The sequence below is a fragment of the Etheostoma spectabile genome, chromosome 5 (genome assembly GCF_008692095.1).
Source record: "Etheostoma spectabile isolate EspeVRDwgs_2016 chromosome 5, UIUC_Espe_1.0, whole genome shotgun sequence".
Lineage (NCBI taxonomy): Eukaryota > Metazoa > Chordata > Actinopteri > Perciformes > Percidae > Etheostoma > Etheostoma spectabile.
This window is the reverse complement of record NC_045737.1, coordinates 451,390-583,097: the sequence shown is the minus strand read 5'-3', so window position 1 is coordinate 583,097 and position 131,708 is coordinate 451,390. Positions and strand designations below refer to the sequence as shown.

Genomic DNA, 131,708 nt, shown 5'->3' with positions numbered 1-131,708 from the left:
ACAAGTGGACAGCTCCAAGACAGGTGTGAATGCACCCTGGATGACAGGAAATTGATTATCTTGCTTGGTTGTACATCACCAACGTCATTACAGTTCATTCTGTAGGGACTATAAATGTCTAATTTTGCATGGCAATCCATCAAAATGATTTCGAGATAGTCAAGAAAATGTCAACCTGCTGGTAGCATTAGATGGACCAAAGTCACTGGAGGATTTTCCCTCTGAGGCCCATGGACATATTTCACATTTCAACTCAAACATACAGTAAATTTTGAGATATTTCATTCTGGACTAAAGTGTTGAACTAGTCGACTGACGGACAGACCAGCATTGCAGACGTGCATGCCATGGAGACGTGCTTGTAGTGGCTATTCTGTGTCAGAATTATAGCCACTGCCCCAGTAATGGAAGAGTGGTTTTTACACATCTTTGTTCCTTTGTTGTGGATCCAGGCCTCATGCGTTTGTGTTTAAAAAAATAATTGATTAAGGATTTAGGATTTACCAAAACGTTGTAGGCAAATGTAGCATGTGCGTGAATCAGGGGAACATAAATAATACTGATGGTTTCTGAAATGATATCAGATAAGATGAGACAGGATGACTAGATGGTTGCTAGGACCCCCGAAACTTTCCACTTGTGTTTCCAACTTCCTTTTATGAATCGTACCACACCCGCAATTACTATGGTGTGGCCGATTGGCCAATCAGTGGCCCAGCTGTCAATCAAACTCAGTGGATCAGAACTATAACCAAAATGTAGGAAGTCTTCAAATAAATATTGTTGGCTTGATTCAGGAGGGACATTCAGGTACAGGAAGCAGCTGGTCGGATGTGTTCTTGCTCCTTCTTCTTCTCTGGTTTTAAAAAGGCAGTTTGCATCCAAATGTTGTATTACCCTTTTCTACCGGATTAAACACAAGACTCCTATTTAATCTAACTTTAAATATAAAATAAAAAAGTTCTCCACCCCTTGCCAAGGCCTGAAAGCCTCTCTTAACCCTGCACTTCCTCTCCAGTAGTTCCCACAATATTCCCAAAAAGATGTAATTGCAGCATCTATGACTACGACTATTCTCTCCCATTTCCTTCCCGCCTCAGCAGCCCAGTTAATCACCGTGACCAGGAATAGTGAGAACTTAATGTTTACTTTACACAAACATATTCATCATGCTTCCTTTCGGATTTGTCCTCCCTCCTTTCTTGAGTTGTTTCTTCCCTAGCTGCTTCCTCATGGCTTGGACCTGGTCTTTATGACTCCCATCTCTTTCTTTCTCTTTGGACCACACTGTGAAAAACTCTGTTACAAGTAATAATAATAATGATAATGATTCAAAGCTTTATTAGCCAGAACAAGAACTTTAAATTGGTTCCTGCACTTGATCGGAACCCAATGAAATGAGTATGATATTGGAGTGATGTGCGACAAGTAAAAGTCCTGCATTGAAAATGTTACTGGATTTGTTACAGATGATTTTATCAGATCAAAATGACAGAGTTTCAGAAATACTAGAAAGTTCCATATAGATATCAACAACGCCCTAAACTCTGTTTAGTGGGAGACATGACACTTTGTAAGCATCTAACTCAGTAATTTCCAATATCTTGTATAATTGTGACACACCTCCACCAATGATTTATCCACTTCTTTTAACATCAGCTACACTGACATCGTCAAGGTTGTCCTTAATCCGACTTGCTGATCACGTTTGTCCGACAGCACGTCCAGTCTGTCCTCGCTCCCAGTCAGTTTTATTCCAGACAAGTGGATCCCTCTTTCAATCTCACTGTCATCACTATAACTTGAAATTTCTTCTCTTTTCTGTTTTTTTTCTCTCTCTGAGATTTCTTCCCGCTGATTCTGTCAAACTCATCTACCTCTAATTATGTTTCTGAAGTTCATTTGCGCTTTAAAGGTCCCTTGAAATTGTATGAATACTTGTGTGATGTGATTCCTGTTGGAACCAGTCAGTGAGGGTCAATACATTCGTATGATTTAATTGGATGGACTTTTTTTTGTTCCACTTACTAACAGATGACGTCACCTGGGAAGATTACCTGTTTTTCAGGAAGCCCAGGTAACCATGGGCTCTTTAAGTGCACTAGATATGTGACAGGCTTGGTACAAACACCGCGAGTGGCAAGACAGACATGGTAAGTAAGGCTGCAATTAATCATTATTTTCATTGTTGATTAAGCTGGTATTTTCTCCATTAATAGATTGGTTTTTTAGTCTATAAAATGTAAAAAAAATGTCGATTTGTGTTTTCCAAAGACAAAGATGGCGTCCTCAAATGACTTGTTTCATTCACAACTCAAAGATATTCAGTTGACTGTCACAGAGGAGAGAAAAAACTAGAAAATATTCCTTTTTTAAGAAGCTGGAATAAGAGAATTTGTCCTATTTTTCACCAAAAATTACTCAAACCGAATAAGCGATTATCAAAATAGTTTTGTTTAATAGTTGACAACTAATCAATTAATCTTGCAGCTTTAATGGTAAAGAATTAGTTGGATCATTTGTATAGGCTAAATTGTTTTATAAAGGTTAGAGAGAAAGAGACACAGAGTCTGTTATAGTAGTGAGGAAAAGGCACACCATGTCTGCAAAGTTTCCTTTTTTTAAATGACCAAGGACCAAGAGAGCATCATCTGTTTAATTTCCAATCGAAGTCGGTATTGTAACTAAAACGTCCCTAAACTGATTGATGTTGAATCAAATCTGAAATGTAATCGAATCGGGACCTTGTGAATCAGATTCGGTAAATCATAACTTTTGTGCTCATAAATCACACCTACGACTGTGTGAGCGGCCTTCACATCTGCATTCAATTTAAATTGGAAAAACAACAACAATCATTTTACATAATCTGATATGATTTGATGAGATATTGAAGGGCCTGATTGTGAATCATCTCCTATCTTCCTCAGATTGGGTTGGCATGTTTATTCACCGTGGTATCAGACAGAGAAGATCCATGAGTAAAGTTCGAGTCCCAGTAACAGTTCTGTCAAGGCTAGGCTGTGTTTCCAATCAGGGTTACAGGGAGGATTTTCCCTCAGTATAAAAAATACAAAATACATTTCTCAAAAAGATTATTTCAAATTTTCGGTGGCATGACAGCAAAAATCTGCAACCGTCATGTAACCAGGATGAAGGAGTTGAGGCTGTACACACACACATTCATAAGGATCAAGTATCAGGCTTGAATCAAAGAGGAATCCCAAGTTTTCTTGAGGTGTGTTGACTTAGAGGGATGAGAGCAGGCTGGATGAAACGTGCACAACGAAAGATTATCAGTGTATTGTAATGGTAACTGATATGGTAATGTAATGACTGAATAATAATGTAACTTGGTTACTGTACTTAAGTAGGATTTTCACATATCTGTACTTTGAAAAGTAAAGTTGCACTTTTACTATTGCTCCTACATTGCAAGTTAACGCACGCTCGGTTCCAGTTGGTGACGTAATGCCTGTTTGTGTCCAAGTACCAAAACTAGAGAAGAAGAGGAAGAAGCATAATAATGGATCAGCTTCTGCCTCCAACGATGACAGTGGTGAACTCGGTGAATGGGTGGGGGGTGATGATGAAGATAACGTTACACACCTGTGGCCGTATTCGAGAGAAATGTTTTCGTACGTTGGAGTGAAAGATTCTATTCTAGCAAACATCTAAATGGAAAATCTATTAGACATTACTTTCATAGAGTACAGCTATCTTAAAAATATTTTTTATCGTACAGTATGTATATCCACTACTACCATACAGGACCAACAGCACCAGTGACAGACTTTAGAATTTACAGGTGATTTTGAAATAGAATTGGTATTGGTTCAATTTAAAACACGGTTACGTACTTGCATGTAATGCTAATGACTAATTAAGTAACTAGCTAATTAACTTCTCTCGTACCCCACTCATTCCAGGAGCAGGGAGGAGTGGCAGCGCCACAGGACAAGATCCAGGCCTTAAGGGATCAGGTAGATGAAGTCAGAGACAAGATGAAGGAGAATATGGAACAAGTCATTGAACGTGGGGAGAAGGGGCTCGACCTGCTCGCCAAGGCAGAGGAAATGGAAAAAGGGGTTAGTCTTACAGTATATCCTTTTATTGTAATTTGTGCAAAAGTAGGTATTATTTAGTATTTTTATTCAAACACTGGCACTAATGCATACTTGGTGTAGTGTGCAGTTACAGCGGAATATGAGGTCAAGTAAAGAGGTTGTTAAACAATGACCTTAGTGTTCAGGTGCACCAGTACAACAAGTGGGGGCTGGGCAGTATTATTAGTATATTATATTATTACGACATTGATAAATGAGACTAGATATCATCTAAAATTTTGGACATCTTAAAGGTGCCCTGCCACATGTATTTCATTACTTTGTGGTAATGTCTGAAGTTCTACCATGGACTCTTTAACATTTTTTGCGGAATAAATGCCTTGGTTACCTTGTTTCAAGACATTCTAGGGTGGTATAGAAAGCCCGCAGGAAGACTCAGTTCCATTTGTGCCAGTTCTCATTAATATTCAAACAGCTAAGCTGCTTAACTCTGATTGGTTAACAGCTAGCCAATGGGTGCCTCGCTATCAGCATCCTTTACCCAGCACAACTGGGTGAGCTCATGAATAATAATGAGTTCAGGTAACATGACATCAGACTGACCAGCTGTTGTGATTGGTCTGATTTCTCCACTTATTTCTTTTCAGTAGCTAGAGCTGACAGAGGAGGTAGCAGTTCATTTTCACATAAAAAAAATAACACTAAAACGGTTTTGTGTGGCAGGGCACCTTTAATATAGGGAAATGACAAAAGTGGTGTCTTTTCCTGGTTTTTAAGGCTGCATTTCAGTAAAGTGATGTCATTTTCTGAACTTACCAGATTGACAAGGTATTTAATTATTTGCCTTTACGCAGATATTATATCCAGATTATTGGTGATTATTTATCAAAACTCTTATTGTGTTAATACTTTGTAAAAGCACAAATAGTCAACCCTATAATATTGAGGCAATATTTGGTCAAAATTATTGGGATATTTGATTTTTGCCATATTGCCCAGCTCCTCACCAAGTCAGTAGAAGCCAGGCCATATTGAGGAAGTTACAGTGACAGAACACAAACGAATGTGACTAAGTGTGGCCTTTCTCTTGCTCTGATGCAAACTTTAAATGAAGCCCTTTTTAGTGAGGCATTGTTCCTGCTCCACCTCTTTAGGTGATTACGCTCGTTAACCCAACACCTTTTGTCTGAGGTTCAAATGCCTCACTGCGCAGGCTGCATTGCTCATCACAGGGAGTGACCGCTTTCTGTGAAGTCCACAACTTGTCATTCTAGTTTTCTTATTCCTGAAAATGTGTCAGTAAATGCTTGTTATTATTACAGCACCTACCGTACAACTTGTAAAGCACCTGTTGGAAACGTACTCCCGCTACCTCAGGCTGACATTTACGTTAATCATAGCCTTAGACTGTAAAAATGGAGGACTTAGTATACGTGACATCACCCATTGGCTTGTGAAGTGCCGTCTTGAAGCATTGGGTTTAATGATACGAGATCGCCATCTTGTTTTTTTCAACCAGATGTGATGTTTTCTGACGAGAGGTTGCAGCTGGGCAGGTTGACGCGGCTAGGACCGTGTTGCTGATGGTTGCACATGGTGCTGCGCTAAGCTAAATGTAGTCTATATCCAAGAAATTCCACCGGAATACGCTCTTTTCACCCGGATACTTTGCGGGACTATGGGTGGAAACTAGTAATTTGCTGTAACCTGGCACCAGACATCTAGTAATGTTTTTTGTGCACTGTCCCTGTTCAAATAAATAAATTACAATTACAATTGGCTTTCTACTCCGGTAGATTTCTGAGGACTATGGTTAACTGCTCCTCAGATCTCTGCAGGGTAAATCCAGACAGCTAGCCAGACCATCTGTCCAATCTGAGTTTTCTGTTTCACGACTAAAACAACTTTTGAACATACACATGTTCCACCAAAACAAGTTCCTTCCTGAAACTACTTTGCAGCGGCACCGTGGCTCTGTTGGGGACAATTGTGAAATGCCAATTAACCACAGCAAATTTTTCTCCCATCCCAGAATGCTGTGTGGACTAGCCAGACCCTCCTCTGCAGCGCTGTGGAGGAAGGTCTGGCAAAGCGAGACTAGACTAAATGTTAAAGGGAGAAGAGTTGCCAACTCTTTTCAAGTGAGTCACCCAGTGTGACAGTTTCTTTCCTTAACACCAGCTAACGCTAGAGGTAGCTAGCTAGCTTAGTTGGCATAACACTAAAGAAGACATTTTTAGGCAAGCAAATGTTCCAATTACCTTTTTGATGAAGTGAAAACACAAAGTGAGAGAGTTAAAGTTTAATACAAAAACACGCACAACACCCAAAAACAAGTTCAAAGCTATTTTAATACCTGTTAGTACATAGGGGCAGGGCCATGGTTAGCATTGCTAACCCTCTGTCCTGCTTTGTCGTCTTAGTGTAAATGAATGGGACCATCATTTACAAAATGAACATCATGCTGTATTGAAGAATTTTTTTTTATTGAGGTAATTAATCAAATGATAAGTAGGGTCGTTTTCCCATAGACTTCCACTTTTTTTGCAACCAGTGGGGTCGCCCCCTGCTGGAAATCAGATAAAATGTCGGTTTATGGCACTTCCACAATTGCTAAATTTTTCAGGCCCGGAAGCTTCATGGGTTATTTTTACTAGTCTATGTATAGGCCTACTATGTGACATTATTAATGGCACACAAGTGTTTGCAAGCCAACATCTAAAAAAGTCTGTGACCATATGCTTTTGGTTTCAATGTTGGTGTAGTGTTTTCTGTTGCTAGGTAAAAAAAGGGCAATACATACAAAGTGTTTCAGGTAGTGTTAGAGGATGGAACTAATGAGCTATCAGGGACACATTGATGAGTTGGCGGTCTGTTTTTCTTAAGTGGACCAGTGTGTCAGGAAGACAAACGTGTTGCTTCATTGTAATGTATTGTCTCGTCTCCCTCCCTTCTCAGGCTCAGCACTTAACGCAAACGACTCGGAAAGTGGCTCGCACCTACTGGTGGAAGAACGTCAAGATGATCGTGGTCGTCGTGGTGATCGTCCTCATCATCGTGCTCATCATCATCCTGCTGGCCACCGGAGTCATCCCTGTCAGTTCCTCTACGCCTCCTGTAGTTCTTCCCACCAACAAGCCATAAGAGATGCACACACACACACACACACACACACACACAATGTACATACAGTCATAAACAAACCCATTCTTATTGCACATTATACAAAGTAATATATAGACTAAAGTCAACAACTGCTGTCTGGTGAAACCTTTATTACTTCTAAGTTAGTTTCCACTGGTTAAGGTCTTACTTTCATTAGAATTCAACAACTTCCTGCTTTTGGTTTAAGGAACTTGATTGGCACATGTGCCTTTTGAGACCCTTAAACACAATTTAAGCGTAGCTTTTTTTTTAAATGTTGTGAGAAATTAAAAAAAAGTGTCTGGAAGGTCCTAGGACTGTCCCTGTTCTCATAGGATGCGTCATATCACCACGTTTAGTCACTCCTATCATCAAGCCATTAGACACACACACACTCTCTATACATACGTAATAATTCCTATACAAACAAATTCCTGTTACAAAGTTTACAAAGTACTACTCATTTTGCATACTAATCCAAAGTAAATCAGGCAATCTAGAAAAAATTCATCAGTGGCAATCTATTAAAATGATCAGTTGGTCACAATGCAGTCTGCACGGAAGGCTCTGGTGTATAGAAAGTGTGTCCCTCTGGTGGTCTCCAGCTTGGGGATCCAAGTGTACAAGGGTTCACAGACACTGGTAAGTGGCCCTTCAGTAGGCCTAAGTAGTTTTGGGGTTTTTAATGAATTCTACATGCAGCAATACCACTGGCCAAGCAGTCGGCCCGTTCCAAACAGGAACATTTTCAACGGGCGCTGTACTAGTTTGTTTTAAAAAAAAAAATGTAATTGTTAAATTCAACTAGCAATTATTGTACTTTAACAGAATACTCTTCAAAATCTGTGTGTATTTATTATCTGTTTGTAAGTATTGTTGTTCAACAACGTTATCTTATATCATACATTTTCACCTAATGCATAATATATTTGTTTTTAATTAAATATGGTCAAAGGCCATTGAAAGCTGGATGGGATTTTTTTACGTGATTCTTGAGCACTGTAGTCCCAATTCAATTTGTTTTTTTTCACACACTCATGCTGAGCTAATCCATGCTGTGTGAGACCAAGATCATTTTCAGTTCTCTCAAAAAGTCCCACTGTGGTGTTTTTCTTTTCCATAAGCAGATTTCACAAGGGTATTTTTTTTGACACGTGTTATTTAAGAGTTTCAAACATCTGGTATTTTATAAATATTACAGTTTTTTTTACTTCTGTTGCTGTTTGTTGAACTGCCACAAGATGGAGACAGGGAGGACGACTGATCTGAAATTTGAGGATGGCAGATCGGAGGGGATTCCCCGCAGCTTCTCTGCTGGTTCAGACAAGAGCCGCCCTGGGTGTAACTATGCAGGGCATTATGACACACTGTCTCACACTTTTGGTTTCAGTTCAGTTTATTCCCAGGCTTTACTAATACAAATACAACAAACCATTTTAAAATCCGTAATCAGCTCACTGAAAAGGACATTCAATTTAGTAAACAAAACAAAAGTGGGTCACACTGGTTGAAGTACTGTGAAGAATGCAGTAGGGAAGAGAGGGTGGTATACTGTTACTGTACTATAGATACCTCCACTGTGGTCTGTTTTCAAATAAGGATAGAACTTTAGGGTCCATCATCTATCACAAATATGTTGGTTGTTTTTATAAAATATTTCTTAACTCTATTTTTTGTGTATTTCCATCAAACATATCAAACATCCCAAAGTGCATTTAAACCAACAGCGCATTCTCATGAACGGGTTTGTTTTAGACACCAGAAAGACTAGTTAAGATTAGAAAAAAGATAGCGGTTTGAATTTCCCTGGATCAATCCTGAATTAAATGTATGTGTTTTCCCCAGGACACAAACTAGAGCTAGACAATACATTGTTGTTGATATTGTGGCAATATTGGAGTGTTGACTATTGGTGCTTTCATAAAATATTGACACAATGAGATGTGATAATTGGGATACAATAACTAAGTGGGTAGGGTGCCCAGATAGTTAAGTTGGTGGGCGGGCGGCCATGTATAGAGGATGCTTGCTCGACTTTGACCTTTGGCCCTTTACTGCATGTCATTCCCCTTCTCTCAACCTTAAATGACTTCATCTGTCCTTTCAAAAATAAAGGCCCAAAAAATAATCTTTAAAAAAACAAAACCATAACTAAGTGAGTAAAGGCAAATAATAAAAGTAAATCTGGTAACTTTAGGAAATTGCATCACTTTACTGTAACGCAGCCTTAAAAACCACAAAAAGACAACACTTGTGGCACATCACTATATTGCGATATCCAAAATTCACGAGCCTCATATATCGATATCCATAATATCCATAATATCCATATATTGGCCAGCCCTAACGCAAACCACTTCCTCGCTTGAAAGCCCTGAAAACCAGTGCGTTCTTATAAAGCAGCGGTCAATGTGTTGCATACAGTTATCAATATGATTTCAATACAACAAAACGAAAAGCACCATAATTTGTAGGTTTACCTACAAATAACAGTGCTTTACTTTTTGTAGCTGGTTCATTAGAACAGACTGAAATCAAACAACCTGCATAAGGAATACAAAGTAAAGCAAAACTAAAATCCAGGCAGACGGAACAAGTCGTAACAGGCCTACCTCTCCTGTTGATTCAACCCCAGTAAACCTCTATGTTCCCATCCGGATGAATGCACTGTTTTGTCAACAAGCGGTGACTAAAATTTCAGTGTTTTACCCCCATGACAAAAGCCCAGACGAGTTTTTGGAACAACAGCCTCTTAGACAAACCAAATCCACTGAAAGCCCATTTGTTGCTGATGGGAAATCGGCCTGGACTCAGACTGTTGCAGTCATGAGGATGTGAGTCTACCATCCATGGACGAGTGTCAGACAATGATGCAAAGGGAGGGTAATCAGCATGCTGAATATGGCCTTTGTATTTGGTCATTCCCGAAGGAAGACTTTTGTTGGCCGGGTCTCTAGCCTCTGCAACTCTGACCTGACAAAACTGCATGTGCTTTGTCAGTCAGAAAAAATGGGAAATACTACATGATGTATTATGGTGATTATATGTTCACTTTGATGATATGATAGTAAAATGAATCCAAGGTATTTTAGAGGCAGATGCAAGTTCAACACTGACAGAGTTGCATTCAAGTTGCTGGTACTATTCAATCTTCTTAAGTAGGCTATATTTACTGTATTAAATCTATGACCATAATATGGCATCAGATATTAAGGAAACATGCTAAGTTAAATGTTTTATGACAACAATAAAGCCAGTATTTTTTCTTTGAAATTTCCATTCCATTCCAACCGCACATTTTGACACCCGACATGAACCATAAACACGCAAAAAAAACAACATGCTGCAGTTATGGCAGAGACAACTGAATTAACAGAGATAGACTCATTCTACCCAACCTTAAAAAACTCAGCATCTTTCTATACAGTTGCATGACCAGGGGCGTGGTCAATTTTGGAGATGCATTTGAATGATGGAGACAGCTTTGAAAAACATTTGATCCCAAAAAAAATAAAAATGGAGACAGCTTAGAGCCCAAAAGGACGCACAGTTGGCTAATTTCCTTCTGAACAGGTTAGCATTGAGCTTTACGCTAATTTATCATGGCTAGTAGGGATGGGCATTTCCAGTCATTTGAACACTTGAATGCTCGCTTTAGATAAAATATACTATACTGTATATATATATACTGTAATATATATTATATAATATATATATATATAATATATATATATATATAATATATATATATATATATATATATGTGTGTGTATAGTACTCACAAAAGAAAAATTAGACAGCCGGTGAAGTGATCCCGACTGGTGCTGGATAATGCTGCTGCTAACATATTACTTAATTTAGCCTACTATTAACATACTAGAATATACTATACTCTATACTATACTATAGTATAGAGCTACAACATAGTAAATTATACCAATGGTTCCCAACTTTTTTGGTCTGAGGTAACCCCACAGCCCTGATGAACTTGACCTTCATTGATTTCCAATGTATGTTCTAAACGTATAACAATACTTGTTACAAAAAAGTGGGTATTGTTTTTGTCATACAATTGAACTGTCAATATTAAGGTTGGTTTGGTCAGCAATCATACTACTAGCCTTCTAGGCTACCACTACTTGGAGTGAAGCTGAATGTTTCAACCATTTAACCATTACTTTAAGCTAACTATTTCAACTGTTTGCTAACTATTTCAACTTTAACCCTTAAGTAAACAGGTCAAATTTGACCTGGGGACAACACAATATTACTTTTAGACAGCTATTTAAACTGTTAATCAACTATTTTAGTTGTTAAACTATTTTAACTGTTAGCGAACTCAGCTGTTAGCTAGCTATTTTAACTGTTAGCTAACTCAGCTGTTAGCTAGCTATTTTAACTGTTAGCTAACTCAGCTGTTAGCTAGCTATTTTAACTGTTAGCTAACTCAGCTGTTAGCTAACTATTTAACTGTTAGCTAAGATTTTAACTTTAAGTCAGTACTTTTAGCTGACTATTTCAACTTTTAGCTATATTTGGATGGATGGATAAATCTATGGATGGATGAATGTACAATGTAGTGAAAGTACTATAAAGTAGTGTAACTAATGTGTACAAGACTGTTTCCTGCTTCCCGTTTGATAACAGCACATTATCAGTAGATGTATTATTTAGATCAACATTATTTATTCAAGGACCATGAAGGAGTTTCTGGTCAGGGTGTTTTACATTTTTACAGGACACAACAGAATAAATAAAAGCTGAGAGAGTAGATTTGCACTCAATACCGTCTGCTTTAACTAATCAAAGTGCTTTGATTAGAAAAAGGTGTGAATCTCTGTCGGAGCCGACCTGGGCTCTAAACAAAAGGTCTCCCCTCGGTGAACAAGGAATGATGGTCATAAGGTCTGTGTTGGGAAAAGGTGAGGCTCTGAGTGCTTTATTCACATGGACCGCCACCTTTGTCTTTAGTGTTCCCTATTAAAAAGGCGTATCACTACTATCACATACTGTTAATAACTGCTCAGTGCAAAGCTATCAGTGAGGAGTATGGCTAATAATATGGATTTTAATACAGATTCTATAGATGTACATTTTCTAGACTTTGTCTGCATTTATTGTAGATAAAAGATAATTCCAACCAAATATCTGAATGGAAAATCCATTACACATTAGGATCACATACCTATTCCAGAGCACTGTAATCCATTTTATTTAGATCCATGCCCCCAATGTGCTCTGTCCTGTTAACATTTGCAAAGAAATAAGAACATCTTTTTCTAAGTTGAGTGAGAGTTAGTTAAGTCTATGGACATAAACACAGGACTTTGAGAGCTTAATACTATTACAGACAATAATATGTAATAATATGTACTGTATTTACAGGGCTTTAACAATACAGTGTGGGTATGTGGATCTAAACTAATGTTTTCTTTTATCCATCGCTTTCAATTTAACATTTAGATCTTTACAAAATTCAAATGAAGAAGGTGACATACCCCTTTAAGATTTTAGGAGGAAATGTATTAATTACCCTACTTCCTCTGTTTGATATTTCTCTACCTTTAAACGTCTCTGGTCTCCATTATTTCAGCTTTAGATCCTCTATTTGAACAAATGAAACCTTCATTCTGGCAACATCCTCTTTTTGCATGCTTTGATACAAGATTACAAAACATGAAGCACACATGAACTAGTGTTGTAAATTAATCATGCTGCAATTTCTAATGATATAGCATGTAGGTCATGATCTCTCAGTTATGTTTGGACATCTTCTGTAATCAGAGATAATGGGGTCTGCCTGATGGTGTTTTGTTTGGCGTATGACTCTCACTGAATGAAACAAAGGCTGTTGAAAAGAATTCAAATTGCCAGTGTGAGTGACGCAGTAAAGCTACAATGGAGTTGTGTTGTCTGTGCGACACACACACACACACACACACAACAGCAGCAGTCATGATTAAGAGCCTGTGTGGTCTCCAGTGACGTGCAGTTTTAGTAAATGATGACAAACCATCCTGCTTTAAGAGACCCCCGAGAGATATTTGGTCTCTTTGGGTCTTGGTGTGACCCAACACATGTCGAGACTTATGTGTAACTGTATGTAGCCTAACTGTAAGCCACAAATGAGTCTATTGCAAAACAATGGTGCCATTGTTGTCCGTTTAATTTAAAAAGAACTCCAGGTAAAGGACACCAAACCAAAACCCTAGGTCAAAAAGTACATGACCATAATAGTGCAATAAGGTCAATATAAATGTATGTTTTAGTGCCCCAGACACAACGTAAGTCCCTGTGGGGATATTATCTGCACACCACATATGTTTCTTAAGGGAGGACCAGCAGTCACTTTCCATCATGCACAGCCTGTAAAAAAAAAAGCAACACCCTTCAGTGACCAAACAGCACACAATGTTCTGCAGCAAGTCTGCAAAGGTCTGCTAGAAATGAAGTGGACTAGTCTAATTTTTATGACATGACAAAGATGTATAGAGAGGACAGGTCAGATGCGGCCAAACTCTCACTGAACGGAGTGGAGCGGAAAGGCATGTTTATGATGAATCTGTTGTGCAGTTCTCACTAGTTTTCCTGTTGGATGAAGGATATGAGACAATGGCACTATAAGATAAGATAAGATTACATTTTACTGACTGTTCACACAGAACATGTCCTTGCATCATCTGCTCCAGCAGTCATCTAGTAACATTAACAAACAGATGAGTGCTGCTGCATTTAGGTCCCCCCTGGTAATTTCAAAGACCAACTCCAGTACATAAGTATTATCAGCAAAATAGGCCCATACTTAAATATCAGAAGTAAAAAAAAAAAATGTTATTTTAGAATGCGAATTAAGTTAACTTTTACAAAATATGAATCAACTACTAAATTATTATGGATTAAGCTATACAGAAGTATATGAAGTAGTTGAAGATAGGTCCACCTTGACCAGCTGCACATTAATGCATCCATAAATGTGACCCAGTAATATTATGTAGAGGCTTTTATTCTGAAATGGGACATTCAGCATATTTTTATTGAGTGTAATCTGAGTACTTTTTCTACCTCTGTCAGTCACCAAAGCTGTCAAACTAATGTAGCTGGGGAAATGTAGCCTTTTTTTAGTTTTAACTACTTTCCTATCCTATCCTATTGATATGATGATAGCAAACAATGCACCATAATTAAAAAGGAAAAAAAAAAACATATAGTTATTGAATAAATCTTAACCTGAAAAAAACTGAAAACCTGTCAGTAGTAGGCCTAACTAGTAGCTATAGCTGTCAAATACATGTTTTGGAGTAAAAAAAAAAAAAAAATTACCCTAAAATGTCATGGAGTATAAGTATAAAGTAGCATAAAATAGTACAAATATCAAATAAAACAGCACTTGGGTAAATTAACCTTTGTGGACAACATACAATATTTACGTTATCTAAAGCTTTATCAATAATAGTTAAACAGTTGTACTTTTTTTATTTTTATTCACAATTTTTATATATTTTAAATTATTTGTTTTATTAATTTGTATCCTGTTATTTCATGTATATTCGGTACGTGTGCTGCTTCAACTCTGGAATTTCCCATTTGTTTGGAAAATAAAAATCGATCTATTCATCTTTGGTGTGGTAAATTAGGGGAAATCCGAATCATAACCTACTGTTTGGTCCCAGCCATTAGAGCCACTTACCAACTACCAACAAGTAGCCAAATCAGGGAAAGTCCGGACTTTACCGAGTCAACATGACGGTCACGTGATCACCTCATTGTAATTTTAGACTTTCCGGGAATACCTGAACGCATCATAGAGCCAGCGCAAAGTCCAACGGGCAGGACGGTAGATGTGAAAGTGACAGAGTCGAGCTCGCGCTGAAAACAAACGCGTGTGAAGAAAAAAATTAAAAAAATAAAAAAATTAAACAAGGAAATCGCGAAACGTTGCACGGACCAGTTTCGGGGTAAACTACAAGGTGGAACATTAAAACCACAGAGCTGGTATGCTGTGTTTCCTGTTACAACAGTAGGCTACACTTGAGTCGCACAGCTGTAAATGCATTGGATCGGGTGAGACAAACTGCAAGAGACGTGACAGACATGGTAAGTCAAAATAACTCTCCAATGGGCTAAAAACTGGGCTCATGACTTACAACTTCGATAAGAACAGAAAGAGAGAAGAGAGGGAACTTTAGTTTTTTATGTATATGACCCTTCATAATCAGCGGGCAAAGTCCCTTAAAACAGCCTAATAGTGAGTAAAGGGAATAGGTAACTTATAGCTGCTGTCAACTGATGTTTTCCATTTTAAATGAGGAGTATTACCCAGTAAATAACCAAACTGAGATTCAAATGCAGTTGTACTTAGTTGGAAACAGCATATGAGTTATGATATATGATGAGTATATCTGTACAGTGTTGATCTGGAGTAAGTAAAATCATGAAGGGAGTCTACCCAGGGTGAGTTTTTGAGCGTTAGGTGTGAAGAAAGAGCAGATAGGTGCATATGAAATAGCTTGCTCAAATAAAATACAAATGATGTTTTCTAGGTCCTTTCATGCATGTCTTATCTTTTCAAGATGAAGCCAGCTCATTAAGTCATGAATTAAGAATGCATTTTTGGCTGTCAAAAACAGCATGGGTGACTAATAACCTTCATACATGCTCTCCTTGAATGTTCTTGAACTTATCACATGATTTTACTATTGAGAGATATTACTAGCTAACAAGACATCCATTGTGTTCACATACAACACTGTAATAAGCAGGTCGTAACCTGATGTGTGTGAGCTTTCCCTGTATAATGCCAGGTATATTAATGCAGGCAGGAGTGAGGGAGCGAGGGAAGGAAGGAAGCAAGGAGGGGAACTGGAATGGGCAGCAGTTCCTGTGTGTCGCCAGCTGAATTTTAAACACAGACTATTGTTCAACTACTATTTGGACGGCCAAAGCCAAGATAACTGGGCTTTTAGGGCATCCATGAATCAGTATCCGCCAGGCATTGATACTACTTTTACTATTCTCAGCCTACAGAGGACTTGTACACATAGTGTCAGTTTGAACAGGAAATGAGACTGAATAATGAAATCAAGATGCAGAGGGCATACTTGTTTTGTTTTGTTCTATCTGTCGGTTTCCTGTTGCTGTCAACTTATGAGATGTCGGCTTCCTCTCATGGCGCCGAGGACAGCCGTGAACCTGTCAAGATACAATTTGCTTAGAGGTCAAACCACCCTCTAAATATCCTGCTCCTGGTTTCTCATCAATTTGTAGGTAACCCTGTTGTTGTTGTTTTTGCCCTTGGGTGCCGCCCTTTTCCTCCTGGCAGAGGATAGTGTAAACAGCTGCTGCTAGAATATATCCTTCATAATCTGGGAAAACCTGTCCTTCTTCTTTTTTAAAGTTTCATATATCGTTTCACTTTTTAGCTTTAGCCCCAGTGCCGAGTAAAGTACGTTTAATGTAAAAAACATGTCACACAGGACTGTGGCTGTGTTTATTAAACAGCCACAAGTCTGATCTCTATCAGGCAGACAAAGGTTGGATTATTTTCAGTTGGAAGCCTGTTTGGAATACAAGCTGTAAGATTTTTATTTGATTTCCCTTTTTTTTCAAGGAATAACAGATATGAGAATCTAATGTTAGAAAGGAACTAAAACAGTATTTACCAAACGGAGGTATTCATTAGCACAAAACACCAATCAGAGTACCTTCAACACTGCTATTGACTACATGGTCTCTAAGAACTCACAATACATATATATATTTAAAAAAACAATGGTTAAAATCAAAGCTGAGCTATCCTTATAAAAACTCCAAAAACACTGGATCCTTCATTTCCCATAATGCAATTAATAGCATCTTTTCATTAAACTCTCCCTGCCGGCCAAGTAAACGCCCACGACTTTTAAATCCCACGACCCCAGTTTGTAACGCAGGCCTGATGACATCATCAGGGGGGTTGTTCGGACTCCAGAGCCACGGAAGACAATAAATCATGAGTTCCCAGGTTGAATAGTACTCCAAATGAATACTACACTGACCTTTATGTGTACAATTGGTGGCATTGTGCAGAAAATATTTTCTAAATCTCAGAAAGACAAAAATATTGCGGCTAAATTTGTTTTAATCACATATTTTACAAAAAGGACTGTGGCAATAATGACATTCAAAGTCAGTAGGAACTCAATTTCAATGTCATCAAATATTAGAAATGCAAATCTGAATATTAAAGGTCCTATGACATGGTGCTCTTTGGATGCTTTTATATAGACCTTAGTGGTCCCCTAATACTGTATCTGAAGTCTCTTTTATATAGACCTTAGTGGTCCCCTAATACTGTATCTGAAGTCTCTTTAATGTAGACCTTAGTGGTCCCCTAATACTGTATCTAAAGTCTCTTTTATGTAGAGCTTAGTAGTCCCCTAATACTGTATCTGAAGTCTCTTTTATGTAGACCTTAGTAGTCCCCTAATACTGTATCTGAAGTCTCTTTTCCAAAATTCAGCCTTGGTGCAGAATTACAGCCACTAGAGCCAGTCCCACAATGAGCTTTCCTTAGTATGTGTCATATCTGAGTCTGAAGCTTTTGAGGAGGAGAGGGGGGGGGGGGCAAGGTGGAGGCTGGGGGTGTGGACTTGACCAACTGCCACTTTGCTCGTTTGAAAGCCATGATGTCTCTCTCTCATGGGTGGGCCAAATTCTCTGCGCGGGAAAAGAAAAGAAAGGGGGGGAGGTAACCTTTCCCCTTATGACATCATAAGGAGCAAGATTTCAGATCGGCCCATCTGAGCTTTCATTTTCTCAAAGGCAGAACAGGATACCCACTGCTTGGTTTACACCTATCGCCATTTCTAGCTACTGCGGGACCATAGGCAGGTTGGGGGTCGTACTGTATATTAATGTTTAAGAAAAACTTAAAAAATAAAAAATTTATTCCATAGGACCTTTAAAGGGTTATTTTTGTTTTTGTTTTTTCAACCTGGACGCTATTTCACCAATGCATTTTTGATGGATGTGAAAAATAATCTTTGAAATTGGTCCAGTATTGAGCAAGAACACAGGGACAGACCGCCACGAACCGAGCCGCAGTGTAATCAAACCACTGAAAATCTTTCAGATAACACCAGCCAATAATTTCTCTACTCCAAAACAACAAACTCCCTGAATGCCCTTCACCCGACTTATGTTCAAGATGACAAGTGGTGACCTCCTGAGATTGACAATGTTGTCTGACACTTTTAATAACTATCGGAGCCTGTCCGTGGCAAAAACAGTTACTTTAAGTCAACAACAAAAAATCACGGGCGCACAATTGCCCCATTAGGTTACATTGCACCCGAGTTTGTGGCGGCCTGGTCACTGTGTTTCTCGCTCAATACTGGACCAATTTCAACGATTTTTGTTCACATCAGTCTATTAGACAGAAATGCATGGGAGATAGGGTCCAGGTGGCAAAAAACTAATCAAACCAAACCAAAATCACCCTTAAAGTGAGGATTATTCCCAAGAAACAAAAACTGGCCCTGGATAAAGTTAGAGCACATAAGTCCCTGCCGTGTCCCAAATGACTGAGTGAATCCACATTAAGTCTCACTCTTTAACCATGCTGTGTGTGCTGTTTGGACAGGAGAATGGGAAGGACCGCCTGCAGCAGACCCAGGACGATGTGGAGGAGGTGAAGGTTATCATGTTGGACAACCTGAACAAAGTCGACGAGAGATCTGGAAAACTGGGAGAACTGGAGGACAGGACTGATGAGCTGCTTGCAAAGGTAACCAGGGGAAGATCCAAGAAGCTGTTTAAGTGGAAAATAATCATTACATAGCATCACACCCCACTATTTTAACTTTAGTGTTCTCTGTGGAAGTCTCTGGATTGAATGGATAATGTAAATTACTGGAGAAAATGGCACGCATGAAGTGTTTCCACAAGCGTCCAGGGGATTAAAACAAGGAAATGTCATAATTGATGTCTGTAAATACCCCATAGGTGGAGCTGTAGAGGAAAACAAATGTACAATTTACATCCTGATTGTGTTTTAAGGTGCTATTTATAGAAAGGCATTTCCTATTGTTTTCCTAAGATGAATGAAGCGAGCTGGTCCCTGGGTACGACAGAGTGAGTCCAGGACATGCCACGAGGCCAATGTCCATCCGGCATTGGACAAGCGGGTTACATGGTTCTCACATTGCCCCTTTGGTTAGTCTTACATCTTAAATCACACTGTTGAGCAGTTCTCAACTAAAAAACTAAGAAAGCGAACAGACAGACAACTCAACTGAAAGTTCAAGAACCACTTGGATACACTATGGGATAGTCTTGCATTGCCAGACTTCCACCGCGCTGCGGAAGGGGATCTGGCTAGTCCAGCGTGGGAGAGAAACATGCTCTGGTTTATTGGCATTTCTTTAAACCAATCCCAATTGACTTGGGTGGCGCTAAGCGCCGGACAGAGCCACGGTGCCACTGCAAAATAGCCTCGGGAAGGAACATAAAGACTATGAATTGCTTGGCCAGAAACATGACTCCAAATGAATGCTAATGTTGTATTTAGAGATGAAAATGGATGTTGAATGAAAATAAAATGATGGCTTAATGTGGGGTTAGGATATTGTCATAAACTGGTAAATATGATTAGTTTTTTTTCATCTTGGGCACGGATTATCACAAAGTGTATCCAAGGGCTCATTGACCTTATATATTTTTTGTTTTTTGTGACCAAAGTTTTTATTAAAAGATTACAATCAGTACGTGGAGACATGAGAATATGTCACAGGACAAACAAAAAAAAAGAAAGAAAGAGTGGAAGGAGGGAAACACAACAAAAACACGACAGCAAGAGCGACGTCCGCAAGCTCACAAACAACACACACAGAAATAAACATACACAAACACACACACACACACACACAAGCAGACAGACACACAGACAGAAACCAGATAAGGGACCAAATATGCGCAAAAAGAGGCAAGAAGGCCGCAGCACCAGCCTACAGCGTGGGCTTCAATGAGTCCGACATTTTTATTGTTTTATAGTTATTTATAGTTCTTTGAGAACTGCTCAACAGTGGGATGTAACATGGACCAAAGTCAGGTAGTAACTATTTGTGGTTACCCATTTCATATAACAATCCATTTGATAATTTGTTAATTAAGTTAACCATGGTGTCAAAAGCATGCCTGCTCACAATCCATGTTGTCACAAAGTGGATCCCTGTGTTCCACTGTGTACGACTAAAACCTCAGTTTGCTCTTTTAGTTCTAAGAAACAGTGTGAGGTAACACTGGCCAACGGGGCAACGTGGGAACTATGTGACCTCCAGACCCACTTACAGAAAGAGAAAGTACGGAAACAACTAAGAAATGTATACATTTGGATTGGTTATGTTTTCTTAATAAGCCTTTGGATGATTTAAATAAGTTAGTATGCAGGCGAATAAATTCATCCCATCTTTGCGTACAGTATGTTCTGTGTGTTCAAGACTATCAGACATTTAAAAGCAATGTAATGTAATGTAACATATTCTATTTGTGTATTTTCTCCCTAGTGTAAAACCTTTGAAAAGACCACCTACAAGGTGAAGCAAAAGAAAAGATGGGAGAACAAGAAGATGAAAGTGGTGTTTATTGGCATCGGAGTGGCAGCTGGACTTATCGTTCTTGGACTTATAATCTTTGCCATTGTTGGGTAAAGATAAAAGGTCCAGGAAAAGAGGAATGCAAACTATGGGACTCTAGCATTACGCCTAACTGCTCAGTCTGTGATATTTCTGTGTTTTAGGATATTTATGGGAGCTGTGGCCCCACTCTTTATTAATGTACGTCTTCAGTCGATATGGTACCATTGATTGCTTGGCTGCTTTTTTAAAATAACTTTTCAAAGGTCATGTCTCCGCTTGGGCATCACTTCACCACTTCATTTAAACCAAACATGATTAGGCTGTTGCTTTTGTACAATTTGTTTTTATATTCATTTGAAGACCACCGCTCAGAGGAACAGATAACTGGTGTCAGTGGTCGCCGAACTGACAGAATCCAATTCACCAATAAGTCAATCGATTATTCCAGTCAACTGTCAGCGCAAGAAGACAGAGGAAAAAAACAGAACAGATGTTAAACTTGGTGAATATATGCAGCTTCAAATTGGAAAGAATGAACTGATGTACATAAAATCTCATCTGTTAAAAATGAAATGTTGTCTGTATCATTAAAATGTGTTTAAAGTTGCAAAAGACTATCACATTTGTTGACTGAAATAAGATTTATCGAATTAGATGAATAAACTTCAAAAAGTTTAGGAATTCTCATCGATACTGGTTCTATTCATCAGTATGACGTGTGTAAGATGTGCATAGAAAACAGATTCATCTTTAGAACTTACATTTTTGTGTTATGTTTGTCAAATGATCAATCTGAAAACAAGTCTAACTCTGTGCACACACTTTGACTTCATACCAAAATCCAAACTACTAGCAACTGCATGTTATTTAATCTGTAGCCAATACCGCTCACATAGAAACAGTATTTAGAGCCTAAACGTTCTATATTGTTGTTTAGAAGCAAGAAGAAAAAGTGAGCCTGGAACTCTTTTAATTTAGTGCAGTTAATCTGCAGTGTCAGTAGAAAATACCGGAATGGACAGTGAGCCCTGCTGGTCAATGTGTGTACTGCAGATAAATATGCAGTACAGAGCAAAAACCCAGGTTCCAATTATCAGATATAAAGTGGGGAAAAAGTATTTGAACACCCTGCTATTTTGCAAGTTCTCCCACTTAGAAATCATGGAAATTGTTATCGTAGGTGCATGTCCACTGTGACAGACATAATTTAAAAAAAACAAATCCAGAAATCACAATGTATGAGTTTTTTAACTATGATACAGCTGCAAATAAGTATTTGAACACCTGTCTATCAGCTACTATTCTGACCCTCAAAGACCTGTTAGTTTGCCTTCAAAATGTCCACCTCCACTCCTTTTATTATCCTAAATTAGATGCACCAGTTTGAGGTTGTTAGCTGCATAAAGACACCTGTCCAACCCTTACAATCAGAAAAAAACAACTACTAACATGGCCAAGACCAAAGAGCTGTCCAAAGACACTAAAGACAAAATTGTACACCTCCACAAGGCTGGAAAGGGCTACGGGGAAATTGCCAAGCAGCTTGGGGAAAAAAGGTCCACTCAATCATTAGAAAATGGAAGAAGCTAAACATGACTATCAATCTCCCTCAAACTGGGGCTCCATGCAAGATCTTACCTCTTGGGGTCTCAATGATCCTAAGAAAGGTGGGAAATCAGCCCAGAACTACACGGGAGGAGCTGGTCAGTGACCTGAAAAGAGCCATGTATTGCAAGATTTTGGGGAACAACCTCCTTCCCTCAGTTAGAGCATTGAAGATGGGCTGAGGCTGGGTCTTCCAACATGACAATGACCCGAAGCACACAGCCAGAATGACCAAGGAGTGGCTCTGTAAGAAGCATATCAAGGTTCTGGCGTGGCCTAGCCAGTCTCCGAACTTAAACCCAATAAAAAAATCTTTGGAGGGAGCTCAAACTCCGTGTTTCTCAGCGACAGCCAAGAAACCTGACTGATCTAGAGAAGATCTGTGTGGAGGAGTGGGCCAAAATCCCTTTTGCAGTGTGTGCAAACCTGGTGAAAAACTACAGGAAAAGTATGACCTCTGGAATTGCAAACAAATAAAGGGCTACTGTACCAAATATTAACATTGATTTTCTCAGATGTTCAAATACTTATTTGCAGCTGTATCATACAAAAAAAATAGTTAAAAAATCATACATTGTGATTTCTGGATTTCTTTTTTTGGATTATGTCTCTCACAGTGGACATGCACCTACGATGACAATTTCAGACCCCTCCATGATTTCTAAGTGGGAGAACTTGCAAAATAGTAGGGTTTTCAAATACTTATTGACCTCACTGTAGCTCAAAAAAGTGATAATATACATAAACAACACACAATACACAATACAAAATAACCAATTGTAGAAAAAAGTTCAAGGTATCAAAGCTCAAATCTAATTGAAAGCCAGCGAATAATAGTGGGTTTCAGCAGTCTGACATGTTCTTATATGAATCTGTAAACTATTCCAGAGGTTTGGAGCACCCATGCGCTGAAAATGCTCGGTCACCTTTATTTTTCAACCTGGATCTGGGCACATCGAGGAGCATCTGATTGGAAGACCTCAATGCTTTGACAGGTGTGAACGTGTAAAAGCTCAGATAAATAAGAAGATGACAACCCATTTAAAATCTTGAAAACAAGCAATACAATTTTAAAATCAATCCTGAAACAGAGAGGAAGCTAGTGGAGCAAGGACAAAACTGGTGGAATGTGGTCACGCTTTTTGGTCCCGGTTAAAAGTCGAGCGGTTGCCTTCTGGACTAACTGTAAACGATGACGGGATGACTGATTCAATCCAACATACAAAGAGTTACAGTAGTCTAAGTGAGACATATTAAATGCATGTATGACTCTTTCAAAGTCTTTGCGTAGCAGGTAGGGCTTGACCTTAGCCAAAAATCTCAGCTGGAAGACACTAGTTTTCACATCAGAACTCACCTGTTTGTTAGATTTAAAAGCACTGTCAAAAATCCCACTCAGGTTCTTAGTACAAGGACAAATATGTGAAACTAAAGTACCAAGCACATCTGCACAGGCATTAAAATCTTCAGCACGACCAAACACAACAATTTCAGTCTTATTGTCGTTGAGAGTGAGAACATTCTGATCCAACCACATTTTGAGATCTCTCAAGCAGTTCAGCAAAGGCTGAAGTGTGTCCTTATCATTTTTTACAAGCAAGTAGATTTGTACATCATCTGCAAAACAATGGAGCAAAATGTTGGGTTGTTGTTGTTTTTTAAACGGAACCTAAGGGCAGCATGTACAGAGAAAGAGCATGGGTCCCAAAATGGAACCTTGGGGTACCACGCAGGAAATAGGGGCAGCAAATGAAGAGCAATTCCGAAGGTGGACAGCCAAGATCCTATGTATCAAGTAAGATTCAAATCATTTTAGGGATATGCCCGTAATGCCAACACTTTTTTAAATTGGGATAAAAGGATAGAGTGGTTGACAGGGTTGAAGCAGCAGTCAAATCTAAAAGCCCTAAAACAGAAGATTTCCCTGAGTCAACCACAAAGAGGTTGTTATAGACTCTTAGAAGGGCAGTTTCAGTACTGTGGCGGGGCTTAAAACCAGTCTGAAACTTTTCATAAATACTAAAATCATTTAAATATGTTGAAAGAATCTCTCCAAGACTTAGAAAGAAAAGGAAAGTTTAGAAATAGGTCTAAAATTAGAGAAAACTGAAGGATCCAAATTTTTCTTATTTAACAGTGGTTGCACAACAGCTATATAATAACATAATACTATTTTATCCCAGTACCCTTGCACTACGCACATTTAAATAATTGTATTGATCTCTTCATTGCACTCATGCCTCTATATTGTTTCTGTTTAGAGTATGTATATATTGTGTATATATTAGTGTGTATATTTCTGTTTTGGTTGATACGTATGTGTAAGCACAGTGTGAGTAACAATGCTCCAAAGACAAATTCCTTGTATGTGTCCTCATACCTGGCGAATAAAGCTGATTCTGATTCTGATTCTGATGTTAAAAAAACCATGGCATGAAAATGTCACTTCATGAGGTTTTTTAACATTAATATGCGTTCCCCCAGCCTGCCTATAGTCCCCCAGTGGCTAGAAATAGCAATAGATGTAAACCGAGCCCTGGGTATCCTGCTCTGCCTTTGAGAAAATGAAAGCTCAGAAGGGCGTTCTCTATTTTGGGAAGGAGACTTCAGATACAGTATTAGGGGACTACTAAGCATCCAAAGCGCACCATGTCATGGGACCTTTAAAAGCAGCTGGAACACACCCTGAGCAGAAAGATGCATTAACCAAGAATAAAATACTAGACCCAACAGTGTAAAAAACATCTTTTAGTAAGCATGCAGGGATACCGTCCAGCAGGCAGTTTGCAGGACAAAGCTACTTAACTATTTCAGGGAGAATGTGTAATGAAACTGGCTCAAACTGCTGAAAGGCAGCCGGGGTCACTGGGAAAAGCAGGGGATGAAAAACTCAGACCAGCAATTTTATCAATGAAGTGTTTCAAGAAGTTTTTACACAACAATGTGGACGGCACAGCACAGCACAGTCAGTTTCACACGGGTTGTTGAGAGAGTTAAACACTTTAAAAAGAACCTGAGGCTCTGGGTGTTATTAGCCACCAGGTGAGATTAAAAAAATGAGTTTTAGTAGATTTAACTACTCCCTGGTGTTCATGAAATGTGTCCTGTAAAATTTGATATGACACTTGGAGTTTGTCCTTTTTCCACTTTCTCTCAGCTTTTCTAAAGGCACTATGTAACGTTATATATATATATATATTATCAACTCACTGTTTACTGAGCGGCTTACTGACAGTGTGTGAAAGCTTTTCAAATGAATCTGAATCCATATATTGGAATGGCACTATGTCACAAGAGGTGCATGTGGTCTGAGAAGATAATAACCATACTTACCAGCCACAACAGCGACCAGGAGGACGTATCTTCATCTTGCCAGGTGTCTGTCTGTCTGTCTGTCTGTCTGTCTGTCTGTGGACAGATTTTGTCACCACGCCAGCGTCACAACCAAGCACCAGGTGTGTAGTTGAGATCAAAATGAAGACCAAGTTTGAAGATTGGTGATCCTAGCAAGGGCCCTAGAAGTAGGGGGGGGGTAGGAAGCAGATAAGGGGCCATTGGCCTCTTCAACTTTACGCCTTTGGCCCGATTTGGCATTGCAGCTAGTGTGATCCCAACACAAGATGGTCTTGAGTTATTATTTTCATAACCAGAATGTCAGTCTCTGAGAAGGATCATTGAGAACCCCTCTGCCCGTAGTCCTTGGGCAGGTATAACAATAAATATGCAATGCAAGTGAAGTACAAAACATAAGTATACAATTTTACTAACACATCCACAGCTAATTTACAATAATACGCAAGCAGCCATTCCCATGTCCTGAAACCTGTCCCTCCAGCCATTCACATAAGTGTGCAATCCGAATCCTAACCCTCCCAACACACACACACACACACACACACACACACACACACACACACACACACACACACACACACACACACACACACACACACACACACACCACACACACACACACACACACACACACACTCTAATAAATAGATGTGTACAAGTTTGTTGTGACAATATCCAGCGTGAACCTTGTTTTGTTCGGTACATCTAATGAAGGGAATCCAGGTGACTGGAACCTTAGGGTTATTGAGAGACCATGTTTCACTCCACTACATTTTTGGGTGTGGTAATGTGTCACCTAGAGGAAAATTACAAAAAAAAAAATCATACTTAGAGATGCTGTTCAGCTCCACTGTGACCATTTCTGTGGACTTTAACAAATACAGTAATACTTCTGACAAGGATAGAGGCATAAGTTCTGAGTCTCTGTTTTTTTGCATTAGAAACACAACTGTTGGTCATCATAGCATAAATCTATCCTAAGCTCAATTATTGTTATTTTAAAGGAAATTAATACATTTTTTGTTCAGGTGTGACTTTACACTGGATTTAGCCAAAATATTCCACTGACAAGGCCTTGTGAAAAGATGATATCTACTTCCAACTTCACTTCGAACAGAATATTGTGTAGTAACATTACTATTTTCATTTACAAAATGAACATATTGCAATTCATGGCTTTTGTAACACTTACTGCAGTTCTCTAAAGCAAATCTGAACCCTTCGATCTCAAATCTGCAAAAAAAAGAATGAAAGTAATGTCTTATCTTTCATCTATCTAACGGTAATACGTAACACACGGTACAAATTAATGATAATTATGTAATTCTCAACTTTGTTTTTTGCAAAAACATGACACTGAAAACACTTCTAGTGCCTTTTGTTTAGAAGTCCTAAACCAACAGTTTTGGTTTGACATCCACATTTCGGTCCCTTGAAAGCTTGCCAACTTCAAAAAATTAACTTTGAAACTAAAGGTTGAACTTGCTCACATTATATTAATATAATTTTAAATTTGTGTAAAAACAAAAAAAAAGCGCTAAATAATGTAATGCATGTCCCCGAGATCTTCAGGTGTTTTCTTCTATTTCAGAAGGCTCTCTGCATTTTTGAAAATATCCACATTTACAGAGATTTATTTGTACATATATAGGGTTAGGGTGCTCCTTTTTATTTTGCTATTTCATTTTATTTAGCTCGTCATGTATGAAAGTGTTTATTTATTGATTACATTAAAAGAGGTATTGTTGTTGTTGTTGTTGTTGTGTTGTTGTTGTTTTTTGTTTGTTTACATGAAACTGGATTTTATTATTATCTTCATTGGTTGAATCCTCAAATACAACGTTAGACAAAAACATCAATATTTCAAATATCATGTATTTGTATATATATGCATATGTATATATTATCTGTAAACCTTACAAACATATTCAAAACTTTTTGGCATCAGGAAAGAAAAACAAAAAAACAAAACAAAAAAAAAACAGAAAAAAACATTTCTATCCAGTGAATATTTTAGAGTAGCTTGAAAAAAAGGACATATACATACACACACATGTATATACAAATAAATACATTTAGAACAGTGGATTAAAACATAAACATCAAAGGTATTGTTGTTGTTGTTGTTGTTGATTTAAAGAAAAAGGGGTCGCGTAGCACTCGTGACCCGGAAGTGACATCTACAAGTTCTTCCTGCATCAAGACCGGCAAGATGGCAGCGGACACGCAGGTCTGTGCGGCTGTTCTTTAACATTAGACTACCGTCTTACCAAAAAGGCTTTCAAGTGGGGTAGACGCAGAATTCGTGGTGTCTTTACTACCGCTTTGAGAACATATTGGTGTGTTTTGGCATGCAATGAGACACAAAGGCAGACTTCAACAACAGCTAGCGAGCAGGCTGTTAGCTCAGTGCTGCGTGCGTCGCCTCAGTGGGACTTCACGAGACTCATAGCCTCAGACTGAGCTGCTGCTACAGCTAACGTCTTCTGTCCACGGTGGGAGGCGAGCTGAAGCTCTACGTAGATAGTGCTGACTTGTAAAGTGACTTGTCAGGGGTTTAAATCTCCTGCCGTTAACGTCATTTGGTCTGAATTCCTTAAATTACGCAGACGAGCCTTTTCTGTGACTATTCATTAAGCCACGCCCTCCATAAGTAGTAGTCATTAGTTAACTGATACGTTGAGTGCAGTACATACGCAGTAGTTATCGTGGTAGATGACACAGGTATAATATTGCCTGTGTTAGTTATAAGGTAGTTATATTAATAGTTTTAAAATCGAGGCCTTCAGAGATTACTGGCGAGCAGTTGTCAAAAAACCTTTCTTCCTTTTTCTAATTTCTCTGCGTTACACAGTTCACCCTGTAAAATTTCAGCCAAAACCTAAAACTGACACACACACTCCTTCTTCGAAGGCTTAACGTGCAGTCCCAAATATGAATTGACAGTCGTGTAACTAGAACTCAGATGATTAGTTGATTTGTCAATCAACAGAAAGTAAATTCCTCAATTACCAATGCCAAGTATCCACTAGGTCCAAATTCTATAATGTATATACTAAATGTGACTATTGCTCTAGGTTTCAGACACACTGAAGAAGTTTGCTGTAAAAGTGACCACAGCCAGTGTGAAAGAGCGCAAGGACATATTCGGGGAGCTCAAACGGTGTATAAAGGGCAAAGGTGAAGGATTTTGGTTTTGTTCAGTTTTCTACACTATTTTTATAAAGTGCTACATTCAAAACTAATGCTTCTTTAAAATATCTCTTTTAGAGTTACCAGAGCCTGCCGTCAAAGGACTATGCAAGCTCTTCTGTCTCACTCCAAACCGATATCGGTAGGTGAATGTAATAACTTTCAGCCACACAAAAACATAAACACACTCTTAAAGGTCCCATGCTATGGTGCTCTTCGGATGCTTTTATGTAGCCCTTAGTGGTTCCCTAATACCATATCTGAAGTCTCTTTTATATAGACCTTAGTGGTTCCCTAATACCATATCTGAAGTCTCTTTTATATAGACCTTAGTGGTTCCCTAATACTGTATCTAAAGTCTCTTTTACATAGACCTTAGTGGTTCCCTAATACTGTATCTAAAGTCTCTTTTACATAGACCTTAGTGGTTCCCTAATACTGTATCTAAAGTCTCTTTTATATAGACTTTAGTGGTTCCCTAATACCGTATTTGAAGTCTCTTTTATATAGACCTTAGTGGTCCCCTAATACTGTATCTAAAGTCTCTTTTACATAGACCTTAGTGGTTCCCTAATACTGTATCTAAAGTCTCTTTTATATAGACCTTAGTGGTTCCCTAATACTGTATCTAAAGTCTCTTTTACATAGACCTTAGTGGTTCCCTAATACCATATCTGAAGTCTCTTTCCATAAATTCAGCCTTGCTGCAGAATTACAGCCACTAGAGCCAGTCCCACAATGAGCTTTTCTTAGGATGTGCCATTTCTGAGTCTGTAGCTTTTGAGGAGGAGAAGGGGGGTCAAGGTGGAGGCTGCGGGTGTGGCCCCCGACCAACTGCGTTTGAAAGCCATGGTGTCGCTCTCTGATTGGTGGGCCAAATTCTCTGGACGGGCAAAGCAGAGAAAGGGGAGGTAACCTTGCCCCTTATGAGGTCGTAAGGGTCAAGATCCCATATCTGCCCATCTGATCTTTCATTTTCTGAAAAGCAGAGCAGGATACCCAGGGCTCGGTTTACACCTATCACCATTTATAGCCACAGGGGGACCATAGGCAGGCTGGGGGAACGCATATTAATGTTAAAAAAACTCATAAAGTGACATTTTGATGCCATGGGCAGGGCTTTAAGTATTCTGGCACCGTGCCAGATCTCTATCATGCAGCCGTGAGGTAAAAAAAAAATATATATATATTTGGGTACTTGCATGCTGTTTTTTTTTTTATGCACTGGGTTTAACCAATCATCAAACTTCCACCTACCAATGAAACAAGTTCTAGCCAATCAGATGGAAAGTAGGGTGGGTCTTTGCCAAAAAGCAAGAGTGCGGTGTGGTCTCCCGGAGACACAGATATGTATACACAGATTTGTAGATACAGCCTTAGTTCAGAAAGGAGTTAAAACCAAATGGCGCTGGGCATGAATAAGAGGACAAGAGGAAAAGGGTGGAGACGGAAAGCCGTTAGGCGTGTAGCACTTGGTGCCTGATATTGAGGGAAGGAAGCTACTCACTCGACGACAGCAGCGGTAAGCAAGTGCTTGCTAGCTTCGGTCCGTGCACTCTGTCATACGAGTTGGTTACCTGCAGCCACGACTACCGCTGCGCCTTCGCTGACCGGCCGTGTTTGTGATACAAACAATGCATGTGTGCACGTTCGTAGCGGAACAATGGCCACTGTGTAAACGCTATCTGTCGCCCAAACTGCCTTGGCAACGCTGTCTGTTTGGAATTAGCATGGCCGTTATTTAAACATAACGGCCTTGTCCCAGAGTTAAGACGTCTTGCTATATTAGATTAGATTAGATTCAACTTTATTTTCATTACACATGTACAGGTACATTGCAACGAAATGCATATGAAAAGCTAAACATAACTGTACATGAAGCAGCTAATGTCAACATGGACAAAATTGCTTTTTGATGAGGACCTGGCCAAAGTAACATCACAAATCACACACACACACACACACACACACACACACACACACACACACCCCTTCCAAATAAGGTTCATGCATGGGACCTTTAAGACAATGGAATGCTCCCAAAACAGCCTTTTTATATTCAGTTGCCAGTTTACTAATCCAATTTAGCTAAAAGTTGCAATAAATCCCACCTTCATGACATTTCAGCTTTTGTTCAATCTGTTTTAGAGTGAAGTAGATTCAACTTACTGTACGCTTATTTTGGAGGGTGTAGTTTGTGGTGCTCTTGAATTATATTTTGCATTATACAAACTAGAGAGGTGTTCCTGTTAATTAGCCTACCTCTATTTATATAAATGGGGTGGACACAAATATAGACACACCTGTCTGGATAACGCAACACAGCTCAACAGCACCACAAACTGCAGCCTCTGAAATGACACAGTTGAATCAGCACCTCTCTTATACAGATTCAACAAAAATGGAACATTAGAGCAAGGGCTGCTAGTTTATGGAAAAAAACATAATCAATTTTTTGGGTCAATATGAAAATTGTGATTATTCAACAAGATTACACATTGACTTTTGGAAAGATGTTGCAATTATTGAGTTGAAAAGAACAGTGAAACAGTTTAACAAATCAAAAGTGGGGCGCCCAGATAGCTCAGTTGGTAGAGCAGTTGTCCATATATACAGGTGAAACTCAAAAAATTAGCATATGGTGCAAAAGTTCATTCATTTCAGTAATTCAACTTAAAAGGTGAAACTAATATATTATATAGACTCATTACATGCAAAGTGAGATATTTCAAGCCTTTATTTGATATAATTTTGATGATTATGGCATACAGCTTATGAAAACCCCAAATTCAAAATCTCAGAAAATTAGCATATTACATGAAATCAATAAAAAAAGGCTGAAGAAGGAGTCTTTCCGGGATATGTTGTCTTGGAGGACTCCGGAGGCAGTTGCAGGGTACCGACGGGCCCAAAGGGCTGCAGCCTCTGCTGTGACAGAGGCAAAGCAGCTGGTGTGGGAGAAGTTCGGAGAAGATATGGAGAAGGACTTTCGGTCGGCACCAAGGTGCTTCTGGAAAACCGTTCGCCACCTCAGGAGGGGGAAGCGAGGAATCATCCAAGCTGTATACAGTAAGGGTGGGACGTTGTTGACCTCAACTGAGGAGGTAATAGGGCGGTGGAAGGAGCACTTTGAGGAACTCCTAAATCCAGCTGACACGCCCTCTTTGGTGGAGGCAGAGCTGGAGGATGATGGGGGATTGTTGTCAATTTCCCTGGTGGAAGTCGCTGAGGTAGTCAAACAACTCCACAGTGGCAAAGCCCCAGGGATTGATGAGATCCGTCCAGAAATGCTGAAGGCTCTGGGTGTGGAGGGGCTGTCTTGGTTGACACGCCTCTTCAACATTGCGTGGAAGTCTGGGACGGTGCCTAAGGAGTGGCAGACCGGGGTGGTGGTTCCCCTCTTCAAAAAGGGGGACCAGAGGGTGTGTGCCAATTACAGGGGTAATTGTGGGAGGTGCTGCGGGAATATGGGGTGAGGGGGTCCCTTCTTAGGGCCATCCAATCTCTGTATGACCAAAGCGAGAGCTGTGTCCGGGTTCTCGGCAGTAAGTTGGACTCGTTCCAGGTGAGGGTTGGCCTCCGCCAGGGCTGCGCTTTGTCACCAATCCTGTTTGTAATATTTATGGACAGGATATCGAGGCGTAGTCGGGGCGGGGAGGGGTTGCAGTTTGGTGGGCTTGGGATCTCATCGCTGCTTTTTGCGGATGATGTGGTCCTGATGGCATCATCGGTCTGTGACCTTCAGCACTCACTGGATCGGTTCGCAGCCGAGTGTGAAGCGGCTGGGATGAGGATCAGCACCTCTAAATCTGAGGCCATGGTTCTCAGCAGGAAACCGATGGAGTGCTTTCTTCGGGTGGGGAGTGAGTCCTTACCCCAAATGAAGGAGTTTAAGTACCTTGGGGTCTTGTTCGCGAGTGAGGGGACCATGGAGCGTGAGATTGGTCGGAGAATCGGAGCAGCCGGTGCGGTTTTACATTCCGTTTATCGCACCGTTGTGACGAAAAGAGAGCTGAGCCAGAAAGCAAAGCTCTCGATCTACCGGGCAATTTTCGTTCCTACCCTCACCTATGGTCATGAAGGCTGGGTCATGACCGAAAGAACGAGATCCAGGGTACAAGCGGCCGAAATGGGTTTCCTCAGGAGGGTGGCAGGCGTCTCCCTTAGAGATAGGGTGAAAAGCTCAGTCATCCGAGAGGAGCTCGGAGTAGAGCCGCTGCTCCTTCGCGTCGAAAGGAGCCAGTTGAGGTGGTTCGGGCATCTGGTAAGGATGCCTCCTGGGCGCCTCCCTAGGGAGGTGTTCCAGGCATGTCCAGCTGGGAGGAGGCCTCGGGGAAGACCCAGGACTAGGTGGAGAGATTATATCTCCAACCTGGCCTGGGAACGCCTCGGGATCCCCCAGTCGGAGCTGGTTGATGTGGCTCGGGAAAGGGAAGTTTGGGGTCCCCTACTGGAGCTGCTGCCCCCGCGACCCGATACCGGATAAGCGGATGAAGATGGATGGATGGATGGAATAAAAAAAGGATTTTAAATACAGAAATGTCAGCCCTCTGAAAAGTATAATCATGCATATGTACTCAGTACTTTGTTTGTCCCCCTTTTGCTTGAATTACTGCCTCAATGCGGCGTGGCATGGATGGTATCAGCCTGTGGCACTGCTGAGGTGTTAGGGAAGACCAGGATGCTACAATAGCGGCCTTCAGCTCTTCTGCATTGTTCGGTCTCATCTCTCTCATCTTTCTCTTGGCAATGCCCCATAGATTCTCTATGGGGTTCAGGTCAGGAGAGTTTGCGGGCCAATCAAGCACAGTAATCTCATAGTCATTGAACCAGGTTTTGGTACTTTTGGCCGTGTGGGCAGGTGCCAAAAAATGAAGTCAGCATCTCCATAAAGCTTGTCTGCTGAAGGAAGCATAAAGTACTCTAAAATGTCCTGGTAGACGGCTGCGCTGACTTTGGACTTAATAAAGCACAGTGGACCAACACCAGCAGATGACATGGGTCCCCAAATCAACACAGACTGTGGAAACTTCACACTGGACTTCAAGCATCTTGGATTGTGTGCCTCTCCATTCTTCCTCCAGACTCTGGGACCTTGGTTTCCAAATGAGATGCAAAATTTACTCTCATCAGAAAAGAGGACTTCGGACCACTAAGAAACAGACCAGTTCTTTTTTTCTTTAGCCCAGGTAAGACGCTTCTGACGTTGTTTGTTGTTCAGGAGCGGCTTGACAAGAGGAATACGACATTTGAAGCCCATGTCCAGGACCCGTCTGTGTGACTCTTGATGCAGTAACTCCAGCCTCAGTCCACTCCTTGTGAAGCTCCCCCACACATTTGTATGGCCTTTTCCTGACAATCCTCTCCAGGCTACGGTCATCCCTGCTGCTTGTGCTCCTTTTTCTTCCACATTTTTCCTTCCATTTAACTTTCTATTAATGTGCTCTTTGAGAACATCCAACTTCCTTTGCAATTACCTTTTGAGGCTTTCCCTCCTTGTGGAGGGTGTCAATGATGGTTTTCTGCATAACTGTCAGGTCAGCAGTCTTCCCCATTAATGTGAATTCTACTGAACCAGACTGAGAGACCAATTAAAGGCTCAGGAACCCTTTGCAGGTGTTTCGGATTAATTAGCTGATTAGAGTGTGATACTTTGAGCCTCTAATACTGAACTATTGCACCATATGCTAATTTTCTGAGATTTTGAATTTGGGGTTTTCATAAGCTGTACGCCATAATCATCAAAATTATATCAAATAAAGGCTTGAAATATCTCACTTTGCATGTAATGAGTCTATATAATATATTATTTTCACCTTTCAAGTTGAATTACTGAAATGAATGAATGCTAATTTTTTGAGTTTCACCTGTAGAGGTTTACTCCTCAGTGCAGCGGGGAACTGTGAAATTTCCCCTTTAATGCTTTTCTTATTGAAGTTTTTGAATTCACCTTAAAATAAAAAATGTAGGGAGGGTCGAAGGTGCACGTGTCATTCAGAACACAAGACAAAATAAGTGTTTACTCTCAAAACTTAATGTGCAAAATATTCTCAATTACATTGTTTTTGTGACTTAAATCAAAATTGCAATCAAAATTAGATTAATTGCACAGGCCTAATTAGACCCAACATCGAGGTAGAATTTATTGCTGGGCTGTTGTAATTAGTTTAAGCTAAATGTATCTGTTTATAAACCAGGATCTGAGTGTATATCCTTTTGTGTTTACATGGCCGCGTGTGCTTCTCAGGGATGCCGCATCACGCAGAGAGGTCCTCTCTGTTATCGCCCAGCTGGCTGACAGTCAGCCTGACATCCTGGTGACCAGCCTCCTCCACTGCTTGCTGAACAGTGGAGTCATCAGCAAAAATGGAGAGCCCAGGTACTGCTCTGAACTTTATATTGCCATTTTTATCCATAAAGTTTGTAGTCGCAGCCCTAATTAATTCAAAGTGGTTTACAGAAGAGTTTCTGGGTTTGAGACATTAATACACCATGACAAGGTTTGCACTGTGTGAAGATTTGAGAAACCAGATGATCTAATAAAATCAGCACAAAATACACCAGTGTGTCTAGGAACCAATCTTTGGTTGCATATTATCCCGGTTGTCCTTTGTTGGTTGTCTTACGGTTGCCTTATTATATTTGCAGCAAAAGCACAGGCTCTGCTGCCTTTATCAGCTTGTCTTGGACCTGCCTTTTAGTCCCCCGTGTGTTTTCTGCCCCAGAGAAAAAACAAGGACCTATCTGGAAGAAAATGGTCAGTAAAAGAGTATATTTTTTTAAATTAACTGTATGAATGTGTCCTGTGATTCTATATATATATATAACTGTTATTACATATTCTATATAATAACAGTTTATATGCAGTGTTTGTTTTTTTTACACTGAGATGTTAAATTTTGTCATCCAAGTTACCCGCTGAATTGACCAATGTTTTATTTTGGATGTTGGTGTCAACTTGTGGTCTTTTCTCTCTTTTAGGTGGAGGTTCAGAGCCTACTCGTAGCTGAGGTGGTGGGCGGAGCCAAGACCACGGCTCAGAAAGCAAGCCTCAAGAATCTCAGTCACCTCTGGAAGGAAGTGAGTATGGAACACAGTGGCAATAAAAAGACACTCATTGATCTTGTTGGAGGGGATGATCTAACGTGGCAATCAGACTTTGCCAGAATTGCCATTTTTTTCACAGAGGTGTTTGTGGGGGGGGGGGGGGGGGGGTTGGTCAGGGGAAATCTGGAACGAGGGAGTAAGAAATCACATGTGCTTGTCAGTTATTTTCATCCCATCTGAAGCGCATGTCTTTTAAATTTTGTCATTTCCTCATCATAATAATAATATCACCAATTACCCACTGTTTAATTTAAGTCCAGTCTAAAGAGATACTTTTAGGATAGTTTTTATACAAAGAGTATCATGTACTGAAATGTTACTTAGTTTCATCAGCGCTGCACGAAGTGTAGGAGTAGTAATGATTTTTGCTATCCAGTAGTCCGCTCATCCAATGATGAATGAAGAATGAAAAAGTAAACATACACTCACCAGCCACTTTATTAGGTACACCTGTCCAACTGCTCGTTAACACTTAATTTCTAAGCAGCCAATCACATGGCGGCAACTCAGTGCATTTAGGCATGTAGACATGGTCAAGAGAATCTCCTGCAGTTCAAACCGAGCATCAGTATGGGGAAGAAAGGTGATTTGAGTGACTTTGAACGTGGCATGATTGTTGGTGCCAGAAGGGCTGGTATTTCAGTATTTCAGAAACTGCTAATCTACTGGGATTTTCACGCACAACCATCTCTAGGGTTTACAGAGAATGGTCCGAAAAGAAAAAACATCCGTGAGCGGCAGTTCTGTGGGGGAAATGCCTTGTTGATGCCAGAGGTCAGAGGAGAATGGCCAGACTGGTTCGAGCTGATAGAAGGGCAACAGTGACTCAAATAACCACCCGTTACAACCAAGTGGGCAGAAGAGCATCTCTGAACGCACAGTACGTCGAACTTTGAGGCAGATGGGCTACAGCAGCAGAAGACCACATCGGGTGCCACTCCTTTCAGCTAAGAACAGGAAACTGAGACTACAATTTGCACAAGCTCATCGAAATTGGACAATAGAAGATTGGAAAAACGTTGCCTGGTCTGATGAGTCTCGATTTTCTGCTGCGACAGTCGGATGGTAGGGTCAGAATTTGGCGTCTACAACATGAAAGCATGGATCCATCCTGCCTTGTTTCAACGGTTTCAGGCTGGTGGTGGTGGTGGTGTCATGGTGTGGGGAATATTTTCTTGGCACTCTTTGGGCCCCTTGGTACCAATTGAGCATTGTTGCAACGCCACAGCCTACCTGAGTATTGTTGCTGACCATGTCCATCCTTTATGACCATAATGTACCCAACTTCGATGGCTACTTTCAGCAGGATAATGCGCCATGTCATAAAGCTGGAATCATCACAGACTGGTTTCCTTGAACATGACAATGAGTTCGCTGTACTCAAATGGCCTCCACAGTCACCAGATCTCAATCCAATAGAGCTCTTTGGTATGTGGTGGAACGGGAGATTTGCATCATGGATGTGCAGCCGACAAATCTGCGGCAACTGTGTGATGCCATCATGTCATATGGACCAAACTCCCTGAGGAATGCTTCCAGCACCTGTTGAATCTATGCCACGAAGAATTGAGGCAGTTCTGAAGGCAAAGGGGTCCAACCCGTTACTAGCACTGGGTACTAATAAGTGGCCGGTGAGTTGTACCTTTTACAGAACAAGACCCCTCAAGCTGATAAAACTGACTGGTGTCATGTTCCAGGTGGCCCTGACTTTGCTGGCCTACCTTTTTTTTTGCAGCTGAAATGAATTCATGTGTACAGTACCTTGCGAAAGTATCGGCCCCTTGAACCTTTCAACCTTTTGACACATTTCAGGCTTCAAACAAAGATATAAAAAAAATATTTTTTTGTGAAGAATCAACAAGTGGGACACCAATGGTGAAGTGGAACAAAATCTATTGGATAATTTTGAACTTTTTTAGCAAATAAAAACTGAAAGTGGTGCGTGCAAAATGATTGGGCCCCTTGCGTTAATCTTTGTAGAGCCACCTTTTGCTGCGATTACAGCTGCAAGTCGCTTGGGGTATGTCTCTATCAGTTTTGCACATGAGAGACTGAAATTCTTGCCCATTCTCCTTGCAAAACAGCTGGAGCTCAGTGAGGTTGGATGGAGAGCGTTTGTGAACAGCGTTTTCAGTTCTTTCCACAGATTCTCGATTGGATTCAGGTCTGACTTTGACTTGGCCATTCTAAACACCTGGATACGTTTATTTGTGAACCATTCCTTTGTAGATTTTGCTGTATGTTTGGGATCATCGTCTTGTTGGAAGATAAATCTCTGTCCCAGTTTCGGGTCTTTTGCAGACTCCAACGGGTTTTTCATCCAGAATGGTCCTGTATTTGGCGCATCCATCTTCCCCTCAATTTGAAACCATTTTCCCCTGTCCCTGCTGAAGAAAAGCAGCCCAAACCATGATGTTTGCCACCACATGTTTGACAGTGGGGATGGGGGTGTTGAGGGTGATGAGCTGTGTTGCTTTTACGCCAAACATATCGTTTTGCATTGTGGCCAAAAAGTTCGATTTGGTTTCATCTGACCAGAGCACCTTCTTCCACATGTTTGGTGTGTCTCCCAGGTGGCTTGTGGCAAACTTTAGACGAGACTTTTTGGATATCTTTGAGAAATGGCTTTCTTCTTGCCACTCTTCCATGAAGACCAATTTGTGCAGTGTACGACTGATTGTTGTCCTATGACAGACTCTCCCACTCAGCTGGAGTTCTCTGCAGTTCATCCAGAGTGATCATGGCCTCTTGCTGCATCTCTGATCAGTCTCTCCTTGTCTGAGCTGAAGTTTACAGGGACCAGGTCTTTGTAGATTTTCAGTGGTCTGATACTCCTTCCATTTCAAAATGATCGCTTGCCCAGTGCTCCTTGGATGTTTAAAGCTTGGGAAATCTTTTGTATCCAACCGGCTTTAAACTTCTCCACAACAGTATTACGGACCTGCCTGGTGTGTTCCTTGGTCTCATGATGCTCTCTGCGCTTTCAACAGAACCCTGAGACTATCACAGAGCAGGTGCATTTATACAGAGACTTGATCACACACAGGTAGATTCTATTTATCCCATCAGTCATTTAGGACAACATTGGATCATTCAGAGATCCTCGCTGAACTTCTGGGGTGAGTTTGCTGCACTGAAAGTAAAGGGGCCGAGTAATTTTGCACGCACCACTTTTCGTTTTTTATTTGCTAAAAAAGTTTAAAAATATCCATAGATTTCGTTCCACTTCAAAATTGTGTCCCACTTGTTGGTGATTCTTTATAAAAAATAAAATGTTTATATCTTTATGTTTGAAGCCTGAAATGTGTCAAAAGGTTGAAAAGTTCAAGGGGGCCGAATACTTCGCAAGGCTATTGGGTACATATTTTTAACAGTGTTTCAGATAGCTGGTCCTAGCATAATCCACATTCAGAGAGAGATATTTAAGTAGTTTGAGAATACCTCTGTTGAGAAACAAATTACAGGTAAATAATATAAATCATAAAATAATAAAAAAAAATGAATAAATAAATTACCAGATGCTAAAGTTCTGCCTGGACCGACAACTTTTATTAGGAAAGAGGAGGGGAAGTGTTTTAATACCCATGGCCCCCTGTAGTATTGATCCTATCTGGACAGGGCTTTGGACTTTGGTTCCTAAAATACTGGGCTTGATAAGGAACTGTTAGTGCTGTGAGCCTGTAAAATCCAATGAGACGTGTGATAATGGATCATACAACCTAAACATGACCTGTTTCAAACATCTAGAACCAGTCATGGCTCCTACTCTGTGAGCTGAGAACAGTTGGCATACACACAGGAATGCTGGATAGGTTTGACACGGTTTGTCTTTAACAGAACCCCGGACTGGTCAATGAATACATCAGCACACTGTTGAGTCTGGACCAGAGCCCCACCACTCTGGCCATGCTGGGGGGGTGTTTAGACTTCTGCACTGCTCAGAAAGACAAAGCTACAATAGAGAAGCACAAGGTAAGTTCTTCAGTTCTCATTATTAGTTTGATGGTGTTGATTTCTACAGTTCTAAAGCAGGGTTTTGCTTTTGCGGGGGTTCTACCCCGAGCTTTTGTTGTCTCATTTTAACGCAGGACCATTAATTGGTCTTAACATCATTAACCAATTTTGCTCTGATACTTTGCATTCATATTTTTTCAGAGACATCCCAGATATGTATATTTGGGGATGCAGCATGTCACCTTGTGTCTACTGTTTTTTTCCCTCCCCCCCCCAGAGTGCCCTATTGGACTTGTACATTAAATCAGTCCTTATGAGCAAGACAAAACCACACCAGCACATTTTGGACAAAAGTGGCTCCTTCCTGCGTCACGTGTCCCACTCTGAGTTCAAGGAGCTGCTACTCCCTGCACTGCAGAAGACAATGCTCCGAAGTCCAGAGAACGCTATGCAGAGTGAGTTGCTTTGAGTTTCTGATGATTGCGTAAAATACTTACCTGCTTGGTGCTCAGGCAGCTCTCATACAGTGGATAAAAACATTTTCTGGTCTCTCTCCAGCCGTTTCCTGCCTGCTGTTGGCTGTAACTCTCGACCTCAGTCAGTACGCCATGGATATTGGAAAGGCCATCGCAAGTAAGGCCTAATGGATGCTCAATTGATTTAGCTTTGTATGCATCTAATGGAACATATTTTTAAAGCATACACTCTGCTGTCATGACATAATTCTTCGCAGGAGAAAGACTGACTATTCAATTTAGCATAATGTGTATTTAATCACTGGTACTGTGTGTGTTTCAGGCCAGCTGAAAGCTAATAATGCCCAGCTGATGGAGCAGGCGGTCCAGGCCATGCAGAACCTGGCACAGCAGTGCAGTGACCCCTCTGCTGTGCAGGACATCGTCACTCACCTCTTCAAGATCCTCGGAGGTTACTAGTTAATTACCTATTAGACTGAAATATTGTCTTCAACATATTTGGTTTTGCCCACCTGAATCATAATTCTTGTGGTTGCAGGGTCTGAGGGAAAGCTCACAGTTGTTGCCCAAAAGATGAGTGTGTTGTCAGGTAAGAGGCCATGCCAACACTTAAAATTATTAGCTGTCCATAAGTAAACATTTTTTCAACCTGACAAATGTTGATCTTGTCCTAGGGATTGCCAGCTGCAGCCATCATGCCGCGTCAGGAACCTCTAGCCAGACTCTCAGCTCTGCAGTCACTGTGATGTTCATCCCTTATTTACAACAAGAAGGTATCTCTTCTCTGACTTTTCTTCCTTAACTTCCTGCCAGAATGCTAGACAGATTACCAACTTTATGTGAAAACCTTTAAGCACAAAAAGAGTACATATGTCTTAGGCCTGGAACATTTTCAACAGACCACGGTGTAGTGTTTCAGTCAAGTACTAACTTGTCTTGTTTATTTTTTTTATTTTATTTAGTTCACGAGGCTACCTTGGTGCATGCAGTGTCTGTGCTCTCCCAGTGGAGCAGTCGTCTCACAGTGGAAGTTCCCACCGCCTTGCTGGATTGGTTGAAAAAAGCTTTTACCCTCAAGACCTCCACCACTCTGGTTCGACATGCCTACCTTCAGGCCATGCTGGGGGCCTTCAAAGGTCAGTCAAACAAAGACCGCTATGCTATGAGGCGAATTGACGGATTAGGGCTGCTCAGATAATAGCATATTAATCAAGATCCCAATTTTGGCTTCCCACTTGATCGACAGCGATATTAACGTTATAAATGTTAATATCGCTGATATAAAAAAAAACTCTGTCGCATATTAAATCAAGGGCTTCCTAAACTAATAGCATGACTCTAAGATAATTGAGCCAGCGCCGCGGCAACAGTGGCAAAACGCACGGCTGTTCACTGTGTTTACCTTGATTGAATCGCCTGAAAATGACACCAGGCTGCAACGGTATATACAGGAGACTGGTTGGTTATACCTGGGTGGATGTAGAAAGAAATGCAACAGTAAATAACAGCATAACCCCTGGATTCCACTAGGTGCACCTAAGCCAAGTTCCACCTGCACCATAATTTGTTCTTTCCTCCGCTGTGCGTGATCTTGTACTATCACCTTTCCCTGGTTTTTAGGTGACACTCTGGCCCAAGCCTCAGACCTCGTGCCCCTGCTCCTTCAAACAGTGGAGAAGGCTGCGGCACAAAACTCCCAGCATGCTCTGCTTTCTGAAGGTGTTGCAGCTTCTGTTCTTTTGAGTCGACTGGCACTGCTGGAGACGCAGATGGGTGAGCCTGGCATCTCAAAAATGACTTTTTCTCCCTTATAGAGAATTTTGGAGCATACAAGGATGGAAAATGATTAGGATTTTTTTGTCTCTACAGAGGCTAAGTTTTCCAGCTTTTGGAACCTGATCTTAGATGAGAAGAAGCCACTTTTCACCACAGAGAAGTTCCTCTCCCAGGTCAACGAGGAAAGTAAGGCAATTGTCAACATTTTTTACTAGCTTAAAAGGCTCATGGGTGTTTTAAAATATAAAGACATGAAATAATGGCATGTTTTTGTTCTGTCTTTAGCTCTTCTCACAGTGTTGTTGCTCTGTGAAAGGCTCCTCCTGGACCATCATCATAAGCTTAACACCAGCAAGTCCCAGTGAGTCTGTCCCTCTGTTAACATGTAGAGATTTTTTGAGCTTGAAAATGTCTTAGAGTCCTTATATACTTATATAAACCACACACATAGGCCGCAGGCAAAACAAATTGCCTGCATATTTTGTGTTTACCCAGAAAAAGTGTGTGTGTGTGTGTGTGTGTGTGTGTGTTGTGTGTGTGTGTGTGTGTGTGTGTGTGTGTGTGTGTGTGTGTGTGTGTGTGTGTGTGTGTGTGTATAGATATATATCTATAGATATGTATCTATAGATATAATTGTTTTTTATTAGGGCTGTAATGATACACCAAACCCATTATTCGTTTCATTTCACAATTTTTGACCCATGATTCAATACAAACCTTGATTCTTTCAAATGTTATTTGATTCAACACCAAAGAACAATATTAACTATGCACAATATTAACAAACCAAAGTAAAATAAATAAATAACCAAAGCTATAACAATTGTTTTCTTTGTAACAAAATACTGGAAACAAACTAAACTCTATTGTGGAGATGATTCAAGCATGTTGAAAATTCTTCTTCAATCAAGTTCTTTTACATTTACAAAGTAAATTAAATGGCTACTGCAGGGTCTGAAATTAACACTCGCCAAATGTGGGGACGGTTCAACACACCAACGCTTAAACAATGGCACACACAGCAGACACAAGCCACTACCTTCTGTTTACTGATAACTAGCGTTTAACTCAGGCTAATTAATTAGCTAGTTAGGTGCAATTTTTAACAGCCAGCCTTTCAAAAGAAAGTACAGAAAATGGAGTCTCAGTTTACCTGTCCGGGAAGCTCTGACGCACTTCGTGTCCATGGACAGATGTAGGCATGTTGGACACATGCAGCCACTTTCCTGAAACCGCTTGAGGGGCTGACACAAGTCCAACGGCCCGCAGCGTGCATCGTATGTCCGAGCCGGTCTCCACTGCTTCCTCCTGCAGGTTGTCAACTGTGTGTCTGCCTGGTATACTCTCGGACGGCCGATGTAACTCGCCGGTCCTAATCAATAAAGTTTCATGTGTCATGTAGCTTAAAATGCAACTTGCGATGTGACCTGGACAGGAAGGATAACTCTGGGATTCGGAAGGGGTGTGTGTTGTAAAATAACTCCTTGAAGTTTGGTCTCATAGACATCATTTATGCAAAGCTTCAACTTGATTTATGAAGAGCATAATGTGAACCGAACATCATGCTTTTTGTTTTTGAAATATTAAGAACTAGCTTATTTTTCTTTATCCATTCAACCACCGATTGCAGCTCTTGCGATACGGTGGTGTTTAACTCATGCTTTTTGTCCAAAAAGCAATATAATGTCCTTTCTTTGCTGGAACACGCAGAGCAAAAATACATTTGAATTGTCTGATGTACCTTGGTGCTTTAATAACTAGTTATTTTTTTCTTGCATGTAACTGTTGTGCAGGATGTATCATCATGCCACAGTTGCGGTTCTCCTGTCTCGGAGCTGGCGTGTGAGGAAGCGGGCCCAACAGACAATCAAGAAGCTGCTCTCCTCTCTTGGTGGATCCAGTCTTGCCCGTGGCCTCCTGGGAGAACTTCGCGTGGTCATCAACAAACACAAGGTAAAGACTGATTATTTATAAAAGTTGGTTTTGGCTCATAGAATCAGTCAACCGCTCAGCTTGACCAGTGTTTCTTTTTCTCAGCCTGATTGTTACTGACTGTGTAATGTAAACCATCAGGTTTTGCCCCAGGATGTCCTGGTATCAGAGTCAGGAGAGCTGACTGAGTTGGGTCGCGGCTACATTCCCCCTCGTTTCCTGCTGGATGCGCTGTGTGTTATTTGCTCCTCTGCCAGCCAATGGGGTGACACCACCGAAGCAGAGAATTTGGCCATGGAGATCCTCATAGTCACTCATCATCCATCCATAGGTATGAGAATGAGTTGCTCTCCAGAATGATTCTGCTGCTAACTTGTTAGCCATAGCCGGGTTAACACATGTTCTTGTAACTTAATAACACCAGAGTTTGTTTGGATGGTGTTTTTGTGGCATGTCCATTACAAGCCATCTCCTCTGTGTATATGTCTTTCAGTTGGAGCTCGCAGCGGCCTCTGGCCTTTTCTGCTCTTCTCCATGAACATTAAAGCAGAAGAATTTATAGAAAAGAATCTGGAGGCTATTCTGCCACATCTGCTGGAGGTCAATGCTGACAACCAGGTCTGAATATAATACACACGTCCTTATACTGCATTTACATGAGATTTTAGCGCACGAAACACTAAAGTGTACTTAACTGATTCCTGTGAAGAAACAAGGGTCGATTGAAGGATAGATAAACCATTAAAATGAAATGCAAAATATGTCGAAGTGCATTTCTCTTTGAATTTTGCTGATGCATTTTACATGGTACCAGGGTGTTTAGTGGTCATGTTGTTTTCCTCAGGCGGTGAAAAATGCAGTCGGTGCCCTCTCTGGCCTCTCGCCTAACAAGCTGTTACCACGGGTAATCAGTCATGTCAGCGAGGGACTGTCCCGACCTGCTCTACTTCAGGTCACCAGGGAGGAGTATGCCATCATGCAGACACCTGAGGGAGAACTGTATGACAACAGCATCATCCAGAGGTAACACACAGCCTCTCCTTCCAATGTGCGCTTCTTAACCCAACAGCAGTCGCCAGAACCTTGTGTTGTCTATTTGACATTTATTTACTCCTGTCCTCCTCCTCTACACTTGCCGCAGTGCCCAGAAGGAAAACACCAAGAAGGCCAACATTAAGAGAGAGAACAAGGCCTACTCCTACAAGGAACAGATCATTGAACTGGAGTTACAGGAGGTAAAGCGCACTTACCATCATTTGTTCTTTTGCTGTGTTAATGTCTGGAACACATCTTCATTTCTCTTTGATCTTGCAGGAGCTTAAGAAGAAAAAGGGTATCAAAGAGGAATTGCAACTAACAAGCAAACAGAAGGAGATGATGCAAATCCAGCTGGAAAAAGAGGCCACTATTCGCAAGAGACTCCAAGGGGTATGAAACTTAATGCCGATCTTACACCAAGCGACTTTTCAAGCAATTCCACTGTCGCAGAAAAAGTTCCAATATTGGAATGAGATGCTGAGAGTCTTGCTAGAGTTGGGGTGTTTAGTGTAAGCTGATTATAAAACTCGGTCAGAGTCAAACTTTTTCCCGTCTTATCATTCTCACAAAATCAAGTGTGTTTGATATAATCTTAAATTTTAAGTCTTGGCAGCGAAGTTAAATCACGTGAACATTAACAACCGGCGGATGAATGCAGACCTCCGAGTACAGCTGCCATTCATCTGCATGTACTGCAGAACAGAAAATTGGCGAACTTCCCTTAAAGTAACCAGCTAGTAAAAAATGTTCAAAACAAATGTAGTTGTAGTTATGCAATGTGTGACCCTGCAAGATCCCCAGTCTTTACATGTTATGACGTTAGATGTGACCTGGTGTCCGACTGTAGTCTTTTCAAAGTCTGTTCAATGTCTTCTAGTGTATGGTAGACGTAAGTCGCCAAAATGATTTTTGACGCCGGATGTGTGACATTCTTAACTTCTCCATGTTGATCTGTGGTGCACTTGTTGTCCCCAGCTGGATGTGGAGTTGCAGGGCGTGGTGGGTCTGCTGGAAGCCACTCTGAAAGAGAGACCACCTCAGATCACCAGGGAACTCCCTGCTGTCCTCCAGGTCCTAATACCCCTGCTACAGTCCCCTCTGGCTGCTCCATCCATCCAGCAGGTCTTCTTGGACATCGTAGTGTGCCTCATGCCCAAACACTTTGAGTTTCTAGGTACATGGTCTGTCTTAGTATTGGTGTCTTAGTATATTGTATTGTTAGACACATTCTCGGCACCTTGACTCAGTGTCACTTTTCTTCCCCTTCTAGCCGTGCTTGTTGGACATGTGACTTTACGGTTGCTGAAGCCAGAGTGTGATCTGGATGTGGCCTGGGAACAGGAGGACCTGGAAACGGCAGCCCACCGCACCATACTGTTGCTGCACAACCACACTGTCCCACAGAGAGATGCCAAGAACGGTGGGGAGCCCAGTCATGCTCACTTGTGTTCTGAATCATGTGTTAGTTTCTTGCTAATAATGAAGTGTTTTATGTTCAGTCATGACAACAGCTATAGGAACTCAGTCTCTGTTTGAAATCTCACTTGATTGTCCTGTTTACCTATTTATTTACCTTTTTATTAATACTATTGAGGAAATATAAATAAAGGGTATTTTTCCAGATAATATCAAGCCAATATTTTAAATGGATGTTTAAGGCACTGATTCCCAAAGTGGGGGTCGGGACCCACAGGGGGGTCGCAAGCCAGAGAGGGGGGGTTGCAAGTTGATTTCCAGAAATAAAATAATTTTAAAATGATTAGAAATAGCACATGTTAGCCATGATTTTAACACAAGATAAAACTGTTGTGTTATTTTGTGTTGTCAATACGCTCGTGTTTGGAGACGTCTATAGTGCGTGTGCCGTCGCGCGCAATGTTTATATACGTTTATAATGGGGGGGGGGGGGGAGTCACTTGCACCGTTACTTTGGGGGTCGTGGGCTGAAAGTTTTGGGAACCCCTGGTTTAAGGTAAGGAGAAGGAAAGTTTAAAATAACCGACAACATGAGACTGAAAATGTTCTGAAGTTGACATTTTTTGCTATGCAAAAGAGTACATATGCAAACAAATTTTCATTTAAATGTACACCACAGTAGCCAGCAACTGAGATAGTAAATGTGACTGTGCTGTACTGTACTGACTGCTCTCTTGTTCCTTTGTATTGTTGTTTTTCTCTCGTTAGATGTGGCGCCACTGTCTGCCCCTGCTTTCTCCGTCTGCTTCCCTCTCCTCAACGCCATGCTCAGGGAGTTTTCAGGCAGCACCGAGGAGACCGAGAACATGATGACCAGAGCCTTGCAAGTCATCAGCGTACACTGCCAGCTTCGGGCCGCCACAGAAATGGATGACCTTGCTATAGATGAGGTAGAGACAGGCATCTCCATTGCATTTTCTTTTGTCTGTAACCTACACAGGAAAATTGTGGAAACAATTAAACATCAGTAAAGACAAGCTGAAATTACTGAATAACAAAAGACATTGTTGCCATGCAGCCGGTTTGTCTCAGAATGTATTTACTCGGCAGACATCTACAAAGCAATCTTCTGGGTTTGCACACATTGTTAAAAGCTAGTTGGCAGAGCCATTGACCTGTAACAATGAATGGACACCATATTGGAAAAGCTTTATATGACATAACTCCCTTTTATTTTGTAGATCTATGTATTAACTTGGGTTTTCTTGTCTCAGAACGGCCCAGAACTGCTACCACGTGTCAGCATGCTGCTGCTACTGACAAGAGTTATTGCCACAGCCACCCCGAGACTCCAGGTAAATAAGGGATTTTACAGACTGAGTTTAAATACATTTGAAATTCAACCATCGAGACTCACTCACTCACTCACTCACTCACTCACTCACTGTATTAGTTTGGTCAAGCTCTTTATTCTATTCCCCATTTCCATTCTTTTATAGCCACTTGGATGCCAGAATTGCTACCTAAAATTGGGATATGAGACTTTTCACACACACAAATTGTGTTTCAGGTGTTGGCGTCTCAGTGCCTGACAGCGCTGTGTGCCAGTGCTGGAGGAGGAGAGGGCTGCACTGTGGCAGAGCAGCCAGAAATAGACGTCCTGCTCAACGCCCTCCTTTCACCCTGCTTCTCTGTCCGGGATGCTGCCCTCAGGGTGAATCACAGTTAATTTCACATTTGTTGAAGCTGGCCTTTCCCTCAGTAGAGCAAACAGCTGTATTTTAGGCAGGAAAAATTGCAACCACAACGTCCTGCACACTAATGAAGACACATTTATTGTTTAAGACACATTTATGACAGGTCTAGCAGTACCTGTCAGTTTCCGTACTAGACCTATATCAGACAAAATTTACCGAAACATTGCTAATAAATGTATCCTTGCAACTTAGACAATTTCAATTTCAATTTTATTTATAGTGTCAATTCATAACAAGCATTATCTCAAGACATTTTACAGATAGACCACACTCCAGAATTTACAAGGACCCAACAGTTCTAGTAGTTTCCTCCAGAGCAAGCAACAGTGAAACAGTGGCGAGGAAAAACTTCCTTTTAGGCAGAAACCTTGGTCAGACCCAGGCTCTTGGTAGGCGGCGTCTGACGACCGGTTGGGATTAGAATGAAGGGTGGCAGTAACAGTCACAAAAAATAAATAAAAATAAAATAAATAGTAGTTTGGTTGTAGTAGTTCTTAGTAGCATAGCAGGGCACTGTGCAGCGTTACAAGGCACAGCAGGACCTAGCTGGGCATCGCAGAACGTAGCAGGATGTAACACTGCATCGCAGGACGCGTAGCGGGACCTTGGCGACAGCTGCTACCCTGATTTTTGGCGCCTCCGTGATCAAAGGAAACATGCTGGGGGGAAAAAGAACATAAGGACTCCGGGGAATGACGAGCTAATCCCCGCAGCTAGGTTAGTAACAAGCATTTCTGGGAGATGGATGCACACAAATGGAAAGATAGAAAGATAGATGAGAGAGGAACTCAGTGTGTCAAAGGAAGTCCCCCAGCAGTCTAAAACTATTACAACATAACTAAGAGAGACAGGGTAAAGAGAGGAGCCTGGCCATGCTAGAACTCTCCCTAACCGGATCCCATCCCTCTGTCTAGAGGAGATGGGTGTGAGAGAGAGAGAGAGAGAGAGAGAGAGGAGAGAGAGAGATCTATCCCTCCCTCTGTCTAGAGGAGATGGGGGGAGAGAGAGACCCATCCCTTAGTCTAGAGGAGATGGAGGGGAGAGAGAGAGAGAGACCCATCCCTCTGTCTAGAGGAGGTGGGGGGGAGACAGTGTGCAGAAGTTATGTTTGCAACTTTTGACCTACTCGTCCCACTTCTACACATCTGCCTTGTGAAGTGTTCTTCTGTTCTGAGGCAGGAAAAGGAAATTTGATGGGTTTGAGCCATTTTCTCCACAGATTTATGAGCTAAAAACACATTTTTGTTTATCCCAATAAAAATAGTTTCTAGACCAAGATGAAAGCATTGCTATACACATATTTAGTGTTAACCTTGGTTAAGTGACAAATTACACAGCTTGTATTTGTATTAGACATGCTATTAACACGTAATGTCTCTGTGCTCAGGGATTGTTGGAGATGGAGTTTGCCCTGTCCACAGACAGCACAGAGGCCAGCGGGCTGAGTTTGCTGCGCAGGCTTTGGGTTTGCAGGTTTGACGTTGAAGAGGAGGGCCGAACCTTGGCTGAAAAGTATGTGTCATGTGGTTTCTTGCTCCCTTTCTTTACTAGCTGACTGCCCATTCACACCTAAAACTCATAACACATTGCATAAGTGTCTTCATCTTTTCCAACAGCACGGTCCAATTTTACATTTTTTAAATATTTACCGTTCTGTTCTTGTTTAAAATGTCATTTAAAAATGTTTTATCCTGCAAAATTAGATTTTCACACCCTCATTTCTTGTCCTGTCCTCCCTCCTCAGACTGTGGGAATCTCTGGGTCTGGAGGTGGTCCCTGAGCTCTGCTCCCTGCTGATTGGAGATGTCACCCACCACGAGGAGGCTGTCCGTTCTGCCGCAGCCGAAGCTCTGTCAAGCGCCGTGTCCCTGTACAAAGACCAGTCTGCGACGGTGCTCGGCCAACTCACTGAACTCTACCACCAGAAACTTTATGTAAGACCCTGCCATGGCCAAACCACATTACTCAAATTGCTTTGGCTACTAGTAGATGAATTTAAGCTCGGAAACCAAAATGTTTTTATTTTTTATTTTTAAAGAGACCACCTCCTGTGCTGGATGCCCTGGGCAGAGTCATCTCTGAATCTCCTCCTGACCAATGGGAGGCCAGGTAAATATCAGGGTTTGTTTGCAAAGATTAAATATACAATGGTTTTTAACCTTTCTATCTTACTTTGAAAATCAGAGTTAATGCATCCTGAATTCACAATTAACTGCTTTGGCCTTCTATCAATCAGGGCAGAAACATGTGCATTAGGTCCAACAGGGAGACATAACATGCCAAAAATAGTAATGACAGAAAAAGGCAGGAAAGTGCTGATCAAAGATGCAGCCTTTGCTGCTGGCTCGCTATTTTTGCCTTTGTAATTTTGAGACCCGTTACATCCTACACCCAGCCCAGGGGGTTTGCTTCAAAATGTCTTGCTATAGTTAGCTATCAGACACTATTTATACAAAAAAAAAGCTTATCTTGTCATAACAGAGTACTAGAAACCATCAAATTTTTTCTTGTGCACTGAACCATTTTCTCTCACACACGTCTTGTCAGGGGTGGCATTGCTCTGGCTCTGAACAAGCTGTCGCAGTTCCTGGACGAATCTCAGGTCACCCCTCTCTTCCTCTTCTTTGTTCCTGATGCTCTGAACGACCGCCACACTGAGGTGCGGCGCTGCATGCTGGACGCTGCCCTGTCTGCTCTCAACACACACGGAAAGGTACTCACCCAACAGCTGTACATTTCACATGCATAAACATGCAGATACCTTCAAATGTGACCATTTATGTCTTGCACTGAACTATATGTACCTGCTTTGTGTAACAGGACAATGTGAGCTCCCTGCTGCCAGTGTTTGAGGAGTTTCTGAAGGACGCCCCTCAGGACGCCAACTATGACGCTGTCCGTCAGAGTGTGGTTATTCTCATGGGCTCCTTGGCCAAACATCTGGATAAAAATGACCCCAAGGTCAAACCCATCGTAGCCAAGCTCATCACTGCACTCTCTACACCTTCACAGCAGGTAAGCAGCTCTCATACTGATGCCAGAGACTTGCCGTCTGCTGAGCACTGCAAAGTGTAGATTCTTGCTCAATCAGGCACCTGTCTGTTCACATCAGAAAGGCTTCGGTTCCTCTCCACTCTATAGAATTTTACACACGTCCCACTTTGCTGAAGTCCATTACTCTTCATCCCATTATATCATGTGGTTTGTCATCCCTCATCAGGTCCAGGAGTCTGTGGCCGGCTGTTTGCCTCCTTTAGTCCCTGCCATCAAGGAGGACGCTGCAGGCATTGTAAGGAACCTGCTGCAGCTGCTGCTGGAGAGCGACAAGTACGCAGAGAGGAAGGGGGCAGCATATGGGCTGGCTGGCCTGGTCAAAGGTCTCGGGATTCTGGCACTCAAACAGCAGGACATCATGACAACGCTGACTGACGCCATCCAGGACAAGAAAAACTTCAGACGGAGGGAAGGTCAGTAAAGTTTCTGACCACTGAACTGTTTGGTTTTGTATTGATTAACACAAAGTGATGCAGATATTATGTATGTTGGACTGCTGTTCATTGTATGAACCACTTAATTAACAGAGGCCATCATCTGCTGGCACTCAAGAATACTTTTTTTCACAGAAAAATAAGAAACCCCTGACCAGACTGTTTGTCTCTGTCCAGGAGCGCTCTTTGCCTTTGAGATGCTGTGTAACATGTTGGGGAAGCTTTTTGAGCCGTATGTGGTCCATGTGCTGCCACACCTCTTGCTCTGCTTTGGAGACGGAAATCAGTATGTCAGAGAGGTGAGCACCATGTCCCAGAGCCGCCTTCTGGATTATATCTTACTTTTTGCTAAAATCTGTTTCTTACTTTTCCTAAATGTATCATCAAAATGTTGCTTGCTCTAAATTAAAAGAAGTCTTTAACTATCCAGTGTTTTTTTTTGTACCCACATTAGAACATAGTAAGGTTGGCGTAACACATGATCCATGAGACAGGCACTCATCTAGGAAACTTTAATAATTTTCGTCATAGAATTTGTGTGTGTAGAAATGTGTAGGATCCCTGTCTAAACTTTCAACCCCCTACCTCTCTTTTCCACCAGGCTGCAGATGACTGCGCCAAGGCTGTTATGAGGAACCTAAGCGCCCACGGGGTGAAGCTGGTTCTTCCCTCCCTGCTGGTGGCTCTAGAGGAGGAGTCCTGGAGAACTAAAGCAGGTTAGGAGCCCTTACATGCACAGAATTCCTAGGCATTACTGAAATGTCTTGAGATGATGGAAATATTTAAGCATCTCAGGACATTCACAATCAAGTTAGGTGTTTACTCAAACAGTAGCTTCTTGTAAATCACCGCTCCCCCTCTTTCCTCCAGGCTCTGTGGAGTTGCTCGGTGCCATGGCTTTCTGTGCGCCGAAGCAGCTGTCGTCCTGTCTGCCCAGCATTGTGCCCAAGCTGACTGAGGTGCTGACCGACTCCCATGTAAAGGTGCAGAAGGCCGGCCAACAGGCCCTCCGACAAATCGGCTCTGTCATCCGCAACCCCGAAATCCTGGGTAAGTGTCCCACAGTCATGGGGCAGAACTGCGACGACAGAGAAGGCTTATTGCCTATAAACTGTCTGAAAGTATCGACCCAATGGGGATTTTAAAAACATCTGAAATATGCAAATATGTGTGTGTGTGGGGGGGGAGGGGCTGTATGCCCATCTTTAATTATTGTCTGCTAAACAGTTGGCAGTGGCACTGAGCACTGAATTTAATTCCAGAGGTGTAGTTAATAAGGAATTCCACTGATTTTTGGGGAGGCAAGACGGAGGCTGGGGGTGTGGCCTTGACTAAATGCCACTTTCCTCGTTTGAAAGCCATGATGTCTCTCTCTCATGTGTTGGCCAAATTCTCTGGCTGGTTAAAGCAGAGAAAGGGGAGGTAACCATTCCCCTTATGACCTCATAGTAGGCAAGATTCCAGATTGGCACATCTGAGTCAGTATTGGTTGGATCTAAAGACTACAAACTTAAAAATGGAAAAAATCTGGTTGAGTTAGAAAGAAGTGAGTAAACCAGTAGCCTGATCCTCTACTCTGCTGGAGGCTACATTATCCACTGCAACCATAACACACTTGAATCTCTGACCAGACCATTGGTGGTCTAGTTGCATTGTGGTTAATGTAGAAGCTTGATTATGTCAAGGAAATAAGAATGCATGAATTTAAGAAGACGGTATCTGATAATGTTGCTTTTGGGTGTTAATCGTGGATTTAAGTTATTCAGGGGTTACATTCTTCGAAATGATCATATGTACAGTGTAAAGGAAAGCGGCACAAAATCCCAGCTTTATGCATCAATGCTACATTTTTGTTGAAGCTGTATCAAATACGTGTTGATTCACCTAATTGGGTTTAGAATTATTTGAACTGCCAATGTGAAATAACATAAATTAGTTTTTTGACGTTGTCAATCATGTCTTTATTCTTCTCTCAGCCATTACCCCTATCCTGCTGGACGCTCTCACTGAACCGTCCAGGAGGACCCAGACGTGCCTGCAGACGCTGCTGGACACCAAGTTTGTCCACTTCATCGACGCCCCCTCCCTGGCCCTCATCATGCCCATCGTCCAGAGAGCCTTCCAGGATCGCTCTACCGACACTCGCAAGATGGCCGCTCAGATCATTGGCAACATGTACTCCCTCACTGACCAGAAGGTACACAGCATTACTTAAATATTACACTGAACGAAAAACAAAACAAAATGTGTAAAAGTCCTTTTAAACCAGTGTATTCTGAAGACTTGTTTTTTATTTTGTGGCGTTATACGTGTCGTCGTTTATAGGATCTGTCACCCTACCTGCCCAGTGTTATTCCTGGACTGAAGGCCTCCCTGTTGGACCCGGTGCCTGAGGTGTGTTTAGTGATACAAACAGTACTACAGTAATATATGCTCTGTGTGTGGTTAAAGCTGTAACTGCTCTTCTACTTCTCCTCAGGTACGTACAGTCTCAGCCAAAGCCCTGGGTGCCATGGTGAAGGGGATGGGTGAGTCCTGCTTTGATGACCTGCTTCCGTGGCTCATGGAGACCCTGGCCTCTGAACAAAGCTCTGTAGATCGCTCTGGAGCTGCACAAGGTTGGTTCTTCTCACCCCCTGTCACTGTGTTGGTTCTCATTTGCTCCCATCGTTCATCAAATAACTTGCTGAATTATTTGTGTGTGGGTGTCTTCAGGTCTGGCTGAGGTGATGGCTGGACTGGGAGTAGAGAAGCTGGACAAGCTGATGCCAGATGTGGTGCAAACAGCCAGCAAGGTAGACATCGCCTCCCACGTCAGAGACGGCTACATCATGATGTTCATCTACCTGCCTCTCACCTTTGGAGACAAGTTTACTCCCTACGTTGGGCCCATCATCCCCTGCATTCTCAAGGTATTGCTATGACCAGAAATGTTTTTGTGATTTCCATTTTTGCTGTAAATCACATTTCACTCATGTTCATATTCAAAACTGTTTTTGTTTTACATGATTTTAAAATTCCTTCTTCCAGGGAATATTCTCACCATTTACCAGGATTCCCAGAACCTCACGCAGTTTTAAAAACTGAAATGAAATTTTCAAATGATATTCTTTCATATACAAATCTGCATGTCTGATTATGTTGCCTGCATAGTTTAAAATGACCAGTTTGATCCAGTTCATTCTTTTAATCTAAAATGATATATATTTTGCCACACAGTTGAGCTGAAATCTGCCTATTTAAAAAGTTGATCCAGTTATGTCACATCAAACTAAGCTCGGACCAAAGCTAAGACTGTTGTGTAAAGCGTTAATGAGGTTTGGGGAAAGTATCCTGGTTTCAGTACATAGTCTTCAGAACGCACACACACATACAAGCATTTTTCCTGGATGCGGTAAACGGATTTTAGGGAGAAATACCAGAACCTTAATTCAGAGTATTCAACCTTTGATCTAACCCTATTTGTGTTGTCCACCAGGCTCTGGCTGATGAGAATGAATACGTGAGAGACACAGCACTGCGAGCCGGCCAGCGAATCATCAGCATGTATGCTGAGACAGCCATCGCTCTGCTGCTTCCTGAGCTGGAGCAGGGTCTGTTTGATGACCTGTGGAGAATCAGGTTAGACTGAAATACACACGCAATACACATCAGTGATTGTATTAATTTCAGTCTTATATTAACTAGTTGTGCGTCCATCTCGTTGTTGTTTTGCAGGTTCAGCTCTGTGCAGCTGCTTGGAGATCTGTTGTTCCATATCTCTGGAGTGACAGGAAAGATGACCACAGAGACCGCTTGTGAGGATGACAACTTTGGAACAGCTGCATCCAATAAAGTATGAGTATATCTATTTTCTTCAAAACAAAACACATCAAAAATCCTAGGCAGATCTAATGAGTGAAAAGAAGTAAAAGTTGTCATCACAGCAGTGTGGTGTTGGTCCATTTTTGAAAAAAACAGTGATGTGTTAAGAATTGCTGTCCTTTGACTTTTTCTCTCCCAGGCTATTATTGGAGCTCTTGGTGCTGAGCGGCGTAACCGGGTCCTCTCTGGCCTCTATATGGGCCGTTCAGACACTCAGCTGGTGGTCCGACAGGCTTCCCTCCACGTGTGGAAGATCGTGGTCTCCAACACCCCAAGGACTCTTCGAGAGATCCTCCCAACCCTCTTCACTCTCCTGCTGGGCTTCTTGGCGTCCACCTGCCCTGACAAGAGAACGGTATGACTCCTTTTTTATCTTTGTAAACACACTCTGTTTTTATGTTGGCGACTGTTAGTATTGTTTTTTTAAGTACATCCACAGAGCCTTTTACTGACGCTGTGTGTCGGTGTGGTTATAGATCGCTGCTCGGACGCTGGGTGATCTAGTGAGAAAACTGGGAGAGAAGATTCTCCCTGAGATTATTCCCATCCTGGAGGAGGGACTGCGCTCTGACAAGAGTGACGAGAGGCAGGGAGTCTGCATCGGCCTGAGTGAGATCATGAAGTCCACCAGCAAGGATGCGGTGAGTCACACACAGATGTTGTAACACACCACAGACCCCATTAGAATTATTTTATATAGTGGCCGGGTTGACTAAGTGGGTTGAGCAGGCGCACATTACTGAGAGGTGTATGCCTTGACGCAGAGGTCCAGGGTTAGAATCCGACCTGTGACAATTTCCTGCATGTCTTTCTCACCTAGCTGTCCTATCAAATAAAGGCGGAAAAGCCCAAAAAATATTCTTATAATATTTATGTAAATAAAACACCACAGAGCTCCCAGGATTCAAAGCTATAATCACAAAAAAAAGTAATAACGTTTCCTTTTTGGAGGTTTTATAGACTTTTTTTTGCTTTTTTTAAAAAAAAGAACCAGATCAGTTAAAACCAGGTTTTTCACCATGATTTTAGTGTCCCCATCTTTTTCAAAAGTTCTCATTCTATGAAAAGAAATGCAATTGAGTCTCTTGATAAAATAATATCACAGATTCTCTATAACTAAAGACAGGACCCACTGTGCAATTGGTATGAAACTGTACACACTTGCTGTCTCCTAAAGAAGCGTGGCCTCTTTTGAAAGTGTAGTGAGTGTTGTGTAGATGAATGAAAAGTTATGTTTGTATAATTTATTATTTTCTTTTGCCAACACTAGATATTTAAATTGTTTGAAGCCATAATAGGCATTAGGAAAATTAATTTTGTTACGCCGTTCACAAACTTTAGTTGACATTAGCTTATATTTGTTGTCAAATCTTGCAAGAATTTGTTGCTAAAAAGTTAATTTTCTCCTGATGTTTACGTCTCGAAAATGCCAGTTTATGTCAGAATGTTCAGGAGATATGTGGGTTGTGAAAAATGGGCGTGATATTTACTTAAGTGACTATGAGGCTAAATAATTGGTCTGCCACTAGTCACCTAAAGAGGCGTGGCAGTGGACAAACACACAGGTCACAGATACAGGCAATTACTGAGTTGGCGCATCTCGGTTCTAAACCATCTCGGATAATATTCAAATTGCAAATGCAATGTTCAAAACAAACCCTGATATACAGTACTGTGAAAAATGCAAAAAAACTCTGTAAACTAAGAATGCTTTCAAAAATATAAATAATTGTTTATTTTTATCAATTTACAAAATGCAAAGTGAGCAAACAAAAGAAAAATCTAAACCACATCAATATTTGGTGTTACTACCCTTTGCCTTCAAACCAGGACACATTTTTATAGGTACACTTGCAAAAAGTCAGGCAACGTTGAGGATTCTAAACGCAGTGGTCGGCCAAGGAAATTTGCAGCAGATGAAAAACGCATCAAGCTTATTTCCCTTTGAAATCGGAAGATGTCCAGCAGTGACATCAGCTCAGAACTGGCAGAACCCAGTGGGACCCAGGTACACCCATCAACTGTCTGGAGAAGTCTGGCCAGAAGTGGTCTTCTTGGAAGAGTTGCATCCAAAAAGCCATACCTCCGACATGGAAACAAGGCCAAGCGACTCAACTATGCACAAAAACATAAGAAGTTTGTTTGACGAAGAGCTGGAGAGCGGTACAATAATGAGTGAACAGTGAAGCATGGTGGAGGTTCCTTGCAAGTTTGGCGCTGCATTTCTGCAAATGGAGTTGGAGATTTGGTCAGGAGTAATGGTGTCCTCAATGCCGAGAAATACAGGTAGATACTTATCCATCATGCAATACCATCAGGGAGGCGTATGATTGGCCCCAAATTTATTCTGCAGCAGGAAAACAACCCCAAACATACAGCCAAGATCATTAAGAACTATCTTCAGTGTAAAGAAGAACAAGAAGTCCTGGAAGTGATTGCATGACCCCCACAGCGCCCTGATCTCAACATCATCCAGTGGGTTTTGGATTACAGAAACAGAAGGATTTTAGGAAGCCTACACCCACAGAAGATTTGGGGTTAGTTCTCCAAGGTGTTTGGAACAACCTACCAGCCGAGTTACTTAAAAAACTGTGTGCAAGTTTACCTAGAAGAATTGATGCTGTGTTGAAGGCAAAGGCTGGTCACACTAAATATTGATTTGATTTAGATTCCTCTCCTGTTCATTCACTGCATTTTGTTAATTGATCAAAATAAACAATACTAATAAATAAATAACCAAAAAACGCCAACAAGGCTTTCAAAGTGAGGCAAGGTCATCAAAGTGAGGCAAAGTATAACGCTAGCTTGTTGATCTTTCCACATCAAACTTCTAATCAGTCCTGTAGATTTAAAACTGCATTTACAGTCAAAGTATTGAATGTCGAGGCTTAAGTTTGAGTACAGATCTTTTAACTTGTGCGTTATAGGCCAGGATTCTAGGAATTTCAGCAGACATAAAAACATTTTGGTGCTGATGGTGTTTGTTCTGCAGGTGCTGGTCTTCTCTGAGTCGCTGGTCCCCACAGTGAGGAAGGCTCTCTGTGACCCGCTGGAGGAGGTCCGAGAGGCTGCAGCTAAAACCTTTGAGCAACTTCATGCAACCATTGGTCACCAGGCACTGGATGACATCCTGCCCACCCTGCTCAAACAGCTGGTGAGGGAACAAGCTTTTTGTTTCAGACATAATACTGATAGCTTTAAGTTCTCAGTCTGGCTTTTAATACACTGAATGTTTTATTTTCTCTCAGGATGACAAGGAGACAGCTGAGTTTGCGTTGGATGGCCTGAAGCAAGTCATGGCGGTGAAGAGTCGCTCTGTGCTGCCTTACTTGGTTCCAAAGGTAAAGCATCACAGTCAAGGTTTCCTCTTTTTAGGCCTCGTTATTGTTTCCAGCTGTATCTGACTAAAGCGATCGTCTCCTCTGGTCATACCAGCTGACTGCTCCTCCTGTGAACACCCGTGTGCTGGCCTTCCTGTCCGCTGTGGCTGGAGACGCTCTCACTCGCCACCTAGGGGTCATCCTGCCCGCCCTCCTATCATCCCTCAAAGGAAAGCTGGGAACAGAAGATGAAGCCCAGGTAATACCGGCATTCACAAGCTACGATTTCCACCACTGCTGTTGAGTTTGAGCATTTGTTCTTTCCTCATAACCCCTGTGTGTTATCTTTTCTTTAGGAGTTGTGCAGCTGTCAAACAGTGATCCTCTCAGTGGAGGATGAAGTGGGCCAGCGGATCATCATCGATGACCTGCTGGAGGCCACTCGAGGCGCTGACGCCGGCGTCAGGCAGGCTGCAGTCACCATCCTCAATGCCTACTTTGCCCGTACCCGCTTGGACTACAGTGCCCATACTCGCAACCTGCTGTCAGGTCTCATCCGCCTTCTCAATGACTCCAACCCAGAGGTCCTGTCTCAGAGCTGGGACACCATCAACTCCATTACAAAGGTGTGTTGATTATTTGCACATTGTCTTGGCATTGGAGTAAAGACAATTTGCTCCATAGTTCCATAGCCTCTGCACACTATGCTGAAAAGACAACAGTACAGATCAGTATGTTGACTATGTCTTAATCAAAAGGTAAACGTGGCCTGAGTGTTGTTTTGTTTTTCTTGTATAGAAACTGGATGCAAGCAGCCAGCTGGCTATGATTGATGACCTGCATCGTGACATTAGATCAGCAGCTGCAGATGTCAAGGGTCAGCACCTGCCTGGTTTCTGTCTGCCCAAGAAGGTAAGCAGGCTCCTCCTGACACAATAAACATGGAGACCTTGTTAGAGCACGGTGATTTGGTTCTTGTATTTCTAGCTTTCACAGAATCCTGTCATCTTCCTGAGCTCCTGTGTTGTAAAATGACATCTACACTCTACGGAGCTTTAAACTGTTTGATTACTAGAACTAATCCACACTTGCCAGACAGTCAAAACACAAAATGGTTCAAGCCGGGTTAATAATTCACTATCAACCCTCCATGATAAACTATTAATTGTTAGTCCTTTTATAACACAAAGTTGAATATTTGAATCATTGAATCAAAAGGGAGGCACGCTGTTGAGGTACTGGCAAGATGGCGCCTTTGTTTGGCACGGCCGTTGCTGCGTCCCATTTATGTCGTTTTTATTTGTTTGTGTATGTCTCTTTTATAGTCACATTAACCCTGCCTTTAAACCACTGCGTTACTGCTGTTTTAACATACGATCGTGTCACCCTGATGAACATTGGAGTGTATATGGAAGGACTCAGTAACAGCTGGGAGAGTTACAGTCAAACTTTTCCACCCCCGCTGGTGTGTGTACCCAGCCTATTTGATTGCCGATTCTTGCTTCGGGATCGTGGAAATCCAAAGAAGAGACGAAGGAAAAGGGGTTGCAGAGCTGGCGTTCGGGTCGCGATGAGGCTGTCTTCGGCGATGGGGGTGCCCGGGCTTCTCTGCGGGCGGCGGCCGCGGTGGCTGCTGCCGATTTTTCCTCGGGATATAAGTGGCGGGGGCGCTCTGTCGCAGGGTGGCCTTCAGCTCGCTCTGCCCGCTGGACGGGATCCCCTTTGGTCACCGTGGGGAGGCGGTGGACTTGCAGTTGGGAAACTGCAGTTTGTGTCTGACCTGCCTGGTCAGCGATTGGCCCCACGACACCGCTGGAAATCACGTGTCTGCACTAGGTGTTTGCGGCCACTTCAACCTGCTACTAAGGAGACCGGTCTGCCATCAGCGCTCTGTTTAGCGCTGCTAAATGCTCGTTCCATCACAAACAAGGCGCATGCCATCACGATCTTATCTTCACGGAAAAGATGGATTTTATGTTCCTCACAGAAACATGGCAAAAGGATAAGAAGCCGCACATTTAAATGAGCTCTGCCCAGCAGTTGCTCAGTGATTGGGACACCTCGAACGGTTCGCCGAGGTGGAGGCCTTGCTGTTGTGTATCGAGACGTTTTTATGCAGAGGAATCCACGTGAAACATTTTCCTCTTTTGAGTCACAGATGATTAGGTCGGTTCTGTTAATATTTATTGTGTGTTATTTACCGTCCTCCTGCCCTGCAGGTATCTTCCTTACTGATTTTACTGATTGCTAACCTCATAATCAGCTGGAGAAAGTTAATTATTGGAGATTTAATCTTCATATTGATGATATGTCATGTATAGCAGCTACAGACCTCATATCATCACTGACTCTTTTAACTTTACACAATATGTCTCAGGTCCTACTCACTTAAAGGGGCACACCTGGACCTGTTTTCTCATTAGGTCTTGAGATAGTAAATGTGAGTGTGAAGGATGTCCATGTGAGTGACCATAGTTTGTTTTCTTTAACTTAACCTACCACGGGACCCCCGCCCCTGAGATTAAGGCTCAGAGGAGAGTTTTTTAACCAGGATGTTTGCTAGGAAGTTTTCTATCTTGTTTGATCCATGCCAGCTAAGAGGTTGTAGTGATGTAAATGTGTTTGTGGAGTCTTTTAACAGCCAATGTTTAACAATTCTAGATGAAGTGGCTCCTATGAAATCAAACATTGTGTCTGTTAAAAAGCCCTGCCCGTGGATTAATTCATCTATTCAGAACCTTAGAAGTAAACGTCGGAAAATAGAGCGCTTATGGAAAACAACTAAACTCGAAGTCCACAGGCTCTATCTTAGGGAACTAACTGCTTCTCTAAATGAACTCCTGAAGAATGCTAGAACTAACTACTTCTCTCAGCTAATATCATCTAACAAGAAAAACCCCAAATTCTTATTTGATTCTATTAACTCTATTGTTTCTCCATCTGTTTCTCAAATTGCGGTGCTCTCTCTGTTGAATAGTAATGTATTCCTTAACTTCTTTGTTGGAAAAATTAAGGATATCAGAGCTAGCATTTCACCACCCCCTGAGTACAAGGCCTGTACATTGGCTCTTTCCTATCCGTGTTTCTCTTTTAAACTTGTGTCATTATTCGATGTTACCACTCTACTAGATAAGCTGAAGCCCTCTTATGGCCAGAGTGATGTTCTCCCGACTATGCTGTTCAAGCAGGTTTTTGATAGTATTGGCCCCTGTGTTGTAGAAATGATTAATACTTCTCTTTTAACTGGGGTGGTTCCTGACTTTTTCAAACATGCTATTGTCGAACCTGTTCTTAAAAAGCCTAGTTTAGACCCATTGCAACCCTCGAATTATAGACCTATATCTAAACTCCCATTCATGGCAAAGATTCTAGAGAAAGTGGTAGCAGAGCAGCTTACTTCTTTCTTAGAGATAAATGATATTTTTGATAAATATCAATCAGGTTTCCGTAAAAAACATTCTACGGAAACTGCACTGGTGAAAGTTTCAAGCGATATTTTGATGTCTGCTGATTCTGGGAAGCATACAGTGTTAGTTTTGTTGGACCTTACATCTGCCTTTGACACTATTGATCACAATATTATGCTTAATAAACTTCAGGCTCTATTAGGGATATCTGGATCAGCTTTGAAATGGTTTTCATCTTACCTTACTGGTAGAAGTTTTAGTGTCTATATCAATCAGAACATGTCAGATACTGCAGGTTTATCGAGTGGTGTTCCTCAGGGTTCTGTCCTGGGACCAATTCTTTTCCTTCTGTATATATTCCCTCTAGGAAAGATAATAAGCCAGTTTCAGGATGTTTCTTATCACTTGTATGCAGATGACATTCAGTTATACTGTTCCTTTAAGCCTACTGAGTTATTTAAACTGTCATCTTTAATGAATTGTCTGAGTAGGATCAAGCAGTGGCTAAATGACAACTTTTTAATGTTGAACTCAGCCAAGACTGAAACTTTAATCATTGCTCCGGAGCAGAGCATCCCTCAGATTAAGAAACACATTGGTGACTTAGGCTCGTCTGTTCAGCCCAGTCTCAGGAGCTTAGGTGTTGTTTTCGATGCGGCCATGTCTCTGGAGAAACACTCGAAACAACTTATTAAAAACTGTTTCTTTCAATTAAGGAACATTTCAAAGATAAGAGCCTTGGTGTCAAAAGCCGAGTTGGAGATGATTATTCATGCTTTTATCTCGTCTCGCTTAGACTATTGTAACAGTCTTTTTATTTGCCTTAATAAGAAGGATCTTTGTCGTCTCCAGAGCGTCCAAAATTCTGCTGCTAGGCTTTTAACCCACACCGAGTAAGAGGGCACATATTACTCCAGTTTTAGCTTCACTTCATTGGTTACCAGTGATTTTTAGAATGCACTTCAAAATTTTGGTCTTAACTTTTAGAGCCCTACAAGGACAAGCCCCCCCATACATCTCAGACCTGATACAGCTGCGTACATCCTCACGCAGTCTGAGATCAACAGGTCAGAGACTATTAGTTGCCCCCCTTACACATTTTAAAACTAGGGGGGACCGTTCTTTTCAGGTTGTTGCACCGAGGTTGTGGAACGCTTTGCCTCCTTCCATGCGCTGCTTAGATTGTGTGGAAAATTTTAAAACTCAGTTGAAAACTCTGCTTTTTAAAGAGGCTTTTAACTAGATTGTAGGGTGGTTAGGCTGGTCTTATGTGTACGTGTTATTCTTTTGTTTTTGTTTTTTGTAATGCACTGTATGTATGAGAGTTGTTAATGCTTCCTTTTGTTGTGAAGCACTTTGTGATCTTTATCTGAGAAAAGTGCTATACAAATAAATTTTACTTACTTACTTACTTACATACGTCAGTTTTTTGACCGAGTGAGAGCTCACTTTCACACTGCTCTCTTGGATAAAATCCAGGAAGGAAAAAAAACGATAGTAAGTAATAATAAAAAAAAAAATTGTCTGTTGTAGCCCTATTCATCATTCCATGTTATTTTCTCTGTTTCCACAGGGTGTGACCTGTATTCTGCCTGTCCTGAGAGAAGGTGTCCTCACTGGAAGCCCAGAGCAGAAAGAAGAGGCAGCCAAGGCATTAGGAGGGGTCATTAAACTGACCTCCCCTGAGGCACTGCGGCCCTCTGTCATCAACATCACTGGACCGCTCATTCGTATCTTGGGAGACCGCTTTGCCTGGACCGTGAAGTCTGCTCTGCTGGAGACTCTCACCCTGTTGTTGGCAAAGGTCTGTACCTGCATCTCCCCATTGGACTTAAATGGCCAAAACCTCATCTTTTCTTCATACAGATGATCAAATTATCAATCAAGAGGCTAATGCCCAGTTTATAGTTCTGTGTTGACTCTACGCCATAGGTAAATACGTAGGTACACACACTCCCCAGAAATATTAAAGTAATTATACGTCGTGGCGACACATTACTCACCAACTGTGATTGGTGTGTTGGGCCCTGGCTTAGTAGCGTCGCATTTCCCCCTTTCTCTTCCTCCATAAATAACATGAAATCAATTAACTTTGCTTGCTACAGCTTCCCACCATGGTCATAAAGCACAGATGAGGCAATTAGTTTTTTCCTACTAGGTCTCTAGAGTCGGTACTCGCTCCGGAGCTAATCGCCGGCACACTCTCTCACGCGTACACACATACCGGCTCTGCTATTCTCTTAAAGAGATATGCAAGATTGACACACCAGCGCCCAACTATAAAACCTTGCAACGGCCTAGGCCACTTATACAGCTTACCTGAAAATGTTTTGCGCTAACCTCGGGATTCCTCCTCCAGGTGGGCATTGCCCTGAAGCCCTTCCTGCCCCAGCTGCAGACCACCTTCCTGAAGGCCCTGCAGGACTCGAGCCGTGGGGTGAGGCTGAAGGCTGCTGAGGCTCTGGGCCAACTGGTTTCCATCCACACTAAGGTGGACCCCCTCTTCACCGAGCAGCTCTCTGCCATCCGCAACGCTGAGGACTCAGGAGTCAGGTGAGCACTCTTTAAGCAGACTAACATTGAAATCTTTACATAGAGGATTGCACAGCTACAGCTTTTGTCAAACTATTTTTGGAAACAGAATAATTCAGCTATTAATATCACGGACCCCTAGATAAACAACACGTTGAATTACATTTAATCATGTTTTGAATTTGCGTTTGGGATGATTGTTGTTTAAGTCCCAAGATAAATCTAAGGGGGTCACAAGATGAAAGGAGTAAGAAATAAAAAATGTATTTCCGTGATAAAAACAGTTTCATTTTTTGGATCTCTGTTTTGTTGATACTTGTCTTCCATCTGCAATTCCTTCAAATAAAGCGATTTTCCAAGGACAACACGGCACACAGCTAGACCCATAAAATCCGACGCTGGTCACCACCAGTCTGTCAGTCATGTACAATGGCAGTGTTGTCCTGTGGTGGGATACTGCTATTTTTTTTAAATATAACCTCAAGAAAGCAAAGACTAGGAAAACCGCAGAGCCAGACCCTGAGCTACCAACCAACGGAGAACAAGGAATTCAACCCAGTAACCCAGTATTCAAGTCAGTAAGCTTGCGAGTTAACTTGGCTGGTAGCCAATGAGAATTGAGTGATTCACACACGTAGCAATCGGTAAGCAGGGTACGCGGTTGCTTACGGGCTGGACTAATCAGTGGCCCGCATCACTGGAAGACATTGACAGCCGGGGCCCACTACCACATTTTCATTACTTGAGACAATCCCAGCAGTCACACGTGCAGCCACTGACCAAGCGGGAGTGAGAACGGGTCAAATTAACTTCCTTGTTTCTGATATGAAGACGAGACGTGCGTGACTCGAACATCTCACACGTACCAACAAAACGTACAACAAAAGACCCTGCAAAACATGTCAGACCATCCTGCCAACATGGACACATTTAAACATCAATGTACGCTGTAACGTTTTTTTCACTAAAAAGTTGCTGAAACTTGCTGCTGTTTCAGGCCTGTCGGCTCGCTGCAGCTGGCGGGCTGCTGCTCCGTTCCCCCGGTGACTGCCGCACACACCCACACATAAAGACACATAATCACACACGATGGAATTCAGGAAAAACTGCAGATGGGATGTACAAGATGACCTAAATTGAGGACAGCTACATTATGTAGGTGCAATGATAAGGGCTCCCCAACTACAGCAATGTACACGAGTAGGCTACCATGAATAGGACAGGGTAGGATCATAGAGACACAGCAATTCCTGTTTTTCACCTTTTTATTAGGGGTTTACAGTTATTTAAAAATAGTGTCACCATTACATAGTTTGTCCACCAGAGAGCGCTGACTGGTTCATTTTTCAACTGAATTGTCCCACTACAAATATTTATTTCTGTTTTTTGCCTATGTTAAAAAAAAAAACAGGTTCAGCAAAATTGACTTAAGAGGGTTCAGTGGTATGGTTCATGTTGATTTTAGATGTTATTTTGTAAAAATTTGTTCACATGCTTGTGTTGTGCTCGTTTACCCCTCTCACAGGGAGACTATGCTCCAAGCCTTGAGGTTTGTCATCCAGGGGGCCGGGTCAAAAGTGGACCCAACCATCCGCAAGAACATCACCACCACGTTACTAGGCATGCTGGGACATGATGAGGTATGACAGAAGGTGCAGATACATTAGAGCAGCAGGTAGAGTTGCCACAGATTTCAAATCTGGGGCAACACATTTTTTTCTAAATGGCTCGTAATAGCTGCTAAATACATTAAGTAAGTACCAATCAAATAAAGTATGAACACTTGGAAAGGATTTCACAGACAGTTGTTCTGTGGTGTAGTTTCCTCTGTGATCACAGTAGAAAAACGGAAGTCAGGCAGAGAGGATGTGGTTTTCTAAAAAGGTTTAAAGTGTCTGTCAGTTCGAGAATAAATAACGCTTAACCTGTGTTTGCGTGCGTGTGTGCGCAGGATGCAACCCGTATGGCGTCCGCCGGCTGTGTTGGTGAGCTGTGTGCCTTCTTGTCAGAGGAGGAGCTAAAGAGCGTGTTACTTCAGCACATCTTGGGTTGGTATTTATATGCAAAGTTGTCGCCACATCACATCTCACACTATTTCATTGTGCTCCTAACTGCTGTTTATTACAACATTTGTCTTGGTGTACAGACCAAAATAATAATAGTGTGTGTTTTTAATTAGTTAAAGCACAGTGTTTTTCATGTCCTTTTTATAAATATGTTTATAGTCACACTTCTCATGATGTGTTTGTGTGTGTTTCAGTTACATTTTTTCACAAAGGTCTGACTTTGCCTGCGTTCTTATGCTGCTCCCCGTGCTTCGGCAGATCAGTGAGAGCATTAACTAATAGATGTTTTTCCCCCTCTCAGCGGATGTGTCTGGTGTTGACTGGATGGTGCGTCATGGCCGTAGCTTGGCCATGGCCATAGCTGTTAAGTCTGCTCCTGAGAAGCTGTGTGGGAAGGAATACTGTGATACTGTGACAGAGACCATTTTGACCAACGCCACTGCTGACAGGGTGAGAAGAAAGTTTGTGGGACACTCTGTTCTTTGACAACATATTTCTCACGTGTCTCAGGAACTGCTAAACATGGCTGCAATGAATATTCTCTGCATGTCACCTTTAAAGGAGTGGTTTGATATTTTGGGACTTTTGGGTTTTCTTTATAACTAGTAACTGACCATAAGGACAACTAACTAACCAAGTAGATGTAACTAGAGCTCTAGATGCTTATTACCTTTAAACAGAGCCAGTCTTTATGCAAAGCTAACTGTCCCCTGGCTGTATCTTTGTATTTACCATACTGACATTCTGAAAACAAGTTCTGCATATTGTAGACTACACTGTCCTATGTAAGATTCAACAGATATTTCAAAAATGAAAGTTATCAGTAATTCCCCCACTTTTTGATGATGAATGAAAATAATAAATTAGTATATTCTACAGTCCTGTGTCTTCTCATGGTCTCTTACATTGTATGTCCTGTTATTGCTGCTATTTCTTTTGCCTTCATGTGTGTCAATACATCTTTAAATGCTTCTGTTTTTCTGCCAGATTCCCATTGCCACCAGTGGGATCAGAGCGTTGGGATACCTGATGAGGCATCACCTTAGAACAGAGGGAGGTGGAAGTGTTTCCCAGCGCATCATAACACAGTTTGTCAAGGTAAAGCAGGAACTGTTTTATTAAACTGTTAATAACAGGCTATTAACTTCCCTTTTCTGTATTAAGTAAGTAAGGAAGTGAGTGCCAATAAGTTACTTAATTGTTCTTCACTGTATGCTCTGGCTTTGTGCAAATTATTATATAGTGTGATTAGATTAGGCTCACAAAATATCACTATTAAAATGTGGAGTAATCACAGATTGCTATCTAGCTTTTGTTTGATATCTAGTGTTGGCTAATGAATGCCTTTTTATTGACTTTCCTCTTAGTAAAGTAGTTTGAGTGAACTTAAGCTGGGCTTTAACTGGGAAGGGGAGCAAGGATGAAGTGAAGCCAGCATTATGCCAGCTTCTTTTTTTTTCTCAACTTTTGTTGCGGTCGTTTAGTTTTATTTCCAGTTTATCAATATCCAACGCTGTCCAAACCTCTCCATATTCCAAACGCCAAGTTCACTGGGTACCCAGGAAGCCAAGTGTGAAGTAGATCAGATGAACGGTTCTCAAGATATTTGAAAAACATTGGACACACACACACAAACACACATACACAGAGGGTCCTCGATTTATAGTTAGATAATGGGTCAAGTGACTGTGTAATATAAAAGCTGTTGCTAGTAGAGACAAATCTACAGGAAAAAAAAATGGAAGAAACCTCAGGAAGAGCAGCAGAGGAGGGATCACACTCCCAGAAAAAGAGTGGATAGGAAGACTTGAATTTGTAGGGTTGGCAGAAACAACACTCCAAATGAATGCCTATGTTGCTCCACGCCTGCTGGATGTGTAAATAAACCACTGTTGGCTAACACGTTCACCACAAACACTTGTCAGTATAGGTTGATGACATAACAATGTTGTGTGTAAACAAAAAATCAAATAATGCCGCTTTTAAAAATGATATGTTTTTATTTAGGCCTAATGGTATTAATCAGCATTTTTTACTTGTATTTCTAGTTCTTAGTCTATTCCCAGGGTAGCATATTAGTAGTATGAAGTATGTTTAGGTCATAGGCTGAAAAGTCCCAGCCTGAGGAGTATAGAATACATTCATTGATGGTTGTTCAACTCCAGCTGCCAAAACCATTTACATTCCGTTCAGGCCCAGCTGAATCCATTTTTTTAATTTTTTTTTTTTAAACACTTTTTTTTATTTTTTTATTATTATTTTAAAAAGCCTTCAGTTATATTATTAAACCCCATAATGAAAGCTGATAACAGACTGGTAAATAAAGACATAACACAGTGTGTTTAGGGAGCTCGATACTGTGATGAGTACCTGCTTCAATACTGGGTAGTAGATGGATGTTTTGTGTTGAGACGTCTGTTGTCTGTGTGACCACGCAGTGTCTTCAGAATCAGTCCAGTGACATCAGACTGGTGTCAGAGCGGGTGCTGTGGTGGGTGTTCAAAGAACCGGCAACACCCTCCTTGGAGGCCAATCTCATCAAGCCCCTACTGAAGAGTCTACTGGACAACACCAAGGACAAGAACACCAGCGTGAGAGCTCAGAGCGAACACACCATCATCAACCTGCTACGACTCCGACAGGGAGAGGAAACCATGCAGGTCAGCCTAGAGAGACTCTACTATTATATGAATATGTATAGAAATTATATCACAAGACTGCTTTTCTAATTGTTACTTTTTGCTCTTTCTACAATTCAGAGTATTACTGTCATTCTGGACTCTGCGAGTAACGACCTGCTGTCAGAGTGTCACCGTCGGTCCTTGAAAAAAATTGCCTGCCTGCCAGACTCCAATGAAGAGATAGATGACACCATCCTAACGTGATAGAGTAGGACTGAGATATGACATGATCCCCACTGTACAACCCTAGACACACTCACCACACATGCCCATGTTGCCTTTCATGGACCAAGACTGAGATGGGTAGTGTTTTCCCACCTATTCTTCAAGATTCTTTTTTTTCTTCTCTTTTCTCATTGTTTTAGCATCCTTTAAGCCCAATTTATAACTTTTTTTTTTTAATTTTATCTCACAATGTGCAGGTTATTTTCCTGTACTAAGCTACATTAAGAAGACACGATGCCAATTTTGTTTTGATGTTTCAATGTTTTGCTACTTATTTTACCAAAATGATTTCAAGCATTTAAGATGCTACTGTAGTGCAACACCCCTGTCTTTAACTTTTATTTGGACTTTGTGTGTGAGAGTTGTTTGGGGGGAAAGCAACCTCTTATAAGAAAACATTCTTATGTCAGTGAAACGGTTGTAAAAAGGCAAAGCAAAATAAAAAGATCTTGATTTCATAATGTAGTGTGTGAACTATTGGTAAACCGTTTTCTTCAGGGTGGGTCAGGTCACAACCTTTTATTACACCTTACAGTAACTCCACATGTCTCTGTGTACTACTACCTAATGACATTAGAGATTATTTAAATTGTCAGTACATGTGAGGATTATTTGCAGACAAACCACCTGTATAGAGCAGGATTGTTAGGAATTGAAACCCTCGAGTTATCTTGTTTAGGGGTCTAAAACCACCATCATACTAAAAGTGGCCCAGATGACATCTAAAGCAAAATGTTTCAAATGTGTTTAATGTTGCTCAAACATTTTAATCATTCGCTATGTGGTAGCATCAATTAACGTAAATAGAGGGACTGGTACATCCTAGATGCACATCCAGTGGTTGTCGGTGTGTATATTGTATGAATGATGTTGTGTAGAGGGTAAGGGTTATTTTTAAAGAAATGTAAATTATTCTGCCATTTCTTAAACATTCCATGTAGATGTAGTCAACATGACGGTACGAGTCTATTGCCCTTCTAGTAGCATGAGTTTAGTGTTCATCAATGGGACGGGACGCCTGTGCTGTAGCAGGAGCCTGCGCAGTGAAGCTGGGTCAGAGTTGGGTGCAGCACCACCGCTCCACCAGAGAAGGAAGCGGAGTTTCCGGCTGTTTGCAGCGGAGGGAGAGGATTGCTGACGCCGTGAAACCCCGAGGAAAACGCAGCCAGCTCGGGGGCTAACACTTTCTAGTATCGGTAGTGGTCGTTTTCTTTGGTATTGGGGGATCTGGGGGCTGGTGAGGTTTTTTTTACGGTCCGAGGAAGTCGGACAGCAAACCGAGCAAAGAAGCGGCACAAGGCGGGGGTGAGCCACTAGCTACCGGCATGGCCAGGGACTACGATTACCTCTTCAAGCTGCTCATCATCGGTGACAGCGGTAAGCCGACGCCGGGGATGAGGGACGGGAAGTGGGCCTTGTCTTGTTGTTTTTATAGGGAGAAGAAGAAATGCAGCTGTATGGCCGCTTCGCTTCTTTGATGCTTTTACAACTTGTTTTTTAGTTTCTGCATGGAAATGATTGGTGAAATGTACACATCCGCCATATTTATGTGGCGGTGACAGGGCGGAGGTTGTGTGTCCTGGCTGGGCATGTCAGCCGATCAGGCCGGATATCGCCTCCAGATCTTCGGGGTTTGTCTCTTGAAGATTTTCTAGTTCTGTTGTCATATCGGCTAAGACATTTATTTTATCTCTACAGCAAAACACACACTGCAACCCAAATAACTGTACCGGGGTCCACATGCTCCTCTAATATGTCCTGTAGTTTGTATCGCTTGTTTGCTTTGTTAGCTCGATGGAAGTTAGGCTAACATTACACTTTCAGGCTTGGTTATGTTGCTAACGTTAGCTGGACTGAGACGCTAGTATGCTCACAAGTTGTAGTCCTTATACAGGAGAATTAAAATAGACTGTTTACTGCACGGTCTTAAGTCAACTAAGTTAGGTTGTTATTGAAAGGCAGTTTATTTAGCTAGCTAGCACTATGGTGCTAGCTTCTAAAGAGTGGAGGAATGCTGCACTGCAGTACGTTAGTTGCATCCATCCAGTCAAAGTATAGTGATGTGAGACAAGACAGTGTCAACCGTAGTATTACTCAATTAAAAACGATATTATAGTCAAGCAGCTGAGGTTCAAAGACCACTGAATATATGGTTACCTTAGCTGTGTTTAGCTTCTTTATTACGTTAAAAAATCATGGCAAACAATATCACAGGTAGGTATATACATAATGTAACTGTACAACTTATGAGGCCTGCTCTTCTTGTATCTCCCCATTAAAGTGAGAACATGCCTTTTAATGGCTTCCCCCTCAGTCGGAGTGTAGCCTCAGTGTCCAGGACTTCTTTGTGGGCAATGATCTTTGCATTTATTGACAACCCAGATCCTGGCACTACCCCAATCAGCTGGCTGCTCACAGTAGAGGACAAGGCAGCACAGCAATCCCTTTACTGCCTCTTACACAGAGGCCAGTGTCCCCTCAGCTGCAGCATGGAAGTACAAATGGCTGCAATGCTGCACAGAGATTATATAGAAAAGATGCTCCGGCCTTTTCCCCCAGCTGCTGCTGCATGTAAACCAATGGACTGCTGAGATTCAGACATTTCACACTCTGGATCTCCAAGCTGAACAGGCTGAGTTGTACACATCACTTGACATTACTAGTAGCACATGCCAGGGCTTCCGCAGTTTTGGACACCACCTAAGCTGAATGAAAGTAAAATCATTGTGGGCATGAAAACTGACTAAATTACTGAATGACTTTTTTCAGATCTAATGATTGTAGTTAGTTCCCAGTGGACTTCTTCACCAAGCTTTTTGAGTGTTGTTCAATGATCTGCTCTAGCTTTTCCATAGTTTTAGACACAGATATGGTAGTCAAAATGGTCCATAATGATGTGAAATTGTATTGAATTACAAGAAAGTAACATTTTCCCACCAAAATACATGCACCTAAGTCTTTCACAAACCCAAGGAAAACGCTGCAAGCATGTGTGATAATCTGCTCATGACAGTGGTTTGCATTTACGTTTTATTCACGAGTTCCAGGCTGCAAAATTCGAAAATGTAAATGTCACGAATAGTTTCATCACTGACCTCCCTGAGGAATATTATTTTTAAGGGGGGTGGCTAGACAGCAGGATGGAATATTAAAGCTTCAAAAGTACTAAAAGAGGATGATCTCGTGTCTGCTTTGAAGCTCTAGTTATTTCTTGTTTGAACAAAACTCTGTAGCGTGGAGACTACAGGAACCTGAGAGCTTTTATGTTCGTACCAATCAAACATGAGATGACAATAACACAATAGGTAGGCTAAGTCACAAGGCTCTATGCTGAGTTCCACCACACCCCAGGCAGGACAGCAGAGTCATTTTCTAACTCGCAGCTGTAACGAATCTGTTGAAGAGCGAACTGATCCCGCTTATCAATCTTACTTTTTTCATTCCACTCTCTTCCCTGTCCTTACCCGGCATCTTTTATGACTGATATTTCTTCCTAAAATGGCTTTCTTCCTATTATGCACTATAATTTTAGGAATCCAGATAGATAGTTGTTACTTATTTGGTGTCTTGCCTTTGTGGCTTCAAAGCAAGCTTTCTTTCACTGCTGCTGTTTGTTCTGCTGTTGCAGTGAATAAGCTTGTGTAGGTGTAAGCGCCACAATAGTTTTCAAATGAACATGTAGAGTGCAGCCTTGCTTACCTTAAATCTTTAAGCTTGTACACCGTGCAACAGGTACAACTTTGTCTGTATATTTTGAAATACTTCATCTTTATGTAAAAGGATTACAGCAACTGTTCAGGTTAGTGTATTGTTTCTGGTTTGGAGCTGCCATGTGGTTACTCTTTTGTAGCTAGAATATAATATTAAAAAAAAACAACCTCAAACTCAAAAACATGTTTTTCCTCAGACAACATGTAGTATTGTGTTTGAAAGCTACAACTCCCAAATAAAGAAGGCACTCATTTTTGTTCATTTTGGAAACCTGTTGGACTCTAAACCTCATTCTGTGCTTGTGTTTTCGTCCTCAGGAGTTGGGAAGAGCAGTCTCCTCCTGCGATTTGCAGACAACACGTTTTCAGGTGCGTGCTTCTGCCAATAGCCACCGTAGCCTTATTGCCAAGTCTACGTTGTTGTTGTAGTTGTTGTGTATTAACTTGATTTTGTCTTGGTATGCATGTTTGCAGGTAGCTATATCACCACAATCGGCGTGGACTTTAAGATCCGGACGGTGGAGATCAACGGGGAGAAGGTGAAGCTACAGATCTGGGATACAGCAGGGCAGGAGCGCTTCCGCACCATTACCTCTACGTAAGTAGATCCACCCACACATACACACACACAGGCTCAATATTTTCTTTCAGCAGTTTAATCTGAAACCAAAAAAAGCTCTCTGCGGTCCTCGGATTAGGTTTTATTTGAGGAAGCAGTTTGTAGACAACTAGGCTGAGTCGGTGCTGCGCTATGAAACTGGGTGGAATTCCCCACATATCCTAATTACAGATGTGAGAGGGAGACTTGACTTATACTGCTGCGCTACATGACGGCAAGGCCTTGGCGTCGTTACCCTCTTATGCTGTAGTGTGTGTCACACTGCTGTCCCGTGTTATACAACATCTGTGTGCCTCTGGGTTCAAGCCGATGTATGGAAGAAAGTTAGGTCTGTACAGGTGAATTGTTGGACTGACATTATTGTTGTATCGTCTTCCAACACAAAAGCAGGATTTCCCACTCGTCCAACACAAGGCCTGTGAGCTAATTTTAAGTCTAAATCTAAACTATTTTGTCCAGTTTGGCTTCAGCCAAGTCACAGCACAAATCAAATGCACCACTCACTACTCTTAAATAAAAAAACACTTTTAATAGGGAGACAGAAATCTAAGAGACATATTAAAACCAAAACTATCAACATGGCCACTACCACTACGTATTATTTTGAATTTATTTTTTTGCCATTTTGGAAAGAGGGTCCGTAAAACCCAAATCTGCATTTTTTTGACCACTTGAGGGCAGCAAAAGGAAATAACTTTCTCTTTGGCGGCTAAATGTTCCCGTCATAGACTAAAAAAGAATCAACAGAGCTTCCGGGTGTGAAAAGTGAAGCCAGTGCGGAAGTGCCTTTAATCTGCATTCTCTCTGTATTTCCAACAGGGGGCAACTTAACTGGTTGCATATAAAGACGTCTGCTTGTATAAGATTGGGAAATGACCCACACTTGATTTATTACCCCAGAAAACCTTTTCGTGATCAGTTCATGGTCTCAATCGCTATTTTGAAGTCTACATTCATACAGGACGATGTTCATTTCGTAAATGATGGTCCCATTTATTTTAAAGCGCCCATATTTTGCTCATTTTCAGGTTCATAATTGTATTTTGAGGTTATACCAGAATAGGTTTCACATGGTTTCATTTTCAAAAAACACCATATTTTAGTTGTACTGCACATTGCTGCAGATCCTGTTTTCACCCTGTGTGTTTAGGTCTCTGTTTTAGCTACAGAGTGAGACATCTCATTTGTCTTAGCTACCGAGAGAGACATGTCACTTCTATACTATCTTTGTTGGAGTAGCTAGGTAAGATCACATCAGCTAGATAATTCTTTCTCCAACTTTGGTACAAGGCAGGATTATCTGGGAGACTTCTTCTACTTGTGGAATACCTGCAGAACAGGAACATGGAAGTAGTTCTTTTGTAGATTATGGTGAACTAGTGTGTGTTGTAGCAGTGTTTTGCCATTGAGAATGAGCTAGCATGCTAGCGCTAGCATGTGCTACGGTTAGCCACCTTGTCTCAGCTATTGACGTAAAAAAAGCTGTGCAGATTTTGAACAGCTCACCCGGAGACTGAAGGCAGAGGACATTCAGAAACATGTCTCACTCAAAACAGCATGAATAGTTTTTTTTCCAAGTTTGAATGCTTGTGGAAGCACCAGAGACACAAAATAACTCCCAAAATCCCAGAAAAAGTAATTTTTTTTTCAAAATATGGGCACTTTAAAATGGACAATAAAGCAGGGAATGCTTTAAGCCGTGGCTACAACGCGACTCGTCAGTCATGACAGCTTAGCAGTGCCTATCCGTGGCACTGTGTACATTAAAATATTCCTTAAATTGTTTTGGGATCCTGTCCATGTTTTCCCCTTTAAAATTTGACCCTCTCACTGTGTGTTTTCCTTTCATCAAAGTTGATTGGAACATTTTGGTCGCCTAAAAAATTCTTGTTCAGCCCCCTCGTCCAAAATCCGTCACGACCAGTTTAAAAAACAAACAAAAAAAACAAGGTGTTGATGGCCAATTTGCCAAACTCAAGGCTTCAAAATGGCACTTCACTAAACCAATGGGTGACTTCACTGCTGCTGTCTCGCTTTGAAGACAGCTCACACATTGCTCCTCCCGCGCTCTGCTGAAATAGACTTACCATTCAATTACTGTGCAATTTTCATGGACTGGCTTGACATGGATTGGCTTGACATTAGAGCACAGATTTGACACCCATAATAAATAAGAGTTGTGCATCATTAGGCGGCTGCTCTCACTGTACGAGGAGACAGCGTCTGAGCAGCTCTAATAGAAGAAGCTCAAACTGCCGTTATCTTACCCACTTGCTCCTTTTTTGACTTTGACTCAGAAAGAGGTTACACTTAATTAAAAGATATTAAAGGTTGGATGCTTTTATATAGACCTTAGTAAATGTAAATGGACTGTTCTTATATAGCTTATTCTAGTCACAATGATTACGCAAAGCGCTTTTACATAGTACAGGAACCATTGACACACATTCATACAGTGTGCCCGAGGCTGCCGTACAAGGTGCCACCTGCTCATCAGATAAACACTCACACACATTTACACTCCGATGCAGGAGCAAGTTGGGGTTCAGTGTATTGCCCAAGAACACTTTGACATGGGACTGTAGGGCCAGGGATCAAACCACCAAACTTCTGATTGGCAGGTGACCGCTCTACCACTGAGCCACAGCCACCCCTTAGTGGTCCCCTAATATCACATCTAAATTCTCTTTTATATAGACCTTAGTGGTCCCCTAATATCACATCTAAATTCTCTTTTATGTAGACCTTAGTGGTCCCCTAATACCATATCTGAAGTCTCTTTGCAGAATTACAGCCATTAGAGCCAGTCCCACATTGAGCTTTCCTTGCTATGTACCATTTCTGACTCTGTAGCTTTTTTTTGGGGGGGGGGGGCAAAGGCTTGGGGTATGGCCTTGACCAACTGCCACTTTGCCATGATGTCTCTCTCTCATGGGTGGGCCAAATTGTCTGGGTGGGCAAAGCAGGGTAAGGGGAGGTAACCTTGCCCCCTATGAGGTCATAAGGGGCAAGATTCCAGATCGGCCCATCTGAGCTTTCATTTTCTCAAAGGCAGAGCAGGGTAGAGCTCGGTTTGTACCTATCACCATTTCTAGCCACTGGGGCAGAATGGGGGAACGCATATTCATTTTAAAAAAACCTCATAAAGTCAAATTTTCATACCATAGGACCTTTTAAACTGTCACTGTTCAAGTTTTGTCCCGAACAGGGCCAGGAGGACAGATAATGTTAGATAATTGATACGTTGTACTTTCACTGCTGCAGTGAGGACAATCGGAACACCAAAGTTATCCAGAAAGCTTGAAATCCTGTGCAGTGCTGACACCTCAGCCCCAGAGGAGTATGAGCGCCCTAGTTTGGGAGGACGGCTGCAAGTGGTTGTGCAGGAATCCCTCCACCAAGCAGGCTGCCCACAAGGCAAATTGTTCACTGTGCTGAAGTAGGGTGGCATGGTGCCTCATTAGATCCTAAACCAATTTCCATGGGCAGAGACCTGCTCTGTCCACTCGGCAGACTTGCCTGACCCTGCAGCTGACAGAAGCCTCAGGCCCAAATCATGACCTTTAATGTCCCCTTGCACTTGTTACTACCCACACGTTTATGTCCCGTTAAGTGTCCCACCTTGACTATTCTGACTTGTATCCAAGGCTAGAACTAACTATTGTTACAAGGTTTATTATCATTACAAGGTGATGTCTTGTTTTGATTCAGTTCAATATGATTTAAAACAGAGAGATGCAGGAAATCTCCATATTTGGGAGGTGAAAACAGCATTTTCTGCCAAATATATATATTTTGCTTGCAGCTCTACTTATGCATGACATATTTTTTTAAATAACATTTTTGCAAAAATATCACATACCCCCTGCAGTACTCCAAAGTACCCCCATTTGAGAAACACTGCTTTAAAACATGTCTGAAGGGGCACTTCACTCCCAGAATGAATGAATAAATAAAAATTACACCTTTTACAATTTTTAACTTCTCACTTCTTCTAGTGAGTTCATGCTTTTGTTCCGATAAGACCTTTTATTCTCATTTTCATTTGTAAAGGTGGTTTTTAAAATTGTAAATGTTTCTCCACCTTGATGCTATATCAAGTTTACACTTAGTATTTACTGTTCTGGGGCCATTAATAACACATAATGGGTGAACGGTCAAGACGAAACGGGGTGAGAGAGAGATGGACAATAACATTCAACAAATATCCCCAGTTGCACATATCCCTCCACGCCTACTGTGTGGGCGCCCATTACTGCTGGGCATTGGGGACATGCTCAGACAACACCATATCCCCAAACTGTCAGGCCAGGCAGAAACACTGAGAGACACACACACACACACACACACACACACACACACACACAAACACACAGTACGCCTGACAAAAAGGTCTTTGTGTTTGTTTGGCGAGTGCAGCTACAGTGGGGATGCTCTCTTTCTGATGCCTGATGCACGGTTCGCTGCTTGGCTGCGGGGTTACAGTACAGTTACAGAACTGTCCATCACATGGCCGACCCCAGCGAAAGTCCCCGGATGTTCACCGCTGTCCCAAAGTTGACTCCGAGTCAACTTTTGCAGAGCGGTAGCCATGGACGGCGGACTCGCAAAAGTGCATCCAGTATATTCTCCCGTGTATACACACACTTGCTATACTAAAGATTTTTCAAATAGCCTACTTTATGATATGTCTCTGTGTTACTCCAGAGATGTTAACAGCTAGCTAGGCTAAAGGTTGTCCAGGCAGTTGGTACACCTCGCGGGTTTTTATATGTATTTGATGATTTAGTAGTAGTAGCATTGTAATTAACATTAGCATTGTAACAATGACGACTAGCTTTTTGCTATTACTGTAACGTAATTTGAATTAAACTAACGTTTTAAGCAGCAAAGTTTGTGACTGGACTTGAAAACGTACCTAACAGTTGTTTTAGGCTGGAAATGAACTGATAGGAAACCTACATCAACACCAACAACTCATTGTCTGCAAAACGTGTTTAGAGCCGGGCAATATATCGATATTATACTGATATCATGATATGAGACAAGATATCGTCTTAGATTTGGGAAATTGTAATATAGCATAAGTGTTGTCTTCCTTTTAAATAATAATAAATTAAAATTATATAGCGCTTTTCACAGACCCAAAGTTGCTTTACAGGGGAGGTAGGAGGTTTAAAGGCTGTGATGTGATGTCATTTTCTGAACTGACCAGAATGCTGTAACTGTTCTATTATTAGCCTTTACCCACTTAGTCATTATATCCACATTACCGATGATTATTTATCAATATTATATAAATATTGTGTGAATATTTTGTTAAAGCGCAATAGTCAACAAAATCGTCGCAGTATCGATATTGAGATATTTGGTCAAAAATATCAAATATATATTTGATTTTCTGCATGTTGCCCGGCCTTATTGTAGTGACACCACTCTGCTTGAAATCCGCTGCAGTTCCAGTTGAAAAACGCTGCCTATGGAAACCCAGCAGCTGTCACGCACTCTGTTCCCATGTATTCCAGTGTCGCAGTATAGTATTAATCATTTAAATAAACTAAGCGCTTACTTTTAAGATCACTTTCTTTGCCTCAGTCTAGACAAGTGGATGTTTTTGTTAGGGCTGCACGATTATGGCCAAAATGACAATCACGATTATTTTGATCGATATTGTGATCACGATTATTATCACGATTATTTGTTGATTTTAACCAAAACAAATTTTATAATCACATAGGCTTATAACTGCTTTCACATCCATAATGTGCTACATTCCTCTTATGTTGAAGTCGTATGTTGTATAGACATACAGCCGCAACACATGTAAAGGAAAATAATCTGAACTAAATAGCTCTGGATGGATAGATAGATAGATATATATATATATATATATAGATATATATATATATATATATATATATATATATATATATATATATACAATAAATGGATCACTGTGAAAGCTCCTTCACTTGTTTTCAACAATAACTGATTAAAAGAGCTAGGGAGAGAGAGGGAGCGCAATAAACGTACTCGCAGAGAGACAACTGACTCTTTATGAATGGGTCCAGCAGCTCCGTCTCACACGCTATTACTCTACCAACTGAAGTTAGTTGCATTCAATAACTTCTGTGTTTTTCACCATGGCCGCCGCGAGAGCAGAGTTACTAGCAGAAACACTTGCACAAATACAGGGTTGCCTCTTATGCTTAACAATATACAGCTGTGTTAATAATAATAATTGTAATAATAATTACAACTGTGGACAAATCAGAATCAGCTTTATTGACCAGGTATGAAGACACATACGAGGAATTTTCCTTTGGAGCATAGTTGCTCACAATGTGCTTACACATTCAAAACAAACTACCCAAAAAAAACAATATATACACACTAATATAGACACACTAATATATATATACTCTAAACAGAAACAATGTAGAGAGATGAGTGCAATGAAGAGACCAATAAAAAATATTTAAATGTGGAACAAAGTGCAAAGGGTACTGGGATAAATAGTATTAAGTTATTATATTACAATATGAACAGTATGAACATTAAGAACAGTTCTGAAATAGGAAACGTCAGAAGTGTGGACCGGCGTTGTCGCCGCTCTGTCTCTGTTGCTGTGGAGCCGTGCGAGTGAAAGGGGGCGGGGCTGCGCGGAGAGTAAGAGAGATCCAACACAGGCACGGCTTTACAGAAGAAATGGGTCATGTAACGCAAAATGAATCATACCATATCGATATAAACAACATTGCTTTGTTTGTGGAGACGCAGCGGATTCGACTTAGAGGAAAAATAATAGTGCCCTAGAGCCCTGTGAGCTAACAGACGCTAACTAGCACCGGTCACTGCTGTTGTCTGGAAACAACACAGGCGGGACAAAATGTTTTGTTTACTGGTAAACTGGTAAACCTTGAGACCGACGTATAACCGACTGCTATCTGTTGAGTTTTCCTCACGTTACTCTGTCCTCTGTGACTGTCTCCATCTAGAAACTAAGCTGTGCGGTGGAGGGAACAACTCTGACTGGCAAATGATCAGACAGTGGTTTATGGAGCGGTAGATTGGCTTTGCAAAAAAAAAAAACGGAGCGTTCTATGAAATGACGCAATAATAATAATAAAAAAACTCTTGATTACGCGAATTTGATCGTGGGAAGCCAAAATCGTGCTTGAAATTTGATTAATTGTGCAGCCCTAGTTTTTGTAATTGGTAGAGGGCCTGGTGGTCACTAGTCCTACTAATTATCCATTACTTTTAGCCACCCGTGTTAACTTTTCAGGTTGATTGCTAGTTATCTTGGACTATTACCTGTCCATTGCAAAATTCATTCAGATTACTTTATCTGATAATCAGCAATTCATTTGTACAGTCTATCCCATCCATGTAGATCAAATAAAGAAATCCATAACAACAATCAAAACCTCAACATGCCTGACAATAAGTGCACAGATCAACGGGTTGTCTTTAGTAGACTGATAGATGAAGGGATAAAGGAATTTCAGATTGAGTTATTATTTATTTTGGCTTTCTAAACCTACTTGTTTCTTCCTCAGGGAGCTGAGGTCTTTCCGCTGGACTCCAGTGATCTTGGAGCAGACCGTAACAATATTATTCAGTCAGTTTTTGTCCTTAACAGACAACCCATTAAACCACAAACTAGGGCTGCACGATTATGGCCAAAATGATAATCACGATTATTTTGATCAAAATTTTGATCGCGATTATTCTCATGATTATTTGTTGATTTTAACCAAAACAAATTTTATGCTTTAGGCTATTTATAACTGGAGAGGGAGTGTGATGGACGCTAGGCTACTCACAGAGAGACGGCTGATCATTATGAACGGGTCCAGCACGGGTCGAATGGTGGATACACACGTCGTGTGTATTAAACGTCTGTATCTTCACTGCGCTGCATTTTTATGAACTATGATATTCTGGCCATGGGTCACATCTCTGGTCCAGGTCCAGGTCCAGGTCCAGGTCCAGCAGCTCCGTCTCACGCTGTTACTCTACCAACTGAAGTTAGCTGCATTCAATAACTTCTTCTGTGTTCTTCGCCGTGGCGGCCGCGATACCAGTTACCCGCGGAAACACTGGTACAAATACAGGTTTGCCCCTCGTATTTAACAATATACAGCTGTGTTAATAAAAAATTTAAACTGTAGACAAATATCAGAAGTGTGGACCGGCGGCCGCTGTGTGGCGGGGCGTGGAGTAAGTGGAGAGAGAGTAGGATGAGAGAGCGTAGAAAGATCCAACACAGGCACGGCTTTGCAGACAAAATGGGTCATGTAACGCAAAATTAAACCATATCCATATAAACAACATTGCAGCGGATGCGAGGACATTAGCACCGGTGCGTCCTAGAGGAGCTAACAGCTAACAGACGCTGCTAGCTAACAGCTAACAGACGCTATTAGCTAACAGCTAATGCTACTAGCACCAACTAGCACTGGTCACTGCTGTTGTCTGAAAAACAACTGATGGGACAAAATGTTGCGTTTACTGGTAAACTGGTAAACTTCAAGACCGACGTATAACCGACTGCTATCTGTTGAGTTTTCCTCCCGTTACTCTGTCCTCTGTGACTGTCTACATCTAGAAACTAAGCTGCACGGGGTGCAGTGAACTACTCTGACTGGCTCATGAGCAGACGGTAGATGGGCTTTGCAAAAAACCTGGAGTGTTCTATGAAATGACGTTTATAAAAAATAATTGCGACTCGATCACGCAAATTTGATCGTGGGAAGTCCAAATTGTGATCGCGATTAAAATTCGATTAATTGTGCAGCCCTACCACAAAAACAATTAAAAAAGTTAAAGGACTCTCGATACAAGTACCATATTCCAGATATTTGTGTTCCTGTACAATTTGAACATTGTCATCATGTACAATGCTATATATCCGGTGTGTGTGTGTGTGTGTGTGTGTGTGTGTGTGTGTGTGTGTGTGTGTGTGTGTGTGTGTGTTGTGTGTGTGTGTGTGTTTTTGTTCCAAGGACTTTAACTTTCATTTCTTTCTTTCGTTTGTATTTTTTATACATTTTATTTATCAGAACTTATATATGTATTGTGATGTTCCTCTGTTCTGTTATGTAACAAATTATTATCATATTATTCTAGTTAGAACTCATAAATAACTACAAATAACTAATATTAGGGAAATCTGTTTATGTACAGTCCCTGACAAAAGTCTTGTCGCTTGTGTACAAATTGACCTGAAGTGCCGCTGAAATATATTTCTAATCAAGATTTATTTACAAGAAATGGCTCATTTTAATCCCAACAGCTTTTGTAATAATGTTTCAGTGCAAAAAGAAACTGTCAAAAGTATTTTAATATTCACAGCTTGGTAAAGCCCACTGAGTCAATTTTTGCAAAGACATAAGTGTTGTCGCCTTGTCATGTGAGCTTCACCTGGGACTAATAATGGATCAATTAGGTCTCAGGTGTGTATAAAAACAACCCCAGTACACTAGACCTTCACATCAACTGCAACTAGACCTCTGCAAACATGCCTAAGATTCACCCTGAGACTAAAGTTTTGATTATCAAGAGGCTGAAGACCAGATCCACTGCTGATGTGGCAGACACCTTCAATGTGTCTCAGCGTCAAGTACAGAGGATAAAAAAACCATTTGAAGACACTGGAGACGTTTTTGACAAGCCCAGGTCAGGCAGACCCCGCAAGACAACTGCTCGAGAGGACCGTTTGTTGGCTTGAAAATCCAAGGCCAGCCCAGTTTCCACTGCAGCAGAGCTCCACCAGACCTGGTCCACTGAAGTCCCTGTGTCAATCAGAACGGTTTGTCGGATTCTGTCTTGAAATGGCCTCCATGGTTGAATCAGTGCCCAGAAGCCAGCACTAAACAAAAGACAATTGAAAAACCGTGCAGCATTTGCCAAGGCCCACAGCCTGCTAAAAGGATGGACGCTGGAGAAGTGGAATAAAGTGGATTTTTCAGATGAATCTTCTGTTGAATTACACTACAGTTGCCGCAAATATTGCAGGAGACCTACTGGAGCCCGCATGGATCCAAGATTCACCCAGAAAACAGTGAAGTTTGGTGGCGGAAAAATCATGGTCTGGGGTTCCATCCAGTATGGGGTGTGCGAAAGATCTGCAGGGTGGAAGGCAACATCAATAGTCTCAAATACCAAGAAATCTTAGCTACCTCTTATATTCCCAACCATAAAAGAGGCCAAATTCTGCAGCAGGATGGTGCTCCATCGCATACTTCCATCTCCACTTCAAAGTTCCTCAAGGCGAAGAAGATCAAGATGCTCCAGGATTGGCCGGCTCAGTCACCAGACATGAACATCATGGAGCATATGTGGGGTAGGATGAAAGAGGAAGCATGGAAGACCAAACCAAAGAATATTGATGAACTCTGGGAGGCATGCGAGACTGCTTTCCTAGCTATTCCTGATGACTTCATCAATACATGGTCTGGATCCTTGCCAAACCGCATGGATGCAGTCCTTCAAGCTCATGGAAGTCATACAAGATATTAAATTTGAATCTCACAGCACCACTATTTAATTTTCTGACATATTTTAGTATTTGTAGTAAATTTGTTCAATTTATGTATAGGCGACAAAACTTTTGTTTTGCCAAAATTTGACCTTTCTGTCTTGTTTAAATAATAAATCTTTTTTTAGTGAAACTAATTTATTCCAGTGCATTGAACATCATTTGGGAGGGTTTTAGCTTTTCATATGAGCTATTTCTTACACCAATTGATTAATTAAAAGTCAGGCTAATAGCAGGTGTTTCTACAAAATAGATAAGCGACAAGACTTTTGTCCGGGACTGTACTAGATCTAGTAGTTTTTGTTGACTGTTAGCCGAGATCTTCAACTGGGGCACCTCAGAATTAGTGCAGGGGTGCTGCCAAATTAGGTTAAAAAGACTATTTTTTGAAAGTTTAATAAAAAAAATGATTTAAAAAATCATTGTTTTTGCTGCCCCAAAATGTAGAAGAGCTTTGATTTGGTTGCGGCTCTGTCTTTTGTCAGGGACTGTATATCGGATTTTTAATTGACCAAATATTTGTATCGGTATCGGCCTTAAAAATCCTTTATCGGTCGGGCTCTATCCCGCACTACTCCACACAGCCTCTTTTTATTAAATTTGATATTGAACACATTTGTTTCTGTGTTTATTGTTTGTTACATTTCATATTCATGTTTAATATGTTTGTGCATGTACCAACCACCAAGGCAGATTCCTTGTGTTATTTACTTGGCAATAACTCATTTTCTGGTTCTGATTCTAAATCCTTTTCTAGGGCTGGGCCGTACATCAATGTTGTATCGATATCGCGATATGAGACTAGATATCATGTTAGAGTTTGGTAATATTGTAATATTTTAAGTGTTGTCTTTACCTGGTTTTACAGGCTGCATTACAGTAAAGTGATGTCATTTTCTGAACTTACCAGACTGTTCTAGCTGTTCTATTATTTACCTTTACCCGCTAAGTCATTAAATCATTTCTGGAGAATATTTATAAAAAATCTCATTGTGTAAATAACATTTTGTTAAAGCACCAATAGTCAACCATACAATATCAACACTGAGGTATTTGGTCAAGAATATTGTGATATTGGATTTTCTCTATATCGCCCAGCCCTATCCTTTTCTGATTTTTAGGCGCTTCTTAGTGTTGTGTTCTAGCTGACACATTATGTGTGGATGTATGTTGTAGTCCGGAGTTTCCTGATGTTGAAGGCTGACTGTCTCTCTCCGTCTGCATGTTCAGATACTACAGGGGGACGCACGGGGTCATAGTGGTGTACGACGTCACGAGTGCCGAGTCCTTCGTCAACGTCAAACGATGGCTACATGAAATCAACCAGAACTGTGACGATGTGTGCCGAATATTAGGTGAGCTTGCACCTTTCACCATTCAAGGAAAGTCTTAGGCACCGTTTGCCTAAGAATAGACTCTATTCTGGAATGTATTCGATGGCATTGAAAAATGAGTTCCAGTGTGTTTTGAGTCCAGACGGTCCTGTTACATCACACCGGCAACCTTTTCTGTCTTTCAGTGGGAAACAAAAACGACGACCCCAACTCCAAGGTGGTCGAGACCACTGACGCGCAGAAGTTTGCAGAGCAGATGGGAATCAACCTGTTTGAGACGAGCGCAAAAGAGAACATCAACGTTGAAGAGGTAAAGTTGTTGTTTCTGCCATCTGACCAGTGTGCAGACCAGTGTTGGGCAAGTTACTCAGAAAGTGCAATATGTACAGTATTACTCCTTGAAAAAAGTAATACCATTACTTTGCTCTCTTTTAAAAGCCAGACAATTTTGTACCTTTGGCGCATTGCGATTATGACGGCGGATTTGCTAAGCAGGAAGGAGAGATTTTCAGGAGAAGAAACTCATCTGCTTGTGTGTTAAGTGAAAGCTCATGAGCAGATCATAAATGGAAATGATCACTTTCCGCTACCGTAAGATAAAAATGTGCCAAGAATTTACCTGAACACCTCCCTGTAAGACCAGCACCCCCGTGGGTGCACAGATGAGCGCAGGTGCATTTGGTATTTAGACGACGTCCCAGCCGCTCTCAATCCCGTTCTTAAACCTTTCTACCACCGATGTGTTGCTCTTTTGATGTATATATGAGTTTCTCCTAATGTCAGCAATTGATTTTTGATTTTTAAAGACACTTTCATTGGGCGTTGCATTGTGCCGGGTGCAAGATAGGGCCCTGAATATCAGTTGTATTGTCTAGGGTCAGTCTGCATCGGACTCTCCAGGTGATTTATTTAAATAATACATTCTTTTCCATTTACACATACATAATATTTTTGTTTACCAAAAAGTCAGAAATATCAGGAAAATGCATAGATTTCTGTCAAATAAGGGAATAGACTCATTGTCTTTATTATACTCGGAGTGATCAGGCTTAAAGCCCCCCCCCCCGAAATGCTACTCTGCCACAAGCTTTCGCTGCCCACAAACTGCAGAACTGCAGACATTCTGCATTCAGGCTGTTACTGTGTGATGCGAAGACTGTCGCACATTAACATAGGCTTATTATGTAGTTATTTCTGAGTTTTACATAAGCTTCCATAATGAAAAGGACCTGGCGATCCAGATTTCCACAACCGTAGTAACTCGCTGTGCCTGCGTGTGCAAGGCAAGAGAAGAGAGGGACGCGGCTCTGCTCACAGGGACATGTTGGACGACGTCGATGTTCCACCAGGATCAGAGCCTTTATATCGTGACAATACGTCCAGCTGTTGGAAGTATTTTGCTTTCCGTCATCTTTCGTTTGGGTTTTCAGCCCTGACCTAACGCGCGCTAAATTACGACGAGCGTACCCGTCACGTCGTCGTATACAAAAGCCGACCACGGCCCAAAAAAAACAATCACATTTGGGCAACGCAGTAACGCAGCGTTGCTTGGATTAGTTTCGAGACGAGTGCAAAAAAAAAAAAAACATCAACGTCGAAGAGGCAACTTGTTTGGAAATTGTATCCCTTACACTACAGGTTACTGTGGACAGTAGTCTTGCTTTGCCAAACCTTCCTCCACAGCGGTGCGGGGGAGGATTTGGTTAGTCCACACAGCATTCCGGGATGGGAGAATTGTGGATTCCTCTGTGGAATATGTTACTGAGTAATGTGTTACAGCCCAACACTGGTGCAGACTGAGGTGTTTGTGTGGAGTGGTCTCTGGGACATGTCTGGTATGCATGAATGAATGAGGCAGCGTGTCTGAATGCTGTCCTACCTGCTGATCAGCAGGCCGTCCCAGGGTGCTCCCTGTGCTCTGTCTCATTGTACACAGCATTCCTTAAAGCAGTGGTTCCCAAACGTTTCCTGCAGCTTGTTGTTTAATTGTTTACTGTTAAGATGTTTTTTTAAGCTTAGAATTGATATCAAGATTCTCTGCCACAATTTGTTTCTCACGAAGTGTATTGTTTATTGCACCTGACAGTCCTTTCACAAACTTGTTGATGCTTTGCTAGCAGTGCAGCAGAACCATGCACTTTTTTGTTCATATTTAGCGTAGAACCACTGTTAAAACTCCCAGCGCCCCAGTTTGGGATCCACAGCCTTAAAGGGAAATACACTTTAGGGCTGCAACTACCGATTATTTTCATGATCAATTACTAGTTATTTTCTCAATGTATTGTTTGTTCTATAAAACATTGAGAGAGAAAAAACTCCTAATTTCTCACAATCAGAATTTCCTAAAGCCCAACTCGACATCTTCATATGGCTGGCTTAGCTTAGCTTAGCATAAAGACTGGAAACCACTAAACTGTCCTGTGTAAAGGTAATAAAACACACTTACCAGCACCTTTTCTGTAGCCTGCTAAATTACACATACTATTTAGTTATTTTCTTAATATTATGGTAGGACAACCAGTGGAGACTTCAGGAAGTCCGGCATCTAACCCCCTGTACAGCTACAAATAGGCACCTTTTTTCTTTCTTTTTTTTTTCACATTTTAAGCAGACAACATATAAGGTGTTATCTAACTAACTGTACAGTTGCTTTATCATTTTTATACTTTTTGGACAAAGCCAGGCCTGTGTGTTTGTCTTTATGCTAAGCTAAACTGTGGCTACAGGCGACTTGCGCCCAGAATAACCATTTTTTCTCAAACTGTTCCTTTAATGCTATGTAAATGGATGGTGATGGCTTTGGTGGGACACTTTCAACAGATGTCGCTATTGACCAACCAATACTGGTTTTTCAAAGCCGATACCGATTATTAGTAGTTAATGAAACGGATATTTGGAACCTATATGCATTTACAGTGAAAATGAAAATATTTTAGTGAAAATGGGTCAACGTAATACCCAGGAACAGATAGTGTCGTGGGCGGGACAGTAAGTCCGAGTCTGTGGTGAGTGAAACCGAAACAGATGGGCCGACAAAGAGCTGTAGCCGAGCCAAAGTTTTTTTAATTAATTCACTTCATTGGTTATCAAGCGAATAAAACGCTGATAGAGATCAAAAAAAAAAAACACCTCGATGATGGGTCTTATCCCTAGATTTCAGCCCCAACTGTTTTTTTTTTTTGAGCCCGTCTCTTCCTCCAGTCTGGTTGCTGTACTCACCACCCGGCGCCGGTTTTGTTCTTCTCCTGTAGATGTTCAACTGCATCACGGAGCTAGTGCTAAGAGCCAAGAAGGAGGTGCTCGCCAAGCAGCAGCAGCAGCAACAGAACGACGTGGTCAAACTCACCCGGAACAGTAAACGGAAGAAAAAGTGCTGCTAGCAAACTCCAAGCCATCCACACACACACACACACACACACCAAAAAAAAGGCCGGCGGCGTCTTTTTTTTTTCTTTCCCTCTTCACACATGCATAAACACAAGCTGGGACTCAGAGCATCTAAATTAAAGAGCAGATAAAGATTTAATAAATATACGGTGAAAAGAAAGAAAAAAAAAAAGTCCCCTTTGGACAAACTAATCATGAAGACTTCAAAACAAGTGTACAGATTTTATTAGACGTCAGATCAAGTTTTATTTGGAAGTCAGCAGACGGGCACTATTGACCTGAGGTCCTCCTTTGTTTAAGGATCTGCACGCTGACAAGTGAACACCTTAATGCTCCGATTTGTCTCCACACAACCCCCCCCCACCCCCACCCCCACCCAGTATCTCAGCCCTCCTCCTCATTCCACTGCACACGGGACATTCAGAGTCACGTCAGACTCTGCGCCTGACGAGGAGGAGGGTTTCACCTTTTTCTGGATTTTTTTGTTTCTTTCTCTTTTTTTGGGGGGGGGGTGGGGGGGGGGGCTGTTTGGTTGGGAGGTGTTTCTTTTTTCTGAGGAAGAGTGGAGGTGTCACCACCTCTCGACGGTTTCAACATTTCAGACACCTGCGTTACCACAGCTCACGCCAAGAGATCATGAACTGCTAGATTTTTGATTTTTTTATTTGACTTGTTGCAAGGGGGGAGGGGGGGGGGTTACCCCACAGATGATGAAGATGATGTTGATGATGAAGATGATTGGTAGACGACCTATAGTAACTAATCCATGGACAGAACTGGTGACTTCTAATGTTATTTTTTCTTTGCCGATATTTTGCCAAGCTTTCCCACCCGCTCCCCTCTAACCTCCTCTTTTCTTTTTTTTTGCTTCTTATTTTTTATTTTATTTTATTTTTTTTGCGGCAGAGCAGTTGAACCGCTCCTGGAGCTCTGGGACGTCCGGCTCTGAAAGCACCGTTCACCGCAGTCTTACTACCGCTTTCAGAGGTTGCTTTTTAAATCTTTTCCTCAGTATTTTAAACACAAAAATAAAATGATACTGCCAATATTATGGGAAAAAAAATATTAGGAGCTCAGTGGCGGCTCTCATTTGCCCTGGTGCCATAGTGACCCCTGGTAGGCCATGAGGCAGGGGGAATCGGGGTGTAAGGGGACCCTCAGGAAGTGCTTGGGGCTGCCTTCCCTCCTCCTCCCTATTTCCTTCTGTACTTCTGCAGCCACTGGCCTCCCCACCCCCCCAAACCACCCACATATCAGCAGCCCCGGACTCACCTCCTGCATTCGGTCCATCAAGGGGCTCTTACTCTGGAAACTGGCTTCTCGTCGTCGTCGCGGTGATCTCCAATCCATAGCAAACTGTGTATTTTTTTTTTTTGCCCTTGCATGTAACACTTTGCTTGAAGGGGTTTGTAAAAGGTAATGCCAGACTTGCATTTAGACTGTCAAAAGATTTACTGTATTTTTCCAGCTTGCAGAATATTTTCAAGAGTTGACTAATGTTTCCAAGTCTGATGTCATGTTTTTCTTTGCTTTCCTCTGTCACAACCTACCTGTTCAATGAAAGTGTTACCGCACAGTGTTTTTTCTTTCTTTTTTTCTTTCTTTTTTTTTTTCTTTGTGGCATTCGCGATGAGTGTGGCAGACAGTGGGACTGATGATGTAAGAACAAAACAAGGACGGACTGCAGCGCTGGATCCCGGTGTGTTCGGGGCCCCGAGCTCCTCTCCCTCTGCACGTGCACCGCCAGGGTTTGCCAAGAGGCCGAAGCATCGTACAATGTCTATAACTGACATATTTTTGATCTTTATTTTTGAATTGGGAGAGTAATAAATGGAAAGAGCTATAGATATTGGCTGAGCTTCTGTTGGAAACATTTAGTTTTCAGACTCTGGGCAGACTCCGGGCTGCCAGTTAGGGATCCTGATACGAGTTGTCACGGTGGCCTCCAGGACCTAGATATGGTGTCAAATTTCACACTTTATGATTTCTATTCATTACGTGTATGTATATATAAATATATTTGTGTGTTTATATTCAGTATAGAACATACACACATAATTGGCACACCAAACTTTGCATGTGTTAACATGCCCCGTGTGCTATGGTTGCAATACACTCGTCAGCTGTGGTTTACTGTACACTGGAGAAAAAGAGATGTACTATTCAGTTTTCCCTACATGAATTTAATCAGTAATAAATGTTTTAAAGGAATAAATATTTGACACATAATGACTGATCTCATGTGTAAGTGATTTTGAGACTTGGTCTTAACTTCATTTTAAAACTGTCTTTTTGTTTATTTTTATTTTTTTTGTGAATAAAATTGTATGTGAGGAAGTGTGCACTGGTCTTGCTGCTGTCTGTCTCAGTGTTACGCAGGGAATCAGTCGGGATCACGTTCCAGGAGAGGAATTCCAGTTTACACACCTTCGCAACACGTTTGAAAAAGAAACAAATTAAAACGGTCTGTTTTTGTCTTTCATTGTCGTCCCTTGCTTTCACCACTAGCTAGCTGTCTGGATTTACCCTGCAGAGATCTGAGGAGCAGTTAAAGCGCAACCTAGGGTCTTCTTGTGAATGTACCGGAGTCAAACGTTCGTTTCAAAGCATATTTGGAACGGAAGTGCCACTTTTACGATTTACCGTACTCTTGTTTTTTGTTAAATGGTCTTTTGAATGGGAGTGCTAGTGGCGCTACTATGATAGCATCAAAATCATCATTTTAACACTAAGAAGGCTCGACACAACATGAAGCTTTACTCAAAGTATCACCAGGGGCTCAGTACATGAACACAATAATTAAGAACATTGTTTTTGTACACAGAATTTACCAAAAAGAAAGGTTAGACTCACTGTAGCAGTTGTCATTTACACAATCCGCCGCCATCTTGTCAGTCAAAAATAAGTTATCTCCGAATGCAAATGAACAGACTCCATAGTAGATAATGTCATTCTTATATGAGGCTCCTTTTTCAACTACAAAGTCAATATAGTTTTCACTTACGAGAAAACAACAAATTATCCGTGCATTTATATGGAATAAAGCTTTTAGGATCTTTCCATCTTTACTCTCCTCCCTCGACTGTTTTTGACTGGCGAGATGGACGGCGACCCGAAGAACAACAGCTACAGCGAGTTGTTAAAACTTTTTTAGTAAACTCTGAACACAAACAATGTTCTCAATGCTGGTGTTCATGTGTAGAGCCCCCGGTGATAATTTGAGTAAAGTTTAATGTGTTGAGCCTTCTTAGTGGTTTAAAAATAGCTATTTTAAGGCTAGCGTAAAAAGTGTCCCTAGCTCTCCCATTCAAAAGGCCAACGAGAAAACGGTAAATCTTAAAGGTGGCGCGTCAGTCCTAATTATGCTTTAAACAAAAGTTTGATTCAGGTACATTCAAAAAAATACCCTATGTTGCATTTTGGCGAGAGTTGCGCTTTAAAACGGGGTTTCCGCGGGGTCTTGAAAAGTCTCACATTTCTAAATCAAAATTTGAGGCCTTAAAAAGTCTAAATTCGCAAAAATTTCCATGGTGTTGTCACTATCTGATGTGAGTTGAGTGAAGCTGTGAGTGACTTTGCAACATGTAGCCTACAATATGCTAACGTGAGACTTCTGTAATGTCAGTACAGTCAAAATGGACCTACTTAACCAAGTTCACTGCTAGCTACAAGTTAGCATCAAACACGACAAAGGCTGTCAGTGGAATGGCGTTTTGAGCTAACGTTAGCAGTCAAACAGTCATAGATAGCTAAAACGTTTTGGAAATGATTTCCATCTTCTGTTATTGTTTGTAATGAGAAAAGTTTATTAGTTCATGGATTTTACAAATTTCAGTATGACATGTTATGCTGTAAAGCGTTTAAATCTGAGCATGCGCGACTCAAATCTGCACTCGACTCACATCAGGTAGTGACAGTGTTGTAGTTCTTTCTTTCGCTGTGGTCCAAATATGATTTGCTGTATAGTATTACTCTGTGTCACTTTTGTTCAATTTGAATACATTTATTTACTTTTGTCACTCTGCATTTGGTTGTACTTTAATGTTGTGATTTAGGTCTTAAATTTCATTCATAATGGTCTTATAAAAGTCTTTAAAAAGTCTTTAATTTGATTTGGTGAAACCTGCAGAAACCCTGTTTTCCACGTCGATGCTAACGTGCTTTGTTGGATGGAAAGGCGGGGCGGGTTTTACATTGTCAGTACTATGTTTTTAGTTAAATTAGCCTTTGGGTTGTTTTAAGGTGCCATTTAGGTTGATTTTAGAAAGAAAATGCATCACATCTGTTCAATTTGTTGTGCCTTTTTTCTGTTTCCCAGTTACTTGTTGTTTGTTTGTCTTGGCCAGGACACTCCTGAGAAAAGAGATGTTTAATCTCAATAAGGCGCTTTCCGGTCAAATAAAACATCCTTTTAGCTCTTTAACTCGTCAGGAAGACTCGTCTAATCGATGGTTTTACTTTGGGAACGTTTGTTACTAAAACAAGACATTTTTTTATCTTTAGTTTTGGGTATATAAACACGCTGGGTGAACACATGAGAAGTGGGTTGTAGAGGAATCTACAGTTGATCAGACATTTGTCAAACAGGTGTGACTAATAACAGTAGTTGCTGGAGCAGAGCCATCGTTATTGTCTGCAATTGTAGGCCCAGTTTAATATGCAATTTCATTTTATACAATGTATGTAGTAGGGGGTCCCTTCTCTGTTTGTCTTAAGGGGTCCTTGGCTTAAAAAAACATGAAGACCCCTGGTTTAACGTTAAACCAGTACATTTAAATTGTGCGTGGAGCCTTTTGGTTTGAACAGTATGTCTACATTTCTCTCTTTAGACCACTTGTAAAGACAGAAACATCCCCTGATTTGGATGAGAATGAGAATATGACTAATGCAATATTTGACCCATAAGCTTGAAGCTCTACAGCCATGCTAGCAGCTGTGGCAACAGCTTGGAGCGAAAAATGCTAACATCAGCATGCTAACACTCTCATGACAATGTTACCATGCAGATTTAATCAGGTCATATTTACTGTGTTCACTTAAGTTCAACATGTTAGCATGCTAACAACTGCTAATTAGCACTAAACACAATTTACAGCTGAGGCTGATGGGAATGTCAATAGTGTTGCAGGTATTGACTCAGAAACCGAAGTATCTAACACATTGGAAAGGTGACCTGATTGTGGCTAACAGAGGATCACCGAATTACAATTACAGGTTTTTGGTTACAGGTGTCCTGGCAATTCATCCAGTAGTTGTTGAGACACACTCAAAAACACAAATATAAAGGTGGCGCTAGAGGAAAAATAGAGGATCAACAAAATCAGTAGGATTCATCACCTTGGAACCATGGACATCTTAGCTACATTTAGTCCCAGTCCACCCAGTACAGGGCTAACCTACGGAAGAGGGTTTTTGACAAAGAGAGTATTTTGACTTTTTCTCAGAATTCTGAAATTTAGAGCTCAAATGATTTTTTTCACATGAGCCTAAACCTTCACCTGGTGGCGCTAGAGGAAAAGTCTGCAGGGCTCCAAGGATATCTGCACCAGATTCCATTGCCAAGCCATCTGATAGTTGTTGAGCTATATCAGTGAAGTGCAACTGAAATTAACATTAATGAAGCCCCACCACTAGCACGGCTGCTAAAATATATTAAAGGTATGCATTTTTTTTATAAATATTGATTTAATTCAAACCTATTTGACTTTTTATAACAAATCCTTTGTGTTAAGGCATTTTAACGACCAGCTGAGATGACAGGAAGACATTGTGACAGGTTTGCTCATGTTGTGATATTCATATATTGTTGGTCTGAGCTTCTTACGGCTGCTCATTCAGTTGGTTCCTTTGGTTTAAAATTCTGTATTATAAAATCTTTGGTGTGTCCCTTCTATCTGCCATTGTTTCTTTCTTTGCGGATGATAGTGTTCTCATATTTCAGTGGGAAAGTTCGAAGCATCATTATCTTATTTACAACATGGTGAGAACCACAGAAGGGAAGCATCTGTATTTCAAAGCCAAGTCAGGGGAGACAGAAAGATTGTAAAGTATTTATTTGTATAAAAAATCCCCCAAAATGCTAAGAAAATTGCATGATAAATATTTTGAATAGTTTGAAGCATTCTGAAAACAGTGCCATTAGTCAGTGGTGAATGGAAGTACTCACACAGAGCACAATGAGCTCACCGAAAGCACTAAATTCCAAAACAACATCCAACCAAGTGGAGACAAGCAACAGCAAACACACTCGATGGCATGTCCGTCTGTCACTGCAACACACACTCAACCCACAGCGACAGCATCGGGATGTTTACCACGCCGACACGCAGCAGGCGGCATTTTGAAAAATGCTTTCAATTTAAAAAAATGAATCAGTACAGTCTACAGTGTCGGAGTGACAGTCTTCAACAAGACAAACAGTCAAACAAACAGTAACCAGGACATAATGTGGACAGAACCAAATATGTTACAATGTAAAAAATTGACATGAAGTGAGACAAATTACAGTGTGGTTATACCACAGCAGGAGAGACTGGTGTTTAATCCAAGCGTGCTGCAGGCTGCTGTGTCTTTCCCTCGCCTGTCAATCAGACAACGGAAAACATGGACGTGAAGGTTCAGTGTTTGAATCCAACCGCGCTCACGCTCTCCCTTCAGACAGGAGCAGTCAAAGAACTGTCTAACAAAAGGCACCCTCTATACAGAGTGAAGAAAAGATTCACTGATGCCTGGAAGCTTCTGGAGTATGGCTTGGTGATATGACAATATATCTCGTCAAACAATTTAAAAATATGATATCTATCGTATGTATTTTTTTTAAATATGTTTTCTATAGCAATGTAAAAAAAAAAACTGCGTTCATTACAACGTTTGCATTTGGACGTTTTGATCCTTGCATGTTATGTTCAATCAATCATCATCAAATGAGAAAATACTCCTTAATATGTACTTTTCATATGGACTTTTTAAATGTTGACGTACCAGAAAACTAGCTATATCGTGATATATATATTGAGATATTAAATGGGAAAAGAGGATTTTAGCCATATTGACCAGCTCTATTCTAAAGTCAGATCTAAAATTGCAAAATCTTTTATTAATTCAAATGATTGCTGTTGAAACTGGACGCTCTATCTTCTGGCTGCCAATGTTTTGAGGTATTTTTAGAATGTTGTTAATCTCTTTACTGCATTGTTTTGGATTGGTCTTGATTATTTCATATTTTTAGATACATTATCTTTTGGGTTGTTTTGAGGTGCCATTTTAGTCAACTTTAGAAAGAAATTGCATCACATCTTTTTTATTCTGATATTTTTCTGTTTCCCAGTTACTTGTTATTAGTGCTGCCTATCTTGGCCCGGACACTCCAGAGACTTTTTTTTAAATATCAATAAGCCTTTACCAGTTAAATAAAACAACTTTTTACTGCATTTTTTTAACTCATCAGAAAGACTCCTCTAATTAATGGTTGACCTCTGACCTCCTGGAACAGGTCTGCAGAGCATTTGGACCCAAACTAATTTCTTAATATATTTACAAATGCAGACTTTTGTCTAGAATAGTGTGAGTACCCTTAATTAATGACTTATTACTATTTATATTTACAGATGAATTGCTAACGTTTGCTGCTGGTTCACTGGAAAGTAAGACAATCTTGAGTCTTTATTAATGATTTATAAGCTAAGCTAACTGGTTGCTGGCTTTAGCATGGTATATAACAGGTAGACATCACAGTGATTTAGATTTTCTCATCTAAAATGTATTACTAATTAAAAAAAACAATTAATTACAAATTACGAACTGTTTATAAAGGGTGACTGATCAGAAAGTGCTCCTGATGTTGCATTTCATGCGGCACTCTTGGATTAATAATTGAGATTCCTGGTGCTTCTTGGGGTTTTCCTGGGGTTATGCTCCCTATTGGTGAACAGTTTGGGTAAAACTTAGAAGTGCTCATGAATCTCTTGCCAGCTCTACTACATGGCACACCCCAACAGTCAAATAGACATACGTATGAGTGATATGTCCAACTCACCAGTGGAATTCCCGTTCACTGTTAGGACACGCATGATAAGACAAACAGCCTAGAAATGACAACAAACAGGTATATTTCTCTCTAAAAAAAGATTTTCATTCAAAAAGGTATGCATTATTTTCTTATAAATATAACTATTTCGTCCAAACTTATTCAACTTTTTATAAAAAAAAATCACTCTTTGGGTTGATCCTTCCCAACAACCAGCTGAGATGACAAGACATCTGCATAGATTTGCACAGCTGCATTAGACATGAGTTCAAACACAGACAGACATGAGACATCACTGTGACACACAGTAAGTCATCCATGATCGCAGGTACTGTATTACTTATGGTGTCACAGATAATGGCACCTTCAACGGAAGCTCTGCAGCTTGGAAAACAAAGTGCCAATGAAGTGTTTAAGCAATGAGAATGGAGGTAGACCTTTTCTATGAGTGTTGAACCAAAGCAGCTCCGGTGTGGACTGCTGCAGAGGAAGTTTAGCGGAGGTTCAATTCAACAGGTTATTGTTGAGGTGGTTTGATTGGCATTCTACATAGTTCCTCCCTTAATGTGTAAACATTTAGAACATTTGGTCAGCTTGGAAGATGATTGACATCACAAGGACAATGTTGGACAGGGCCTTTTTAAAATTTATATATATTTTAAACGTAAAATATAAGGTCAAGTGTGGAAAACTGATACCACCCAGATAGACGATATTACTATCTTCAGTCACCCAAAGGTTTATTCAGATGTTGGAGATGAGCTTAAGGCTTCATAGAGTTCACGCAGACCCAACTAATAACACTCACTCAATTTGAGAATCCTCTTTCCCTGGTCAAGCTTGACCCTGTTTGACCTCAGTATAAAACTAATGTTACTAAATGGTACCATGGTGATATGTGTCATTACTTTTGGGGAAGTCTTGCATTGCCAGACCCTAGAAACGTGTTCTGGTTTATTGGGATTTCTTTAAACCAATCACAGTCGTCTTGGGCCGTCGCTAAGCAATTGACGGAGCCAGCGTGCAGCTGCAAAATAGGCTCGGGAAAGGAACTTTTTCTGGTGGAACATGTGTACGTTAAAAAGTTGTTTTAGTCGTGCAACAGGAAACTCAGATAGGACAGATAGTCTGGCTAGCTGTCTGGATTTACCCTGCAGAGATCTGAGGTGCAGTTAAAGCGCAACTCTCGCCAAAATGCAACCTAGGGTCTTTTTGTGAATGTACCCGAGTCAAACTTTCATTTAGCATAATTAGGACGGAAATGCCACTTTTGCGATTTACCATATTCTTGTTTTTTGTACAATGGTCTTTTGAATGGGAGTGCTAGGGGCGCTACTATGATAGCATCAAAATCAACATTTTAACACTAAGAAGAATCGACACAACATCACCAGGGGCTCTACACATGAACTTGAGCATTGAGAACATTGTTTTTGTTCACAGAGTTTACTAAAAAGAAAGGTTAGACTTCCTTTAGCAGTTGTTATTTACGCTATCCGCCATCTTGTCAGTCAAAAAGTGTCGATCTTCGAATGCGAATGAACGGACTCCATAGTAGATAATGTCATTCTTATAAGGCTCTTTTTTCAACTACAAGGTCAATATTGTTTTTACTAACGACAAAACAACAAATTACCCGTGCATTTGTATGGAACTAAGCTTTTAGGAGCTTTCCATCTTTACTCTCCTCCTGCGTTGCGTTTGGAGAGCGAAACTTTTAATAGTAAAATCTACACAAACAATGTTCTCAATGCTCAAAGTCATGTGTAGAGCCCCTGGCGAAATTGAGTCGAGTCTTCTTTGTTTTTTTAAAATAGCTATTTTGATCATAGTGTCCCTAGCTCTCGCAAAAAACAAAAATACGGTAAATCTTAAAAGTGGCGCTTTTGTCCTAAATATGCTTTTAACCAAAAGTTTGACTCGGGTACATTCACAAAAACACTCTAGGTTGCATTTTGGCGAGAGTTACGCTTTAACCATCCTCATAAATCGAGTTTAAAATTACAACACAAGGAATGTAGGATCCATTGTTTTTGGTTGTTAGCCACCAGTTGTTCACCTTAGCAGTAATTGGGAGTTGAGAGTGCAGTCAGTTTATTAGAGCTTTTTGCTGAAAACAGCTGACTGCTGCCAAGAAAAAGGGGGAAACCGAAAGGGTCGGAAAACCAAAACAATGAGATAAAAAAAGGTCACTGCATAGAGCTGAACTGCAGAGTTTGGTGATAATTTACAGAGAGTTTAACTATGAGTGGCTCTTTTCACACTACACATTGTTTATAGACCCATATTGATAAATGCAACTTTAATATATCTATTGCAAGTCCCCAAACTTGAAAATGTAATACTAAATCATTTATGTAACCCTTTAAAGTTTGTTTTTTTCTCACTCTGATTTGAAGTTTGGGCCTGGGGCAATACGCTCACCTGCATTGCAGTCAATAAGAAAATAAGCACTCTTTTTTTCATTTGTTTTGTCAGATATACAGCAAACTATGAACCTGATGCGTCAAGCTCTGTTGCCTCATGTTGTGAACATCCCCTAAACAAATGAATAAACCTGAGAGATTCCATGTGGGCTGGCTGCAGCATCATATTCTGATGTACAGCTCTGTCCTGCTATCCACATCTTTTCCTACAATCCTGCAATATCCCACACATCCACCTGTTGTTCCCCAGACTGCTTGGCCTGATAACTGGGATGCATACAGTAACAGTTTGAACATAGTGTTCCCCCTCTACAGAGTTGGCAGTGGGCTAGTAGAGATGGTTGTAGGCACTACAAGGAAACCTTCCTCTTTGGAGGTAAACTTTGTGACCCTGTTCATATCCTGTAAGACTGATTTCTATGCGAGGGGCTGAAGCCAAAGCCTCTGGGGAAGTACTATTCTTAGTCAGTCTCTCTTAGTCAGCAGTCACCAATTAATCAGCAAAGATAAGAGTAATGGGACAGATAAAGTGCAAAATGCCCCCCCCCCATCCAAACCTCAGTGTGTGCCACTGCCAGTCTTTGACTGTGTTGTTACCCCAATACTGTGATGTCACTCCCTCCTTGTCCCTGGCCTCGTCTGTCTCTGTCTGTCTGCTGTGCTCCAATGAGGCTCAGTTCTTTTTGAAAAAAGAGAAAAGTCTCTTGTCCCGGTCGGAGATGCGGTGAGCTCGTCTGGAGGACTGGCCGCCATGGGCCCTGGACGACCCTGGCAGGGAGGTAGGGGCCGAGCGCCACTCGTCCTGGTACTTGTCCATCAACTGCTGGTCAATCACTCTGTGCATATCATCCTAAAGCCATGGGCACAGACGTGGATGAGAGAAAGACAGGAGAGAAATGTTACACAGGTGGGGTGGTATAGGAAGTTCTAGGGAGATCGGAATCCTTGATCAAGTTACCTGTTAGACATTGATTAGCGACACCACAATCACCTTTTGTCCCTGATCATTTGTTGTTTACTTACATCTGCCTGGCCTCAGGTTTGCAGTGTGATAATTTGATTAAGAAAAAAATGTATTTAGAAATATGTGCAAAAAGAAGCACAAAACTTAAAAAATGGATATACATAAACTATATTTATAATGTTATTTTTATACTGTGTCAAAGCCCTTTACAATGTGCTTCTCATTCACCCATTTAAACGCACACTCACACTGATGACAGTGAGCTACCATGTAAGGTCCTAGCCTGACCATCAGTGTTCAGTGCAGACGTGGGCAGGATTGAACCTTCAACCAATTTAATTAAACAAGTACAACTAGTTGAAGCACAGTCAGCTTGGACCTATCATTCAGCTTTTCAGCTCTCCTGGAGTTTTATGGCCATTAAGAAGAGTTTACCAAAAGAGTCTTTTTCCTCTCAGATTAATTCATTTGAATAGCTTATAGAGGCCTAAGGAGGTAAAAAATATAAGAAAATGCCAAATTAAAGTCCGCACAAAAAGCCACAATTTTGTGTTGCAGACATCTTTTTTTTCCCTCTCTTTCCTATCCTGTAGGACAAAATACTTTTGACTTATTCAACGGATGGTTGTTAGTAGAGATAAAGCCACCAGGGGGCTCCGACAAGTTGCTACATTAAATCAGGTTAGCAACAATTGTGATGTGAGACTAAAAACATGTACATAGAATAGGAAAACCCACTTTTTTACTGGGGATGCCACCTAATACAGAGGTGGGTATCTATATACTTTACTGGAGTAATTATTTTAGATCAGACTTTTTACTGCTACTCCTTACATTTTCATGCAATTATCTGTACTTTCTACTCCTTCCAAAAATAGCCCTGTTACTCCTATTTCAGTTTGGCTTGTTTTCATTCTGGCTTGCCATTGTTCAAAAGAAAAAACCTATCCAGATAAATCGCGCCATCCGGATAGAGTGAATTTGATTGTGGTTGGATGAGAATTACAAACATATACCATTCCGACACCCTATTGGTTTGTACGCGTTCCATCGCACCTGCATATGACACAAATCACATCACACTCCAGTAAAGAAATAGCAGACGCATGTAGCCTACTAAAATGTCTGTGGCAGAGACTTAAGAGAACCAGCCAATCCTTCTACATCCCTTTTGAATGCGCTGCAAGCTTTGCACACCCAAGTACCACAAGCTAATTGTTTTCCAAACTCGCTGTTTAATTTGAAAACGTGTTTTCTCTTACATTACTTTTCCTTTTATACTTTAAGTAGTTTTGAAACCAGTACTTTTACACTTTTACTTGAATAAAAAACTTGAGTTGATACTTCTACAGAAGAAATTTTTAAACCCTATTATTTATACTTCTACTTGAAAAATGAACGTGAATACTTTTGACACCTCTGACCTAATATCACTTAGCACTGTAGCATTACTATAATAAACACCACCCTAGTTTATGATGGATTGGAGATACAGGGGGGGTTTTGGTGTCTGTGTTCTCATCTCTCAACAGGTAAGCTGAACAGTGGACCAATCTCTTAAAACCCTTTAGGTAATACAGGTGTATGGAGAAAGAGAGTGAGAGAGAGAGAGAGAGAGAGAGAGAGACAGAGGGTGGTGTGTTTGGATGGTTCTCTGTGGTGGTGAATGGGTTCAGAGAGAACAGAGAGAAAGGGAGCTTGGATGGGCGTCTCTCCTGAGTCAGGTAACCTTGGCATGGAATGGCTCAGCATAGTTGGGTTAGTGCAGGGTGAAACGGCGAGATGGCGCGGCTCAGGCTCACCTCTAAGGCAGGAGGGGGGGGTACCACAGGGGAGAAAGGGTGGTACGGAAGCTGAGAAAGGCCACTAGATCAGAAACCACAAGAGCCAAACAGTAAAGAGCCCTGAGGAGGCAAACTGTGGGCAGGGAGAAGAGAGAGGAAAGAGCTGCTAGTTACAGATGAGGGAGGGGAGGGAACACACACACACACGCACGCACACACACACACACACACACACACACACACACACACACACACTGTCCTCAGGCTACATATCATCGTTGTTGGGCAGTAACTTTGTATCTTCATATTTTGTCATTAAATTTTTTTTTAATATATCAATGCTATTGGTCACCCTTTACATCAGTCTGTGTGTTTTACAAATATTTAAACAGTGATGAGGCGATTTTGCCTGACTTTGTCTGAGGTAAATCCCTCAATAAAATGTTTTCAAATTAGCCTGTTATTAATTTCCTAAAAAAACGACGGCTTTGGACATAGAATGTTTTCAACCAACAGCAATGATATGTTATATGTTTCCTTATGGACACCCATTAAAGACAAACAACTGACATGCACCCTCTGAAGTTACAGTAATTGAGTGGTTAAGTGTACTTTATGTGCACAGATTCTATAAGTGTTAAAATAATAATCACAAGTTACGGTGAAGGGAAGGAAAATGGAAAAACTGTTCTAATACATTCATATACATTATATAATAGTCTGCTTACTAATTTCATCTCAAATTGGATGTACAAAAAGAATCCAAAAACTACATTTACAGAACAGCTTTATTTATGTAATAACCTTTAAATAGCTGTTTCAAAATGCTACAAAAGGACAATTGTGATTTTACCAATATTATCGCTTGTGACCTTTGACCCACCTGCCAAGCCTCCAGCTGCTGCGACAGGTTGAGCTTCTGCTGGATGGCGTCCAGGAGCTGGCTATTCAGAGACATGATGTCTATTTTACACTTGGCCAGCTCCATCTCCACTGCTTTCTTCCTGCAAGACGCACAGACAGAGCAACTAGTGACCTCGTACTATGGTGATGAATGTATGTCACTGCCTGATGTGAGTCGAGTGCAGATTTGAGTCACGCATGGTCAGATTTAAACGGTTTACGACATAACATGTCCTACTGAACTTTGTGAAATCCATGAAATAAAGACTACTCACAGTGACAATGTAAAATAACTCTTTAAAGGAAGAGATTGTCATTTTGGTAAATACACTTATTCAATTACTTGCAGAGAGTTGGGCCTGGCCCACAACAGATGTTGATAATGGAAGAGACCCCACACAGTGTGAGCTAACCTTGGAGCTAACTAATGCTCTGTTAACATTGTAGACATTAGCTCTGTTAGAGCTCCCTGTTTATTCTACCCTCTTTCTCCCTTCAGGATCCACTGATAAGCGGTATGAGCTCTGTATGCCTAGGTGTCCCTCACTCACAACAGGATTATGGATGGTAAATATTTACCATATTATATTATATATATTATATGTGACTTGAAATCAGTGCGATCAGTAAAAACACTCTTAATTCACAAACGACAGGAAAATCTGGCAAGATAATCTTTAGAACCATAAAAAATTCAGGGCTTTGCCGACCATTGTTGGGAAGGGGGAATCAGACCCAAAATCTGCTTTTTTGTGTGTGGAATATACACGGCATTAGATAAGAAGATTGGTTAACAAGGCTACAATCAGCAGACAGTTAGCTTAGCTGAGTATAATGATTGGAGGCACAGGGAAACAGCTAGCCTTATGGTAGTCTCACTTTGCCAGACCATCCACACGCTGCAGAACGGAAGATGGTCTGGCTAGTCCACACAGCATTCTGGGATGGGAGTAGGGCTGGGCGATTTAGAGAAAATCCAATATCACGATATTCTAGACCAAATACCTCGATGTCGATATTGTGACAATATTGTATGGTTGACTATTGGTGCTTAAACAAAATGTTATTTACACATTGAGATTTTTGATAAATATATTCTCCAGAAATGATTTAATGACTTAGTGGGTAAAGGAAAATAATAGAACAACTAGAACAGTCTGGTACGTTGAGAAAATGACATCACTTTACTGTAATGCAGCCTGTAAAACCAGGTAAAGACACTTAAAAACACTTAAAATATTACAATATTAGGGTATATCCAAAATCTAAGCCGATATCTAGTCTCACATCGCGATATTGATACAACATTGATATATTGCCCAGCCCTGGATGGGCAAAAAACGTGCTCTGGATTATTGAGGTTTCTTTAAATCACTCGAAATCATAATGGGCGGTGCTAAGCTCTGCACATAGCCGCTGCAAAATAGTCGTGCGAGAGAAAACTCAGATTGGACAGATGGTTACCACAGTCCTCATTAATCCACCGAAGTTTAAAATTCCAACACAAAGAAAGGAAGAAAGGAAACGGACATTAGCAAAATTAACTAATGAATTAACTAATTAACACATCATGGTGATGACAAGACTCCAGGAAGTCAGTGCTCTCAGCCAAGAAATATTCCAGCACATAACCTTAATCTTGTTTCTACACTTTGGTTTTTGTACAGACAAGATATAACATGTTAAAGAGGGATCTTCAGGCAGATTTTGTTAGCTTTGGGCAGAGGTATGCCAGCATTATACCATCTTAGTCATATTTCTCTATCTATAATCTCAATCTATCTTATCCCTTTGTATGTGTGTAGTGTTGGAGTGATGAAAAATAACTAATTTAAAGGACAATTCTGGTTCAATAAAGCTTGGGTCTTATTCTTGTAGTTTTCAGTTATGATGACAATATGCAAAAGAAAGTTATTTCTGTTAACTGAGAGCAAGTGAACACCTTAAAGCAACTGAAAATTAAGATTAAAACCACTATATTTGGAGGTAAAACCAAGAGTATTGGATGTCAATCTTAAAATTTGAGGGATGTATTACAACAACTTGACCATTCAGGTACTAATATATCATATAATTTTCATTTTACCTTTATTTCCTCCTCCAAATAAGTTTGATTAACCTAGAGTTTTGTTTAAATTAAAGCCTATCTGATTCAGTCTTCATTACTGATGTTTGGTGCCCGGCCAAACGTTTAAGGGATGTAACCTTATCCCCAGATCTCAGCAATGGACTTATTGAGTACAATATTAATATTACAAATAGGAGCATAGCCAAACTATAAACACAAGACCCACTTTGAGAATGATCCTTTTAACGTGACATTATAACACTATATTATTGAAGAGAGTTTTGTTGCCTGTGTGAATCTGCATATGTGCATATGTGATGTGATCCTACTTGGTTATGGCGTCGTCTCTGTCTCTGATAGCAGTCTGGAGCTGCTCGCTGGGTTCTCGGACTTCAGCCATTGTCCTCATCCGCTCGTTGTCCTCCCGGAGAGAGCACATCTCTACAGAGAGCAGCGCCATCTGCAGGTCACATGGGAGAATGACACAGATGGGTGAGACGCAGGCCTCATAAATTCGAGATTGCATCCAGTCTCTGAAGTTCACGTTATACAGAGGGGTGCTCATGTGTGACACTGATGTTCAGTTATCCAGTCCGCCAGAAGAACAGCTGACCCATGTGTGTGTGCATGTGTGCGTGCGTGCATGTGTGTGGAGCTTCTTCTGTGTAAATCACGCGAGATGGCACTTTAAACCCACAGGAGAGAGTGAGCTGTCCTGGCAGAAAGAAGAAAATGTTGAAGCAATGTGCTACTTTACAAACAACATACATCAAATTTACAGTGGCACACAAACTGTTGAGCAGTGGTGGAAGATGTATTCAGATCCTTTACTTTAGTAAAAGAACTAATACCACACTGTAAAATGCTCTGTTACAAGTAAAGTACAAGTCCTGCATTGGAAATGCTATTTTAGTAAAAGTTTGTAAGTATGGGTCAGGAAAATGTACTTTAAAGTAAAAGGTAATTGCCAAAAAATCCTCACATTTTAGAAACTAAAAATGGTCCTAACAGTTGTGTTTTGTTTAACGGTTTAATCATTTTCAGCTGGACTTCAGGCCGTTATATTGTTGGCTAGTTTAATTTTTAATACAACATTGAATTTTATAAACTACATGTGTTTTGTGTGCAAAAGTCTTAACTTGTAAAGTAACTAGTAACTAAAGATGTCAGATTAATATAGTGGAGTAAAAAGTACTTCATTTTTCTCTGCGATAGAAGAATTTAACATAGGTGTGTGTACTTATGCCCCCTGTATTTTAAGAAGGAACATTTATTTATTTATGATACATTATTCATTCACAAAGAAAATTGGTGTCCTTTAAAGGTTGGACTTTTTTTTAATTCCTCTTTTTAGTCAACTTAAGCAGGGGTTTCTATACTCATGAGCAGCACTGTACATGTTATCCCATGTGCAGTTCTGTTACTGAAGGCGGTACCTGATTGTGCAGCTGCAGCACCTTGTCTTCAGTGCTGCTTGTTTTGTCCTGCTCGGCTTCGTACAGCTCTCTGACTTCCCTCAGCTCCTCTCCTAGCTTCCTCGCCTGCTCCTCCAGACCCTCCTCATCACCACGCGGCGAACCCTTTCAACACACAACACACACCACTTCACACTTCACAACTCACCGTATGTACAGTATATGGGCTGTTACCACCCACATGTTATTATTGAAAATATGCCCACAGAGGCTCCACTCTGTCAAAGTATTATTGAGTTAGCTGTCTTTAAAATATCGTTGTTTCAGCCATACTGAGAAATACAGAGAGAGTTATGTGGAGCTGTTAGTCTTAATTAACCTTGTAGCAACTCACTTGGAAATGGCTTGAATGTAACAGACGTTTATTTCTGTAATATCAAAAAGTTACGCACACTGAACAATCTATTTACAAAACAGTTTTGAGCCTGAGATATCATCTAAGAAAAATAAGTGCAATTCCAACAATATGTCTCAGCTTTCAACTGTATTCGGGTCAGTATAGAAAAGGAAATGAGTCTAATAGTGGTTTTGGAGGACTGACAGATGCCAAGAACACTGGCTTCCAGTTTACCACTTGAAAGAAATAGAAACTGGTCCATTTCTTCTTGCCAAAAAACCTGCCACTCTATTTCCACTAGTCTCCTAATTGACAAAGACATTTCCCTCCGCTGGTTCCTGCATTGACAGTAGCCTACGCTTGACGTTTGTAGCCTGTAGGTAAGCATGTGGGATCTATTAGTGTATCAACATAGGACCTGCTACTCTTATTAGGACAGTACAACCCCCAGTGGAAAAATGGAAATATTGAAAAATTTGAATTAATGTAGGACTGCACAATTAATCGAATTTTAATCGCGATCCCAATTTTGACTTCCCACGATCAAATTTGCGTGATCGAGCGATTATTTTTTTTTAAAGCATCATTACATAGAACGCTCAGGGTTTTTTACAAAGCCCATCTACCGCTCCGTAAAGCCGTCTGCTCATGAGCCAGACAGAGTAGTATCCTGCACCCCGTGCAGCTTAGTTTCTAGATGTAGACAGTCACTGAGGACAGCAATGCTGTTTATATGGATATGGTTTAATTTTGCGTTACATGACCATTTCGTCAGTAAAGCCGTGCCTGTGTTGAATCTCTCCTCTACTCTCTCTCCTCTTACTCCGCGCCTGGCCACACAGCGGCCTGGTCCACACTTCTGACATTTTCCACAGTTTTAATTTTTTATTAACACAGCTGTATATTGTTAAATACGAGGGGCAAACCTGTATTTGTCCCAGTGTTTCCGCGGGTAACTGCTATTGCGGCCGCCACAACGAAGAACACAGAAGAAGTTATTGAATGCAACTAACTTCAGTTGGTAGAGTAACAGCGTGTGAGACGGAGCTGCTGGACCTGGGCCAGAGATGTGACCCATGGCCAGAATATCATAGTTCATAAAAATGCAGCGCAGTGACGATACAGACATTTCATACACACGATGTGTGTGTCCGCCGTTCGAGCCGTGCTGGACCCGTTCATAATGAGTCAGCCATCTCTCTGTGAGTAGCGTCCATCACCCTCCCTCTCGCAGTAATAAATAACCTATGTGACGGTAAAATTTGTTTTAGTTAAAATCAACAAATAATCGTGAGAATAATCGCGATCAAAATTGTTATCTAAATAATCATGATTAGCATTTTGGTCATAATCGTGCAGCCCTAAATTAATGACAAGTTACAAGCGGCCGAAATGGGTTTCCTCAGGAGGGGGGCTGACGTCTCCCTTAGAGATAGGGTGAGAAGCTCAGGAATCTGGGAGGAACTTGGAGTAGAGTCGCTGCTCCTTTGCGTTGAAAGGAGCCAGTTGAGGTGGTTTGGGCATCTCCCTAGGGAGGTGTTCCAGGCACATCCAGCTGGAAGGAGGCCTCGGGGAAGACCCAGGACTAGTTGGAGGGATTATATCTCTACCCTGGCCTTAGAATGCCTTGGGATCCCCTAGTCACAGCTGGTTAATGTGGCTCTGCAAATTCTACACTTGACTGATCTAAATAGACCTTTGGTCTTTTAGTATCAGTCTGCAATTCTACAGCATTGAAATTACTCGGAAAAAAAACCCAAGGGTAACTATTTCCTACAATGTCTAGGGCCATTGTCTCTGTTTTCCCTAATATAATACTAAATTAGGCTTTACACTGGCAACTAGTAGACAGTGCTGACTAGTTGCCAGTGTGTTGTTCATTACCGTGGACTCGTTGCCATCCAGCAGATTCTGTGTGAGCCTCCGTAGCTCTAGCAGGCTGGTGTGGAGGCTCCCAGTAGGCACATCCTTGGCTGAGGACGTCTCCGAAGACTCGTCCATGGAAGAGTCAGTGGACAATGCCGAATCCGTGACGTCGTTTCCCCGGAGATGGGAGCAGAGCGAGCGAACTTCACAGTAGGCCTCCCATAGCTGAAGACGCAGCTAAACGGACGAGCAGGGGGAAGAGTGTTTAGAAAAGCACAGCAAGTGGCCAGGTTAGCTCAATTGGTAGAGTTGGCACACATATATAGATTTACTCCTCAACGCAGCGGCCGCGGGTTAGACTCCGACCTGCGGCCATTTGCTGCATGTCATTCCCCCTCTCTCTCCCCTTTCATATCTTCAGCTGTCCTGTGAAAATAAAGGCCTTAAAATGCCCAAAAAAATTATCTTAAAAAAAGAAACACACAGCAAAGTATTTGACGGCAGTTTTAGAGGTCTTTTCAATCCAATACAATACTGCAGTAACCAGAGCCAGATACTGCCACCTCCAAATGGATACTTTGTTATTTGGTGAATAAACAAGATCACGTTTGACTGCCATGGGATTATGATGCTAATTTATTTATTTAGGTATGTTTGTATTTTAATGCATATAATTTAGGCTTATTTAAAGAGAGAAACTTGTGTAAAAACTCAAAAGCATCCCAGAAAAGTACAAGGCCTAGTGTAATCGCTAGGATTAGCTAAAACACATAACTGAAAATAAATTTTCTTTTTTTACTTTACTGTATTTCTTTTAAAACAATATAATAATATAAGTTTAATAATATAAGTTTAAATGAAGTGTTACATTAGAAAAAAAAAAAAATGTATTTTGACTTTTTCCTCCTAAGTCTGATTTATGGTACTCCGGAGGTTCCACACAGAACTTTCTCCATTGCCTACATAAGTGGCCTGAAGTTTAAAACTTGTGCATTGATGTGTGCATCGATCTCTTTTAGAGAATAGCATGGCCGGCATATGTGTGTGTGGTAGAGCGAGTGAGAGAGACGGTGATTAGCTTCGGAACGAGTACCGACTCTAGAGACATTGTTAGAGAAACAAAGAGTCTCCCCTGTGCTTTCTGACCACGGTGAGGAAGCTGTAGCAGGAAAAGTTGACCATCTCATTTATTTCATGTTGTTTATGGAGGACAACCAGGAAATGAGTTGGGGGAAATACAACACTACCAAGCCACGGCTGAGCGATGTGCGTTACTGTGATGTGTGACATTTTTTGAGAGATGCACTTAAGGCTATGGCGTAGGGTTTGTATCTTCACGTACCTATGGTGTTGATTTAATTCAGATGCATAAATTGGCCTTTACCGGGCCAAGGCACGTGCCTAGAATGCCTAGATCGGGGCCAGACAGTAATTACCTGTTCTCGCTCTTGCTCCTGCTCCTCCTGCTCCATGCTCTGTTCAATCTCACACAGCAGGCTGGACGGGTGCGGGGTGAGGCCCGTGAGGCTGTGCTCCTCCGTCAGCTCCTCCAGCCGAGCAGCCAGCTGCCTGTGGGACATCTGAACCTCCTGAAGCTCCAGCTGACTCTGTCGTAACTAAATACACACCAGATAGACCATAGCTGTGACTTAACAGTGCAAAGTATAAAGGAAGCACCTGTAGAGGTCTGATGGGTCCGTTAACTCCTTGCAGTGTGTGATCACTAAAACAGCTCTGTAGAAGAACATTTACACTCAGTGTCTACAGAGGAAGTAGCTATTCCTTAAAGATTCCATATCTAACAGAGCTTTGTCCATGTGTCTGTACCTGTAGGTCCTTCGTGTGAGACTGCCTCTCCAACACTAGCGTCCTCTCTCGGAGGTCCTCCACTGTATTCTGCAGCAGCTCATTCTCCTCTAGCATGGTGTTCACACGGCGCTCCAGCTCCATCTTTCTCTCCGACAGCATCTTAATCTAACGTGTCAAACAGCACCAGTTAGTTATTGCGCCGCTGAAAAATAGGCATTAATTGTTGAAACTGAGGACTGTTTCGATTACCTAGTGGATAGCGGACAGATGAGCAGTTAAATTTGGTCTTTTTTCCTGATTCTGAGGCAAGCTGGGGTCTTACACAAGATTAAAAAGTACTCCCACTGGCCTAAAGAATGTCTGTTGCCTAGCACGGGTGTAGGCGTTAGTTGCCACCCTCGTCTTCAGGAATGTCTTGGTGATATGTTGGCGTCTCCGCAAAGATTGATATCTTACCATGCATATGCAACAGCCTTCTACTGAAGGCTAGCATTGCTGCAACACATGTTCCTTATAAATTGTGTCCCCTTGTAGCTGCTTGAGCAGCTTTCCCCATTAAACAAACATCAGTTCTTCATTTTTATCCCTCCTGCTTTTGACCTACATCTGGTAACCTACTTAACAATGTGGAGGGTTACATGTCGATCTGTTGTTTTTATTATCATATGAGCATCCACATTGCCAGGTTCTGGATATTTTGAGCTATAGCCTCTGTCTTCACACATATAGGGCAAAAAGCCGTTAGTCATCAGCACATGTCATACAAAAGCAAAGCGTTGAAAAAGTGGGAGCACCCAGACATTGCAGTATCTCAGCTAAATATAGAGCGGTTGCCTTTTCTCCCAATTATAGCACAGGCTCTGCAGTCTGGGTGTTTTCTGCCTGACTTTGAAGTGAAGCTATGGGGGAAAACTGATTTGCTGTTGTTCTCTAACAGTACCTTTATTCATTACTTCTCTGGCTGATATCATACATGACACAGCTGACATCACAACACAACTCAAGCTCTGACAACCAAGCATGTTTTTCATGCTTGGTCTCATGAAACAGGGATTGCCAAAAAGATATGGAAATGTCAAAATAGCTAAATACTTTAGGTCTACCCTATGTAATGTACAATACTTTGGCCTATCGTAAACTCATATAATTGGTTAAAGGAGATGCAAGTGTAGATTCAAAAGAAAACAATGGTGCAATCCTTGTTTCTATTATTTTACAAGACGTTACATGCAGCATGCAGTCTGAAAGACAGACAGCGTTCGGTAACCACTCACTTCTAGCCCTTGCTGCTCCAACCAAGAGGGAAGGAGGGGGAAGGGAAGAGGAATGGGTGAGGAGAGAGATAAATATAAAGAATACAGAAAGAGAAGAAAAGTAGTTTGAGAGTAATCCCACTCTTGACCTGACAGAATAAACACGGCACGGTGGGTGAGAGGAGAAAACCATCCAATAGTAAAGTTTCCCTTTGCTGGGATTGCATTCCACTTATTATTTACCAAAAACACTGACTTTAAAGCGAGGCCATATACCTTTTGCCGCACAGCAGTAAACATAAAAAAAACAGCAATACAAGTTGAAAAGAGTCATAATAAGATAACTGCCTTGGTAAAGTCAGCTACCCAGTAATATCTTTCTAAAGTTTGCTAACGTGAGCTAACATTAGCCACCATTAGCTACTGGTCATACCAGAGTGAGTAAGCAGAAAACCGTAAAAACTCCTGAGACAAACTCCTGCAAAAACTCCTGAGTATATTAAATTGAAAAGGGCTGTGTTGTTATTACTAAAGAATTCAACAATTAAAGGTCCACGTCATGGTCATTTTCAGATTCATACTTGGAATTTGCGTTTCTACTAGAACATGTTTACATGCTTTAATGTTTATAAAAACACATTCATTTTCTTATACTGTCAGTCTGAATATACAGTACCTGTATTAACCCTGTATTAGACTCTGTCTAAAACGCTTAGTTTTACCACCTATCACTTTAAGCAACCCTCCTAAATAAGACCTAGCTGCTCTTATTGGTCAGTGTTCCCAGGTCTTCCGCATTTGCGCTCTAGGAGTCTTTTTACTGTCATTGCAGCTGGGGAATGACTGTAACGGAACTGTACCAGCACTTTGTACCTATTTATAGTATAATTATTACATCACAACAGTATGGAATTCCTGGCAGCTTGATTAAAAGCTCAGTTTCTGAATATGGGCTGTGTGCATTTCTCTATGGATTGAGCGTTTTGATAATTTCACAGAATTTATATTTGTAGCACGTTTACCAGCTTTATAAATAAACATATATGACAATATGGGACTATTAAAACTTCTTTCAAAAGCATAGTTTTGCTTAAACTTTTCTTTCGATCCGCTGTCACCCTAGGCACTCTTCTAGCTGAGTACCAATAACTGCAAACAGCAACCTTATTCTTGAAATCAAAAGTACCTAGCTGCACTTTCAAACTGAGGTTGTTTTTTTTTAAGCTTTTGGTGTGTGACTGCTGATGCTGTGTGCACTCCGAAAAGTACAATTTAGCATATAATTAGAAAGGGGAAAATGGTGCTGATAGCAGCTCACCTCAGCCTGTAGAGTCTCTAGTCGAGTCATGTGCTGGCTTGTAGACATACTCTTCTCCCTGAAGTCGTCCCGTAATGAATGGACCTGAGTGGACAACTGTCTTTCCACCTCTGCAGCCTGGATGGAGACAAACAGACAGGTCAGTAAGACAAATCTAGACTCCACTTGTGCCTGCTCTTAAAAAACTGACACAATGCAAGATGACCACCATAACAATTCACTCGAAGATTCTGGTGTGTTATAGCGGCTAATGTAGTATTTTCTTTTTGAGTCATAACCACAGATTTTGTTCAATTTGAAACTTGAAGTCCTCAGACCCAACTGACACTAGTCTATATCCACAACATTCCAGGAAATTCCACCAGATGACACTCCTTTCGACCGGATATCCGTTACCTTCCGCTTTCTCTGTATTGGAATTTTAAACTCTGGTCTATGTCTATATTAGAGGACTATGGTTAACTGCTCCTTAGATCTCTGCAAGCTAAATCCAGACAGCTAGCTAGACTATCTGTCCAATCGGAGTTTTCTGTTGCACGGCTAAAACAACTTGCACATGTTTCACCAAAACAAGTTCGCAGCATTGTGGAGGAAGGTCTGGCCATGTGAGACTTAACTGACACTGCCTCAAGTGACATCACTTGAGGACTTTTTTCAGACTTTACGCAGCTCCCTCTGGAGAAACTAAACTCTTTTCACATATGCAGTAGATCTGTAAAATTGGTTGTGTTCTCCTTTAAGTAGTGTTTATGTTGATGCTGACATAACAACACATTGTTAGTATAATTAAAAAGATTGCATAGCAGCTCTTTATCAAGATGCTCATTGTCTGATAGCAAGTCTAAGCACACAGACACACACATAGACATGCAAAAACACACTGATAGGGTTCACTAGTATGTACTCAGTGTTACTGACATAAGAGTTACTTGTAAACCAGCCCTCCCCAGTCTATTTCTGTAAATGGTGCATTATTATAATAGCTGTTCCTCTGAAAGACCAATTTCAGATGTCATAACCCTTAAATAGTCAATGCTCATTTGACTAATTTTCAATGCTCAATTCTCATTATTTATGCAATCCAGCCTAGCTGCAGAGTCAGTATATCAGTTATCTCGGCGTCACCTATTGGACAGGTGCCACACAGTGCCTAGCTAAGCTTCATTAGTATCGAGGTGCACTCAGGAAGCTACTGTTTGCATTATTATCACTGCCATGGCAACAGCAAAGTCCTTAAAGCCCCTCACTACTTACAGCTTACCGAGGAGACTAAACATATAAAAGGTCAAAAACATGTAGGAAATGGAACAAATATTTGAGTTCAAAGCATCAATTTTTTTATTATTCTGAACCAGAAATGCACTGGGTGCCGAGTGAAAAATGAAATGACTAATATCTATCTGAAGTACAGCCTCTAGGTGGCACTACACACTGCTGTCTCCTTCCAAGAAGCTCAAAGAGAGATGTGAGGAGGCTCAACAGCTGGTCGAGGTGGTTGGAGTCTGTGTGTGTGTTCTGGAGCACCACTCTCTGAACAGTAACTCATAATGCAGCACTCTGGATGTAACCCTGTGTGATTCCTACAATAGAATGTGTTAAAACCAGGATTAAAAACATCAATAGACTTCAAAATGTTCTCCTTGCAAAAAATTTCAAATACAATAGTAGAAGTTGTCATATATCTGCAAAGTGTTTTTAAGTATAATAACATGAAAGAATTACACACCTCCCAGTGTTGATTTCAGAAAGGACTACACACAGCACTAAAACCCTAATATATGGCCATAGCATCCTAATGAAATTACTTGTTTTGTATAATGAACATAAAGATAGTGGTTAAATTATTTCCTCAAACTTGGAAAAGTAAATCTCTTCCCTGTTTATTGATAAGAGCTGAATTAAATAAGGCTGCCAATAGTTCATAGAATCATTGTAGTTATTATACCTTGAACTTACTGCCTCTAATACCTGGAAAAGCAGGGAAGCGCTGTGTGAGTTCTGTTCTACGACTTGCTTTCCAATCCATCCAGCCTTGCCTCATTCAGGAAATGCTTCTGCCGATGCAACTGCACTCAGTCCCTGCAACCTGGATCATGGACAACCTCAGTGGCAGGCCACAGTGTGTCAGAGTGGACAACTGAGCCTCTGAAGTGGTGATAAGCAACACCAGCCCACCTCAGGGAAATGTACTGGCATCATTCCTCTTCACTCTTTACACCTCAGACTTCTAGTTCAACTTTGGCTCCTGCCACCTTCCAATCATTTCTGACTCCTCCATTGTGGGATTCATCAGCAAAAACAACGAGGAGGAGTACAGAGGATTGATAGAGAGCGTCATCACATGGTGCAACAACAATCGCCTGAAGCCAAATATCAGTAAGACCAAAGAGCTGGTGGTGGTCGATTAGCGTCCAAGGGGAAGGAAGTGGAGGGAGTAAACTTATACAAGGACCTTTGCGTCCAAGACTGGACTGAACTCTCGACACTAATATAAACTTTAGGAAAGGATAGAACAGACTGTTCTTCCTGAGGAGACTCAGAGATCCTTCAGAGTTTGCGACAGGCTCCTGCAGATTTTGTTTACCAGTCCATAGTGGTGACTGTTCTTCTCTTCTGCTGCAGTGTGCTGAGTAATGGCAGCAAGGCTGGTGAGGCCAGCAGACTGAACAAGCTGGTAAGGAAGGCCAGCTCATTGGTCGGACTGGAACGGGACAGTCTGGAGTATAGGTATAGTAGGTATCGTTCAAATCTGTTCGATACCTGTACCGATACCAACACCATCGCTTCGATATTAGTTCCAACTTAAAGAAAATAAATTTTAAGAGAAATACATTTTTACACATTACCGCACAAATATTTTGATTTGTTTTTAGCTCTTACAGCTTGAACTCCGTCTCTGTGCCTAACACAAAGTTTTTCCTGCATGTCTTTACAAAGTGTAAAGTTAGACAGCCAATCATCTTAGTAGCAGCATGCTGCATGCTTATTGGCTAAATGATGCTTGTGAGATTTACTCCTTAGGTATTGAAATTGGGTTATACACGACAAGGAATTTTTCAATACTCAATACTATGGAGGCAATTTTGTTGGTGTTTAAAAAAGGATCTAATTTGGTACCCAGCCCTAGTGGGCAGCAACCTGGAGTTAGTGGCTGAGAGGAGGCTGAAGCACAAACTCAAAGCCACCCTAGATAACCCCTCTCACCCTCTCCATGACCAGCTGTGGCAGATGGACAGCTCATTCAGCCACCGGATCATCCCAGCCAGGTCTAAAACTGAGTGCTCCAGGTGCTCATTTGCCAATCAGACTGTACGACACATACAGTACTCTCATTACTCTAAACAGCCAACACACACACACACACACCTATTCATTGCCTCTCAGTTGGACTGATTTATATACTGTCTACATACCTATTTGTCTATATACTTGTATACTATGTCTTTTTAATATATTATACTAGGTACTTTAATTATTCATTGATGTTCTACTATAATATAGTATTATTCCATACTTGACTACTTCAATATATTAAACAATACTATACCATATTACATTTGATATTGTAAGTTATACTGCTGTACTTTACTATATTTTATTATGTTAAACTATATTGTTAACTGTGTTAATATTATTATTACATTGCACCTTATCTTGTCTCCCAAACTCTACTCTCCTCCAGTAGTTCACACATTTTTTTTTCATAAAGGGCCCTTAAACATCACAGGGTGCAGGTGCATCACAGGGCTTTAGTGACGCAAACCAGCATCAAACTAGCAGTGTCCTCGTGCCATTCAGTAAAGCACATTCCCATGGTAACAACACATGGAGTTTCAATTTGCATGTCACTCTGGTTGGCATAGCAACCAGGGAAAAGTGGGATTGGTGGAGATGTGGTCTCAAAGCTTCTGGTATTTTCCTTAGTCACTTTCACAGAGCTCTGCCTTGTCTAGACTTATGGAGGATGGGCAACCCCAAACGATTGCATAACAAATACAGAGAGCAAAAACTAGTGCCAATCAGACAGCTGATCCTGAGAGCAACAGGCACCTTGGGCTGATGGAAGGCAGACGTTATGCGCTCCAGTGACTGAACAAAGCTGATGGCTGGACAGATGCCATGGGGCTGTTTTCAACTCTGGTTAGAGGTTGTAAAAAGAGGCGTGAAACTGAATCCTTTTGCAGAGTGTGATGTGGACATACTGTGCTGATGAGACCAGACACAACATAGAATGCATACATTCTGCCTTTGTCATTATAAATATTACACCTAGCTTCTTGGTTTCTGTCGCCTCCCATGCGGAATTCTAAGTAAAGACATCAACACTGTCGGCGCGTCCACATGATACAAGCCTTCCGTGACCGCGCAACCCATTGAATGTAACGGACGTTCATTAATATCAAAAAGTTACACACTAAAGCTTTATTTTTTTTGTTAAAAAAATTGAATTACTCCTCAAACGCGTGAGGCTGTCCACTGCTACTGATACATAGGATGGGTTAAATGCAGGGATTGAATTTTACTAGATTGCACAGTTCGATTGTTTGTGACGAGTAATTAAGTTTTTTCTTCTTCTTCTTCAAAATAACCAAAATTGATGAGTCACTGGAGGCTGCTTTCAACATTTAATTAAGTACATTCTAGAGGTTGAGGAAAGTAGAATTTATCATGGCCATTAAACATGCAGTTAGGCACATATACTGGAGTCAGTGCACCAACCAGCCTTCTCTAATCATGTGTGGTAATGTAATTAGAGAAAGGTCCCTTCCTGTTGGCTCACTCTGATCACATTAAGCTTAAGGAGATTGGCTGTTCTCGCCATCAAGACCCATACAGACCAGCACACACCTCCTGGGCTCTACTCCTGGATCAATGGGAACCTAATTTCTCTGGGTTTATTGAATAAGATGTAAAGTTTTATCACCCGGTATTTGGAATATTCACTCACAAATGCACACACCCACACCCAAAGTGGAATAACCAGAATAACCTGTGTCCGGCCAGGATAAGACGTGACGAACTGGGGACTACATTTTTAGATCTTCTTTGTCCAAATATCTTAGTAACCTGCTGTTATTAATTAAGTCGAGTATGGACCGGAGTTGTTTTGGTTCCTGACTGAATGCATATGGCAAGGCTATTAGCAGAGATTATAGCCTAATCCCCTCAGCGCTGTATTTTACCCTGTGACTGACATCACTTCCTATGCCTTCTCAAGGTCATCCCACTGCAGACACAGGCAATGCACGTTTTTTATTATTTTAATCTTTGGCTGCAAGGTTTGCTTTAGAAATATATATAATAATGTATATATAATATTATGAAAATAAATAAACAAATATCTGATTTAAGAGAAAAAAACAAAATGTAAAATAATTGAATACATTCAAAAATGTTGGTAATCTCGAAATAAAATAAATGTCTTTACGTCTACTTATAGTCATTTCTGATAATTTATCAAATAAAATGTATGTATTCATTTGTTTGCTCGTTGATTATTAATCTACTGCCATGACACAGTATGCATACTGTGGTGTAGCAATGGCAGCCACAAGATAGTTTATCTGACCCCCCTGTTTGTGTGTTATTGTAAACCCAGAGGCTGTGGATGCAGTTGGCCTTGTCCTTAACAGGTGTCTATTGTCCGATTACCCCTATACCGCTGATGTGATTTTTAGCAGGCATGCCATACGATAGTAAAATGTGCTGTTCTTACAAGAAGCAACACATGGCCCAGTTTAGATCATAATATGACTATTCCTATTAAAGAGTTAACTATTATGATAAACAGGGAGGGCAGGTGAAAACAGCAGGCCTCCAGTGACCTCAATTCTGCAGGGTTTCCTCAAGGTAGTTTTACATTTCCTCCATTCACACAGAGCTGTAAACAGTTAACATTACTTAGTCACAGCCCAGTGCCTAATAATGAGCACTGACAGAAAAGATAGAGAGAAGGACAGAGAGAAGGAGAAGGAGAAAATGAGAGAGAAAGTGAGCACAGTGGTTGACCTCGTTTATTCTATTACCCAGCAGGTCTTCCTCTGCGTGACCAATTCTTTGAATCATGGATCTGGATCGATGCAGTCAATTAAGTCTCATACATTTTACTGAGTCACTAAGACCGCAATACATGCTCCCCCCTAAAACATAATATACCACTTTCAGGGAATAACTTTATAGATTCCCACAACCAGGTTTCAATTAACTTAAATGCAGTTTAATTATGCTAAGTGCTTGCTCTTGCTTAGATCCATAGCGACTGGCCAGTCCAGGGCAGTCCTTGATTGCAATGTGATGATGGTGAGATGAGGGCAAGATACTAATTTAATCGGATTAAGATGAGAGGACAGCTGTTCTGCACAGCGTCGAACTTGGGGTTAAAATCAACCACACAGAGCCTTCTCCTCCCTGAACAGTGTGTGGCTGGCAGTAGATCCTATCTTCTCCCAGGAAGGGAAACAACACAGCGTCAGCGTCACCATAGACACAGGTGCTGACGGGGATATCAAATCACCTGTACATACATGTCAACCTTTGTATGCACAGCTCTAGGGCATCCTGAAATAGCCTGGGCACCTACTGCTAGCCTACCTGGCAGCTGAACATACTCTGAGGCCTCCGTTTACAGCCCTTACTCAAAGTTGTTATAATGGTCTTACAGGTGTTTACTGTATATCACTCTGACAGGCTAGGCAGCATGGTGTAGTCCTGCTCTTGGAAAGCAAACTCATTCCTGTATCATCAATTGTAAAGTGTGTTAGAGTGATATGTAGTTTCTCAACCACACAGTTTGGGAAATATGACATAATGTATAGTGACAATGTTGAAATGAAGCATCATGAATTGGTTAAAAGCAGTATAAATGTGTATAGATTACAACCATTTGAGATAAAAATAAAACTAGAGATTTGCGATGGAATTTTTTAAACAGCCTAGGGTGTAATCTACTTTTGATTTTAAAGATGTTGCTACGTCATCTTAGTTGTATAAGACGTTGTTTTATACAATTTCAATTCAGTTGCACAGTTCAATTTTCGGTTAGAAAATTGTGTCGTGAATTTAATATTGTGAATCGTACTGAATCGTGAGATGTATTGTTACATCCCTACCACAGAAGGGACAGAATGTGGATAAATTAACAAGAAAACAAAGGGTATAATCCAGGCCAATCGTACACTTGTCTCAGACTATAGTCTCAAAGATTATAAAAAATGCATATAGTTAATAAACTATAGTTGTTCCAATACTGATGTCAGTATCAGTGCCTCTGATACAGCCTAAAATGGTGTCAGTATCAGCAAGCCTATGCACCAATCTGATACCACTTAACTAAGCCCGGAAAAAAATATACTATAGTATATAGTTTACTATTAAATAGTTTATTTATGTTCTCATTGTGACTGACTGTCAAACTACATGAAAAAGGTTCTATGGCATTCATTCTCTGTATGTATTTGTTAATGTTTTACAAAGGGTTTAACCTGAGCCAGGCCATACAACAAAGTTAGCAATCACATCACATCCATACAGGGATAGTAGTATACAGCTGTCAAATTAACAAACAAGATTATATATATTTTAAATCCACTGTTATTGGATCGGTACTCAGTCTCGGCCAATACGCAAGTTCAGGTATCTACATCGGTATCGGGAAGGACAAAATGGTATCGGAACATCTCTAAAATAAACACATCTTATTTTAGATTTACACTGAAGGCTTCACAAAGATGCAGTTCATTGCAGAGCTGTCTTGTTACACTGAAGTGACCACTCTGTATGGATAAAGACAAGTGTCTTTTTTTGTGTATATAGAGCAGACTGAGGTGTTGCACTAAACTCCTTAGAAAGGCATTAATCAACTGTAGCTACAAACTCTAGCACTCTTAGCTCCATCAATCTGCATCTCCTGCCAATCTCAGTTTCTCCTGACGTGTGTACAATAATTCACATTAACAAGGATGTAGCTTCAAGTCCTCATGACAACCCTGAGCACTGCTAGATGTATGTGGGATTTTATCTATTTGTCTATCAATCAATCTGTCCATCTGAATATCTCATAAAGGACATTTCCGCTCTGTTTGTCATATTTACTGCACTCAATTTACCTCCCAATAAACAGAGTGCTATTGCATAAGTGTGCAGTCCACTTATTCTAAATTATTCAACTTAAGACCCAAAAGCGCCACTTTTATTTTGATGAGTTAGCATAATTCAAAGAGAGCCAGACTGAATGGAGGTAGATGATGATCATCCTGAGGGATGATGAAACTTCACTTGGCTGAGCATCTTATGTGATGTCAACCAGGCAGACATCAACTGGACTAAGTGGCCCGGAGGCCAGGTCAGTTTGACATACTGTACACACACCCACACACACACACACACACACACACAAATGCTGCTGCTGCTCACCCTACTGAGTTGCTCCAGCAGTCTATGGTTCTGTTCGGAGAGCTCGCTGATGGACTTGGTCTTGTCTCTGTCAGCCTCTCTCAGCTGGACCTGATGCCGCTCCAGCTCCCCCTGCAGCTGCTGGACGTCCGTCTCCAGTTCGGCAACACGGCCCTCCCACTCCCCCTCTCGACTTTCCAGACGCCTACGCAACTCATGCTTCTCCTGCTCCAAGTGCTGCATGTGGACAAGGGGGGAGAGGGTGGTATGGTTAAACCTTAATTTGTTTGGATCTGATGTGCAGTATTACCCTTACTTAAGAACATAAGCACCAATGAAATGAAGGTGGGACAAAGTCAGATACTTCACAAAGATGCTGGTGCTGCACCAGATTGAGAAATATGTACTCAATCCTTGAAAAAATGTCACTGTACTAAAAGTAAAAAAAAGTTAAGGATCAAGGATCAGGTTTTTTTCAATGGGCCAAAATTTCAGTTCCCACCTCTTTTACCATCTATGCAAAAGTCAGACGTATTTTCATTGTGGTGCTGATGTTGTCACTTTGTCATTACTATACATTAAGCATTACAGTAATATGAAAACATATACATATACGTTAAGTAAGACAAACAAGTGCAAAAAAGTTGCAAGAACTGCAACTACAATTGCCTAAAATGAAAGCATCGGTTTAATCTGGTGCAAGAATATAATAGTGTATAGTGTTATATAGTTTTGAACTGAACGAGTTGTGTCCTTAGCTCCAGGAGTGACAGTTCAAATAATAGGATGCTTTTTTCTTTTCTCTAAAGGGCAATGAACGGTGGACTGATGCACTGCATCACCAGCGGTTGCCAGAGTTGGGATGGGGGTTGTTGTCATGGCTATGTCCAAGGCTGAAGCAGCAGGCATGTGTTTGATCTGTATCTGTATCTGCCACAATTTTCATGTATGAGTATTTTCCCAGACAAAAGCAGAGATCAAAGAGAATCAAAACAACCTCAGAAAACAACATCAAGCTCTGTTAAAATTACGGTATCAAAAACTGTAACAACATCAATAATAAGAAGAATTTGATATTAAGAGGCAGCTTATTTCTCTGAGCTGCAACAGGAATATGGATATGGATCAAAGGGCTGAACAGATGTACAGTAGATACAGAAGGCCCTGGACAGCCACAGGATTAGTCTTTGTGTTTTTTCTCAGGACACGTGTTGGCTTGTGTGAAGGATTCTGAAAACAACAAGAGCAAAACCTGATAGGTTAAATAACTCTGAACATGCTACACCTTTTTTAGCTTGGCTTTTGGTTAATGTAATGACAGAGACAGTGTAGTTGACTTTGTCATTAGATTAGAATGACCCACAAGTTTCAATTCACGCTTTGTAACCAGTCCCAGATACAATACTGCACTACCAAGGGAATCATGCAAGGTGAAACCCTCTGTCTTTGGCAGCTTGAATGTGGAGCTCTACAAGCAGCATTTGTTATCGTCCTCTTGAGTTTGTTTACATTGTGAAGGCTCAAACTTGATTAAAGGATTAAGCATTTTGAGGACAATCCAGTAAAAACTTCTATTTTATTTCTTCCCTTAGTTTACCTCTAATTTCTCGTTGAGATCTTTGTGCATTTTCTCATATTGCTTGGTCAAGTCTTGGTTTCTCTCCAGCAGCGCTTTGCCGAGTTTAGCAGCTAAAACCAAGTCTTTTTCCTTTTGACGGAAGAGCGACAGCGAGTCTGCGTTATGCCCCACCACAGGCGTCTCTAGGTCCGACAGCTCCTCCTCGTCGTCCCGGTCCCCGGTAAGCATGGCGAGTTCCTCCTCCAAGGCCATGCCGAGGCCTCCAGACCCGGCGTGCGGCAGCGGGTGGCTCTGAAAGCCGCCGGGCTCATGAGCGGCGGGGGTGTCCCGGGGCTCCATGCAGTCGCTGTCCAGCTCCTGTGGTGCTGAAACCACGGCGGACGTCTGCAGGTCTAGGCAGAAAGTGGACATCGCCTCCCGTCGGAGATGAAGCCGACAGATAAGAGCCGACTGATTTTACTCCGGATGAACCCACCCTGCTCTGACAGGGTTGTGCTGACCGGACCAGCTTGTAATCGACAGTTCATCCATCATTCTAGCAATTTCGAACAGGATCCAGTTATCTTGCAAACTGCTGTCTTCCTAGTTTCCTCGTCCTTCTCTCCTAGTTAAGCTACCAGCCGCGACTCTGGCTGAGATTGAATCCCAGCAAACACCGCCTCCTCTGTAGCTCACTGGTTGTTTGCTATTGGACACACACAATGTAATGTGTAATGTATAAACCGCCTGGATAATCTCTGCGCAGCGGTCGGTGGGTCAGGGTCCATCTCGCTTCGGGATCCTGGTTCTCCCATAATGATCGGCCTGTTACACCGGAGGCATTTGCCAGCCAAACAGATGAGCGCGATCCCGATGCCTCCTCAACCGCTTTCCCGTCTTGAATGCGCGTTCCCGCCACAGTGACGCCGGCTACAACCTGTTACAAACGGCCAGCCCATTGGTTGAAAATGATAGCGCCATATTTTGGTGCTTCTCGCACATATTCAGTAAATGAGCACGTGAAGAGATGAGGACTGTTTCCTCAAGTGATGCTCCATCTGTATCGTCAGAAATGATAAAACAAGAACAACCCGTGATGTTTGTAAAACCAGATGAATATACATTTTGAATAAACCGATGCACCTAATGAAAAATATGACAATGTTTTTTTTCCTAAGCCTATGTTAAATAAGAACCTGTTTAAACTGTTAGAGAAAACTACGATGACGGTAACATTTGGTTTCTACTCAATGTAGTTAAGTTAACTGTAACGTTAACGTTAATTTTCCAGATACAAAGAATTTAGCTACGTCACCGCTCGAACGATATCCATGTCCAAAATGTAGCTAGGCCTAATAAGGTTGTTAAAAATGTAACTTAACGCTTAATGTTTCAGCTTTTACGGTCATTAAATTCCATTTTATATTTAAATAGAAAGGTTACTCTTTGGGAATGGGTGAGAGTTTACCCATCAACGTTACTTAAAAATGCATTCAAAAGCGGTCACTTACCCTAGCTCGTCCGTCAATTAAACTTCCTATGAGTCTTACAGGCCGCAACCGTTTGACCATTCGGGTGGTAACTGTAGACTAGTCTAGACTACTAGTTCCCTGTAACCAAAAACGAACGTTCCCGGAACGTTAAGAAAACCTTCCAATTAACCAGCAGACAACCAAACTACAACCAAAACAAACCTTCAGGGAACGTTCCCACAACCAAAAACGAACGTTCTCAGAATGTTCTGGGAACCAAAAATTGTTAGCTGGGCTACTTTACGCCTCCTACAGCTGCAGGTTAGAAAGCTAATGCCATGCTAGCCTTTAAGCTAGCTAGCGATAGTTGTTAAAAACTTAACGGTACACAAACTCAGCCTTATGTAGCCTTACTTTAATTAAGTGGGTTGCAGCGACTCAGCTTTTCACACTATACTGACGACATGTTGTCATTCCAAGCATTCCAATAACGGTTAGTTTTTTTTAACCATTTTCTATGTTAGCAAGTTGGGTGTGGGGTTGTCAATTACCCAGGACTAACGTTGAAATTACGATAAAAACCGCTAAAGTTACTGCGTCACGCATAGACATAGCAATGTTTATAGCGCCGTCCTGCACTTATTTTATAGGCTACTAAGGGAAGTCTTTAACAGTGTTGTATGCAAATAGTTTGTTGTTTAATTTCATTAATTTTGTTGTCTTCAAAATACAGTCCACATGCCAGTGGTGAAAAGTAATTGATGTACTAAAATACACTAACGAAACTGCAATTACTGCAATTTAAGGTAGACAACAATTACTTTATTTGAACATTTTAATTGTGCTGACTTCATTGCATTTATTGTAGGTTTTACCAATGTAGATTAATTAAAATATCCTCAATTGATAAACAAGTGTAGTGGGAATTGATTTGTAGTTGTTTGCATCCATGGCAAGCTGTACACATGACATAAGAAATGCCTCACTGGCCTCAACAGTTAGTTATCCCTCATCTTCACAGATCCATCAGGCTAAAGTTCTATTGCTCCAGGGTAATTTGAAAAGCATGTGACTAATATAAGTTATTTTGCTTCAAGTTGTTTTCAAAGATGGAGGTGGTAGTATCTAGTCCCAAGAAGAGGCTAAAATATTAATTTAAGAACTCGGATCAAAATTGTCCATCAGCTTGACCTCACTCATGGGATGTTTTAGAAATTACAGGGTCAAGACAATAGACAAATCAAATTGGGTGTCAAAATGTTGCTAATTCATGTGTGTATTTTCCACAGAGGGAAAAAGTCAAGTGAAATAAACCAAACTGAAATATGTTGGCAAACTACTTTATGAGGTTAGGGTCAGGGGATAAAGTAAGGGTTACTATTGCAGTTAGGATTATGTTAAGGAATTAACTCACACGAAACAGCAACATGTGTGCATGGGTGTATTATAAGCCCATGTGTGTATCTGTGTGTGTGAGTGGGGGGTGAAGGGGTTGAGATGAGGTTAGGATATTGGGGGCGGGGCATTGGTGATGAATGATTACAAACAAAGCCTCTTGAGCTGGTAAAGTGAAGGCACAAAAGAAGTGGGTCACAGCCTGCTGGTCCACTGTTGCCTAGCTTTGGGGGCAAGGGGGGGGGCACGCACTGGTTAATGGGTGATTTCCTCAGAGCACATCAAAACCTTGCTGCTTTGATAAACCGCTAAGTAGAGTGAATTTAGCAGCCCACATTATCCTTATTAGTGTAATGCTGCTGGTGTTAAGTTGAGTGCAAATACAAGGAAAAACAACAAAAACAATAACCTTTGTGCTATTAAAAGAATTACATCCATTACAGCCCTGATCAGTCAACGAAGTAAGTTGCTGTCACGTTATTATTAAAATTTTCATTTCAAGCAATATTTACGATAACAACTGCTGTTGCAACACAGCACTCTTAACATGGTTGAACCACAGTGAAATACAATACAAATCTCATTAGTGAGCTTACAAATGAATAATGTTTAATGTAAAAACACAACAAATATACAAATAATGAGGACAGCAATATGTCACATCACATAAGTTTGTTTTGTAGATAAAATAAATTTTTGTTATCGTAGGATAGAAGATTGCATGACACTTATTTGTCATTATTGTCAATAAGTCGACATCCATCTACCACATTGTCTTGCCTCTCTGGATGGGAAGAAACAAACTCACCCTCATTGCTTTTTATTATAGACTATGGCTCCCTCTGTGGAAATAAATGTGAAATTACATTCCCATGCCCCAAAGTGATGGGTAAACAATCAACAGCCTACTCACACTGAAGAGCTCTGCACGGATCTAAAAAGAATTATGGGTTTGCTGTGTTAAAACAATCAATGCTATAAAATGCATCTAAATATATGAATTAATGCCAATTATTTTGGGTGTAACATTTGTTAGTGGACATCATTCATGGTAATGATTCGCGAATAAAAAATAAGAGTCGGTCTAAATATCCGCAGTGGTAACTCAGTTTACACAGCTCCAGTATTTACAACCAATCACAGAAATGTTACCCTCAGAGAACGACAATAGCCTTCTGTCTGTGATGACTTATAAAGCTTTGCTTGTAAATTTGTTTACATCTCATCCCCTTTCCACATTGTCCTATGCTAGCCGTGCCATTTACCAAATGAGTAAGCAACCATAAATTAGCCTTTGTGAATGTAACTCCTTTGATAGTGGCAGTTTACAGTGAGTATGTAAAGACGTGTCTTCCTAGTACTTAGTGTTCTGTGCTTACGTAACATCAACCCTTAGTCATACTGGCCTGCCTGTTTTTAATGCAAGCTTTGGCTGCCTGTTATGTAACAAAACCAGGCTCTTCAAACCTCTTTAATGCAGTATTTCTCTCTGATAGCACCAACCTCATACCAGAACTAGCTATTTCAATGTTTTGCCAGTGGATGGCAGTGTTTTTACACTAATCCTTCTAGCTGACTTGGAAAGATTGTGGTACCTACTGAAAAGGTACTGCTCTGTTTAATCATGTAAGTTTGCCCCTGATGATAGCTGCCATTGCTATACCGTTTGGTATGCACTTTATTTCTATGTACCATTATTTTGCCGGAACACCAAAAACGTTCCAATATTAACAACACTGTGCATGCACTTTGCAGTGTCATCAACAGAATACAAAGTGATTGCGAATTAATGAATACACTACAGTTAAATCCTAGTAAAAACATCCATCTTTCCGTCTTTATTTCAGAACAAAGCTGGGATTGGCCTTATACCAATACCACACATACACATACAATACCTTGTTGCTAGGTAACATCAGTGTGATGCCTCTGCCTCAACCCAATACTCCAAAGCCCTTGAAAATAAATGCAACCCTTTCATACTGATGTCATTAAATCACAATCAGTAGGATAATCCAATACATATGAACAGTTTTTAGTAGTTTACATATATTACTTTCACTTGTGACTTATTATTGTAACGTATCCTTAATGTGGCAAAGGACAATACATAAAAATGTAAAAACTTTTAGAAAACCATTCTAAAAACATATTTTTTAATCTTACGAGGAGTATATGCATACACGTAGGTTGACACTTGTAATACATTGTTTCTGTGGCAGGTGATGACTTCATCCTGGCTGTATGTGGGGAAATATTTAAATGAGGGCTCTTCCTGGATGTGTGTTTGTCCAGACACAGATTTCTATTCAGATTACAGTAACAGATCTGCTCGTCTGAATCAAAGCAATTGAAGCAACCAAGCTGGAAAAACAACATTAATGCATTGGATTTAAGGCGCAAAAGGGACATAATTTAGTTGAATCCGGACAATAGGGAGGATGTGAAGAGATGGAGGTGAGATATTGGTGGTGTGATTGGGTTCGAGGTCGACGTTAGGTACAAGATCACTCTCTTTTGTTATACAGTTAAGCCAAGGTTTTCCCATGCCTTCGTTAGTACTACAATCATAAAAGTCTAATTAACAACCATTAAGCTTTATAAGTGACTGCTGCCTCTGTTCTCCGTCTGCCACTGATTACAGTAACACTGATTAATTGCACAGTACTGTGCTTTCACCTTTGGAGCATTTTGTCCCTTCTGCTGCGCTGATGTAGTACTGCTTGCCAGGTTAGGTTCTGCCATCTGTTACTGTGCGTGTAATCTGTCACTGTGTGTGTGAGTGTAGTTTGCAAGTCAGCATCACTATGACGTGTCACTTGGCTTACATGAGCATGACAACAAGAAAGTTGAGGTGAGCCTGAATTAGTGTATCAGACACTGGGGACCTTGTTAGGTTGTGACATGACTTGTGCTATATTACTGTTTACCCTGGTACAGTGTGCTTTGTTACATTGCTATCTGTGTGCATTGTGATACAGTTCTGTTTGTGATCCTTTTGATACAGCGCACTATTTATGTTAATCATGTCAATCTGTGTGTCAGGGTCACAGCAACACAGCCCCCTCATGTTGCGTGTCAGCACGTTCCTTAATAAAAGGCTAGTCATAACAGCTATCAAATTAAGAAAACCTTGCAATAAGTGCCTCCTTGAGCACAAAGGAGTACACAGTGCTACTTTTACAAATTTCCACCTTTATATTGACTTCTTCAAGCAAGAACCTGCATCTCTTCTTTATTGTTCTTGTTTACTTGCAGATGCAAGCAGAATTTTACTGTAATAACATCCGTGTCCTGGCAGTTATTGGATTGCATTGCTTCTGCTCCTTCAGATGAGGTAAAGTAGGGGTCATTGTGTTTAATCACTAATGAGCTGCACAATTGAAGGATACATTAGTAACTGACATGAACGTACAGTAGTTTGCAACTGTTGGGAGCTGCCTGTTAACGCAGTGTGTCAAGCAGCATACATTAGTGGGATTAGTGACGGCTGCTGCAGCACAGGAAGAAAGAGTTGGGACAGAGAAGAGAGGGAGAGGGTGGGAGCTTCCACTCACTCTTTACAGTATGTGATCACCCGTCTGCTGCATTACTCTACAAAGCCATTCCTCTATATTCCTCCACTCCCTCCATCTCTTCTCCACTCTATCTCTCGGTAAGCAACATTCTCCAGTTGCGCTCGCTGCCTCACAGCTTTCTGCCGTGCCACAGCACATCTCTCTCTCCCCTCGGCTCCTCTCTCTCCCCAGAGAGGATGACATCCCTGAATTTGATGAACCAGCGAAGCTCTCATTCTGGCTGGTGGCTTCCGAGGGAGACCCCACATGAACTGGCTTACTGGACGAGGAGGTGCCGCGTCTAAGGAGCTTTGTAGAAAAGCTGTCAGCTGTTGCAATCTCTGAGTAAGTGCTATACTATTTTACTTCCATGCTTACGGCTCCTATTAAAGATAAGGAAGGGGAATTAGGGGGATGACTTGGTCAAGGAAAGAATCTTTGCTATACAGCCCCGGAATGCTAGAGTGCATTGTTATTTTCCTCTTGTCAGCATGATAGATCTATTACCTGAGGGACTGACACTACAGCTGAGGATGTATGGAGTGATGAGATAGCATTGGTAGCACTGAGCTTATGCAGCAGCTGTATCTTGTCTATCAGGAGAGAGGGCTACCTTTGGTCACGACACTGAAATGCTGTGTTTTTGTTTTGCCTATCTCTCTTCGTTGCTGTGTTTACTGTAGCATACACTCATACAGATGGTTATCACTCCCTGGGGTGGCGTTCAAACTCATAACTGTTTGTATATGGTCCCAATGAGACCAATGCATGCTTTCTTTTCAGAAATTGGATTACTGTATACCAAGACTGAGGAAGTTTCAGACAAAGTTGATCTGAATGTCTGTTATGCAGGGATTTTCCAAATAATCTCAATCTTCCAGTTGGTAAGGTGCTGTAGGAGTTGAGCTTGAGATACATTCTAGAAAGAAAGCTGAAATTACAAAGTCAGTTGGAAAAGTATGATAAGATGAAGAGTGTGGTTGGAGGAAAATGTCTCTATGGTAACAGCAGGTTTTGTCAAGGGTAGAGGACAGGGAAAGGAAGCATGGGGCTTCAGCTGGATTACAAATTACAGAACTAACAAGACTTTTCAGGCAGAACAAAACAATAATAATAAAGAGATTGTGGGACACACAGAAAGGGATGGTCAGATAGGTGATGGTAGTAGCCTATACAGCATATAGTAGTTTCATGTACACTAACTGGATAATGATATCCATGCTTAGTGTGGAGTGTTCTTTATAAGTAATATAAGTAATATTTATATTTATTATGTAACTGGTTAAAATATTGTGAAGAGGACTGTGCAGTCACATATGTTGGTGTTTATTTTAGTCTTTGTTTACCTGTTTTTGGAGGCCAACCTAATTGGTGGTAAATGGAACACAGGAAACGAGAGATACCTGTGCGTAGTCAATAACTCTGCAGAACAAATCTGTCAATGCTAATGTGAGTTGTGATGAGAGAGAGAGAGGGGAAAGCTCTACTGCTCCATA

At 41.2% G+C, this 131,708-nt stretch overlaps 6 protein-coding genes and 1 long non-coding RNA gene across 21 annotated transcripts in view; 5 read left to right on the top strand and 2 right to left on the bottom strand.

The window, feature by feature from the left end:
* The first annotated feature begins 2,123 nt into the window (after positions 1–2,123).
* Positions 2,124–7,980, top strand: LOC116689493 (vesicle-associated membrane protein 8-like). Its single transcript, XM_032516047.1, has 3 exons — positions 2,124–2,153; positions 3,930–4,088; positions 7,026–7,980. The coding sequence occupies exons 1-3, from the start codon at positions 2,151–2,153 to the stop codon at positions 7,209–7,211; spliced, it is 348 nt and encodes a 115-aa protein (XP_032371938.1). The 5' UTR covers positions 2,124–2,150; the 3' UTR covers positions 7,212–7,980.
* A 7,060-nt stretch (positions 7,981–15,040) lies between these two features.
* Positions 15,041–21,427, top strand: vamp5 (vesicle-associated membrane protein 5). Its single transcript, XM_032516048.1, has 3 exons — positions 15,041–15,305; positions 18,832–18,975; positions 20,753–21,427. Exons 1-3 carry the CDS (start codon positions 15,303–15,305, stop codon positions 20,894–20,896), a joined length of 291 nt encoding a protein of 96 aa, XP_032371939.1. The 5' UTR covers positions 15,041–15,302; the 3' UTR covers positions 20,897–21,427.
* Positions 21,428–27,956: 6,529 nt separating this feature from the next.
* Positions 27,957–70,472, top strand: LOC116688976 (eIF-2-alpha kinase activator GCN1). Its single transcript, XM_032515221.1, has 57 exons — positions 27,957–28,013; positions 28,861–28,963; positions 29,054–29,117; positions 35,223–35,354; positions 35,624–35,732; positions 35,957–36,055; positions 39,920–40,054; positions 40,314–40,491; positions 40,595–40,669; positions 40,835–40,963; positions 41,051–41,101; positions 41,187–41,285; positions 41,475–41,648; positions 42,133–42,285; positions 42,382–42,474; positions 42,574–42,649; positions 44,082–44,241; positions 44,362–44,551; positions 44,714–44,838; positions 45,065–45,243; positions 45,362–45,455; positions 45,535–45,648; positions 46,234–46,432; positions 46,529–46,678; positions 47,443–47,624; positions 47,949–48,029; positions 48,245–48,388; positions 49,819–49,943; positions 50,176–50,365; positions 50,470–50,540; positions 50,979–51,144; positions 51,252–51,446; positions 51,652–51,898; positions 52,097–52,218; positions 52,521–52,635; positions 52,790–52,969; positions 53,896–54,116; positions 54,245–54,313; positions 54,399–54,537; positions 54,635–54,831; positions 55,398–55,540; positions 55,637–55,754; positions 55,923–56,138; positions 56,260–56,424; positions 58,776–58,937; positions 59,032–59,124; positions 59,219–59,362; positions 59,460–59,729; positions 59,902–60,015; positions 64,084–64,314; positions 64,870–65,063; positions 66,568–66,682; positions 66,994–67,090; positions 67,410–67,558; positions 68,096–68,206; positions 69,547–69,768; positions 69,868–70,472. Exons 1-57 carry the CDS (start codon positions 27,996–27,998, stop codon positions 69,991–69,993), a joined length of 8,013 nt encoding a protein of 2,670 aa, XP_032371112.1. The 5' UTR covers positions 27,957–27,995; the 3' UTR covers positions 69,994–70,472.
* A 582-nt stretch (positions 70,473–71,054) lies between these two features.
* Positions 71,055–91,839, top strand: LOC116688977 (ras-related protein Rab-35). 2 transcript variants are annotated; one of them, XM_032515222.1, is made up of 6 exons: positions 71,065–71,391; positions 74,043–74,093; positions 74,199–74,322; positions 86,120–86,244; positions 86,409–86,533; positions 89,475–91,839. In XM_032515222.1, exons 1-6 carry the CDS (start codon positions 71,340–71,342, stop codon positions 89,601–89,603), a joined length of 606 nt encoding a protein of 201 aa, XP_032371113.1. In that variant the 5' UTR covers positions 71,065–71,339; the 3' UTR covers positions 89,604–91,839. The 2 variants fall into 2 exon arrangements, with proteins under 2 accessions (XP_032371114.1, XP_032371113.1); XM_032515223.1 differs by lacking the exon at positions 86,409–86,533 and having other exon boundaries at positions 71,055–71,391; positions 89,475–89,581.
* Positions 91,840–95,648: 3,809 nt separating this feature from the next.
* LOC116689318 (uncharacterized) lies at positions 95,649–98,628 on the bottom strand. Its single transcript, XR_004331970.1, has 2 exons — positions 97,412–98,628; positions 95,649–97,362 (listed from the first exon to the last, which is right to left on the bottom strand). It is a non-coding gene; the product is annotated as an uncharacterized LOC116689318 (long non-coding RNA).
* A 233-nt stretch (positions 98,629–98,861) lies between these two features.
* On the bottom strand, positions 98,862–125,537 carry LOC116689317 (BICD family-like cargo adapter 1). Of its 4 annotated transcripts, XR_004331969.1 has the most exons (13): positions 125,300–125,461; positions 123,828–124,846; positions 122,252–122,467; positions 113,840–113,956; positions 112,543–112,554; positions 111,287–111,433; positions 110,896–111,075; positions 109,478–109,696; positions 107,218–107,361; positions 106,111–106,241; positions 103,694–103,814; positions 102,829–102,943; positions 98,862–100,912 (listed from the first exon to the last, which is right to left on the bottom strand). XR_004331969.1 is itself a non-coding variant. In XM_032515827.1 (12 exons), exons 2-12 carry the CDS (start codon positions 124,218–124,220, stop codon positions 100,736–100,738), a joined length of 1,857 nt encoding a protein of 618 aa, XP_032371718.1. In that variant the 5' UTR covers positions 124,221–124,846; positions 125,300–125,457; the 3' UTR covers positions 98,862–100,735. The 4 variants fall into 4 exon arrangements, 3 of the variants coding, with proteins under 3 accessions (XP_032371718.1, XP_032371721.1, XP_032371720.1); XM_032515827.1 differs by lacking the exon at positions 102,829–102,943 and having other exon boundaries at positions 125,300–125,457; XM_032515830.1 differs by lacking the exons at positions 102,829–102,943; positions 123,828–124,846 and having other exon boundaries at positions 125,300–125,537.
* Positions 125,538–130,166: 4,629 nt separating this feature from the next.
* The window catches only part of LOC116689313 (citron Rho-interacting kinase), a 59,355-nt gene continuing 57,813 nt past the window's right edge, over positions 130,167–131,708 (top strand). For 10 of the 11 annotated variants that reach the window (XM_032515821.1, XM_032515820.1, XM_032515816.1 and 7 more), the window contains exon 1: positions 130,168–130,557. The gene's annotated coding sequence lies outside the window, so the exon portion shown is untranslated. Of the gene's footprint in view, positions 130,558–131,708 lie in introns of all 11 variants that reach the window. The other variant, XM_032515812.1, reaches the window with a different exon arrangement.

What these genes read in the sequence shown, in the direction of transcription:
- LOC116688976 (XM_032515221.1), top strand. An exon ending in CAGCCACCCCGAGACTCCAG is followed by an intron (nt 48,030 to 48,244) that starts GTAAATAAGGGA and finishes ATTGTGTTTCAG; the next exon opens with GTGTTGGCGTCTCAGTGCCT. An exon ending in TCTACCACCAGAAACTTTAT is followed by an intron (nt 50,366 to 50,469) that starts GTAAGACCCTGC and finishes TTATTTTTAAAG; the next exon opens with AGACCACCTCCTGTGCTGGA.
- LOC116688977 (XM_032515222.1), top strand. Translation starts at nt 71,340, where the DNA reads ATGGCCAGGGACTACGATTACCTCTTCAAGCTGCTCATCATCGGTGAC. An exon ending in GCTCATCATCGGTGACAGCG is followed by an intron (nt 71,392 to 74,042) that starts GTAAGCCGACGC and finishes TTTCGTCCTCAG; the next exon opens with GAGTTGGGAAGAGCAGTCTC. An exon ending in TGCAGACAACACGTTTTCAG is followed by an intron (nt 74,094 to 74,198) that starts GTGCGTGCTTCT and finishes GCATGTTTGCAG; the next exon opens with GTAGCTATATCACCACAATC.
- vamp5 (XM_032516048.1), top strand. An exon ending in CTGATGAGCTGCTTGCAAAG is followed by an intron (nt 18,976 to 20,752) that starts GTAACCAGGGGA and finishes TTTTCTCCCTAG; the next exon opens with TGTAAAACCTTTGAAAAGAC.
- LOC116689317 (XM_032515827.1), bottom strand. Translation starts at nt 124,220, where the DNA reads ATGTCCACTTTCTGCCTAGACCTGCAGACGTCCGCCGTGGTTTCAGCA. An exon ending in TGCTGCAGCTGCACAATCAG is followed by an intron (nt 106,242 to 107,217) that starts GTACCGCCTTCA and finishes TGTGACCTGCAG; the next exon opens with ATGGCGCTGCTCTCTGTAGA. An exon ending in AGAGACGACGCCATAACCAA is followed by an intron (nt 103,815 to 106,110) that starts GTAGGATCACAT and finishes TGCGTCTTGCAG; the next exon opens with GAAGAAAGCAGTGGAGATGG.
- LOC116689493 (XM_032516047.1), top strand. An exon ending in CAGAGGAAATGGAAAAAGGG is followed by an intron (nt 4,089 to 7,025) that starts GTTAGTCTTACA and finishes CTCCCTTCTCAG; the next exon opens with GCTCAGCACTTAACGCAAAC.